The sequence below is a fragment of the Doryrhamphus excisus genome, linkage group LG8, assembly GCF_037039965.1.
Source record: "Doryrhamphus excisus strain RoL-2023G ecotype Guam linkage group LG8, RoL_Dexc_Guam_v1.1, whole genome shotgun sequence".
Classification (NCBI taxonomy): domain Eukaryota; kingdom Metazoa; phylum Chordata; class Actinopteri; order Syngnathiformes; family Syngnathidae; genus Doryrhamphus; species Doryrhamphus excisus.
This window is the reverse complement of record NC_136364.1, coordinates 22689973-22817812: the sequence shown is the minus strand read 5'-3', so window position 1 is coordinate 22817812 and position 127840 is coordinate 22689973. Positions and strand designations below refer to the sequence as shown.

The 127840-nt window shown below is 41.0% G+C and overlaps 9 protein-coding genes and 1 long non-coding RNA gene across 15 annotated transcripts; 5 read left to right on the top strand and 5 right to left on the bottom strand.

Annotated features, from left to right (window-relative positions):
* The first annotated feature begins 5322 nt into the window (after positions 1–5322).
* Positions 5323–18061, top strand: LOC131134677 (period circadian protein homolog 2-like). 3 transcript variants are annotated; one of them, XM_058080188.2, is made up of 22 exons: positions 5323–5492; positions 8168–8727; positions 9354–9446; positions 9966–10120; positions 10285–10406; positions 10689–10890; positions 11440–11491; positions 11776–11918; positions 12095–12173; positions 12274–12380; positions 12685–12838; positions 13204–13309; positions 13383–13653; positions 13760–13910; positions 13991–14127; positions 14268–14471; positions 14712–14957; positions 15047–16101; positions 16246–16477; positions 16573–16795; positions 16878–17028; positions 17447–18061. In XM_058080188.2, the coding sequence occupies exons 2-22, from the start codon at positions 8285–8287 to the stop codon at positions 17600–17602; spliced, it is 4482 nt and encodes a 1493-aa protein (XP_057936171.2). In that variant the 5' UTR covers positions 5323–5492; positions 8168–8284; the 3' UTR covers positions 17603–18061. The 3 variants fall into 3 exon arrangements, with proteins under 3 accessions (XP_057936171.2, XP_078649185.1, XP_078649186.1); XM_078793059.1 differs by lacking the exon at positions 5323–5492 and adding an exon at positions 5857–6055; XM_078793060.1 differs by lacking the exon at positions 5323–5492 and adding an exon at positions 6734–6869.
* A 3848-nt stretch (positions 18062–21909) lies between these two features.
* On the bottom strand, positions 21910–25162 carry her13 (hairy-related 13). Its single transcript, XM_058080276.2, has 4 exons — positions 24939–25162; positions 24792–24878; positions 24629–24710; positions 21910–23573 (listed from the first exon to the last, which is right to left on the bottom strand). Exons 1-4 carry the CDS (start codon positions 24993–24995, stop codon positions 23122–23124), a joined length of 678 nt encoding a protein of 225 aa, XP_057936259.2. The 5' UTR covers positions 24996–25162; the 3' UTR covers positions 21910–23121.
* Positions 25163–28192: 3030 nt separating this feature from the next.
* On the bottom strand, positions 28193–30923 carry her8.2 (hairy-related 8.2). Its single transcript, XM_058080278.2, has 5 exons — positions 30863–30923; positions 30661–30785; positions 30473–30568; positions 30312–30390; positions 28193–28834 (listed from the first exon to the last, which is right to left on the bottom strand). The coding sequence occupies exons 2-5, from the start codon at positions 30718–30720 to the stop codon at positions 28536–28538; spliced, it is 534 nt and encodes a 177-aa protein (XP_057936261.2). The 5' UTR covers positions 30721–30785; positions 30863–30923; the 3' UTR covers positions 28193–28535.
* Positions 30924–34415: 3492 nt separating this feature from the next.
* Positions 34416–44944, top strand: cab39 (calcium binding protein 39). Its single transcript, XM_058080275.2, has 9 exons — positions 34416–34640; positions 39310–39465; positions 39548–39712; positions 40463–40581; positions 40899–41067; positions 41919–41978; positions 42844–42909; positions 42992–43135; positions 43218–44944. Exons 2-9 carry the CDS (start codon positions 39352–39354, stop codon positions 43404–43406), a joined length of 1026 nt encoding a protein of 341 aa, XP_057936258.1. The 5' UTR covers positions 34416–34640; positions 39310–39351; the 3' UTR covers positions 43407–44944.
* Positions 44945–45682: 738 nt separating this feature from the next.
* itm2ca (integral membrane protein 2Ca) lies at positions 45683–51494 on the top strand. The gene is made up of 6 exons (XM_058080783.2): positions 45683–45904; positions 48372–48515; positions 48594–48782; positions 48907–49017; positions 50408–50558; positions 50643–51494. Exons 1-6 carry the CDS (start codon positions 45812–45814, stop codon positions 50732–50734), a joined length of 780 nt encoding a protein of 259 aa, XP_057936766.1. The 5' UTR covers positions 45683–45811; the 3' UTR covers positions 50735–51494.
* A 350-nt stretch (positions 51495–51844) lies between these two features.
* Positions 51845–52257, top strand: LOC144899675 (uncharacterized). Its single transcript, XR_013628017.1, has 3 exons — positions 51845–51867; positions 52001–52036; positions 52158–52257. It is a non-coding gene; the product is annotated as an uncharacterized LOC144899675 (long non-coding RNA).
* Positions 52258–68472: 16215 nt separating this feature from the next.
* Positions 68473–82187, top strand: meis3 (myeloid ecotropic viral integration site 3). 2 transcript variants are annotated; one of them, XM_078793057.1, is made up of 13 exons: positions 68473–69378; positions 69538–69628; positions 74709–74848; positions 75093–75267; positions 75343–75393; positions 75471–75521; positions 76179–76328; positions 76428–76536; positions 76794–76939; positions 78283–78359; positions 79522–79580; positions 79661–79747; positions 81233–82187. In XM_078793057.1, exons 2-13 carry the CDS (start codon positions 69617–69619, stop codon positions 81430–81432), a joined length of 1257 nt encoding a protein of 418 aa, XP_078649183.1. In that variant the 5' UTR covers positions 68473–69378; positions 69538–69616; the 3' UTR covers positions 81433–82187. The 2 variants fall into 2 exon arrangements, with proteins under 2 accessions (XP_078649183.1, XP_057936636.1); XM_058080653.2 differs by having other exon boundaries at positions 68473–69417.
* Positions 82188–88896: 6709 nt separating this feature from the next.
* On the bottom strand, positions 88897–98041 carry rinl (Ras and Rab interactor-like). 2 transcript variants are annotated; one of them, XM_078793056.1, is made up of 12 exons: positions 97819–98041; positions 97571–97660; positions 97278–97443; positions 95399–95510; positions 95069–95141; positions 94856–94944; positions 94407–94489; positions 93963–94194; positions 92491–93147; positions 92075–92392; positions 91885–92016; positions 88897–89734 (listed from the first exon to the last, which is right to left on the bottom strand). In XM_078793056.1, coding segments are annotated over exons 2-12 (2205 nt in total). In that variant the 5' UTR covers positions 97573–97660; positions 97819–98041; the 3' UTR covers positions 88897–89393. The 2 variants fall into 2 exon arrangements, with proteins under 2 accessions (XP_078649182.1, XP_078649181.1); XM_078793055.1 differs by having other exon boundaries at positions 97571–98041.
* A 449-nt stretch (positions 98042–98490) lies between these two features.
* On the bottom strand, positions 98491–104197 carry sirt2 (sirtuin 2 (silent mating type information regulation 2, homolog) 2 (S. cerevisiae)). 2 transcript variants are annotated; one of them, XM_058080252.2, is made up of 16 exons: positions 103958–104197; positions 103771–103817; positions 103627–103675; positions 103298–103408; positions 103178–103219; positions 102979–103085; positions 102842–102898; positions 102670–102738; positions 102460–102589; positions 102320–102379; positions 101224–101279; positions 101070–101146; positions 100906–100957; positions 100736–100803; positions 99711–99777; positions 98491–99303 (listed from the first exon to the last, which is right to left on the bottom strand). In XM_058080252.2, the coding sequence occupies exons 1-16, from the start codon at positions 103971–103973 to the stop codon at positions 99184–99186; spliced, it is 1128 nt and encodes a 375-aa protein (XP_057936235.2). In that variant the 5' UTR covers positions 103974–104197; the 3' UTR covers positions 98491–99183. The 2 variants fall into 2 exon arrangements, with proteins under 2 accessions (XP_057936235.2, XP_057936236.2); XM_058080253.2 differs by having other exon boundaries at positions 103982–104195.
* Positions 104198–104783: 586 nt separating this feature from the next.
* dmac2 (distal membrane arm assembly component 2) lies at positions 104784–106487 on the bottom strand. Its single transcript, XM_058080254.2, has 6 exons — positions 106434–106487; positions 106003–106193; positions 105618–105698; positions 105387–105526; positions 105130–105292; positions 104784–105033 (listed from the first exon to the last, which is right to left on the bottom strand). Exons 1-6 carry the CDS (start codon positions 106449–106451, stop codon positions 104910–104912), a joined length of 717 nt encoding a protein of 238 aa, XP_057936237.2. The 5' UTR covers positions 106452–106487; the 3' UTR covers positions 104784–104909.
* Positions 106488–127840: the final 21353 nt, after the last annotated feature.

Below are 127840 nucleotides of genomic sequence, written 5' to 3'. Positions count from 1 at the left end.
CTTAACACCCAAAAAAGGTGACTCAGAAGTACAAATACAAGTTGAAAATGACCAACTTTTAATGGTTTCCCATAATGTATTACATCATTTGTGCCTGCCGTAATGTCGGCCTCCTCCTGGGCTTCTCTGGTGGCCAGAGTCGGCATTACAGCGCCATCCATCTGTTTTCTATGCCGCTTGTCCTCCAATGAAATACTTTGCTCATACCAAATGCAATATGGGAAAACGTAAAAATAGTTTTTTTTTTCCATATTAAACTTGTATTGGTACTTGCATATTCCCTTGCTAACTTTTGAGTGTTAAGTTACTGTGTGATGAATTTAGTGTTGCATTTACATAGAACTGTTATATTGAGTAATGACCACCTGTGATTCCCAATGGGTTGATAAGCTCCTTGTGAGTTTTTTTGAAGCTTATGATTGCCCCCCCTGTCAAATAAGGAGCTGCCTGGTCCTCGAGGACTTGTGCGTGCCACAATATGCTATTTTAAGACATGTGCACCTTTTATATGTACAAATCTGTTTTTATCTCCAAATTGAATGGGTGCAGCTTAAATATCGGTGCGTCTTATACACTGGAAATTACATTATGAAAGTTATATTTGCCCCGAAGGCAGCTGGGATAGGCTCCTAGTGAGGATAAGCGGCATTGAAAATGGATGGATGGATTATGAAAGTGATCTTTGGTAATGATTATAACTCCATAAATTAGTGTCCCTTCTGTTTGTTGCATTGCTGATTCGACCTCTTAGCCTTTCTTACAGCGTGTTTGTAATTTAGACATTGTTTACTCAATATCACCTAGCAGTGGTCATCATTTATTGACTCGCTAGTATTCCAGGCCGCAGTCTTAGCTCTGTGGGAATTGCCTGCTTGTGTTGTTATGTAATATACAATAACCTGGTAGAAGTGAGTAAACATCAGAAGGAGAAATGTCATGAAGACAAACATTGTTTTTTCTTTAGAGTACAGCGGACAAAATTATTTTTTAACCAAGATATAAAAACTATCATTTTTATTATCTTAGACTCCAGAATAAATATAAATTATGAATTAATTTGTATTTGACTGAATTGACACCCCACAAGGTGAGATCTTGCATGGAGCTCCATCAATCTTCCATTTCCAAATTTCTAAATTTCCTTTGGCCCATTCCGGTCTTGTTCCTGAGCTCTTTGGTCTTGCCCATTGAGGTGGACAGGTTTAAATGGAAGAGCCACATCAATTGACACTAGTACTTACCAAGTCTTAAGCTGCTAGTTCCAGTTTGTTGTCATGTCAACAAAATGAGCAAAATTACAAAAAATGAATCAACTAAATTCAACCATTGATGCAGTCTAAATTTGTTTATAAATGTGTTATTACTGTTTGTCATTATGGAACCATCCACTCCCCAGAATCGTAACACCACTCCTAAGTTCTACGTTGGACTACGTTGGACCCTCCCATTCTGTGTTGATGTTCATGGCGCTGCTGCTCAAGTCAACAAATGTGATTTGGCACAGCGATGCTCATGAATGCACACACGTCACACAACAACAATATCTTTCATAAATAAAACACAATACCTGGAGGATTTCTGGTTAGATAATCTTGGCTGCCTTTTAAAGCTCATAAGCTGCCCACACGGTGACTCACTTGTTCATAGACTTCCACCCACCTGTGGATCGGATGGAGAATTTCCAAGTTTAATGATGCAGTGGATGTTATTAAAAGGGGGCAGAGGCGATGAATGGAGCTTTATAAGACACACGGTACACTAGTACATTCTGGATGCACTGTGTATATATACAGTAAGTATTCACAGCACTGTACTGCATGTCACAGCATTACTCCAAAATGGTCCAAATTGATTCATTAAAATGAGTCAATTAAACAAGTAATAAATCACATAATAAATCTTCTTTGCACCAGCTCCTTTATGTCGAATGTGACTTTTATTTCTAAAGGAGAAAACAACTGCAATCAAGCCTTTGTGATGATATTGCAATGAGTCACTGTGGAGCCATTTTGGCCCCACTCATCTTTGTAGGCTTGTAATCCAGATGCATTGGAAGGTTTTCCAGCATGAAGAGCCTTTTTAAGGTCATGACGCAGCATCTCAATAGGATTCGGGTCAGGACTTTGACTTAGCTGATCCAAAGTCTTCATTTTATTTTTCTTCAGTCATTCAGAGGTTGGATCGTTGTTCTGCTGCAGAACCCAAGTTGGGGTCACCAACAGGTGGCTGGACATTCTCCTTCAGGTTTTTTCTTACAAAGCAGAATCCATGTTTACATTTGTCACAGCAAGTCTTCCAGATCCTAAAGAAACAAAACAGCCCCATACCGTCACACTACCACCACCATATTTTGTGAGGTCAATTTTGTCTTGTCTGACCACAGTATTTTCCAAAAGTCTGGAGATCCAGGTCCTGAAGCAGTGAAACAGACCCATACCATCACACTACCACCACCACCAGCGAAACAGCCCTATACCATCACACTACCACCGTCGTATTTTGTGAGTTTAATTTTGTCTTGCCTGACCACAGTATTTTCCAAAGGTCTGGAGATCCAGGTCTTGAAGCGGCGAAACAGCCCCATACCATCACACTACCACCACCACCAGCGAAACAGCCCCATACCATCACACTACCACCATCGTATTTTGTGAGTTCAATTTTGTCTTGTCTGACCACAGTATTTTCCAAAGGTCTGGAGATCCAGGTCCTGAAGCGGCGAAGCAGCCCCATACCATCACACTACCACCACCATATTTTGTGAGGTCAATTTTGTCTTGTCTGACCAGTGTTTTCCAAAGGTCTGGAGATCCAGGTCCTGAAGCGGCGAAACAGCCCCATACCATCACACTACCACCACCATATTTTGTGAAGTCAATTTTGTCTTGTCTGACCAGTGTTTTCCAAAGGTCTGGAGCTCCAGGTCCTGAAGCAGCGAAACAGCCCCATACCATCACACTACCACCACCATATTTTGTGAAGTCAATTTTGTCTTGTCTGACCAGTGTTTTCCAAAGGTCTGGAGATCCAGGTCCTGAAGCAGCAAAACAGCCCCATACCATCACACTACCACCACCAGCAAAACAGCCCCATACCATCACACTACCACCATCGTATTTTGTGAGTTTAATTTTGTCTTGCCTGACCACAGTATTTTCCAAAGGTCTGGAGATCCAGGTCCTGAAGCGGCGAAACAGCCCCATACCATCACACTACCACCACCACCAGCGAAACAGCCCTATACCATCACACTACCACCACCATATTTTGTGAGGTCAATTTTGTCTTGTCTGACCACAGTGTTTTCCAAAGGTCTGGAGATCCAGGTCCTGAAGCGGCGAAACAGCCCCATACCATCACACTACCACCACCATATTTTGTGAGGTCAATTTTGTCTTGTCTGACCACAGTATTTTCCAAAGGTCTGGAGATCCAGGTCCTGAAGCAGCGAAACAGCTCCATACCATCACACTACCACCACCATATTTTGTGAGGTCAATTTTGTCTTGTCTGACCACAGTATTTTCCAAAGGTCTGGAGATCCAGGTCCTGAAGCAGCGAAACAGCTCCATACCATCACACTACCACCACCAGCGAAACAGCCCCATACCATCACACTACCACCACCATATTTTGTGAGGTCAATTTTGTCTTGTCTGACCAGTGTTTTCCAAAGGTCTGGAGATCCAGGTCCTGAAGCAGCAAAACAGCCCCATACCGTCACACTACCACCACAAGTAAAACAGGCCCATACCATCACACTACCACCACCATATTTTGTGAGGTCAATTTCGTCTTGTCTGACCACAGAATTTTCCAAAAGTCTGGAGATTATCAATATGTTTTTTTGGCAAAATTGAGACCAGCATTATAGTCCCGCATTGGTTTTCACCTTTTGCCATTTTTGCTCAGCGTCTTTCTTCTGGTTACGTCATGAACACGAACCTTAACTGAGGCAAGCGAGGCCTGCAGCTTTCAATGTTTTTGCGGGGTCTCTTGTGACCCCTTGGATGTGTCCTCACTGCACTTTTTGGGTCATTTTGGTTGGCTGGCCAGGCCTGGGAAGGTCCACCTCTGTTCCGTATTTTCACCATACGTGGATAATGGCTCTCACTGTGCTTTTCTGGAGTCCCAAAGCTTGACAAATGGCTTCATGACTGTTTCCAGACTGATAAAGTTCAAGTGATCTCAGTTATGTTTTAACAGTGGGGAGCAATCACTTTTTCCACACAGAACCAAATATTGGGGCTTTTTTTTATCCCTTTAATAATAAAAAGTTGAATCCAAACACTGCATTTTTCCACCCAATGTGATGTCGCATGACGTGAGGACCACATGCGGGCAAACAGAGACTACTCCTGCCGAGTGTGAAAGCAGCAGGGTGGATGGTTGACCGGAGAAGCACCTCAGTCAGCAATGGTGGCTGGCAGTCAGTCCACGCTTACTCACCAAGTCTATTCATGCCATCCGCTGTCTTGGCTTTCCTGAACACGACAAGATGGTGTGGTGGCTACCATGAACGCAACACATGCTCTTTCTGGTCAGAAGCCTCACCATGGACACCGTGTCATCTGTCTCATTCATTACAGCCTGGTAAACACAATATGGACTCTATCGGGATGCATGTTCATACGTATATGAGTACGTTCAATCCAGACTGCACTTCTTTAAGTACACCTGCACAGTGCGGGGCATTGCTTTATTGCATTCCTGCCAAAGCCAAGCATGAATGAAGTGGAAGACTGGGAATTAATGCACACAGAATGTAGTAATAATATCATTAGGTACTATTTTGGTTACTTTGCTAAGCTGGGGTAGGCTCCAGCAACCCAGTGACCCTCGTGAGGAGAAGCGGTAGAAAATGAATGAATGTTAGGAGAGGGCAATATATTAGAAACACCTCACAATATGATGCATTAATACTAATCATCCGCTTGTATTGCCTAAGCATTGTGTTCTTTATCGATGACAATATTGTATTACATTGTGCTCAAAAGGACACTTCCACAAGAGCGCAAAAGTTGCTTTCCTCCAATGACGACACGTAGCTCATACTTTCACTTTTATGTAATTTCCAGTCGCCATACGCTGTTTGGGAGTCACAACTACTACACGCGGCACACGTAACATGGGATTCCACGTGCGGAGGTTGGCTTGTTTATGTAAAGCGACAGACAGCTATCTAAGCCAATGAGATCAGCGTATTGTTATGTCGTCACGTTTTCCATGGAAACCTAATATTTTTAACCAATGGCACAAAGCCATGGGCGGAGTCAATATTGAGGTCGCAGGAAGAGCTCGCTGATTGGCTGGTGGGCCCGAGCCGGGCGCGAGCAGGGGAGGAACCGCCGATTCCTGTGTCAGCCTGTCTGAATGCCGTCTCCCATTGAGGAATACTGAGCTACTGAACTGGATCTTTTTACCTCTTTCGGGCTTTCTTTTTTCCACACGTCTTACACGGCCGAGAAGGTGAATTTATTTCCATCGCACAGGTGGGTTTTTCTTCAATTCATAATTGTAGTTGTAGTAAGAATGGATCGCGAAAAATAAGTTGCATAACGGAACCCCGTGTGCGCATGCGCAGGGATTCCAGTTTGCTCTACTTTTGTACTTTTTTCAGTAAAAATAAGGTTTTAATGTTTTGTTTTGAGCCACATGGGAAGAAAATGCTTGTTTTCGCGACATGGGTCGTTTGTGGTCGTTTGATTGCTGTTAACGCGCTTGTTTTCTAGCTGTATCGTCACTTTTACATAACTGTGTCAGTGTACCGTGCTGTGGATTGCAGGTCAACGTGTGTGTGGATTGTGAATAGCAGGTCACTGTGGTGAAGTGGGGGAAGTGCCATTTTTATCCTTTTCTCATGGATTTAGATGCCGTTTTCTTACCTTTTAGCACTCGATCGGATTCAAGTATGCCGAATAAGCGACGGCTTTATAATCGCGTTTAGTTGTCAAGATTCGGCGGCATCCTTTTTGCGTTAGAAAATGGTCTTATTTTGATATTAAGATCACTTGAGTCAAATGCAGTCGCCATGAATCTGTATCGCTTCAGAATGGCAAGGTTTGTGAATATATGAGCATATTTGACACTCTTTATTTTTAAAGGCCTCAATAGGCTTGGAATGCACATAGAAACATTCACTTTTCCTTCCACAAAATATTGTGACTACTTTTTTATTAAATGGACCAGGAAGACATATTTGTTGTTTTTGACTTGATGCTTTCATGGTGTCGTAGTTGTTTACATCTCTTGAAAATAAACAAACATGTTGCATACTAGTTGATACTAGGAATGAATTACAAGATGATAATACATAGCTATATACTTTATTAATACTGGGAGAGAATTAATTATTAAAGCATTGGACCTGGATGCTGATCAAGCTTGTTGCAATTGCAATGCCACATTCCATGTGTACAGACATATTAAAATATAGTATTTCTCAGTACTGTAAGGTTTTTTAGTATGTTGTTTTTCTTGGTAATGTCCAAACCATGGCACATTCAGTTGTTTTAATGTACTTACTATATTCTAAGTATATATTACTATGATGTAGTGAATATACGGCTACACATATATTATTTGAATCTAAAGGGAATGGCTTTCAGGGCGGTTTTGTGGAATAAGGCTACAGTAGCTTAGAGCTGCACTGGAGCCAAATCCATGTGACTGGAGCAGCAGTTGTATAATGTTGAGATCTGTGCTAGTGTGACCGACTGCTTCAGCCTCAGAAGGAAAGAAACACAGCAGACCAGCAAGCGGTTGACTTCGGTTTCATTGTATCACTCTGGCTCTCTGAAACCTCTATGCTCCTTTTCCTTGGAAAAATGTACTACCGGGGTCAAGATTTGCATAGGAATTAGCGTGTGGTAAGTAGCATCCAAGTAGTATTGATGAGTCTAAAAGTCATACTGTGACGTCTGCTTTATTTTCTCATACCTTTTATTGGTGTTGTTTTGTGTAGGATTGATAAGGATGATATGGCTTCATGAATTGTATTTGTTTTTTGCTGATAAATAATCCAAATAATACTGAATTCTGTCATGGGAGAGACTGTTTATTGTAATCCTTAGTACAAAGGGAAATGCTTGAATTTATTTATGTGATGAAAATGCTCTAGAAGACATGAATGTATCATAATATCACCTTATGTAAGTTCATTTTTGGTGTAAAAGAAAAAGCGATGTGCTTGTTGTCTATCCGCTGATTGGCTAACATGATTCTAACCTGTTGACACACCTCGCTCTGCCTTGACTGGTTATTGGCCGCAGCCAAAAGGAAGACCACCCCCTGAGCCAGCTTGTCTATTGTGTGTCCAGTCTCAGCAGAATACTGTATGTCACTGCTTTGGGTGTCTTGTGTGTTTTTGGAAATAAATGATTTGACTCGTTACCGAAGGACCGAAAAGGTCCGCACACAGCTCTTATGTAAAGCATGAAGAAGAATAGTCAAGTTGCCAAAGTTGCATGGTTACATAAAGGTCTGCACCCTGATATGGCGTTGCTGAGAGCAGTGAGATATTTTGGATTGGGCTACCGTGCTTGGAATGAAACATATACTAGATAGCTCATAAAGAATGAATGGTCTGATATGGAAAATGCAAATCATATCAGTTATCACGTGCCGTATCATTGTCTTGTGGTACCTGCTGCAATCTTTAACATGCTGGCCTGACGTAACTTGGCTGAAAGTTGGTATAAATATGACAGTTTGATACCATTATCCTTGTTAATGGTTGTGTGCTTAATAGCTAATTCTCTCAACGCAGCTCTGTTACATAAGGTGTCGTTTAAGATTTTATAGACAGCAAGCAACACCTCTGTTTGCAATGTGTATCACAAGCGTTATTAAAAATGCTGTTAAGTGTTATGTACCTTGTCTTTATTTCCTGGTTTTTGCAGTTACAGTAATTAGTATACTTAATATTGGAAGGGCAAATGTAGACTGTATGACAACTTCCTGTTTTTGAATTTCTGAATGTATTATATTTTCTTAATCAATTACTGTATGTGGAAATATTAATGAAATCATTTTAAGTTTGCAAATATTATTTAAAATTATTTTTAGTAGCAACAGTAATTTCATCGTTATTATTTGCTGTTTAGGCTCACATTCTGTGTTGAAGTGTACTACAATGTCAAGTACCTGTTTTTTTTTCCTGTCCTAGATCGCATCCCCCATGGTGTGGGATCAGCTATATTTCCACCCTGGTGTCATACAGTTTTGCGCCATTGCCATGAGGAAGATTGGCTAACGTCCCACATCCTGCTCTTTGGCCCATTCCATGTCTGAGAACAGCGACCTTCAGCCTTACCTCTACTCAACCCTGGACAGCCGGGAGCGGTCCCGTGAAAGGGTCGGCCTTCAGGTGGAGGAAGCGGAGATCTCTCCCTGCTCCGCCATCAGCCAACTTCACCGCATGGCCAGCAGTTATAACGAAAGTTGCGGGAGACGGGACGGAGGCGATCTGGAACCGGAGCTTGGTTTAGCCTCGGAAGGGAGCGACAGCAGCCACGAGCACCCCGCCTCACCGAGTTCCCCCCACGATGAGAGAAAGCGGACCTGCTTACACGAAGATGTAGAGATGGCCGGTTCTAGCGGGAGTGGGACAGAATCTCATGGCAACGAATCTCATGGAAATGACTCCCACGGCAACGAATCTGTGGGCAGCTCCAATGGAAATGGGAAGGATTCCGCTCTCATGGAGTCGTCAGGAAGCAACAAGAGGTGAGAGCACTCAAAAGCAGTCGGGCGTGTACAAATATTCTAGCGTTATGTGGAAGCGGACCATCTAGGTCATGGAAGTGTGGATCATTAAATGTAATAGAGTGACCATTTGCTTCTATGTGAGTCACGATGCTAATGCTATTTGCCGTCTTCAGCCACATGACAATAATAGCAAAGTTTCATTGACAAGAGTCGGGTTGTGTTTTTCTCAAAGTAAAAAAGATTTTTAATCGCAATTAATCAGGGAACATCCCTGCCGATTTAAAAAAGAGGTACCTTTTCAAGGGATAGTTTGGATATTTGGACATGAAGTTGTATCACATTTTGTGGTACAAAGGTAGAACTCTTTACAAAGTATGTTATTTTTAGAAGCCAAACTCTTTACTTGAATGGCCCCGGCAACTAAGCAGAGCTATGTTTGTCCTCACGGAAGAACCAAATGCTGAGATCATAAAGTGATGCCTATCTAATCGTTTACTTCCATAGTAAGGGTTCGATTTCTTTGTTGAATGTTTTGAACAAGTCCTTGGCTCACCTAATATGTTTCGTCTAATATTGTTATTTTGGTGCTGTTTTTTTTCATAATGTTCCAAATGGTGTCAATAACATTTTGTGGATATTTACAGCTCCAACTCTCACAGCCCCTCACCGCCAAGCAGCTCCAATGCCTTCAGTCTGGTGAGCTCAGAGCAGGACAACCCTTCCACTAGTGGTTGCAGGTGAGTGACCATCAAGGACTCTGCAGCTCCCACATCACTTCCTACGTTCCTAATCGGGGTTTACATCTTGCTCAAAGTGTGATCATGGCAAAAATTAGGGCTGTTAAGTGATTACAATCAGATTAATCACATTTTACTCATGAAATGATCAGGATTAATCACCATTTGCAACTATATCTGATATATATTCACCGTATTTTCTTAACCGTAAGTCAAGGACACGTGTATCTATTCAACATACTGGGAAAGCGTTGGTCCGAGTACGAACACCAAGACGTCTTTGCGCATCCGACATACATCCAGTATTATTACAGGTGTAACCGAGCATATGGACAGAATTCCATTATTCCAGCCTACATGGAAAATGTGTTGTCAGCCGGAGACGTTACCGTCCTTCAAGTGCGGTTCACATGTGATTCACATTCCTCCGCACGTTTCGTACCTCCGCTCGGGAGTGTGCCAGCGTCGGTGAGACCTTTTCTCTGATGCACGTGTGTTTGTCTCATGTACGCTCTGCAGCAGCGAGCAGTCGGCCAAAGCGAAGACACAGAAGGAGCTCTTCAAGACTCTCAAGGACCTCAAGATGCATTTGCCCTTGGAAAAGAGGAGCAAGGGCAAGTCCACCACCGTCAACACGCTCAAATATGCACTGCGGTGTGTCAAGCAGGTGAAAGGTACGCTTTTTTTCTTTTTTTTTCATCAGTCAGCAACAAACAGCGACATCACTGTTGTGTTTGATAATTGAGAGCATGCTGTCGTAATGCTGGATCGGACATTGTGTGATGCCACCATTATACGGTTACATGATGGATTTGTCGGCTTCCGCTCTCCTTCACAGCCAATGAGGAGTATTATCAAATGCTGATGATTAATGACAGTCAACCACCTGGCTTTGAAGTGTCTTCATACACCATTGAGGAAATCAACAGCATCACTTCTGAATACACCCTCAAAAACACCGTAAGTGCCAAAGGCCCTTCGCCACACAACCCGACACACATCTCTTGATGAATGCATGAATGTTGCCTCTTTTCTTTCTACTGACAGAATATATATTTACATTCACTTTATTTGTTGGTCAGTCATTGCAGTTTTACATCTTGTTGTTTGCAATAGTTTGCAAGAAAGCAACACTAAAACTTAAAGTTAGACCTAGTCCAGAGTCAAATTCCTAATGTTGTAACACGCATGGCAAATAAAGCTGATTCTGATTCTAAACCTGCTGACCGTTGCCTCCTGCAGGATATATTTGCTGTGGCCGTTTCGCTCATCACAGGGAAGATAGTTTACATTTCGGATCAGGCAGCGTCCATCTTAAACTGCAAACGGGAAGTGTTCAACAACGCCAAGTTTGTGGAATTCTTGACGCCGCAGGACGTCAGCGTGTTCTACAGCTTTACCACACCGTACCGCTTGCCCTCATGGAGCATGTGCACCGGAGCAGGTAACGGCCATCTAAACATTAGCATTGATGTTGGGGTCGGACGTTAGACAAACTGTTAACGACCAATGGAATTTAATCAGATGTTTATTCAGATGGCAGTTTCCTACCCGACACGTCAAGCACGTGGTGAACCCACATGCAAGCACATAAACGCATCCATTTCCTTCACATGAGCCACCCACTCACACATGCTTATACACACTTATCACATACGTATGTTATTACCATGTTAATGTGTGATTACACATTAACAAATGCATGCACATTCACAGACACCTGCCACACAATTTGTGTGACATACGTATAATATTTCATATAGCATTTTCATAGTTGTGTATTGTATTTGTTTTGGTCACTGCTATCTAACTAAACGACGTGGTATTTTTTTTTATATTGTTGGCGGCGAGGGTTTAAAAATAAAAAAGCCTTTTAGTTGGATTGTTGTAAGGTCATTTTAATCGCTTCATTGACGACTCAAATTCAACGGATTGGATATGGAAACTCCCTCTGATATATCCTCCACTCTCTTCCTTCATTTATCTTCTTCAGAGTCCTCTCCCACGGAGTGCATGCAGGAGAAATCCTTCTTTTGCCGCATCAGGTGAGTGACAGCAGCTCCTGTGATTCATACATTTCTTGCTCTAACAATTTCCGAGTACCACCGAGCGTGAGGAAAGACAAATCAGTGCTGGAGAGTAGTCGGGAGATTAAGCGCTCCTCGTTTTACGGGGGTTTTATGTGACAATGTTTTGTGGCTATGAACATATAGCCATAAATTATTAATAGTGTACAAAAGGAAAAAGAGAACTACAACTTTGGTGGTAAAAATGTTGTATTAGATATTGTATGATCATCAACTGATTAGAATTGTCATGTGTGTCGTAGCGGTGGAAAGGAGCATGACGGGGATCTGCAGTACTACCCTTTCCGCATGACTCCTTACCTGATGAAAGTCCAAGATGCTGAGTTGTCCGAGGAGCAGTTCTGCTGCCTCCTGCTGGCAGAGAGGGTGCACTCTGGTTATGAAGGTGAGCCCTTTAAACACCAACATGTGGTCTTTGCGGATGAACATGGTTCAGCCGAATAATTCCAAGTCCCTTCATTCAACAACACCATTTCACCATTATTACAAAAATGGGAATATGTATCAATACCGTTTCCACAGAGTTTTAATGTTTTCTTTTCTTCTCTTGTCTGTTCCTAGCACCCAGAATCCCCCCTGACAAGCGCATTTTCACCACCACACACACACCTAACTGTGTTTTCCAGGATGTGGATGAGAGGTACGTGGAGAGCATGCGTTTATAAACTTTATGAAGCTGATTAAGTCTCTTAAAGTTCTGTGAATTCATGGAGTAAAATGTTGCTTTTTTCCTCCGTCAGAGCTGTTCCACTCTTGGGATACCTACCCCAAGACTTGATCGGGACTCCGGTGCTGCTCAATCTGCACCCAAGTGACAGACCCCTCATGCTGGCTGTGCATCGCAAGAGTAAGGATCGGTTTCATTCCCTTGATTGATAGATTTAACTTTTTTATACTTTGTGTCCATCATCAAATATCCATTCACATTTATTCATCACTCCATTCAACCCTTTTTAGACTTGTTGTCTATATGTATCTGACACTGTATGCACTGTATGCATTTATGCATCACTCCATTCAACCCTTTTTAGACTTGTTGTCCATATGTATCTGACACTGTATGCACTGTATGCATTTATGCATCACTTCATTCAACCCCTTTTTAGGCTTGTTGTCCATACGTATCTGACACTGTATCTCCACACCGATAGTTCTTCAGTATGCGGGTCAACCATTTGACCACTCTTCGATTCGCTTCTGTGCGAGGAATGGGGAATACATCACCCTCGACACCAGCTGGTCCAGCTTCGTTAACCCCTGGAGCCGCAAGGTCTCCTTTGTCATTGGCCGACACAAAGTCCGGATGTAAGTATGCATGCATCAGATCAGAACTCGTATAAGAATAAGATGGATGTATTTAATGTACATATAGTACATAGTTATTATTGTAGAATACAGTGTATGTACTGTATGCATGTGTACATTGTGTACACATACATGTACATATGTATTGTATTGTATGAATCTTTTATGGATGTAAATGGACAAACCTGTGGTGGTTGCAGTGATGAAAATCGTTGTGCCTTTTTGGAATACTTTTTCCTCAATTCCACTTCAGCTAAATGCTTTGCTGTCCCGAGTGTAAACAGCAAAATTGAGTAATCAATTAAAACGTTTTTAGTGACGTGTCAGTTGTAATATTTAGGTTGTTGTTGTTGTTGTGGTTGCAGGGGTCCCGTGAACGAAGATGTTTTTGCATCAGCTTTCAATGAAGGGAAAATGATGGACTCGGACATCCAAGAAATTAGTGAACAGATCCACAGGCTACTACTACAAGTATGTATACTTTATTTGAACACACTTTTACGCACGCTTCTGTCAATTTCTTGAACTCCCCTTTTATCCTCAGCCGGTCCACAACATGGGCTCCAGTGGCTATGGCAGCCATGGTAGCAATGGCTCACACGAACAACTGGTGAGCATCAGCTCGTCCAGCGAAAGCAACGGGAACATCATGGCGGGGAACACAGCGGAGGAGACCAGCAAAGCCAAGCCCACCAGGACGTTCCAGGAGATTTGTAAGGGAGTTCACATGCTGAAGAACCAGGACTCCCTGCGCTCGCCTCCACCCTCGCCTGCTCCGTCGCCATCCAAACCAGACCAAAAGAAGACAGCTGATGGTGAGTACGGTTTTGTCACCCCGATCAGAATGCAATTAATTTCAGAAGTTAGTTAGTTTCAGAAGCCAGTTTTCTGACACTTGCTTATGTGTTTCTTGGGGAGCAGCCTCTCAGAAGAGCTCAGTGGCCCGTTTGAAAGACTCAGCGCCCCCTCTGCAGGCCAGAGACAGTAATGCAGCCAGCATGGAAGACTTTACCTGCAAAGACCAGACCGTCTGCTCCTACCAGCAGATCAGCTGCCTTGACAGTGTCATCCGGTAAGTGTGTGTGTTATTATTAAGATTAAGTAAGTAAACAATAACTATGGAATTATTATTATTACTCCTTTGTTTTCCAGTTACCTGGAAAGTTGTAACATCCCCATCACAATAAAGAGGAAATACCAGTTTTCTTCAAATGCCACCTCCACCAACTCAGATGACGACAAGAAATGTACTGAGAACAATGTTCAAGTGCCTGGTGGCTCAAATACAGGTGAGTGCAAACGACACATCACGACACACACATACAGACACGCAAACGCAAATCTATAAGGACACTTGATCAATGTTTTTGGTCTGGTTGCTCTTTCAGTGGATTTAGTTAAAAGGATAACTGTGGCTCTCTTACACTAGATTCTTTAATGCTCCAAGGCCAGCCTGGACTTTCAAATATGAAAGCACCAAAGAAACCTCCGTCGGGGGCAGCTGTGGTGGGTGCCCCCCTGGGACCGCTTCCTTTACCAAGCAAGGCTGAAAGCGTTGTATCGATCACATCACAGTGTAGCTACAGCAGCACAATCGTACACGTAGGAGACAAGAAGCCTCAGCCAGAGTCTGGTAAGGTTCTACATACACTGCATGCATCACGTCATATTGTAGTACTTCTTTACAGCTTGCAACTGAAGTACTACAACAGTAGCGTTATTGCAGTAAGAAGCCTTTTGTTGCACAGTAACATATACGTGGTTGATGCTTGGAAAACTCTGCTTTCACACGAGCCTGATGGCATGCTCTGCATTTTCATCCAAACCTTGGTCACGCGAGATTGAGGTTTATTACTTGTGGTCTTTTTGGCAGAAATAATCGAGGATGTAGCCGAGAGCCCCGCACCACCCGCTCCGCCCATCAGCGTGGTGTCGCCGCTTAGCCAGGAGAAGGAAGCCTATAAGAGACTGGGACTGACCAAGCAGGTGCTGGCAGCCCACACGCAGAAGGAGGAGCAGGCCTTCCTAAACCGCTGCAGAGAGCTCCGTAACGCCAGGACTTTTCAGAAGGACTGTTCCACGCATCTCCATAAGCAGAAGGGTCCAGCCAGTCCTGAAGGTGAGCATTGAGTCCATTGTGAGAAGCATTCTACTTTTATGTGAATCTCAATCTCAGTGCTGAGACGTCTTCTTCATGCGTCACTTTAGAACACGCTGGACTTCGAGGCGCTGCCAAACAGGGCACCACCAGGCCAGAGACTGTTGCCAAGAAGGGAAACCGCAACAGGAAGTCCAAAAAGCCACGCATGAAGCATCCTGATTCCTCAGACAGCGCAGTGTCAAACCGCAAACCCCGCCCGCCTCTCCAGGGCCTCAACCAAACGTCATGGTCCCCATCGGAAGCGTCCCTGTCGGCTTTCAATGTGTCCTACCCCGCCATGGTGTCTCCGTACCAGCTGTACCCCCCAGCACCCGCTGCCGCTCCCGCTCAGGTCTCTCATCCCGACCCCTCCCTTTCCACGGGCTTTGTGGAGGGCCAGAGCGCTCAAGTTCCTCCCGCCGCCGCTCCCTTTCCCTCGCCCATTGTTACGCCCGTGGTGGCTTTGGTGCTGCCGAACTACATCTTCCCTCAAATTGGACAGTTGGGCCAGATGGGGGCCGCTCCCAGACCAGCCTTTTTCCCGGAGCAGGCACAGACGCAACCTCAGTTCAACGCCCAGCAGCCCTTTCAGCCCCCACAGCCAGCATACGCCATGCAAACTCAGCCCCCCTTCACCAGCCAGCAGATTTTCCCCGTGCCGACCGCCTTCCCGTCCCAGCCACCCTTCCAGGCTCGCCCGACCGCCTTCACCCCCCAGCCTTCTTTTTCAGTGCAGACTCCGTTTGTGGCTCAAGCTCCCTACCCCGCTCAGCCCTTCACATACAGCCTAAACACGCAGCCCCCCAAAGCCACGGCGGGAGAACCCCGGGAGGGGGCGGCTTCTCGCTCCTCCACCCCCGCGTCGGGCGCACGGGAGCGCACCACATCGCCAACTCTGTTTGAGTCGCGGTGCAGCTCCCCCCTGCAGCTCAATCTGCTCAGCATGGAGGAGGGCCAGCGCTCCGTGGAACGGCAGGACAGCACAGCGCTCTCTGCCGGGGTCCAGGGCGCCAGCGTGGTGGCCGGTTCTGTTGCTGCAGGAGCTGCAGGAGCTGCAGGAGCTGGAGGAGCTGCAGGAGAGAAGAGCGCCACTGTTTCAGCCAAGGCTGACAATCTTCAACAGGTGAGGGAAATAGTGTACTATGTGAAATGTGTGTACTACTACAACTTATAGTATCACTAATTGGACTGAATCCACAGGAATCCTTCCATACGATCAAGGCTTAGCAGATCAGTGTGTCAACATTTTTGCCATTTTTCCATGCAGGTGGAGTCTCCAGAAGATGGTGCTCACAGTGACGGTCATTCCTCATCCTGTGACCTGCTGGATATCTTGCTCCAAGAGCAGGAGGACTCCCACTCTGGCACGGGCTCTGCAACCTCTGGCTCCATGGGATCAGGCTCTGGCTCCGGCTCCGGGTCCGGCTCCGGCTCTCGCTCTGACTCCGCTTGCAATGGCTGCGGTACCTCGGCTAGCGGAGCCTCGGGCAGCAGAACAGGTTTGTCAAAAAGTGCCAGTCCCAGCTGGAAGAACAATGGATTGAAACTTCTTTTATAACTTAACGTTTTCCCGTTTCTCCGATGCGATAAATAGGGAGCAGCAACACAAGCAAATACTTTGGGAGTGTGGACTCCTTGGAACACGACCCCAAAATCAAGACCAAGACCAAAGTCAAAACGAGAGGTGACGGAGACTCTGACGGAGGCCAATCGCAGGCCAAGATGTCCGCCATCAAATATGTTCTCCAGGAGCCTCTTTGGCTGCTGATGGCCAACGCTGATGACAAGGTCATGATGACCTATCAAATGCCATCCAGGTGAGTCACAGACTAAAAATGTTAGTATTTTTTCTGTGGACATGAAACATGAATATGTGCGTTTTGTTTTGTTGTTCCACAGAGACATTCAGAAGGTTTTACGAGAAGACAAAGAAAGGCTGAGGCAAATGCAGAAGAGTCAACCTCACTTCTCCTCAGACCAGCGGCGAGAGCTGCTGGAGGAACACCCGTGGATGAGAAGAGGAGGTCTACCAGCTGCTATCAATGTAAAGGTCAGAGTCGCACGCTAGTGCCAACACGCATTTTCACTCATTTGTCCGACACTTGTGGGCATGATGATGCCTTTCACGTGGGTGAAGTGTACTTTGTTGGTACAATGGGCCACACCGAAACAACATCAGCAAACTCGCACAGCTGTCCTCATCCTACACATCCTACACACACACAGTGGGACACGTGTCACGTTTAAAGGCACTCAGAAATCACATAACTGCCAGGTCACTGCAGTATCTTTTGAGCATCAAAGGATCTCATCTCCTGTGAAAGTGACAACATTTGTCTGTCTTTCAATTTAGTTTTCATTTGCTTCTTATTTTCCACCACTTTCATTTAGCCAATCACGCGGTTAATTAGTCAAAGTGTGCCAATGAACGAAAACCTCCATGTCAACTTGTTACTTTATGTTTTCAGGAGTGCCTGTACTGCAAAGATGCAGCAGATGCCCCCATCGAAGACACCCTGCCCGACATGGACATGGGCGAGCTGGGGGAGGAGCTGAGCCAAGAGTGCGAGAACGCTCAGAGCCAATCAGAGGAATTGCAAACCAAATTGGATCCCGGCCCCTGAACAGTAGAACAACCAGCAGGGGGACTCGCTGGACCAGCCACGGATCCTTACACACGCGTGTAGATAGTATGTACAAAAGGACCTTGTGCCTGGCCATCCTCGACAGCACTTTTAAACACACGTGAACTGGAGCAGCGATGACGGCGCCGTAATGCGAGGCCTTTGTGGTGTACATGGAACAGCGGACTCACACCAGCAACGTCAAACTCACACAATGTGAAAACAAATCGTAGTCGTTATCTTCTTTCAAATATTGAACCCGTTATCTTTGTTTTTCCATATGTTATCCCTTTTGTTTCCTCATCAGGGTTTTGTTGGCTTGGTGCTGACAAGATGTCGTCAACAGGGACCTATGCTTGTAAAGCCGCTTTTTTTTTTTTTTTGCATAAATGTACTTGTTGGACCACAGCATATTTTATATTCAGGCATAGCACTTGAAGAGTTGAACACGCGTAACTCGTGAACGCATAAGAAAAATGACAAGACACATACAGTTTGACTGTAACTTGCCTCAGCAGCGACAATCTGATACATGAAGACATTCACTTCACAAACTAACCTTATTTATTTTCAGTTCATGTAATATACACAGATGTTTTATTACACCGCAGCCAAATGTGTTTAAAGAATATATATATATGGATATATATTATAACAGTATATATTACATTTGAAGGTCACTTTCGTACGAGAACTTTAAAGTGGAGTATTTAGCCTCCGCATAAAGGTCTTTGCTTACTGCACAGCAGAAGAACTTCTATGAAGAAGCGGGCGACTTTACTGATTGTGGAAATCATTTTCAAAGAATGTTAAGTCCATAGAAATTGCCATATATTGTAATAAATGTGGAGATGTCTTCACACGGTCATGGTCTATCACAAAGACATGAAGAATGGATATATCTGTCCATTCCTGATTACAGAGTAATTAATGTAGCTTATAAGGGGACCACAGGAAAGAAACGCAGACATCTTCATCAATCAAAACCCCGAGTATGAACTTTGGAAAGGTGCAATGAGAGGTGCAATGAGAGACACCCTGCTGGGGCAAGGCTTGAGAATGTATGCCAGACTGGACCAAGGATATCTATCTACTAGCTTTTCCCCTCTGGCTCACTTTCATATTCTTTTTCTCTGTTCTATTTTTTGTGTGTTGTATTTTATTTGATGAAAAGCATTTAAATGTGGCGGACGCCAGAGGGACTATCCCGTGTCATGTTACTGTGAGCAGCAAGTAAACAAGTGTTGGTGTGCCGGTCAACATGTGACGTTTCCATTGAGTGATGGACACGGTTTGGTGACTCCCATCAAATGACTCACCTGAAGCCATCACAGATGCTCTTGCAGGAGGCACCCCGACGCTCATTAGTGTATTACGCATTGAGAATGCAAATTTGACTTATTTATGATCAACAGGAATTAGTGCCGAATGGAAGACGCGGAAGAGTTATACGCCTTAGTGTTTGTCACAACCAAGGAAGTCCATGTTAAATCAATGACCCGCTGCAACTGTAAATGCATACACACCGTACTGGCACATAATATATATGTTCATGTACATTTGTTTCATTGCCGCTCTATGAATCTCATATAATTACAGTGCAGTTATGTGCATTTTTGTAGGTAAAAATGTGTTTGAAACTGTTGTAATAAAATTACACAAACTGTAAACTGTTGAGTTTTATTAACAAGAAATATAGGTATAGGTTGATATCTGAATTAGGGATGCTTGGATAAATCGGCGGCCGATTAGTATCAGCTAATTTTTGTGAAAAACACATAATTTGCATTTGTGCAGCTAATTGTCTTTCAAAACCTCTCTTGCATCTTTATGTACATATAGTACAATATGCAGTACACAGGACAGCAGTACTTAGTGACCTTTATAATTATATTATACTTATTATACTTACATACCTTTATGAATGTTTCCTCAATGCAACCCCGCTCCACACTGTTGATGTTGCTGTCCAGTTGGAAGTCATTGTTCTGCTCAAAGACAGTTGAGGGTGGCTGGGCTCCCCGGGGATCCGTTTCAGCGCCATATGCTGCTTGCCGCCCGTTAATTCTCTCTCAGGCCAACTGTTGCATTCTGTTGAACTTTGACCCACAATTCATACGCCCAGCTGCAGCTGATGCACGGAGGTTGGATCGTTTCTGATGGGTTTAAGTGCTGTGGGATAAAACTGTACTGTATTTTGGAGTGGCCTTTTATTGTGCCGTTTAATCAGCATCTCCGTAAGAGGATGAATTATGAATGCTGACCAAAAGATTTAGACAGATGTATTTACTGGGATTTCCGAGCATACTTAAATGCATCAAAGTGTACTTCTGCGGTGTGAGTTACGTTAGAGATTGTTTCTTTATATTTAGACGCATATTTAAGACATTGATAGGATTTTCACAGTGTCCTTGAACACATCTCTGGGTCATCTCGTGACAATGCGGAAGTGTCTTTCGAAGAGGAGTTTTGTGAGGAAAAGCGGTAGAAAATGAATGAATGAGATACATAATTACACTCTTGTTGATGTGTTCGGGTCACAATACAATTGTAAAAAGTGTTAAGACGGGAATACTACACTATTCTTCCGTCTGCTGCCATAACACAGAGATATAGCTCGACATGACGCTATGCGGTCATAGAGGTGGGTCAACGTATGGACGCCGTGTGGAATTGTGTTCGTTTCTCTCTTTGAAGAACCTGAGCCAGCTTCTATCTTTACTGAGGTCTTTTCAGCTCTGCGGGCTTTGACGCTTCCCTGCTTTGATCACTGTGTCTCCTTTTGCAACTTGTTTCCTGCCACTTTCACACCCATCCACCACCCGGTCCTATCCTAGGAAAGTCTTCATGACACCAGACGGTGTCCCCCCCCCCCAGTCAAATATGTCATGTCACATATGAATAATGTCAAATATGATGCAGAGCAAATGGAATGGAATGAATATAATGTCCTTTTTTTAGTATGAGTTTTGTCCAACAGGAAGGACAACATTCTTCTGGTGGTTCCACACAATCCACACAGGATCTAACAGCAGTTTGTCAAGGAGATCATCCCATCAAAGGTGAGAGCAGGGACGCTTGGAGGTGTTAATGGGAACACACACACACACACTGCTCAGTTTTGAGCACAGAGGTTGAAAAGAAGTTTGTAAAACCAGCTCTAGTATTGGAAGTAACTATTTTTTGCAGTACTGTAACTAATTTTCTAAGGAGAAGAGATAATTGCATAAGTGTGTCTTTTTTACTTTGTACAAATACAATTAAAGAAAAAAACAACAGGTTAGAAGAGCAAAAAGCTGTACTGTCATGAGGAAAGGTTGAAATGAAGATACTGTATAATAACTAAATAGAGCCCCGTAGACATGAAATAACACCCCCACAGTCTCCTTTACAATTGTATTATTCTTTGTTTACATTGCTGTAACCGTAGCATGCTGCTGAGCTACCCAGTTAGCCTACAATTTATTTATTCCAATGTAAGAAAAGATTCCAAAAACATGCATGCTAGGTTAATTGGCCACTCCAAATTGTCCATGATTGTTTGTCTATATGTTGTATATGTGTGTATATATATATATATACCGAGCTGGGATAGGTAACAATACTGATGTACCAAAATCCTACATATGACTTCTTTCAATATTTGTTTTAATTTATTAATTAAAGCCACCACAAGAGGGCGCCATGTTTGAACCGGAAAGTAGCGAGGTATGACTGTATGTTATGCTGTCATGCTTTTACGTCATGTCATATATTTACATATTGTGCTTTCATGTGCTGTTAATTAATATGCATTGCTCTATTTGAAATAATTAAAATCCCGAAAAACAGTGATTCAAATTGTAGCGGAAAACGATCCAAAAACACGCAAACACCATAAAACAAATTCAATATGAGAAAGGCACAGGATCAAAAGCAAATGCAGAAGAAATGCTGCAAATGTCAAACCCACACACAAAGCAGCACAACACATGCATGACATTAAGTCCTGCATGTTGACTGAACAAAACGCAAGGTAGTCAGCCTACCAGGACCACCACACCTGAGTGTTAAACGTCTTTTTTTTGTTCTGTTAATTTGCAGCATTTCTTAGGGGGTTGTGTGTGTGGTTTTGGATCATTTCTGTATTGAAGCGGTAACAGCGTAGATTCAAGATGCAAAAAGTCAATGCAGTCTTTAATATCAGTTCCACATGAATAACTATTCATAATATCTGTACTTTTTTCCATCCCTACAATGTGACTTCTTCACCAATTCAAATGAAGCAGCTATAATAAGCTGCATATTGAGTCATGTTACACTTAAAGTATCTTTACAATCTTTTTATTCAGTCGTCTACACATCATAACAGCACAACAGTCTAAAGGAGGTTACTGGACAAATAAACTACAGTGGAACCTTGGTTAGCATCCGCCTGGGTTAGCGTGATTTCTCCTCTTTATGGTACAATATGGCGAATGGTAAATACACTGCATGAGTCATCCGATGAGCTAGCTAGCTAACAAAATGGCAACCGGAACCAACTGACTCACAAAACCCGTTTTTGTACTTTTACAATTACAGTTTTGTATTCATAGAAATGGCAAAACGGGATAAACGACACAAACATTACTGAATTCAAGAAATAACTCATGGCAAAACAGGAAGGTGGTGCTGTGTGTTGATCTCGCTGCCACACCGTGTCTTTGGGAAGTCACGTCAAGAATCTTGTCTTCAGTGAAGGTAGAAATAACCTTAAATATCAATTTATCCTTTTCATTTATGGTTTATATGCATTTGATTCGAATCTGTGTGGAGTTTGCATGTTCTCCCCGTGGGTGGGTTTTCTCCGGGTACTCCGGTTCCCTCCCACATTCCAAAAACATGCTAGGTTAATTAATTGGCCACTCCAAATTGTCCATAGGTATGAATGTGAGTGTGAATGGTTGTTTGTCTATATGTGCCCTGTGATTGGCTGGCCACCAGTCCAGGGTGTACCCCGCCTCTCGCCCCAAAGTCAGCATTTTTGACTTTCAGGAATGGAGTACCGGTAATTGCGTTTACATTTTTCATATGGGAAAAACTGACATGTTTAGCGTCTGACGGACCTTCTGGAAGACATTCTAACCAAAGTTCCACTAAAATGGTCTTTCCGAAATACGATAACAAAAAATATTTATATTAATCAGAGGCACTGCCAAACATAATTTGCTTCTAAAAGAGCTCTCTTGTACCCATACTGGTCCCGTATACAGTACATCAAACAGGGGTTTCTGCCATCTTGGTCTTTAGTGGTGAAGTTGTGAGCAAGGAATATCCACTCTTGATCAGAAAGTTGTCCTGCACAAAAACCAAAAACGCTTGCTGCAGACTTTTTCTGTGGTTTTCCTGGTCCTGGTATTCCTGGTAATCAATTCAGAGAGTCCAGGTATAATTCCAAGGAAGATATTATTTGCAGTAGTGGGTGTTTATTAAGTGTTCATTTTGGGGTGGGGTCTTTCCTTTCAGTAAGGGTAAGGCCCATCCGCACGCGTGAGCCCCTACCAGGGTCTCCACATAGACCTGGGGCAGGTTATCGTGGGAATGCTCAGAGCTTCCCTGCTCTCCAAAGCTTCCACGGTGCTGTGATTGTGCTCACCATCTGTGTCCTCCAGGTCGGAACACAGGTCTTCGCTGGACGTGCTGGAGGGGGCCGGCGAGAAGGACGAGCCGCTGGACACACTCCTTCCTCCGGGCGAAGCCAGCGCGGAATGCAACATGTCTCCGCCGCCGTGCCACGTGCTCCCGGGGGTGTCTGCGATTAGATCCATCAGCACGTCCCCCAGGTGGTCTTCGTTCAGGGGCATGCACTCCAGGAGGTGGTTGAGCAGCTCGGCGGCCACTGTGGCGTCGATGCCGGGGCAGGTGGACACAAAGGTGTGGACCTCGTGCATGCATTGGATGTAGCCGGCTGCAAACCTCTCGCTCGCGTCGTGGCTCAACGTGTCTGCTTCTGTGGGGGTGACGAGATCCAGGAATTACTACTCGTTTGGAACGCACGGTAAATTCAGTCAATGAATCATAAGATGTCACCTGAGTAGGAGTAGGAAGAAGCAAAGCTTATAAAATCCTACCCCTCCGTCTGGTACTTTTATAATCAGTAACTGTTACATTTGTTCACTTCCTGCTTTCCTAATATAGTTTAAGGTTTTGTTTTTTTTTTTTAAATAATGTACCTCGTACCAAAGTACTGGGTGATATGAGCATCCAATGCCATAATGGGTACCACAGTAAGTGTCAATATAGTGATATATATAGCACATCATGACTGGTTCAAGACTCTTCATCCTTGTATTTAGCAAACATCAACTGCTTGTATTGTTTCTTGAATTATATTCAAGAATTATTATATATTCAAGATATATTTTATATATCTTGAAGTATATTGAGCATGAGTGGGGGGACAAAAAGGTGTACTCAAGGAGAAAATGATGCTCATAACCCTATAATAATACATACAGCATGCTTTGTCAACAATATAATATATTATTATTATTATTATTCATTCATTTTCTACCGCTTTTCCTCACAAGGGTCACGGGGAGTGCTGGAGCCTACCCCAGCTGTCTTGGAGCGAGAGGCCTGGACTGGTGGCCAGCCAATCCCAGGGCACATATAGACAAACAACCATTCACACTCACACCTATGGACAATTTGGAGTGGCTAATTAACCTAGCATGTTTTTGGAATGTGGGAGGAAACCGGAGTACCCGGAGAAAACCCACGCATGCACGGGGAGAACATGCAAACTCCACACAGAGATGGCCGAGGGTGGAATTGAACCCTGGTCTCCTAGCTGTGAGGTCTGTGCGCTAACCACTAGACCACCATGCAGCCCTTTATTATTATTATTATTAAAAACAATATATACTTCTTCACATATGCAGTTTGCATTGGTTTTAGACCTCCAACCTGTGATTTCTCATTTTGGTGGAGAAAGTTTGGAGAGCTTTGAGTTCCAGGAATAATAAATCCATAAATTTCAGCAGTAATTCCCAGCACTCCTACCTTGTGATCTGTTCTTCAGGATGCCCTCCACCTTTTTCACAGTCATCTCCAACACCTCAGCGTTCTCCATCTTGGAGTGCAGCTGTTGAGAGAGAGAGAGAAACATGGAGTCCAAACGTCTGCATCCTCGACAACGAGACGAGGTAAGAAGGTAAGCACTCACGTCGGAATCATCCAGCAGACCCCGCAGCTCCTGCAGGCTCTCGTTCATGCGGGCTCTCCTCTTCTTCTCCACCAGAGGTTTCCTCACCTGCAACGCAACACTCGGTGAGTCCCTTCCTGTGCGCATGTCCGTCAAGTGCACGTTTACCTTTCTGTCCGCTTTCGAGCTCTCCTCCTCCTTGTCGGGCCGAGCGGAAGGAGCCATGTTGCTTTCGGTGTGGGTCCTTCTCCTCTCCTCTCTGCCTGCCGTGTGTTTATTGCGGAACCCGAGTGAGACGTGCAGACTGTTGTTAGTATTTATAGGGCGGCATTTGCATGTGAATGGCGGCCGGGCTGGTCCTGCTGGGGGACGACGGGGCGCACACGGCGGCAGCCAATAGCAAAGCGGCGCTTTGTCTCCGCTCAGCAGCACGAGACCCGGATGGACTTGAATGCGATTTTATTTTCTTGTGTTAAGGCAACGGCCACCTCGTTTTTCCTCCGTGGGAAATACAGTATTAGCCTAAAAGATGGAAGCTCAGCATCCTTCTGAAGTAATAGTATTTTATATTTTATCGTTCAATTCAATTATCATTTCACCTCCTACTTTGGTACGAGGTACATTATTTAAAAAAAAACAAAAAAAACAACCTTAAATTGTATTATTGAAAGCAGGAAGTGAACAAATGTAGCTTGTACTTTTACAATCAGTAAAATGTAATAAGCTTTGCTTCTTCCTACTCCTTTTGGACGTGTGGAACTGTGAAAGTAAAAATAAAAAACTATATAATGAAAGCAGGAAGTGAACAAATGTAACAGTTAGTGATTGTAAAAGTACCAGATGGAGGGGTAGGATTTAATAAGCTTTGCTTCTTCCTACTCCTTTTGGACATGTGGAACTGGGAACTGATTATGGGATGCACTCAATTGGAATCTGATGCATGTTCAAATGAAATAATACCATTACTATTTCATATGCGATTATTACAACAATAATGCAAGGGTGTCCAAAGTGCATTTTGTTGTTGTTGTTGCCCCAGGCAGATATAAAAATATAATTAATTGTAATTAGAAAAAGTGTATATTTTTATTATTTGTGTTCTCCAACATATATTGGACAAGCTATCTAAACCCTATTATCACCTGTAATGCACAGAATTTAAGTATAGTGCAATATTTCAGTATGTGGCCCTATAGCCGGAAAAAGCTCAGTCAGCCCTGACATCATATTTTATGCTAAATACTGTAAATACCTCTCGTTTTATTTGCACACCAACACAAAGTACAAGCATTGTCATCCTACAACTGATGTGTGTCGTCGGAGCATCTTTCCGTTCGCCTCCATGCAGCTTTCCGCCCGACCGTTCTTCCTCGTCGCTGGCTTTTGTTTCCGAGCCTCAGCAGATTGAGGCGCCTGTTGGGCGGATGTAAGGCGATGCCTTCAGTTGGCAGCTGCCGCAGGCCTCTCGACCCAAACACAATCAGCCGGGGGAATTAAGGGCCCTTATCCAAAGAAAGCGACAGGTGTTGGCCTGCGCCTGCTGCATCATGCGTTTCTCTCCCTCTTGTTTGTTGACTCCTAATTTGTGTGCAACAATATTCCTGTGTTATCTGCTGCTGCGACGCAAGTCGACAACAGGCCAGGGGCCAGTTACGGCACATCAATGATTTTTTTGTTGGCATTTGTAACATAAAAATAAAAACATTAAATGAGGCCTCCATTGGACCGTTACCAAGGATGGTCAAAATAAAGCAAACAAATCTAATTAAGCTAACTAAAGAACATAAAACAAACACATAGCAAGTTTCATTGGTGGCTAATAACCCTCATGTCCTTGCTACACTATTATTAAAGTTATGTACAATACATTATTATGCAAATAGGCATCACAATGGATCAATTGTGCATGCTTGATGAAACCGGTGCACAACAAATTGAGTGCTTTTCATGCGCGGCAATGCCACTATTGCACGTCATTCCACAAGAAGCGTCAGTTCTCTACTGCCGCAAACGAAGGAAGCGTCTCAGACCTTTGAAGTGGAATGGTTTTGGCACCTCACCCCCTTCAGATCTCAGCTTCATGTCTTTAATGGTGCAGACTGGGAGCAGCTGTCCCGACCGGCCTTTGTTGGAGGGGCTGGATGAGGGACCGAGCATCCCCCTCTCTGTCTGCTACCACCTGGCTCCATGAAGGGGGCCACTCATAACCACCACAATGGAGGAGAATAGGCCATATGTACATCTTGGGATTTGGAAACACGTTGATAATGGACATCACTGGACAGAATACAGTCATGTTAGTAATGGAGACCGCATATTCACACCAACAAAGTAACAAGTTTGGACAAACATCAGAAATACTGTATATCCCTAAGGAGAAAAGCCAAAGGTGTCACTGGTGGAAAATAATGTTTTTCTTCCATTTATTTCTACAATAACGATTCACACCTTCATACATGCAAAAAAAAAAAAAAAAATTTCTCTGTAGTATTTATTTACAAATATATATTTTATCTGGACATGTACTGTACTGTGTGTACATGTGTGCAAGGTTAAGCGCTTTGTTTACTTGTGAATGGGAGTGTTGTACATTGGTACAAAATATGGTGGGAATGAATGATCAGGTCATTCATTCATTCATTCATTTTGTACTGCTTTTTCCTCACGAGGGTCGCGGGGGCGCTGGAGACTATCCCAGCTGTCTTCGGGCGAGAGGCGGGGTCGCCAGCCAATCCCAGGGCACATATAGACAAACAACCATTCACACTCACATTCATACCTATGGACAATTTGGAGTGGCTAATTAACCTAGCATGTTTTTGGAATGTGGGAGGAAACCGGAGTGGAATTCATTCATTCAATCATAATTTTCTATGCCGGTTATCCTGACTAGGGTCGCACAGGTATGCTGGAGCCTATCCCAGCTGACTTTGAGTGCATAGCACCCTGGACTGGTCACCAGCCAATTGAATTGAATCAAATCAAACGCTTGGGCCGCACGATGGTCGAGTGGTTAGCATGTTGGCCAGGAGATTGGGAAGACCTGGGTTTGATTCTCCGCTTGGGCATTTCCGTATGGAGTTTGCATGTTCTCCACGTTCATGCGTGTGTTTCCTCCCACATTCCAAAAACATGCTAGGTTAATTGGCCACTCCAAATTGTCCATAGGTATGAATGTGAGTGTGAATGGTTGTTTGTCTATATGTGCCCTGTGATTGGCTGGCAACCAGTCCAGGGTGTACCCCACCGTACACCCAAAGACAGCTGGGATAGGCTCCAGCATGCCTGCGACACTAGTGAGAAAAAGCTTGGACTCCCCTGCATTACACCACCAATTCTGTTTGAAAATCATTGCAGAAATTAAATTAAATTAAATGAAAGACTTAAAAACTGGACAAAATGCAAGCAAGCATCCCTCAGTATTAAACAATATCTTTATTACCACAGGTGTTAATGCAAACCTATGCAAAGAAAGTGGTTCAAGAAAAGAAAAGAAAGACAGCAGATACATTATAATAGCAAATAAATATGATGTTAACACAATAAATACATGAAAGATTAGTAAGAGCCTTCTATAATGCAGGCTACGAGAAGTCAACTTCGGAAGGGAAGTACCAAAAAGAGGTCTGTGTAGAATCAGTCGAGCACACCTACAACAATAATGGACTGGAACAAAACCGCCCCACATATTTGTCTCCTGAGCAGCATATCTATAAGATACATAACAGCTGATGGCCTAACAACATGCTGATGGAACCCAGAGCTTCACCAGGGCCTCCACATCTCCAGCATCCCTAAACGGGAGCCGTGCAGCGCCGCTCGCTCTTGACAGGGCTGACTCTGGTCTTTTTTGACGGGCGTGCCGAGGGGTCGGGCGCCCTCAAGTCTGGGCGTGGTCCGGAGAGGGCTTTCCTCAGTTGACTTGGGCAGGGACTTGAGGAGGTGGTTGAGCAGGCGGGAGCCAAGGGTCTTGTCCATCCAGTCGCATGTGAGGAGCATGCTGTGCACCTCATGCATGCACTGGATGTACCCGGTGCTGTACTTCTGCTGGGCCTCCAGGGGGTCTGCAGGGGATAGACGACTTGTTAACATGGGTTATAGTGACCTCTGGTGGTTAGCACAAAAACTGCGCCCAGTTTGAAGAGTGCCCTCAGTCAATGATAGTGGAAAACTACTTGTTATTTTCCTACAAATAGCTTACAAATAACATTTTACAGAAGAATATTGCTGAGTATTAGCATATGAAAATTAGCCTACTTAAATACAGTGGAACCCGTTTTTTTCGACACCCTGGCTGATAGACGTGGATCTAGCATTGTTGCACATTTACCTGTAGCTTTAGCCAAAGACAACCAGGAATAGAATGACAATAGAATCTGCTTAGGTTGACGCCCCTCTGACTGAGTGACCGACGTCAACATAAGTGGTTGTCCATGCAACTGAAACTAGCATAACCACATTTAGCCAGTCAATGCTTACATATTTAACCGAAAATAGGATTACCCGCTTATGTTGACGCCCCTCCGACAGGCTGAATGATGTCCCCATAAACTGTTATTATTATACGTAACTGAAACTAGCCATTGCTTGCACGTTCACTTCTGTTTTCCACCATAGAAAAACAGAAATAGAATTACAAAAGAACCCGCTTATGTTGACGCCCCTCTGACGGGCTAACTGAGATAACCGTAACCGATATAACCGAAACTAGTCTTACATTGCTTGTACATTTACTTGTGACTTTTGCCAGAGACATAAGAGTCATTTTTTAAGCTAATACTGCAATTTGTTGACATGGTTGTCTTCCATTTTTGCATATTTTTATTGTCGATATAACCGAAACTAGTCTTACATTGCTTGTACATTTACTTGTGACTTTTGCCACAAGTAAAGTCATTTTTTAAGCTAATACTGCAATTTGTTGACATGGTTGTCTTCCATTTTTGCATATTTTTATTGTCGGTATAACCGAAACTAGTCTTACTTCGCTTGCACATGTACTTGTGACTTTTGCCGCACATAAGAATGAGTGATTTTTTTAGGCAATTACCGCAGTTTGTGGATATGGTTTTTGTCCATTTTTGCATATTTTTATTCTAATTCTTTTGTTTACATTTGATTTTTAATACTCCCATCCAGCTAGTAATGTCACTGTATGTCTTGACTACAGCGACAATAAAACTTTTTTCCATGCACAAATCTTTTTTCCGGGGGCTAACAATAAATAAATAATACATTTAGTAAGTTGCTGTGGTAGAATCCAGTAATAATACTGTCATAGTCTTATTTTGAAGCTTACTGTAAATGTTACTGCTGTGTCAGTAGACAGTAGCTGTGTCTTTGTCGTGTATTCAAGTGTGTCGTGATAATGATGTCACCATACACGGACGCATGGTTTCTCATAGCAATGACCCCCTTAGGAACTATGCTAGGACGCTTTTCATGTATACCAAGAACACGGCGGACCAGGACTGGATGAGTCGGTGGACTTAAGTGACGACAAACAAGTTTGATGACACAAATCAGGCAAGCGTGTCTTACCATTGACTTGGTTAGTTTGGATGTTTTGGAGATGTTTCACCGTCATCTCCAGGATGTCGGCTTTCTCCAGTTTGGATTGCTGTTGGAAGCGAATGGGGCAATGTTCAAGTTCACGTTCTTCAGCCTGCTGGAGGGACAACTGAGACACCAGGAGTACTCACATCAAGCCTGAAGGCGCGGATGACAGTTTCCTTCAACTGATCCAAACAATTGTTTATCCTCTCTCGTCGTTTCCTCTCAATAAGAGGCTTCCTCAGCTGCTCAGGATGGGGAAAAAACAGAAGATAAAGCTCAGTTAATGAAGTTAGCAGTGAAGCTCAAAGGTCCAGCAGATGAGCGTATCCAATACCTTCCTCTCCTCTTTCGCTCTGTGCTTTTCTACGCCGTGCGCCATAGATGAAGCGGTCATGATGCTGAAGGCCTCCTCTCTGGATCTCAGCGTGTCTCTAGGGCACTCGGCGTGCTGCACGCCTCCTTTTTATACCAACACGATTAGCATGTGAATGCACCGACTCTCCGGCTGTGGGATTTTCCCACACACGGGCTCCTACCAGTCAAGACTGTCAGGTCACTGCTTCCATTCAACGCGCTCACCCGGAGGGCCGGGTCTGAATGGAGTGGGAGGGGCGGGGGGGCACATGCAACAGATGTCAAACCTGAAACCATGTGCTCCCTTGCAGGCCTCCACCCATGAAAAGTGTGGTTTCCTGCTCTTGCAGAGATGAACAAGGGTGTGCAGTTACCGTGGATTCGCCCCGAGGAACGCTGGGTTACGTTACACCTGCAATCCATCCAGGACACAAAGGGTTAACAAATGGCCTGGGAATAAGGAGTATCACAGTCGATTTTGTTCATGAATTTCAGCGGAATACACCGCTTAAATCAGGGCTGTGTACACTTTTTCCACTGACGGCCACACTTGGTATTTTGTATAAGTTATATATATTTCAAGAAATAACTGCAGCTTTATGAGATATGTGAAATAACGTATTATTAGTATGGACCTCAGTCTTTGCTCTTTTCCCCCATTTTTTTTACATTTCCAACTGTTTCAAATTTCTATTTGTAAAGTTTATTCATGAAATATTAAGACTTTGTTCCCAACCTGATTTGCCAAAAATTACAACTTTATTTCCCATTTGTTTGTAACATTCTGACTTTTTTCAAACTCTACACTATTAAAATAGAACACTGTCTTTTTCTCTTAATATTTTGATTTTATGCCTGAATTTTAGTTTTTTTAAATTTCTGCTGTTGTCTTATACAAAATTTTCCAAATAATTTAATTTTCTTTGTGTCAATTCTTACTCCAACTTAAATTTCCCCAATTTTTTTTCTCATAATATTACAACTTTTTAAAAATAAGGCATTTTTTCATTAATATTTCAATATTGTGGTACTAAAAATGTATTTTTCCTCATGATGTTATGTTTTTCTCATAAACCTTTTCTCATTAGATTACAATTTTTTTCATTTAATATTTAGATTTTATTATTGTAAAATATATATTTTTTAATTTTCCTGTTAAATTATACTCTTACAGTGTGCCGCTTGCCCCCCCCCTCCCCAAATGGCCCCCAAGCACACCTGAGCACCCCTAGTTTAAGGTGACTTCCCTGTATGTCGACATCATACTTCCTGTACATATTTAGCATATTTGAAAAGTCAGATGGGCGGCACGGCGGTCTAGTGGTTAGTGCGCAGACCTCACAGCTAGGAGACCAGGGTTCAATTCCACCCTCGGGCATCTCTGTGTGGAGCTTGCATGTTCTCCCCGTTTTCTCCGGGTACTCCGGTTTCCTCCCACATTCCAAAAACATGCTAGGTTAATTAGCCACTCCAAATTGTCCATAGGTATGAATGTGAGTGTGAATGTTTGTCTATATGTGCCCTGTGATTGGCTGGCGATCAGTCCAGGGTCTCCCTGGTCTACCCCGCCTCTCGCCCGAAGACAACTGGGATAGGCTCCAGCACCCCTCGTGAGGTAGAAAATGAATGAAAAAAAAAGTCTGATGAAGATGAAAGGACCTTAGGTCCTCCACTGAAGCTTTGAAGGGAAGTGGAACTTTGTTTCCTGTTGCCCGACCCGTCTTCCTTTCTTTTGATTGATTTTGACATCACCACAAATCTGCTTTTGCACAACATGCATTGACATAAATGGGATGATTTTCCATAGCAATGACCCCTTTGCCAACCATGGTCAACCACCATCTTTGTTTTTTTTTCAAAAAGAACTCACTTAAATGGGTTGTTGACCTAAATGGATTCCACTCTACCCTCAATAATTAGAATCTTGACTCTTATATATTATAATGACACCTATGGATTCAATCTACGAGTTGCACAACACTTACATGTGACTGATGGAAAAATACTGATACATTGTTCTCACTCACACACAGCGTAGCTCTGACTTCCACACCAACTTAACTTTCACTTCTTAGAGGCGTGCGGGCAACCGCCAAACTCATGCTTGACAGGAAGTCAAACCCACACTAAGAAAATGACTTGAAAAAGGGCTAACGGAGGGATTAGAGGAGCGCTTGAGCCGAGCACAAAAGTCCCAACTCATTCAGTCCGGCACTTCAGCCCCGAGCATTTCATTAACGCTGACATGGAAAACAAAGCATGTGAAATTTTCCCTTGTGAGATAATGACAGAATTCCTTAATGAAGTTATTGCTGCAGTCGGTGGCTCCATTCATATGGTGATCACACTCAAATACCTGCAGTGGGACCAGCTGACTTATTGACCACACTGTCTTTTCCAGTCTTCAGCATCTGCTGCTAACCGTTTTAGCGAGCAGATGTCAGCTTGACCAGATGCCCCGCCGTCTTTGGCTCCCTTGACGCGTCAGCCCGTGTTTTGAAGCCACGCGACTGCCAGGCGAACGCTGGGTCGTGGGAACAGGAGTAGAACAATGGCTTGTATTCATCCACGCTTAATCAGCATGAAGAGAGTAATGACCCCCAGAGAGGGTGGACAGTCCTGCCAGAGAGGAGATCTTTCAAGGCGTGCATGCGTGGCTTTTCTCCGGGTACTCCGGTTTCCTCCCACATTCCAAAAACATGCTAGGTTAATTAGCGACTCCAAATTGTCCATAGGTATGAATGTGAGTGTGAATGGTTGTTTGTCTATATGTGCCCTGGGATTGGCTGGCCACCAGTCCAGGGTGGACCCCGCCTCTCGCCTGAAGACAGCTGGGATAGGCTCCAGCATACCCCCGCAACACTAATGAGGATAAGACGTAAAGAAAATGGATGGATGGATATTTAGTACACAGGTGCACATGAGGACTTTATTTGTGGAAAATGACATTTTTTCCTTGGTGTGATTAGATATTTTTAAATATTATCTTTATGACTTTATTTTGCTATTTTTCTACTATATTCTCATAAAATTATAGTTTTTTTCCATTTTTCGCTGTTAATTTAAATTTCAGAAATTATTTTTTCTTGCAAAACTATGACTTTATTTCAAGTCATAGTATATACTTATACCTATGACTATATACTTAGAATATTATCTTTTTCTCAAACTAATTTTCCAAACATGTGTATTCTTTATTTTGTATGCATCTCATAATTTGAGAACTTTTAGAAACATTTTTTTTCTTTAATATTTCCCCCTCACATGACAACTTTATTCTTGGAAATGTATATGACTTTTTTCTTGTACATTATGTTGTGTTTTATTCTCTTTATTTTCCCAATGGTTCAAATTTATTTATAATATGAGTATAATATGACTTTAAAAAAAATTTCCGTCATATCAACACCTTCACCGCCCTCCAGTCACAGCAATGGGCCGGGGGCGCCCTCTAGTGGACATTTGTTTACCGTGCACCAGACGACGTGGGCGATGTTGCAAATTTGGGCATCGATCGATAGCAATCACAGACAAGGGTACTATCAACGATACCGATACTGAAACAAAAACAAATATTGACCCTAAATATTTTAGCTCCTTGCCCTCAAAGCCCTCCTGTGTACGACAACAGAAAAATATCGATCTAGTCATGCCAGTTTCGTTCCGCCGGTATTACCGCCCTTGGTATCGGCACGGTCGATATTCGGATGATCCGCCCAACCTGCCAGACGACCAGAGGGGGCGCTAGTGAGTCGGACCGTGACAGTCGCGGTGCTGCTTTGCTGCTAATGTTGCCAGTCGGGCACACGGAGAGACAGGCGGCTACACAAATATCCACAGTACGAACAACAGGAGTCGACCGAACAGGGAAACAAAGCCGTTTTTGTTCCGAGGAGGGCTCGCGTTGTCTTTTACCGCCGTGACGAATTGGGGCAAACGAGTGAAAACGCCGTTCACGAGGTATTGTGTTGTATTGTATATCTACAATGAGTACACAGTATATGATTGTATCTTGGGAGTATTTTTGGATGACATTGTAGTGTAACGAATACCTCGCCTAACAGCTTTAAGCCTCGCAGGTACTTTTTAAACGTTAACCCCACGCGTGTTTTAGTCCACGTTTAGCATGCTGTTGTTGATGGTGCAAACGCAGCCTTTGCCAGGCCTGGGCATGCTAAGCTAGCTAAGTGTCGCTATTTCAATACGAAACAGGCGCCATAAATGCACATTTTGACACTTTTACGCATGCAATAAGTGAGTAAATAAGCCAACTTAATTTTGGAAGCCGAAGGCCTGTCGAAGCCTGCTAGAAAAAAACCATACAAACAGTATTTGGTAGGCAGTGATTTGAAGCCCGAACAGGCCGCATTAGCTTGCAAATGTGTAGATGTTAGAAATGAACATGTTGTATTTGGCGCACACATGTCAATGCTGGCGCTACAATGAACAAGTATGCATTGTGCCAGCTCGGCGCAAAGTTGGCAGGCTTGACACCACCACAAAGCAGGCATGGTTGGACCCAGATGGGCGGCGCTCGGCGTCATGTTGCCACCCTAATGGCCAGTTAGCTGTTATTTATTGACTTATTAGCGCCGATTAGCTTAACTCATGTTGTCAAAGGGCACATCATCATCACTATAAGAAGGCTGGCTGCTAGATTATACCCCATGTATCACTGCTATATTAAGGATTCATAAATATAATCATCTGTTGTGATTGTAGGCATTAGGTGGAATAATCCCCAACTGTTTCATGACACAATACACTTATAGCCATGTATCTCAAATCATAATCAATCATAATATACATAGTATTGGTCAAAAGTCAATTAATTGCAGAAGTTCTAGCAGTTATTTTTCCGATTGAGATGTACGTATGTGTGTGTTTATAGTAAATGTAAATCTTTTCTTGAGATATTTGTGTAAAATTCTATTCTTTACCTAAGCAAAATAAATCAAAACTTGCATATCTTAGCAGCAGTGGTTTAAAAGAACAATTACTACGCTAAATGCCGTATTTTTCACATTTACAAATTTAAATATGACTGTGTGCGCACGCCAACAGTTTTCACTCGTGATAGGCAAGAGTTTGTAGCTAAACTTTGCCAAATCACTATCATTAGCTTACAGCAAAGTTACTAATAATTGTGTTACATAGGGTGTAATTTACATACTCCAAGAAAGAAGAGGGTGGGATATAATACTTGCAGCACGGTTGAAAGTTAGCGACAGTTTGCAAATTTAATCTACAGACTATATGAGTTTCACTTTTTGATGTGATCTACCAAAATACATTTTCAAAGGTATTGTAATTCATCGATACGTACCTTTTTATGCATGTACTTGTATACATGAAATATGTTTTTATTAAGTTATTTTGTTGAGAAATAGGAGAAACAGCTTTTAGTATGAAGCTGTGCCGTTACTACAACTACATAAAAAAATATTGTGGATCAATACCACTTAGTTCATGATGTAGCTCCTGTCCTACTTCCTGTTGTATTGTATGGGTAGGTGGGCCAATTTGCTGATTGGTAGTTTGCTATGGTTTTTGGGTCTGGATGGTGTAATCTTTCCTGGTTAAAACCCGGAAATCATAAGAGAAGTCGGTTAATTGATGCGATACTGTAGCTTCTCTTTTCTGTTCTATTCTTCTCCTACAAGATGATAATAGCTGTAGTGCCTCACCAGCCAGGACGGAGATGCAAACTCGGTCTGGCTGGCGAGGCTCACTGGGGGGACGGGAGAGTGAGGTGCAAGTGTCAGCCGTCATGGTAATTATTTACGTCACTGATACCGAAGCAGGTCACGAGCAGAAAGGCTGCCTGCCTGCTGCCACGTGTTAACAAGCATTAGCTGTGGGGGAAGACGGATTTGGCCACCTGGCAAACTTCAGGTGTGTCCAGATTATTAACCATTAACATCAAGCAACCTTATGGAAACCAGCGGTTGGCCAGGATAGGCTGGGCTTTTATGGATGATGAATGAGGGGCCGCGTCCTCATGCTGTTGGTGATAAATGACAGAAAGAAAATTGGACATTAAAAAATGTTATGAATTAATCACAGCTGTCAAATTAATTAATCATGATTAATCACACTTTGCAACCGTGTGGGATAAATTACTGAAAGAAAATCGGACATAAATTTTTTTATGAATTAATCACAGCGGTCAAATTAATTAATCATGATTAATCACACCTTGCAACTGTGTGTGATAAATTACAGAAAGAAAATTGTACATAAAAATGTTATGAATTAATCACAGTGGTCAAATTAATTAATCATGATTAATCACACTTTGCAACCGTGTGTGATAAATTACAGAAAGGAAATTGGACATAAAAATGTTATGAATTAATCACAGTGGCCAAATTAATTAATCATGATTAGTCACACTTTGCAACTGTGTGTGATAAATTACAGAAAGAAAATCGGACATAAAAATGTTATGAATTAATCACAGCGATCAAATTAATTAATCATGATTAATCACAGTTTGCAACTGTGTGTGATAAATTACAGAAAGAAAATTGTACATAAAAATGTTATGAATTAATCAGTGGTCAAATTAATTAATCATGATTAATCACACTTTGTAATAAATTACGGAAAGAAAATTGGACATATTTCACACAGTTGCAAAGTGTGATTAATCATGATTAATTAATTTGCCCGCTGTGATTAATTCATAACATTTTTTTAATCATTTGACACCCCTAATACACACACACACACGTGCATGTATGTATAGTGGAACCCATTTAACACAACCCTGTTTATGCCGTCTACCCATCTTAGTCAACCAAGTCATCAAGTCCTGGTTCTCCATGGTCGTCTTATTACTGTTACTATTACTTTGTGCTTATGCTTTTGTCGACATAAAAAGCGAGACCCTAAGGAGTCATACGTTGCAGTATTGTCAACATCATCATTATCGCTTGTGTGTTTTTTGCAACAGCAGATTTATGGTTCCGTTAAAATCAGTAGAAACAATAAAGGGGCAACAGGAAAGGAACCGCCACTTACCTTCAAAGCTTCAGGAAAGGACCAAAGTTTATTTTCGCCAATGTGTGCACAAACGGAGGAAAACTATGTCTACAAACTGCCATAGGTTCAATAATTCCTTCTTATTGTCCATTTTTCCAACGTCGACATGAGTCAGCCAATGTTAGGCAATTGACGGTCACAACCAATTTGAGCTGAGCTTTTTATTGGAACCAAATTGTTTCGCTGAATAACCTTAATGGTACATGTACAGTATCATACATTTTGTCCATCTACGATAAGTATTTGTAATTCCAGTGGTGACCCATGAGCAATGTTCACCTCCAGTGCTGGGAAACAATCTTATTGCATGGTAGTGAATGACTTTATTCTCCCCAAACCGGTTCTTTTTAAATCTACGGTGCATATCAAGGTTGCCATCTCGGTAATAATGACAGTCGTTTTCAGACAAAGGTTATCAGTTCCGAAAACATTTGCCAGTAGTGAGTGCAAAGCGACTGGGTGGGCCAGGGGCCGCTGTAGATAAGACACCTTGTTTTGTAACCAGTTATCCAGCGCCAGTGAAATATGGTTGTCACAGCTGTTGGTTACGTGCGTCTCTGGTCACATGGTACGCTGTCATTTTAGGTTAGCTAAAGGATCTGGAAGGTCAATAACATACAGTATGATACTAGTAATTGAATTGAGTTAGGGGGTGTTTTTTTTTTAAATAAAAAAAGGCAAGTGTCAGAGTAAACATCATGTTATTAATGATTGACTGACATTGACCAGAGGACTGCACAGCTTTATATATGCTCTGGTCAACATAATTACATCCAATACCGCAGCCATGTTGTTCTGATTGACCGCATGGTGGTCAAGTGGTTAGCATCTAGGCCACACAGTCAGGAGATTGGGAAGACCTGGGTTAGATTCTCTGTGTAGAGTCTGCATGTTCTCCTCGTGCGTGTGAGCGTTTTCTCCGGTTTCCTTCCACATTCAAAGACAGCTGGGATAGGCTCCAGCATACCCTCGTGAGGGTAAGTATAGAAGATGGATGGGTTTCAGAAGTTGTTGGCTTTGCAGCTGAAGTGTAGACAATGTAGAATTCCAAATGTGAGGGCGGGTGAGCAAATTGCCAATAGAATTAAATTAAAATTAATTAAATTAATTTTCATCAATGTTCCTCCACAGCTCCCCGTGTCTCCTCTTGATAGCCAGTGCTGATCTGCTGTTTCTATAACAAATATATAATTAGTAAAAATAAATGAGTCATATTCCTTGCAATGCGTACATGTGTACACATGTTCTACAGATGTTTGTTGGTCCATCTCGACCCTGCAGCTCCATGTAATGTTCTTTATCTGCTGTTATCATTTTTGTCAGCCTCGCTACAAACATGCCTGCTGTCATGTTTGTGCGGAATATTTCTAAGAGCTATATCTGCAAAAATCAACCTTTCATTGAATCCTCTAGTCTGTTTTGTAATATTCTGGAACTTGTTCAGACCTGTCGCCATGGGTGGAGTGCTACGTTCATGCCGTCTGAGTAGGACACAGCAGTCACGCGTTGTTTTGTAAAGACTGTTAAAGCAAGCGCCTCCGTTGTTGACGCTTCTGATCCATCTATATATTTTCCAACGCAGGTGGACAGCGCGCTGCCCGAGGTCTCGTGGTAACCCACCGCCATGCCGTTCCCCTTTGGCAAGTCCCACAAGTCGCCCACAGACATTGTCAAGAACCTCAAGGACAGCATGACGGTACTCGAAAAGCATGACATCTCTGATAAAAAGGCTGAGAAGGTAGGGAGAATGGCAGACATTTTTTTTTTCTTATTTTGCCGATGCGGCACCACATATGTATTTTGTACAACTCCCTATTCAGGCCACAGAAGAAGTATCTAAGAGCCTGGTGGCCATGAAGGAAATCCTGTATGGAACTAACGAGAAAGAGCCCCAGACTGAAGCAGTGGCCCAGCTAGCCCAGGAGCTCTACAACAGCGGCTTGCTGAGCACGCTGATCGCCGACTTGCAGCTCATCGACTTTGAGGTAGGACACGATGGAGGAAGACGTCGCAGCAAAGTAGCATGTATGGAAAACGTATGGATTTTTGATTTTAAAAAAATGGAAATTAATAGGAAATGTTGGTAATTGCAACATTTTTGGACTTGCATGGTTTTTGGATGGGTACCTGCCCAATGTTGTTACCAGAATCGCCACTAGATGGCGGAAGATCCCCTTTTTAAAAATCCATTAGTATTTTCAAAGCCAAATAATACTGCAAATGGAAACCAGTATTTTTTTCCTTGTTGAATAAATTGGACACAAAAAGCATGGTTATTCATTTGACCATTTGTTGGTCCTTGATTGTTAATAATTATTAGCGTAGTACAATTTTTCATTGATACAGGCTTTATTTTTTTAAAAAGCTTGTACATTTATTTTGTGTATTGACTCAAGCCATGGCAACGAAGAGCAAGTAAAATGTTGGCACCCTATCTGTGTTGATGGGTAAACAAAGCCAAGTGTCTGTGTCACATGCGCACAAACCGCATGAGCTGCCCACTCCATGACTCATGCATTTCTGTCATTAGTGGCAATGTTGTGATCTGCCACTTCCTTTTTCACCCTCCCACGCTCTTCCTCTTATGGTTGAGAAATGCATATCACACTCAGACATATTGCAGGCTTATTACTTTATTCATTCAATGCATTGTTGCTTCAGGAGTGTTTTACAAAAAAACTTTTTGTCTGCAGTATCACTCATGATATGTATGAACTTGACTTGTGTTACCACAGGGCAAGAAAGACGTAGCTCAGATCTTCAACAACATCCTGAGGCGCCAGATTGGCACCCGGACACCCACGGTGGAGTACCTTTGCACCCAACAGAACATACTCTTCATGTTACTTAAAGGGTAGGAGACCTCCCTATACACACACAGTTATACACAGTTATAGTTAAGGTACTATATAAGGTAAATATGTTAAATGCCCCTCAAAAGGTGGGTGCTGTGATGATAATTATATTTTGCGAGTTACATTATTGTTCATCTTTTTCTGTCATTATTATTCTATAAATGTTTTCAATATTGTTGAAAAGAATAATTTATAGTAATGTAATAATTAGTAATGTGTTTAGATCTGGAGTGTAGTTTGCAACAACATAAGAACATGTACAACCGTGTGTGTTTATCCGAAGGGTTAATCATTTGTCAACCGCTGCTCTGTGCAGGTACGAGTCCCCAGAGATTGCCCTCAACTGTGGGATAATGTTGAGGGAGTGCATCCGACACGAACCTTTGGCCAAAATCACACTGTGGTCCGAGCAGTTTTACGAATTCTTCAGATATGTGGAGATGTCCACGTTTGACATCGCCTCAGACGCATTCGCCACTTTCAAAGTAAGTGGGCTACATGTGGAAAGTTAACTATATCTATCTATATATATGAAAAATGGGAAATAATGTAAATGGAGTCATGAGGGGTGTCACGTATGAGGATATTTCTCGTCCTGTGGGAACAAAGCAGCCAGGAACCTATTAGACTCTGACTATGGCATCGCTAGTGTGAATGATAATACAATAATAATAATATGCAAGTGGCAGTGCGCGAGGCAAGATTGGAACCGCACGCTCTAAGCCTTACAATCCTACTGGAATATGGTGTTCACATGTTAGCATGTCAGCTATCCCAGTGTTAATGTCCAGGCAGAAGCTATAATAATATACACTTGATTAAACCGAAGATCAAAATACAATTTCTGCATAAGACCTCGACATCCAAATTTGTGACAGTAGCATCTTCTACTTTCTGGTACAGCGCCGTAAACATCAAAGGAATTGTAGTTCTTTGAGAGTAAACAAATAATTATTGCAATCCATATTTTAACAACTTGTCTTGTGAGCTGAGTGTATTACAGTAGAGAAGGAATAAAGTGTGCTTCATTTTGATAGCATACTATAGTGCGGCGATTCATTCATAATTATTGTCCATTTAGCCATATTTTGAGAGACCTGATCAAAGAGATGTACCATCTTTGTTACTTTTACTGTTGTTACCGTTACTTGATTACCGATTGGTCAGTTTGTGGAGCATGATTTCCTATGTGAGTATAACTTGAAAGATCAGAGGGCAGCCCACCTCTATGAATACCTTCTCTGATCTTGGATCTATATCTGCAATTATGAACAACACAAAGCTTTGGCTATAAATTTGTATTAAGTTTTTTTTTTAATTTATTTTCTAATTCTAGGACCTCCTCACAAGACACAAGCTACTGAGTGCAGAATTTCTGGAGCAACATTACGAAAGAGTAAGTGAACTACATTGCGTTTCTGGCGGACATGGGTGAACATGATCCACACAGAATGTGGGTCAGAGCTCATTTAGGGAAGAAATGCTGTATATTTCCAATTTAAAGCTCATCATCTGGTTGAAATTATGACCACTGTATTGCAAGGGTCGTTTTTGACCCGGTTATAATAATAATAATAATATGACTATAAAGCAATATTTGGAGCCACAACTGAAATCATAAGTGTACAATTAGCCAACACAATGACAACCAGCTCCTCTTCTCATCATGGAAGCTTCAGGGGATTCTCATTTTGACCGCTTTTCCAGTATAGCAGCAGAAAAACAAGGTCCAGACATGTGAGGGGAATTCACTCATTTGATTGGCTGATTTCACTTTTACAATTTGGATCATGGAAAGAATGGCAATGGAATGGCAGTGAACCAAGATCTGGACCTGTTCTGCTTTTTCATTTCAGTTTATACTAAAGTTCTGTTGCTGAAAACAATCACTTTTTCTACCTTTTCTTGACATTAATATATATGGGTCAAAATTCACCCCAACACCATAGATGTTTCTTTAGTGATTAATTCTAAAATGAGAAAATAAATACAACTAATTGATTTAAGAGATATGTTCTATAGCCCTCAGTAATAGCCAGCTAACAAAAGAACCTTCAATTTATTAATATGATTCTTTTGAGGTTCATTTTACCATTTTTGGAAATTAAAATCGAGGGGTATAGTGACAAAAAAAAGCCTCCATGCCCACACCAAAAGTATTAAAACTCACTGTTGTCATTACATTAAGACATGAAACACCTACTTGGCATGATATGAACTCAACGGCTTCTGTTCTGTGTTGTTCCCTTGTTATATTATAGTTCTTTAGTGAGTATGAGAAGTTGCTCCACTCAGAAAACTACGTGACAAAAAGGCAGTCTCTAAAGGTAAGCACTTACCATCCCATCTTCTGTGAGCCCTCACAAGGACTGCATTGATAAATATCATGTTTTCATTGTGTAACGGCAGCTACTGGGAGAGCTGCTCCTGGACCGGCACAACTTCACCATCATGACGAAATACATCAGCAAGCCAGAAAATCTCAAGCTCATGATGAATTTGCTCCGCGACAAGAGTCGCAACATCCAGTTTGAGGCTTTCCATGTTTTTAAGGTAAAGTATACAGAAGATAAGCGACTTCCACTGTTTTAAGTTGATGCTGGATCAACTTGCTCCATGTCACCAACCGCTTCAGGTGTTTGTGGCCAATCCCAACAAGACGCAACCCATCCTCGACATCCTACTGAAGAACCAGAGCAAGCTCATCGACTTCCTCAGCAAGTTCCAGAACGACAGAACAGAGGACGAACAGTTCAATGACGAAAAGACTTACCTGGTCAAACAGATTCGGGACCTCAAGAGGCCCGCCACCCAGGAGGCTTGAGGAAAGGGGTGGCCGAGCGGGAGGGCGGAGCCAACCATTTCTTGACGGCGTAACGGCGCAACGCCTGCTTAACAAACACATCAGTTGCTGCTGTTCTGAGCAAAGAATTCAGGAAAAAAAAACAAAGGAAAATATTTGGGAAGTTGCCGGAACATCAGCAAACATTTGGTTTGCTTTCTTTTTACTACGTTTGTTCCAAGAGAAAACCAGATGCTGCTGCTTTAATGCACCTTGAAAACCACGTGCGGTCCGATAACGCATTCATCCATCTTTAAGAAGGCAGATTGACAGGAAGTCAACATTTCAGTCCGATAACCACAGGCAACATATAGAAGATGTGATGTGTGATGTGAAATGGTACGAGCCGTGTGCGTTTGATGCCATGTTCAGTGACCAGACTGTGAAATGCAGGTGCATCAATGCCTTCATCCAGTACAGCAGCAGTGAGGTGGCGGTGGGGTTGGGGGGAGGGGTTCTCGGATGCCATGACACAGCACCTTTGACCTGCTGTGCTCTGTTCATGACCCAGCACTGAAGATACACAAGGGAATGAGGGAGGGATGCAACTAAGGAAAGGAAAGGAAAGGCCCAAGTCCTCCCTTTTATTATTTTCATAAGCAGGGAGAACATGTATATATGCCTTTTTTTTTGCTTTGTAGATTTTGTTTAATCTTAACATAGGATACTATTATATGTATTCACTTTAAACATTAAGTTTCTGGTTAATAGTAATGAAATTACTTTCTAAACCCTAAACGATATTGTTTTTACATTTTTATTTGACTGCTGATTTGCTGGGTTTCTTGTACATAACTTAAAGGGGCAGCTCGCAGTTGGCGCGTCTACTAAATAAAATGTACACGTAAAATGAAAGCGGTGGTATCGGAAAGGGACGTCCGCGTGTTTTTGGCTGAATATAACATGAGTTCCGGAGAAAAGCGGGGCTTGCTAGCTTATTAATTAAAAGTTAATTCACTTACAAGTCATCACCTGACAATTGGTTACTTTCCCACACTCCTTAAATTCACATTTGTGGTTTTCCTTTCATTCTCAGCTATTTGTTTTGATGGTAAACTCAGGAGCGGTGTGCCACATTTCATTCTTTTCTTGATGGTGTATAATTTGAGTACTATGAGTGTCGAGAATTGTGACTATAGCGAACTGTTTCATGATGGTTTGTTCTTATGGTACTACACACAAACCTATGATGAGAATTGCGGTGATTTGGCGCTCCACATAACGGGAACTATTCTATTCAAACAGGTAACTATGGAACAGTGCAGCACTGCTCCTCCATGCACATAGAACATGCATGTCCCTACACTGGCTGTGCATGATGCTGTACTCATGATGCTGGGCTGGAATTGTTCATTTAACAACATCCAACTGTCACATTGAACTCTTCCTAGCTTGTATGCAGCTTTTGACACCGGTTCCGGCGTACAAAGTGGGGGTACTTTCAGGAAGTGTCAAAAGGCCTGAGCCCAATGAGTCAAATAAAGGAAAAAAAAGTTTGAAATAAGCGAAGCGGGTCATTTTCTTCTAAACACCCAGTATGTGCCTCAAGGTACACATATGTCTGCAAACATGGAAAAGAGGTATTTAACCCTCCTCAAAATAATTCAATTTATTAATATGATTCTTTTGAGGTTCACACCGCACCAAAAGTATTAAAACCAACATTTTCATGGATGAGGAAGCCTAAGAAGGTAACCAAGACATGAGAAGCTAATTTGATGGTAACTTATTATTTTAGTGTATTTTATAGCATATTTAATACATGGGTCAAGTAACAGCACTGTTGGAAAGAAGCTTCTACTGACTGAACAGCGCCCTCACCAGGCTGCAAGGAGGCAATGCAAGTCAGACTGGGTACATTGTGTATCATCTCTGTATTAATGCTGATAGCCATGTAACAAATATCATACTGGAATTGTTAATCGCCGATTATACAAAGGAGGAAATTATCTGACAAATGTGTATCGGCTGTTCACTATGAGTAGTTAATATGCCAGTTAGACTTCAGACAGCCTGAACTATCCCTTTAACTATCCCTTTAACGTAACATGAAATAACTCTCTCCTTAGTTGGAGAATGACTTGCAAAAATAACTAGATTTTTATCAAAGGTGTCATTTCACGTTACATTTATTTAACAGCGATACAGAGCAACATGGATGAGTTAATACGCACGGCACGTGTCGGGGGAAGACGTCGATCTCATCACGCTCTAGTAAAGATTCTTTGGTATCGACACAGTGGACATCCGTCACGATCCGCCCAGCCGGAGACAACAGAAAGCATACTAGCGGTGAGAGGTGGGCGGCCTGTCTGGTAGGTGAACCTTTTTATTTCCGACACCAATCTTCCACACTTCACACGCAGACACACACGGCTGGTGAAACGATGGTGAAAATCACCTTCCAGCCCGTCGCGGGACACAAAGGAGATAAAGAAAATGACGGCGATAAGACCGAAATCCTCATTCCTCATCCTGTGGTGAGTTAAAGTTCATTTCATTGTGTTGCAATGAGTTACTAATGCCGCTAATGGTGTATTTATCAACGTAGTGTGTTGTATTAATCAACACAATGTAGCAGTGTATTGTGTGTCACTGTGACACCGTATCGGTGTATCGGCTTGACAACAAAAACCATCCGAAGCTGTCATGGCTTCCTCATACAAAGCGCCTCCATTCAGGATGTCGTGGGAAGACACAGACTTTATTGTCCAAAGTGTGGCCCAGGGGCCATTTTGGGCCCCGGCTCTTTTTATTGTCCCTTGGGTATTGTAAAAATTGAATGAATTAATCGTTAATTATGTATATTATTAGATACTACAATAAATTACAATGACAAACGCTACTGCATTGATGTTTTCTTAATAGCTTAGCGTACACCACCAGTTCATTTCAAAGTAAAACGCACCACTTCCTGTTCAACTAACATACATATGGAAGTCTAAGCTTGATAATGACCTTCACAATAAAACATCATGTGCTATTCACGCATATTCTGTCTGATTAAAGCAAACCATCCAATTTGTGAGTGCTAGCTAACCCACATATAAATAACACCATTAGAACAAAATGGCTTCATGTGCTGTAGACATGAAACACTATTTATTGTATTGTGCAGAGATCTGCTTAGTCATCGTTTCCAATGATTTGCTACAAAAATGCGATGGTTGAAGTACAGCAGGGATGGAGGAAATGCAGCAGCTTTTACTGACAAGATGGCAGATTCATTTGCATGCAGCACTTCGACTGCAGAGGTCAGAATCCCTGCTTACTCGGCCTGTATCCTCCACATGATGATGATGATGATGTACTTATGCAGTAGATATCATCATCCCTTACTGTAAAATGTGTGTGAGGTTTGTTTTTCGAGAGAATAGACCAATTTTTGGTATTGTTGTTGTCAGCTAGTAAAAAGTATTCATTTACAGTATCTGGGATGACAAAACACAAAGAGTGTGTGTTCACACATGCTCAGTCGCGTCCCTGTCCTTCTGCACCCCGTGTGTCCAAATGTTCCCATTTTGAGTGTAACACCAATATCAATGCAGGATCCACCCCACATGTTGGCAACTGATGGGAAAACAGTCATGCTGTCACTCATTATGTAGCTTATTAGTTTTTAGGAAATTATTTCCTAAAATAGCAGCCTTAGCGTTAGCCGATACTGCAAATTTTGCAATCCACTTTATTTATATAAGCACATTTTATTTAGTTTTTATTTAGTTCCCAAAGTGCTGCACAGACTATTAAAAAGTAAAAATAAAATACAATAAATAAAGGTACAAATTGAATTTAATCCAAAACTAAAAGATCAAATAAGAAATAAAATAGTACAAAAAATATATAAAAGTCATGATGTGCTATATATATCACTATATTGACACTTACTATGGTACCCATTATGGCATTGGATGCTCATATCACCTCCTACTTCGGTACGAGGTACATTATTAAAAAAAACTGTATTATGGAAAGCAGGAAGTGAACAAATGTATCAGTTAGTGATTGTAAAAGTACCAGATGGAGGGGTAGGATTTAATAAGCTTTGCTTCTTCCTACTCCTTTTGGACGTGTGGAACTGTGAAAGTAAAAATAAAAAACTATATAATGAAAGCAGGAAGTGAACAAATGTAACAGTTAGTGTTTGTAAAAGTACCAGATGGAGGGGTAGGATTTAATAAGCTTTGCTTCTTCCTACTCCTTTTGGACATGTGGAACTGGGAACTGATTATGGGATGCATTCAATTGGAATCTGATGCATGTTCAAATGAAACAAAACCATTACCATTACCATTACCATTACCAAGATATAATAAAAAAATAAATAAAAATAAAGAACTAAAAGACACAAGTCCATACGACTCACTCCAAGTTAAAAGCCAGAGAATAAAAGTGGGTTTTAAGACGAGACTTAAAGTTTTCGATGTTGGGGGCCTTTTTTACTTGGGAGGGGAGAGAGTTCCATAGCTTGGGGCCAACCAAATTTTGGTACATAGTTTTTGGTAAATATTGATTTCACTATTACTGATACCAGCCATGGCATTGATATGATAAATCCAGTACTTGAATGGATCCACCAAGCCCTGCTCTCCTTGATGCAGTACTGAGACATGTCTGCTTGTAGTAGAGGAAGAGCGTACTATGTAGTGTGTGTGTGTGTGTGTGTGTGTGTGTGTGTGGTACCGGCAGATGGGCTGCGAGACTGTAGGCGGCTGTGACAGGTTTTCACTATCTCTGTCACGTTTTTCATAACCAAGTGCTAAGTCATCATTTCCTCTCACTGAAAGCGGTCCTCATTATGGTTGTCATTGGTGGGAACGTCAACTCACAGGCCGCCGTTTCAAGATGGAGACGTGCTTTATGCTAATATCTTAATCATCCTCTGGGAAGGAACATATAGCCAAACTCTGATATTTTAACTTGGAATGCGTGTTGTGTGTTTCCCAGGAGGAAGAGGAGCTGGTCCTACCACTGCGGCCCACTAAGTCACCTCTCAACGGGCTCTGCTGCCTGACCTTTGGCCTGGTTGTCTTCATGGCTGGTCTGGTCCTTGCCTCCATCTATATGTACCGCTACTACTTCATACCTCATGTAAGTCCCATTGCTGCAAAAGTTTGTTTGGAATATTTCTGTTTGAGAACATTCCGACATGAAGTGTGTTGTCTCCAGGCGCCAGAGGAGAACTTGTTCCATTGCAAGGTGGTTTACGAGGACTCGGTGTACGCACCGCTGCGTGGGCGCCAAGAACTGGCAGAGAACGTGGGCATCTACTTGGCAGACAACTATGAAAAGATCAGCGTGCCCGTACCTCACTTTGGAGGCAGCGATCCTGCTGATATCATCCATGATTTCCACAGAGTGAGAAGCAACTTTAGATCTTTACTGACTTGTCAAACTTCACCTTCACGCTGAAGCGGGCGTACTACACTTTATAGATCTTTTTTCTTTATCTTCATCTGCAATAAGCAGCGGTCTTTTGCAGGGGTTGACGGCCTACCATGACATCGCTCTGGACAAATGCTATGTCATTGAACTCAACACCACCATCGTGATGCCGCCACGCAACCTTTGGGAGCTGCTCATTAATGTCAAGGTACCTCGTTGGTTGTACAGACGGTCTGATGGTAATCCCAGAGTATGTATTGTGTGTACTTTAATGGCCGACGATATGGTGGGCGTTTCCACTACATGGTACGGTAGTACTCTCTATGACACATTATGGACAAAATCAGGTACTGTATTAGGTTTTTTTCAATGTAACAGAAGGGTGTCCAAATATTTTCCACTCAGAGTTGCATAAATACAAATATGTAGTATATTACGTATTATTTGTGTGTACTTAATGCTTGCACACCAGAGCAAGTACTGTAATGACGGCAGGCACAATCAACAGAATTTTCTAACTTCATTCTGACCTGAACGCATCAACAGCACACTTCCTTGTTGTCATTTCAAGAACGCGAGTTGCATTCAGGGACACTCTGATCATCACAAAAATGGCTTTAGTAATGTATACCTCGGAACTGTTCATTCGGGTGTACAATTTGTACGATTTAAGTATGATGGAGGCTGCACGGTGGATGAGTGTTTAGCGCGCCGACCTCACAGCTAGGAGACCAGGGTTCAATTCCACCCTCGGAGTTTTGCATGTTCTCCCCGTGCATGCGTGGGTTTTCTCCGGGTACTCCGGTTTCCTACCACATTCCAAAAACATGCTAGGTTAATTAGCCACTCCAAATTGTCCATAGGTATGAATGTGAGTGTGAATGGTTGTTTGTCTATATGTGCCCTGTGATTGGCTGGCCACCAGTCCAGGGTGTACCCCGCCTCTCTCGTCTGAAGACAGCTGGGATAGGCTCCAGCACCCCCGCGACCCTCGTGAGGATAAGCGGTAGAAAATGAATAAGTACGATATAAAATCCACTGAAAACAAGTAAAATCACGCAATGTCATTGAACGCATCCTCTCCTTGTTTGGTATCCTTAATATTGATTGACATTCAATTCATTTGGAGCTGTTAATACATAAACATATAAATCATCCATTAATTAAATGTAGTAAAAATTGGCTTATTTCAGACATAGTTACTAATGGTGATTAATCACGATTAATTAATGAAAAAGTTCAAAAATAACAATTTGACATTTGATACATTTAGTAAAATAAAGACGCTAACAACAAACCAATGTAACGTAGGAGCTAAATGTCATCCTCACGAGGGTGGCGGGGGAGGCTGGAGCCTATCCCAGCTGTCTTGGGGCAAGAGGCGGGATCCACCCACCCTGGACGAGTGGCCAGCCAATCACAGGGCACATATAGACAAAACGGGGAGAACATGCAAACTCCACACAGAGATGGCCGAGGGTGGAATTGAACCCTGGTCTCCTAGCAGTGAGGTCTGCGTGCTAACCACTCGACCACCGTGCCGCCAGTTTTTGTAATATTCCTTCATAATTTCCTTATTGTTTTTTTGTTGCTTGTAGAAAGGAACATACTTGCCTCAGACTTACATCATCCACGAAGAGATGGTCGTTACCGGTAAAGTCCACAACATTCGTCAGCTGGGACCCTTCATCTCCCGCCTTTGCAACGGGAAGGACACGTACCGCCTCAACCGCCGTGTCTCCCACCGACGTAAGTATAATGTTGTGTTTTACGAGCCAGATATTTAGCACGGGACCCCATCCCCCATGCGGCTCACTGCCCCCCCCCCTGCAGGCATCAACAAGCGGGAGTCGAAGGACTGCCATCGCATTCGCCACTTCGAGAACACGTTCGTGGTGGAGACGGTTATCTGCGACGAAGCGTGAGCAGCGCCGGCACCGGTCGGTCACCACGAGGCGCATCCCAGTCACCTCCCCGGGTACTGTAGCCTGCGGATCTGATCATTATCGCACTTTAATCGCTCATGTCACGTCCCGTCTCGCTTTCTTTCACTTCCTGTTTCCACTGGTAAATATTTGTTCCGACATGTGATGCAATACCGAGCTGCTGGAAACATCCCAGGATTTTCTATGTAGCTTAAGGAGCTCTCCCCCCTCGGAGGGATCCATGGCGGTTACTGTTGTTAGGGGAGATGACTGTCTCCATGTGTCGTCAAGGTGACCTTTCTTTCCTACTTGTTTGTGTGCTCTTTAGTAACCGTCGGCTCAACCAAGCATGAAATGATTATTTTTCAAAGCGAACCTCTTGTTGCTTCTTTCGCTCGGTACTGTGAACAACGTAACTGCAGACCATGATTTAGAGGAAGAGGAGGTAGTCATCATCACCGGGGCATTAAACCGCCTCCACTGTTGAAGAAGTCAAGAGCCATAAGACGCTAATGCTCATCACCGATGATTTTGTAATATGGACGTGTCCGTCATTGAATATATTTAGTGTACCCGATTCCCCTTGCATGTCTTTCAGCTATTTGATAAACGTTAAAGCCTTAGTCCGAGATCAGACGCCGGACTAATGTTATTACTGATGCAACAGGCGGGAGAATATTATTTGATGTTAGCTTAACGCTTAATTGTGTGTATTGTCTGCTTATGGAACCTTGTCTGTGAAATAAAGGTTTAAAATGTCTGTTGATGTTATTGATGCATTTACTGAATGTCGGACAAACATGGCCGAATTCCACAAAAGATAAAAGCTGACAATCCTAAATATGCACCATGGGAATACGCGGACCAGTTAAACATTTTCAAGAATTGGCATTTTCGTCGTTTTGTCGTTTGACGCCCCTGCACAACCTGAAGCTCCATTCTTCCACTGAAGGAAAAAGCACCCCAGATCATGATGGCTGCATCTCAGGTGGGTTCTCTTTATGTTGGAAGCCGTCCATCCATCCACTGTAGGATCTCAAGAAGGTTTCGTCATATGACACCCCTGCACAACCTGAAGCTCCATTCTTCCACTGAAGGAAAAAGCACCCCAGATCACAATGGCTGCATCTCAGGTGGGTTCTCTTTATTTTGGAAGCCATCCGTCCATCCACCCACCTATCCATCCATCCATCCATTGTTGGATCTTAAGGAGGTTTTGTCGTTTGACGCCCCTGCACAACCTAAAGCTCCATTCTTCCCTTGAAGGAAAAAGCACCCCAGATCATGATGGCTGCATCTCAGGTGGGTTCTCTTTATGTTGGAAGCCGTCCATCCATCCATCCATCCAGCCACTCTTGGATCTCAAGGAGGTTTCGTCGTTTGACGCCCCTGCACAACCTGAAGCTCCATTCTTCCACTGAAGGAAAAAGCACCCCAGATCATGATGGCTGCATCTCAGGTGGGTTCTCTTTATGTTGGAAGCCGTCCGTCCATCCATCCAGCCGGCCACTGTTGGATCTCAAGGAGGTTTCGTCGTTTGACGCCCCTGCACAACCCGAAGCTCCATTCTTCCACTGAAAGAAAAAGCACCCCAGATGTTGGAAGCCATCCATCATCAAGGTTACATTTTTTAAGACTTGCGATGATATTTATATTTATTTTATTTTAGAGACCATGGAACTGATAGAGCCAATCTTTTCCTTCTCCGACCTTAAAAAGCAACACCTCACCTATGGACGGGACTCTTGGCTTCCACACCAAGTGAACAAATAGTAAATGTACTTTAAACATTCTCATGTCACCTTGATGTATGATTTTGCAACCAAAAAGAAATATGGCCTACCTGAAGAACCTCCCACTTCCTAAAGATGATATTCATCCCTTAACGATGTGGCTGCTGATTGGCTGCTGGTGATGCCAGGCGACGTCCTAACACAAAGTATTTGTCAGGATTGAATGAATCAAAGTTGCTGTCATGGCACCATCACCTCATTATGGGCGTGCATGCGGTGCAATAATAATTGATAAGATATGCCTTTATTCGTCCCTCAGTGGGGAAATTTGTAAATAATAATTATTAAACAGTTAATACTGTAGTTATTAAAAGTTTAAATTTTAATGAAAAGTTAATATGTAGTACCCATCTTGCTCAGCCCTAGCCATCGCATTTTATCCTTTGGAATATTACATTGAAATTTAGCACTTCAGCCATCTATTTGTTAGGAATGGAATATGTTCCACTCTATTTTGGGTAAGTACTGCAGCATATTTAACATACTTGTTCTCAATAGAGCACTAACACATAATTACATGGCCTTTTATTTGGAATAAACACCCTGTTCTATTCATGATCTTGCACACACACAATCATAGTCATCATGTGTCACCATCCTGGTTGAGACACTCTGCCACCGAGCCAAGACCGGTTGAAACCAGATCAGACCAATACACCAACAAACAGGAAGTTTCCTAATCATTGGGACCGGAAATGAATTAACTAAGTTGAAGTTGTTTCAAATACTTGAAAGAGCAATTTGTTGTAGCAATTTGTGTATATTGTTCTATGTGTATATTTGTGTATATTGTTCTATGTGTATATTTGTGTATATTGTTCTATGTGTATATTTGTGTATATTGTTCTATGTGTATATTTGTGTATATTGTTCTATGTGTATATTTGTGTATATTGTTCTATGTGTATATTTTTGAAATGATACCATTGGGCCCTCATAGTGTCTGTCCAGAAAAAAATATTGCCTTTGGACAAATAAAATCAGCTAAAGAGGAAAAAACATGTTCAAACTTTTGCTAAATATTATATTCGCTTTATTTATCTCATAGTGACGTCACACACAGGCCAAGTTTAAAAGAGGGCCAACTCCTGTCTTTAGCCACAAGATGTCACTGTTGAGCTAAATATAAATGAGAGGCACACTAATGGTGTTTAGGAAACCTGCTGACACCTGCAAGTTCAGGCGACAAGCAGCATTTGCTGACTGGAAATGTCACATCCATCCATCCGTCCATCCATCTGTCCATCCGTCCGTCCATCCACCCATCCGTCCATCCATCCACCCATCCATCTGTCCGTCTGTCCCTCCATCCATCCATCCACCCGTCCGTCCATCCATCCATCCACCCACCCACCCATTTGTCCGTCCGTCCATCCATCCATCCACCCATCCATGCATCCGTCCGTCCACCCATCCGTCCATCCATCCATCTGTTTTTACAGCTCTATGAGCGCTGGAGTCTATCCCAGCTTTGCTGAAAAGCAGGGTAGACGTTGGACTGGTCACCAACCAATCACAGGAGCACATTCACATTCACTTCACACTCAAAAAAAAAACAATCAAGAATAATTAACACAATAATGCATTCATAATAATAACAAAATAAAACGACATAAAAATCCCATATTTCATAATGCAGATAGCATTGAGCACTGACAAGGAACATACAAATACACGTAGAGTTCTCGTCAGAAGTTTCCATACATATCATGGCAATGAATTTCATATGAATTTTGGGCCCTTAATGACTTATTTATTAATAATATTTTTTCCGAGGGTAGTGTAATGAGATCACCAACATTTTCAAAGATTTTTGGACAAAACCAGGAATTGTGTGAACATGTTTGGAGTTTGATGTCCGTAGGAACATCTCTTTTTGGAGTTTGGATGTTCACTCTCTGGTGCTATAGGAACATACACGTTGGGCTAACTGGAGACTGTAAATACTCGATGGGTGCTAATGTGAGTGTGGATGCTTGTTGGTCTATATATATACATATATACGTGTATATAAATATATATATACGTACATACGTATACCCTCTGGCTGACTGCTGGCCAGTCCAGGGTACCTAAAGTCCCTTAGGATGGGACGGGGAAAGTAAGATACATATATATACCGATATTACTGGTTTGAATGTCTCCTTGTAAGTTTCTTGACGCAGACATGGCCTGAAAGCCAAGTGTCCAAATGTTCAATAGAATTGAGGTTTGGGACTTTGGGAAGACCAGAAGCAGTTTCGATGCGTGTTTGCGATCATCCTGTTGGGACACACGATTGTGTTCAAGTGTCCACCATCCAGCTGTTGATTTGAGGTGAAGCTGGAGAAGGTGCATGGAAGCGTGATGCTACCGCGATACGACCACCATGCCTTGACTCCTGCAAACAAGATTGTTATCATTGTGGCCAATTAGCTCCACCTCGGTCTTATCTGGCCATAAAACCTTTGACTAGAAGGCATCTGGTTGGTCCATGTGGGCTCGTTTCTTAGACCTGGTCCATGGAATATGAGCTGTCAAACTGGAATATGAGCTGTCAAACTGGAATATGAGCTGTCAAACTGGAATATGAGCTGTCAAACCACTATTTTACACCAAAAGACAAAATATGTGAACTTGGCTTAGTATTTTCTCAAGTAGTTCTGTGCATTCATATTTTATTGGCTCAAAATACTTCCTCTAATAAAATAGAAATGCATGGAAGATATGGATATCAATGAACATTAATAAGAAGTGCCAGGGACTCTAAATTGGTAATGGTAATGGTAATGGTAATGGTAATGGTAATGGTAATGGTAATGGTAATGGTAATGGTAATGGTAATGGTAATGGTTTTATTTCATTTGAACATGCATCAGATTCCAATTGAGTGCATCCCATAATCAGTTCCCAGTTCCACATGTCCAAAAGGAGTAGGAAGAAGCAAAGCTTATTAAATCCTACCCCTCCATCTGGTACTTTTACAATCACTAACTGTTACATTTGTTCACTTCCTGCTTTCCTAATATATATTTTTTTTAATTTTTATACGTTGTAATTTTTTGTCAATCAGTAACTGTTACATTTGTTCACTTCCTGCTTTCCTAATATAGTTTTTTTTATTTTGTAATTTTTTGTCAATCAGTAGCTGTTACATTTGTTCACTTCCTGCTTTCTATAATACAGTTTAAGGTTTTTTGTTTTGTTTTTTTTTAAATAATGTACCAGGCGGCACAGCGAACGAGTGGTTAGCGCACAGACCTCACAGCTAGGAGACCAGGGTCCAATTCCACCCTCGGCCATCTCTGTATGGAGTTTGCATGTTCTCCCCGTGCATGCGTGGGTTTTCTCCGGGTACTCCGGTTTCCTCCCACATTCCAAAAACATGCTAGGTTAATTAGCCACTCCAAATTGTCCATAGGTATGAATGTGAGTGTGAATGGTTGTTTGTCTATATGTGCCCTGGGATTGGCTGGCCACCAGTCCAGGGTGGACCCCGCCTCTTGCCCGAAGACAGCTGGGATAGGCTCCAGCATCCCCGCAACCCTCGTGAGGAAAGCGGTAGAAAATGAATGAATGAATGAATGAATAATGTACCTTGTACCGAAGTAAATTAAAACTAGAAATGAAAATAGCTGACATATTGTCTGCATGCATATTACAGAAAATAAAGGTGCATCATTTTAATGTGAAATATATTGAAGATTGTTTTAGGAATGTGGGAGGAAGCTGGAGTAGCCACGGAAAACTCACTCACGCACACACACATTTGACACACATTTGACATTAAAAACAAACAAAAATAAGCATAAGAGTATAAGTGTATGAGTGAGATTGTTATATTTCTAATTTGGAGGGAAAGCATGAGGGGATGGACGCTTTGTAGGGAAAGGTGACGGACAGCCAGTTGTCCTGAGGCCATCTGTTTTCGTGTGTGTGTGTAAGAGAGAGAGAGAGAGAGAGAAAGAGAGAAAGAGAGAGAGAGAACCTCTCAGTAGGGGGGTCAAAAGTGGGAGGTCGCGACCCCACTGACCCTGTGGGAGTGCAGATCATCAATCAACTGGAGGCTGGCCAGAGCCGCAGGAGGGGCGCATACACACATGAACACACCAACATACAGTAACTCACAAATGCAAAAATACATCATAGGACTTCAACGTAGTATGTATGATTCATGTCTGTGTTTGGACTTTTATGATGTTTCATGTTTCTATTTATAGCGTGGACACCTGACCTGCAATGAACATCCATAAATGAACATACTTATTTTTGCATTACTAAAACATACACCTCACTGTTATGTATAATAATGCTAAAAATGTGCAATACTGGACTTATGGGCAATAAGATTCATTCATCCAAGTGCAATACTACATTTTGTTGTACAGCAGGGGTCTCAAACTCAATTTACTTGGGGGCCACTGGAGCTTGGGTCTGGGTGAAAAAACCCCAAAAAACGCATTTATTAAAAAAAAATTTTTTTTAAACTTCGCTTTAGTTCCAATTTTCTACAAGAAAAGCTCTGACAAAACATTCCACTGTTCCCAAATATCTTACTTTTTATTTTTCTACACAAAATAAGATGAAAAATAAATAAACAAATCAAGAATAAAGAAAATCAATCAATCAGTAATAAATAAATATAATAATAATAATAAAAACTTAAGAAAGCACATATAGTTGGTGGGTAGACAAATGATTTTTTTCAGATGAAAATGAACAAAGCATTATTAGAGCCCTGTAGACATGACAAAACACGACTATAGTCACATTTATACTCTTTTTATTTACAACATATTGCGCAACTGCAGGGTCTTGAGACACATGCTAACTCGCAAACTAGAGAGCTAGCCACCTAAACGGTAGCCTTCGAGTTATTTCCTTTCAACTTAAATAGCCAAAAACTTACCACTTCCACACGGATAGGGAGGATAACTATTAACAGTTATTTAACCTTTAACATGAACATTAATAATTTTTTCTGGGTACATGATACCATACAGCATCCATATCAAACTTGCGCGGGCCGCACTAACATTAAACTTTCATATCAAGGCGGGGGCCTCAAACTAGATTCCAATTGCGTGCATCCCATAATCAGTTCCCAATTCCACGTTCAAAAGGAGTAGGAAGAAGCAAAACTTATTAAATCCTACCCCTCCATTTGGTACTTTTACAATCAGTAACTGTTACATTTGTTCACTTCCTGCTTTCCATAATACAGTTTATTTTTATTATTATTATTTTTTTTTAATAATGTACCTCGTACCGAAGGCCATTCTGATTCTGATTCTGACCACCCAACAGATCCATCTGCAAGATGTTTTCACTGCACTGTTGTATATATAGGTACACACACACACAAACACACACACACACACAAACACACACACACTATCAGTGTTATCAGCCAGTACTTGCAGAGCGACGGGGGCATGCTTTTTCTCTCCCCACCCTCCCCCCCTCCCCCAGCCTGTCCTGTTGATCAATGAGGAAGTTCTTGGGCCTCAACTATTAATCAGAACCTATCGGCTATCTGTCTGCCGAGCCAACCAATCACGGCCCACCGACAGCCGGGCCATGAAAAATGTGCCCCGGCGGACGAGGAGGTTAGAAGTGGGGGAAGCTGGCGGGGTCCTGGATGAGAGGAGGGAGGTGACCCAACACTTTATCTGATCCCAGTCAGGTCACGGCTGCGCGGCTGCGTTTCATCCACTTTACAGTGGATGCTTAACATCGCGATGACCTCTCCGTACGACGCAGACGCACGCCAACAAAGGTACGCACGCCACCGATGCAAGAGTGCACAACTTTCTTGAGAAAATTCAACAAAGACAACAAAACTCCACAGGGAGGAGTCAGTCATTGTTGTCATGGATTCTTCCCAGGAGAAAGGCCAGGTCCCCGGTGAGGACCGCCGTCCAATAATGAGGCCTGTCCTCACGCCTCCGAGCTCCATCAAGGTGCCGCCATCGCTCCTTTACATAATCACGCTCATCCATTCACATCTTATTGCCGTGATTAGATTCCATCTAATGCGATTAGAGCGCTCCCCATCTCCTCTTTGGCTCCCTCTCCCACATCACGGATTTCCAGCAGATCTTATTAGTGTGTGATGCGGGCCAGGTCTCCCACTTTGGATTTATGAACCTTCAGACTTCTCTCCTTTAATCTTTCTGTCCTCCTCTGCTTCCTTCCTCCATCCGTCCATCCATCATTCCCAGGGTTGGCTGGGGGTGGAAGAGTATTAAACCCTCCGTCCCATCTCTCACTACTCTGGACAGATGATGCAGTGCGAGGGAGGAAGATGAGGATGCGGGGGACGGGGGAGGGGGTTGTAGGGGGGGTTAGTTTTCATAATATTTCTGTAGTATTGCAGCAATCGTTTGGATGCAGATTCTCCCCATCGTAGGTCGGCGATGGTGGTGTTCTTTGATGCTATCAGGATGAAATGCTCGGGTGCGAGTGTGTCTACACATGGCTGATGGACCGCTTAGTGCAGTGGTATCCAAAGTGTGGTCTGAGGGCCATTTTTAGGACATGACTTGTTTTTTTTATCGGCACTCTGTCATCAAGTGTCATGAATTCATTATGAATGAAACATAGTTTTGGCATCTATAGCACAGATATGGAAAACATATGGAGCATCTTTAATGTTCAAAATGTATGTGGCCCTCGTATGCTTTAATTTGTCTGTAGGTGGCCATCTTAGGGAAAAAGTTATGCTTCCACTTCCTGCACAACATATAGTGGTACCTCGCAGAGGCGGGAGCTAAACTAAAGATGTGCAGGTTTAAGTCAAAGTCCAAGTCAAGTCAATGCAAGTCAAGTCAAGTCAAGTCATGTCAAGTCAAATCAAGCCAAGTTAAGTCAATGCAAGTCATGTCAAGTCAAGTCAAGTCAAATCAAGTCATGTCATGTCAAGTCATGTCATGTCATGTCATGTCATGTCATGTCATGTCATGTCAAGTCAATTCAAGTCAATTCATGTCAAGTCAATTCATGTCATGTCAAGTCAATTCCAGTCAATTCATGTCAAGTCAATGCAAGTCAAATCAAGCCAAGTTAAGTCAATGCAAGTCATGTCAAGTCATGTCATGTCATGTCATGTCATGTCATGTCAAGTCATGTCAAGTCATGTCAAGTCAAGTCATGTCAAGTCATGTCATGTCATGTCATGTCATGTCATGTCATGTCATGTCATGTCATGTCATGTCATGTCAAGTCAAGTCAGGTCAAGTCAAGTCAAGTCGAGTCGAGTCGAGTCAAATCAATTCAATTCAATTCAATTCAATTCAATTCAATTCATGTCATGTCAAGTCAGTGCAAGTCAATTCAATTCATGTCATGTCAAGTCAAGCCTAGTCAAGTCAATTCAAGTCAAGTCAAATTCAAGCCAACTCAAGTCAACTCAAGTCAACTCAAGTCAGGTCAAGTCAGGTCAAGTCAGGTCAAGTCAGGTCAAGCCAGGTCAAGTCAGATCAAGTCAGGTCAAGTCAACTCGAGTCAAATCCAAGTCAACGCAAGCAAGTTCAAGTCAACTCAAGTCAGGTCAAGTCAACTCAAGTCAGATCAAGTCAACTCAAGTCAAATCCAAGTCAACTCAAGTCAATCCCAAGTCAAAGGCTTGCAATTTTTGAAGTCCTCTCAGGTCATATGCACTGTTGAGCATCTCCAAAATAATTGCCATTATTAACAAATTTAACAGTCTATCCAATTTTATATTGTAATCCACACATTGGTTGTTTGTCCTTAAACAAGTCAAGTCCTTAAACAAGTCCTTAAATAAGTCACCAACATGTGAGAATCTTTGTGCACTTGATTTCAGGGCAAACGGACTATCTTGTGCAACATACTTATATCTCAGTAGTACTGTGTAAACTAAGTATATTGTGATTAAGTATTGGGTGTGTGATACAAGTGAATAAACAAGCTACGCTATCAAAGTACTAAAGGGTAAAATAAAATGGTGTGCCAATATTGTATGATAACCAAGACATTGTATAGTAACCAAGACATTGTATGATAACCAAGACATTGTATGGTAACCAAGACATTGTATGAGAACCGAGGCAAAATATATGTGAAAGTTTTGTTGAAAACAATCAAACAAAAACGGGGGTGGTCCAAAACCAAGGTTTGACTGAAGTTGGATCCAATCCATCATCATACGAGACGTCGTCTTAATACGCTTCCCTCATATTTAGATGGATGTAACCAATATGGGAACCAGCTGTTACACTGTCTCTTATTGGGTTGTGCAGATATACTTAGTGAATTGTCTTGTACGTAAATGTAAATGCACGGTGCAAGTACGGCACCTGGAGGCTTTCCCAATATCAACACGTTTATTACTGTAGTTGCATTTAAAGCAGGGGTCTCAAACTCAATTTACCTGGGGGCCACTGGAGCTAGGGTCTGGGCAAGGCTGGGCCGCATCAGGTTTTCCAAAAAAAACCAGAAAAATATATAAACTTTTTCAGTGCTTTGGATCCGATTTTCTCCAAGAAAAGCTCTGATAAAACATTCCACTGTTCTCAAATATCTTAATTTTTATTTTTCTGCACAAAATAAGATGAAAAATAAATAAACAAATCAAGAATAAAGAAAATCAATCAATCAGTAATAAATAAATATAATAATAATAATAAAAACTTAAGAAAGCACATATAGTTGGTGAGTAGACAAATGATTTTTTTCATATTAAAATGAACAAAGCATTATTAGAGCCCTGTATACATGACAAAACACGACTATAGTCACATTTATACTCTTTTTATTTACAACATATTGCGCAACTGCAGGGTCTTGAGACACATGCTAACTCGCAAACTAGAGAGCTAGCGACCTAAACGGTAGCCTTCAAGTTATTTCCTTTCAACTTAAATAGGCAAAAACTTACCACTTCCACACGGATAGGGAGGATAACTATTAACAGTTATTTAACCTTTAACATGAACATGAATCAAACGTAATAATTTTTTCTGGGTACATGATACCATACAGCATCCATATCAAACTTGCGCGGGCCGCACTAACATTAAACTTTCATATCAAGGCGGGGGCCTCAAACTAGTGTCCTGCGGGCCACATTTGGCCCGCGGGCCGTGTGTTTGAGACCCCAGATTTAAAGTATAATATAATGAGAGAAAAATTCCATTCCATCTATTGCACCAAGCGCTCACAAACAGTTATCAGATGAAGACTTAATAAGTCCACTTCTGTTAAGACGTAAGTCTTTCCAAAATGAGTCGGAACAAAATGGAGAGTAAGGAAATAGAAATAAAGCTCTGTCCAACAGCTGGGGCAAAGCCGACCCCCCTCCATCCATGCCTGTGCACTGACAGGTAGATTAAGGGGCGTGATAGATGCCCCTCTCTCTATCAGCCTCTCTCCATCTCCTTCTCTTCCCTCCGCCCTTTCCCTCCCCTCCATCCATCATGGCGGCCGGTGTAATTGCGGCTGCGTGGGGCTGGCAGAAGGAGCCTCCATCCATCTCCTTAACAACAAACAGTCATGAGGACGAATGGCGCTGCGCTCCCCAGTTAATCTCCATCTATAAGAGGCAGGGCCGGGGAGGGAGATGGAGATGGAGAACATAGCAGAAGGGAGAGAAGTACTTTTGGTTTACTATAAACAAAAAGAGATGGAGAGATGTGAGGTGGAGGTAGAAGCTCTACAGCCAAACAGGTAGAAAGAGCTCCAATGGCTCCAATGGAGGAGAGCAAAGACAACACCGTAGTAGGTTTAAGCCATACTGCAAATATTGTCAATACCGATACAGTAGATGCTCGCGACATACAAATCATGCGTCAAAAATGTATATATCATATGACTCACACACACATTATTTAACAACTCAATACACTCGATATGTGACTTTTACTCATCTGTATACACCAGTCATTATTTGCACTAATATTAATATATATTCTGGTGTCTGCAATACATATCTGGTCCGTGTAATATTATGTGGATATCTTGTATGTATATATATCTTGTATATATATATATCTTTTTTTTACTTTACTTAACTTAACTATTGCACTGAAAGGAGAAGCTCTCCAATCTCGTTGTACATCTTGTATAATAACAATAAAAGCAATAAATTCCATGCATAAAATGTGTCAAATGTATAAGTATTCGCTATTCGCTTTTGGTTTGTTCCTGGTTTATTTGTTGGGTTGAGTTCATCCCTTCCCAGCGTTGGGGACTCGCACCTGCTGCACATCTGTATTCCAACTAGTTCTTCAGCACTGTTGCTGTTTTGATGGCGTAATTGATGGCGTATTGCCTTGCCTACGGAATAACGGATGCTAGCTGGTGAAGCTGTAATAATTGTACTGGACACTGGGATTTTAGCTCGATGGCTAGCGATCTTGACTCTAATTCAGTGGACCTTGGTTTGAGCCCCAGGCGTGAGTGGACCATATGGTTACACGCAACCACTGCCGGACTCGTAAGACCTGTTTGTTCCTCACTACTTGGTATTCCGGTCTTATGTACATTACCTATGTATCTCACAGTTCTTAGATTAGGAGGCGGTTTGGCTTCTTACATGGGTGGCTGTTTTTCCTGGTTGTTTTTACTTGTCCTGTACCTATTGATTGTGTAATAAATTGTCTTTTAGTGTATGTGGACCTTGCCTCTGCAGAAGCTTTGGGATCCAATCACTCACATTGGCCAAAATCCACTTGACTTTGACTTGCCTGTATGTCATCATTGAATCACTCTGCTTTTAATTTGTTAATCATGACTGTAATCAGAATAAAACACACAGCAAACAAACAGTGGCCCAGGTTCCAATGTTGGTTTGGACGTCGCTGTGTGGAGTTTGCATGTTCTCCACGTGTGTGAGTGGATTTTCTCTGTGTATTCCGGTTTCCGCCCACATTCCAAAATTAGTCTAGGTGGAGACTCTTGCCCATAGGTATGAATGTAAGTGGTTGCTTGTCTATATGTGCCCTGTGATTGGCTGCCGATTAGACCCTGCCTCTCGCCCAAAGTCAGCTGGGATGAGCTCCAGCATCATGGAATGCGTGGATGCATGGAAACTTTGTCATACTAGCATCGATCGATGACTGATACTAACCTTGGTATTAATACTATCCATGTTTGGATCGATGCACCCACCGTTTCTCCGCAGAGTTTCCAATCAGGCTGCAGGCGTCGTGGATCAGAGTGGATTTGTTGCTGAGAAAAGTATGGGAAGCTGAACAAAGAAAGAGTCGAAAATATATTTCAATGCCGCCAGATGACCCAGAAACCGGAGAGGTGCAGCCCATAAAAGTCCACTCAGTTCCCCCTCTTAACTTTTAGCCCTCTCTGTTTCTTTCCCTGGTCTTTTCTTTCTCCGTCACTCCACTTCCACTCCGTCATGATGCAGGCGGCGGAGGGTCACACTTCTCTGATGTTTTGGGTGCTTGTGTAAGGTTTTCCAGAGGTCAAGGCGGCCATATTTTCTTAATGGCGGAGTCACTGAAGTCAACAAGGCTGGGTGGCCTTGCAGGCTACCTCTTTTGGAGCTAAACAAACCATATCTGCACTCGTTTTAGCACATTCCTTCTTTGTTGGCAGCATTCTACTTGAAAAGATTTCACGAAATGCAGTCGACCCTCACAACTCATGTGCTTCAAATTTTGTGGTTTCACTCGATCACAGTACTTCAAAATAAAAGCATACTTCATGATCACTTTTTCATAGTTGACTATGGTCTATCATTAGGAGACAATATGCATATTTCATCAATTTTCATGTATTCTTGGCTTAAATTAAGCATTTTCAATCATTCAGGCATTCAGGAGATGCATTGAAACACGTGATATGTAGTATTCTACATTGGTCACTAGGTGTCAGTAATGCTACATTGATGGGAAACACTCCTAATGCTATGTTCCTTATTTATTCCGTTATTATGTCTACTAAAATATATTAGGGAATATGAGTGTAAAGGTGTCATAGGGGTGTTATTTCATGTCAAGAGGGCTCTAATAATGTTGAAACAATTATTTAGGTTTCTACGCTCCAACTGTGGAAAAATCTTTCATTTATAAATGAGAAATACTACTTTGGGGAAATTCCCATATCAAAATATCACAATATCGCAATCAAGTAATTGTGATAAATGAGGGATTCATGTAATCAGAAATATTATCATAACTGGCAGGATAGACATCAACACATAAGTGCAGTCTTACAGTATAAGCATTCATTAAGGTAAGGCTTTCAGCTGTCTTGTGATTGCTCAAAATGTACATACAGTAAATGTGTATGTACTGTATGTACAGTATACTGTATGTGATCAAAATAAGTAATAATCCATTAAAGGTGGTGTCAATTTATATAGTTTTTCTGCATATTTTATATGGCCAGATTTGATTTAGCTTACCCGTACTTATGTATTCATTATGTCAGTTTTACTACTGCACTCATTTTGTTATTATTGTCATTATTGTTATTTTGTTTATTTGGTGTATCCTGAATTATGATGATGATGTGATGAGTGACAATTATTATCTTTATAAAGGCAAAAAAATAAATTCTTGTTCATGGAGGATCTCATAAGTCTGATGTGGTGGATTTTAATATAATGTATTTTGATGGAATCTAAATTTATGGACCTTTTCAGTGTGTCCATAAATCACATGCTTTAGCTTTCAGCACAAACTCAACTGCGCATGTCCTGAATATGTTACGCATTAATATGCATTATTATATGTAGGAATGAGGCGTTGGGACACAAACGATGTGATAAAGGACATTTTCCTTTGGAGTATTTGTAATGTAAATGTGTGTCATCTCCATCAATAGTTTGTTACTTTAGGTGATAGCATGGTTGAAACGCGTGGATAAGCACAAAGCATTCCAGATAGGTAACAAAAAAAAAAAAGCGGTGGAAGTTAATCCTTTTGATTCTTTGTTAACAAGTCAAAACAAGCAACTTTTTTTTCTGTCACGCTTGGTATCACCGGCTCAGTGTCGAAGGGGGTTGAGGACTGTGATCACCCCCTTTAGAAAACCAGCACCCCGCAGAGTTGAAAGTCCCCCCGGGGTCCTGCAGCATGAGCACTATGCGCAGTCTCACCAGCGGCCCCGCGCTCCAACCCCATGCCGCCCACGGAGCCTCCTGCCCGGGCTGCCGTTCCCTGCCAAGCCGGCGGTGATTGAAGTGCAGCTGCCTGTTGGCCATCGCAGCGGGGGCCGGCAAAGAGGCACATTTGGAATAATTATTATGTTACTGAGGTGTCATTTACAACACAAGACTTCTCCACCGCCGTGACATGTTTTTTCTCTCTCTTCGGTGAAAATGAAATATTCTCACCAAAAACGAAGACCAAGTGGTGACATTTGGGCTGCGTCAAAAGGCTGATCGCGCTAGGATAGATGCCACAATAAAACGCTTTAAAAGCTATTATCACGCTATAAATTCCACGTCACCGAGCACACTTTAAGTGTATTTATGACCTCCGCTGTGTGCCAACCTTTATTGCAATTAGCCTCATTAGGTGGCTGATAGGCAAATTTCCCTATCAGATACTAAATACAGAGCCAGCCTGCTGATACTGATACAGATACTTCAGCTATATCGATATCATTGATCATTTGGTGATTTTCACTTTCATTTATCATGATGATTATAATCACAATGAAACATGTTTAAGGAAAACAAAATTTAATGATATACAAATACAAAAATATAAAACAATGCAAAAATATCAAGCAACATATACATCCTTTTATTACATACAATTGTTCATAAAAATAAAGTCAGTAGTGTAAAATAACTAAACAAAAGCAAAAACCACTGAGAATCTGTATGATTATTGCATAATTATTATTTATTGATTATTGCCTTAGGCTGGCCACAGTAAAAGGCCGTTCCAAAATGAATTGATTAAATACCAGATGTTATTATGTGTTTTTATAAACCTCAACGCCCCATCCCAACAACGTATATCAAATATTAAATATATAATATATATATAATATTAAATTTTCTTACACGAGAGGCAAAAAAAGCAACTCCCCACTAAGAGATTTAGCTTCAGAGCAATTTAAAGCCATAAAAATGGCCACTAGGTGGCAGAAGTGCATTTGGTGGACCGGAAGCAACGCACATGACAGAAGGGAGGACGTGGGAGAGCGTGGAGGAGTGCAGCGTACAGAAGGTTAGGCATTGGAGGGAAATTTGAATGCATGCACGCAGGGTTCATTTCCAAATGTCCATCCATCTATTTTCTATATCGCTTATCCTCACTAGGGTCGCGTGGGCATGCTGGAGCCTATCCCAGCTGACTTCGGGCGAGAAGTGTTGGTACACCCTAGACTAGCATTTCACAATGTGAAAATTGGAAATAGCAAATGGTGTTATATTTGTAAATTGTTATCCTTTTTCTAGTCGGGAACCGATATTTTCCTGAAACTTATTTATGTTCTACTAAAGAACAGAAAAAGGTAGAAACAAACTTTTTTTTCTCGATACTAATTATTTTATTATTTTTGTGGGTTCCATGTTTACATATCCATGCAACACAATATTCTGTGTGCTTTGAAAGATCAAACTAAATCGTCTAAAATAGCCGGTACTGAAGGGATTGTCTTTAGAAAAATGGAAAATGGGAAAAACAGCCGGTATCAGCAACATCTCACGTTGTTGAATGTTGGTCCACTCCTCTTCAACAGCTGTGCAAAGTTGCTGGATGTTGGCAGGGACTGGAACGTACGCCGATCCAGAGCATCTCAAACATGCCTAATGGGTGTCATATCTGGTGAGTATACTGGCCATCCAAGTACTGGAGATGTTTTCAGCCTCCAGGATTTGTGTACAGATTCTTGTGACAAGGGGCCGTGCATTATTATACTGCAACATGATGAACGGGATTTTTTATTCTTGTCACTTATACAGAAGTACAAGCGAAATTATGCCAGATGCCATCAAATACGAACATTTGCTCATTCAAGTGACTTACAACAAGAAATTTCAGTCAGGTGGAGAACCCGATGCAGATGAACTTCCCTGAGACGACTTCTGACAGAAATGATTTGGTTCTGCAAACAGGCTGTTGCAGCAGCTGTCCAGGCGGCTGGTCTTGGATAGACAGTACCTTTGGAGGTGAAGATGCTGGATGGTGTCAGGCCGGTTGGATGTACCGCCATATTCTCTGAAACGCCTTTGGAGACTGCTTATGGTGGAGAAATGAACATTCAATTCACGGCTCTGGTGGGCATTTGTGTAGTCAGCATGCCTGTACAGCACGCTCCTTCAACACTTGCCACATCTGTGGCATTGTACTGTGTGATAAACCTGCACATTTTCAAGTAGCCTTTTATTGTGGCCAGTCTGAGGCACGCCTTTGCAAGAATCATGCTGTCTAATCAGCATCTTTATATGCCGTGCCAAAAGAAAAGTGCTCACAAACAAAATGTAGACAGGTTTCTGAATAATTTGGTTTACTTTAATTTATTATAATTTTTTTACAGCGGCTGCCCCTCCTGACGTAACCCTACACATGGAAGAGAAGTGAAAAATCACTCATAAAGCGAGTATCGACTGATACAATCGATATTGCCAGTAACACTTACACCAATACTAATTCTTTCAATTTTTTAAGTTGATGATTTTACCATTAGATCATTGATATATTATTATAATCAAAATAAAACACAGGACAAATATTTTAGGCAGACAGACAATATTTTCATCAACAAACAAATTTGTAAAAAATTTAACAAGACAACAATACACTTGTACTGCTGGAACAAAATGAAGTCGGTCATGCAAGTAAACAACTAAGTAAATAACTAAGTAAACAACTAAGTAAATAAAAGCAAAAAATCATTAACACCCATTTAAAGCCTTCAGCTTTTTGTTTCTAAATCACTCCTGTGTCCAAATACACTTTCTTTTGTTTGTGTTTTGTTGTTGTTGTTTTAATTTGACAACTTCCTGTTCTTTCTTCCCGGTTGTGTTCTGTTTCCTGTTTGGCCCTCCTATAGTATGGTATGGTATGAACAGTGTGAGAAACTCACCTGCTGATTTTTAATCATTGTCATATTTAAGCACCTTTCGCTAGAGTTAGTTAGTTGGTTGGTTCTTATCCTTTGACATTAAGCTAGCGTTTGTGGTTGTTTACTGGTATGTTTTGTCTTATTCTCCGTGCTACAACCTGTGTTAGCTAGTTGTTTTTTTTGTTTTTTGGTATAGCCTAGCATGGCTCTCAGCCTAGCATGGCCAAGTTTCTCCCACCCTTTTCTGGTCTTTTTTCCGTGGGTTTTATTTGGACTTCGACTGTTCCTAATAAAGAGACTCTTTATTTTATCTCTTTAAGAGACTCGGGGTCACTCGGAACCTAAACGTCGCATTTTCACCTTCTAATGGACACCAACTAAAGTTCAACGAAAGAGTTGTCTTCATGACAATGCAGCTGCGGAGACAATTAAATGATGAAAAAAAGAAGACGAGCGTGGGGGTTTGTGTGTGTGTGATGATGATGATGAGGAGGAGGAGTAAACGAGGCAGAGGAAGAGGCGGAGGGATGAAGGAGAGGGGGAGCAAGAGACCCCGTCGCGTTTTGACCCTCGGAAACCTTCCCGCACACCGCCACCATCATCACCCCTCCTCTTCCTCCTCTCTTCTGGAGCCTGAAAACCAGCATCGCTGCTTCCCGGTGACATTTTGCACTTTGCAGCGCGGACGACGAGCCTTCTCGCTGGACCTTCTCCTTCTTCCATCGGCACCGAGCATCCCCGCCTCCCCCGCCGCCTGTGCAGCACAGCCGGACCGAGAGGCGCTGCAGGCGGAAGCGAGGAGCTGCAGGAAGCCGCTGCTTCTCTGGACTTAAAAACACACAACTGGGAGATATTTACGTTTAGGTGCGACATATTGTAGTGTTGTACATATTTAGCACCGCTGTAAGTATCACCAGGATGCTTAAATATTTTATATATTTACATTTTTTTGCATGATATGAAATGCGATTGGCTGCAAGGGAAGCAGCAAGAATGTTGAAAACAACGTTCCATCTCTTCCAGGAGGACCGAGGCTGAGCTTGCTGGACTATAACCGGGCAGAGCATCATCATCTCCGGGGAAGGACCGACTGGCGAGTCGCATGGAGAAGAGGGTAGGTCGATGCTTTGTGTGTTTTTTATTTCATTTAATTTACTCACGTTTAGTGGTTTGCACCAACAATTGACTATTTTAACCGCAGGGCTAATTAGGAAGGTCCACTTTTGCACAAACCTGCAGGCCCAGAGGACCTTAGGGGTGCTGACCTAAGCTCTTTGGGTTTTAGAGCATTGTTCATACATGCTGCAAAAAAACAACTAGAGTTTAGAACTTCTAATAGGTGGACATTAGTGGAATGTGGAAGCTGCAAACTGTGGAGGCAGTTGTGTATTTGTAGTGTTTTTTTGCCCTCTTGAGAGGACATGGCTGTGCCAATCTAAATGCACACAAGGGTTAGATAGTGCGGGTCATTAAGAGGAGGAGAGCAGAGGCGGCTCTTCAACTCAGTAAGTAGGTCAGTTTTTTTGCTACACTGATTCAGAGGCATGGAGCAGGAGAAGTGAGGCTGCAGGCTGAGACCTCACAGTGCAGGGGAGCAATTAGAGATGGACACACACACACACATATATATATATATTTTTACAGGTTTGTGAGTTTTTTTTTTTTACATCTATTTCAAACACCTTTTACTTATTTTTTTGTTGTACTTGAAGTTATCTTTGAAATCCATAGGACTTATAAGAATTTAGTTAACTTCCAACAACTTTTTATTGGTCATTAAAGTGAAGTATTTGAGGAAAAAAACATACCCCAAAAATATTAACAAAAATAAGAAAAATTGTCAATAATGGTCTTGTATCTTAAAACGGTTAATCCGGGGGAATTTTATAAAAATATAACATTTTAATGTGGCTTCTCCTCAGTGGAACTAGTCATTGTGAGTCAAGTGTAATATCTGTAGAAAAAACCCAATCACATAAAATGTGTTCTTGCCTCTGGTAGCCTATTGACCAGCACTGTGACTTAAAAAGGGGGAAAATTTGCGGAATTTGTCATCTCTGGCAATGCGCTTTGATCATCTTGACGCACAGAAACCTGATCCGGGTCCATGCGTAAAGAGAGACGCGCAATCCGATAGTGGTGATTGTGTTAATAGCCGGCCTCCATAAAACTAGAAGGTGTTGCGGACCAGGGCCTCAAAGCAGGTGCTTTCTGTTCCCGGTGGCCAGATGGGACTATGAAACACAACAATTTGGGATAAGCCGTGTAGGACAGTATTGGTTCTCCAAAGTAGGGATATTGGGAGACAGCTCCAGTGGTCCTGCAGATGGACATGGAGGGGGGCAGTGCAGCTAGGTATAAGTTGGGGGTCTTTGGTGTGTATTCATTTACATATGTGTGTTCTACACCCTGCAAACACACAAGCACAATCATAAACATGTTGCATTCCTCTGACAGTATCATTTATGCTGTATTTGTAAACATTCTGTATTGCAGGGATGACCAAAGTGTGGCTTTTTTTGTTTACATTCTAAAAACAAACAAAAAAACAACAGCAGACATTTTAAAAGGCCTCGTTTATTTCTATTTTGGTTTGTACCTGTCAGTGTTCAGCCACTATAAATGCTTTTGGCATATTTTTTTTTACACCGGATGTTCTTCCGGATGCAACCCTGGCCGGGAATTAAACCCGCGCCCTCTGCCATTAAGGTAGAAGCCTGTACCATCACCAGGAATGACCAAAAGTCACAAGAAAAAGTTGGATGCAAGTAACAATTATTTTCTTAGTCAATTAATCTGAAGCCTGTTTCGATTAATCAAGTAATTGGAGCAACATCAACATGACGAAAACACTAAACAAAAATGTCAATCACTGCTAATGAATGTGAATATCTTGTTTTGCCAAAAACACGGCCATCATATGTTGGCTTTCATAAAAAAAATTACATTTGAGAGGCTGAATTCAGAGGGTATTTAGATTTTTGCATTACAAATGATGAATCAAATACCAAAATAGTTGTCAATTAATTGTATAATCGATTAATCATTGATTCACTGATTATTTGTTTCATCTTTAGTTAATACTAATACTAACATAGGCTTTGCCAGCCTATGTTTTATCACATACACATGGGTTGGTTGTGGCTTGTTGAAAACATAAACAAATATCAATATTGGCCCCAATAAAGGTTTAGACACCCCTGCTGTATTGGGTGTTGTGTTGTTGTATAGATATGAGCGAAAATCAATACAAAACTACTCGTTTCATGTGTGACTGGCGATATGTCCCCATGCGAGCTGGGTTAGGGCAGATGTTTATGTCAATATATGTAAAGCAGGAGCATCCAAAATGCAGCCTGCAGCTTTTTTTTTCTTTTTTTTTTTTTTTACTGCCGTGTATGCTCTAAGAATACCATTAAGGATTTTTAAGCCCAAATGAGATCATTACAAAGAGAAGGCACAGAAAAATGCATATGTTGACCTGCTGTGATTAATAAATGTGTTAATCATCAATTGTCACTAAATAGTACAAACATGGCAATGTAATAAATATTCCTTGATGTAAAATTATAGTTATTTACTAAATGAAAATGACAAAGTATTACTAGCTGTTTCTGGTTATGGGTGAAAAAATAGTTTTTTTTGTTTCATTTTGTTATTTTTGTTTTTTCCCCCCCTAATATTTCTGTGTTTGAATTGTCATTGATCCCTTGGGTGTGTGCCCTTAGGGAATGAATGCTCCAATAGCAGCAACACATTGTGTAGTATACAGTACATGAGACAGCAGTAACAATATCAGCATAGTTTGCAGATTAAAACAGGTTTAAATAAAAAGTAAGAATAAAAGCAGCTCTGAAAATACATTTTAAAAAAATATGTGAAGGAAGAGCCAAATGATTGCATGTTGTGTTGTTTTTTATGATGGGTGTGCGACTACTTTGAAGTACTGTTCATTGCATTGGGTTGAGCGGGACTCCCCTGATGTCAGGGAATCACTTCCCCTCTTCAGCTACGCTGCAGAAAGTCACGCACTCCTGTGTTAAATCCTAACCCTTGCGGTTGGCCATGGTGTACAAAAACCACACCAAGCACATCATAACTTTTATGGCGTGTTTAAAATAACACGGTATAGAGAGAATGGGTCCGGGCCAGGCCGCCGTCTGTCAGTGTTGTGATCCCAGTGGCCCTGCGGGACTGCGACACGAGTCCCTTTAATCCAGCAGAAAGAGAAGCAGGAGCAGATCTGCTGACCTGAGAAGCTGCAGTGAGCACAAATCAGCTCGCTAACACGATAGAAGGAGCACGAGGGGCGGGATGGCACATGTTTATTGATGATGCTTTGTGTGCAAGTACTGCTAAGGGGATGCTGGGCTGTGGGCCGACGTGCGTGCGTGTCTGTTTACATTAAGGCAGCAGACCCCGTTTAGGCAGTCCAGTCTGGTCTGGAGTTGTGAGACCTTTGCATGTAGAGTGATTCCACTTTGGATATTGTTGTCCATCCAAAAAGATGGAAGTACCATGCAGCGTGGTTTATGATATTCATAACACAGTCGGTAAGAAGAGCTACTATGTCCATGTGGACTGAATTCATTGGGAAATAAAAAGTTAGTGACTACATAAATCTTTTTTTTTTGTCTGTCAGACAAATAATACAGTGTTGAAAAGTGGAGTTAATCTTTGATAAACTTTACTTGTTTTTTGTGTTTTTAAGCCACCAGGGGGGATTTTCAGTACTAATTCAGATTTATAATTAGCCTAAAATGTCATCTTCATTGTCATTTCATACATGATTTTCTGTACATGGAGTATGGAAATGCCATTAATTGCATTTGAAAAAAAATATTTATGTAATATAAAAAAAACTGTATTATTGTTGATCATTAATATTTCCCTCCTCCATGGAGAACTAGTGAAATCTTTTTTTTTTGGACGTCATTTTTTGATAAATATGACCCAAGTCAAAAGCTGGCAGTGCAGATACTTTTCACACGCCTGAGTTTGTGAATAAGATTCATGCATTATTCAGTGAGAAATGTGATATTTGTCTCATACATGGTGTACTAGGATTACTGTATGGATGTGCCAAGGAGGCCTAAATACACGGCCAAAATGGCCAATACCAATACTTTTTACTTCAACTTTTTTCAAAATCTCTGAATAAATATGTGATTATTTTTTTCATATAATTTGTTGTGCATGATTATTATCAGAATGAAACAAGGACAAAGATTTTAGGCAAAAAAAGGCCTAAAAAAGAGGTAATATAGCAATTTCAATACAATAACAATCTTACAATATTTTATTTTATTAAACAATTGTTTGAGGAAAAAACAGTCCAAGATAAACAACAAAAACTACTATTGGCTCACATTCAAATCTGACCTGAGTTTTTAACAATATAACTACATACTGTAAATATTTCCAGTATATGTATTTGCCAAGCAACACACAAACAAGCAAAAAAGACACAGACACTTGGGGAAAAAACGAATATCGATGCCAGCATGCTAGTACCGATCAGATACAGGTACTTCTTTTGGTTAGAATTGGGTATTGTGTACATATTATCCATTATTGGTACCAAATTTGGAAACTGTCAGTGTTTAAACAGCACTCGAATTGGTACTTAAAAAATGGAAAACCATACAGTTAAACAGAATAGTAATTGGAGTACTTCAGCAATATAAATACAATATGAAAATTTTCATTATAGACTGCTTGTCTTGTAATGTTGATGTTCAGAATTCCGCTGTCCATGAATGCACCTCGCTCCCTGTGAGTGCGACTGGCGGTGGAAGTGCTGTTGCGTTTGTGTGATGGTGAAACGTGTGCACGGTGTTGTCGTGTTAAGGTTGGCAATAAAGTTTCAAAAGAGTGTCAGACTATTTGTGTGACTGTCAGGAATGCAGTATTACTACAAGATGTTGCTTGCTAGCACTTGTTGCAGGTGTCTGAAAGGAGACACCGATAGCTACTTGGTATTTTGGTCTGGTTCCTACCATTTACGACTGCACTGGTGGGTGCCGTTATATGAGTTTGCTGGTCTTTGGTATCAATATGATCAATAATTGGACCTCATACAAATTGAAGGAATACTCTCCATGTTATTGTACTTAGTGTTTTTCCAAGAGTACTCTAATTGTGGCCTTTCTGTATATGTACAAATGTAAATTTGACTCCAACTGTGTTTTCAGTATGAAGAGCTGGTGCAGTACTCAGGGTCGGAGGGCATGTCGCTGGGGGTCTACGGGGACGATGTCAGACCACTTCTACCCGCTCAGTATGGAGCCGCCATCCCCGACTCCCTGAAACATCACAAGGACCAGATCTATGGGTGCGTCCTGTGCTGGAATCCTGATATCGATGTGTTGCGGGGGGGCTGTGACTTATTTCAAACACTCGAAGCACATTAACGTTCACTTTCCAGCTGTCACTTTCATAAATACTGTGCTATAGAATAACTCACACCTCCTGCGAATGTATGGTGTGGGCACTGTGTGTCAACTGTTACCGCGTTTATGTCAAATATGTTAACTGTTTCTGTGTGTGTGTGTGTGTGTGTGTGTCCACGTCCACAGTCACCCACTGTTCCCACTGTTGGCCTTAGTTTTTGAAAAGTGTGAGCTCGCCACCTGCTCCCCGCGTGACACCTCCTCCCTGTCAGCCGCCTCCCACCTCCCCGGCATGACCAACCACAGCGACGTGTGCTCCTCCGAGTCCTTCAACGATGACATTGCTGCATTTGCTAAACAGGTGAGTGACAGCCCAGAGAGCCAATGGCGGAGCAGAGTTCAAACCCTAAAAATCATTCTGTTGCTTGTGTTGTAGATTCGTTCAGAGAAACCCATATTTTCCTCCAATCCTGAACTGGACAACTTGGTAGGATGCACTCGGACATAAAATACATGAAATGCAAGAACATCATTCCCATGCTTTCTTCTTCTTCTTCTTTGTAGATGATCCAGGCTATTCAAGTTCTTCGCTTTCATTTGCTGGAGTTAGAAAAGGTTGGTTGGTGCCCCGTTTATTTTAAATAGGTTTATAATACAAATAATCATCTTTATTATTAATCTATGTTCATGGCTCTAGATTAGGTGTGTCCAAAATGAACCCTGGGGGTCATTAGTGGTCACAGTAGGCACATTTTAATAAAACAAATAAATGAAAGAAAAAGAAAAGAGCAGTAATTTTACAATAATGGTTGAAATATTATGAACATTTGGTTATAATATTCAGAAAAAAGTATTCATCTTTCAAGAAAAGTATTAATTTTACACCACTTAAGTTGTAAAATAATGTAAAAAATATATTAGAAGCATAAAGTTGAAATGGTAAAGAAAATATGTTTTTTGAAGTGGTAATATATCTCCCAACATAAATAATAACGATGCACCTTTTGGAAAATTAGGTAGGTAAAAAGTAAAATTATGAAAACAAAGCAAAGATAAAAGGATGAGGAAAAATCTAGTTGAAATATTATTTAAAAAAACAGTTTGCAAAATGATGCAAAAAGTATATTGTTGGGTGAAAGTTGATATTAATAATACTAATGTGTCCCCTACAACACAAAGCCTCAAATGTATTTTTTTTCTTGAAATACTTCTTCTATAAAACATGGGTTGGTGTACAAAATGTAAACAATCTTGTTGTTTTCTTTCTCTCAGGTGCACGACCTTTGTGATAACTTCTGCCACCGTTACATCACCTGTCTGAAGGGCAAAATGCCCACAGACCTGGTCCTGGATGATCGGGAGGGGGGCTCCAAGTCTGACATGGAGGACTTTAATGGATCCTGCACCAGTTTGTCCGAACAGGTGAGACCACGTTGAAAGCATTTCTCTCCACATCATAACTGAATGTTTAAATAATAATATCATTTGGATATTATCTCTCTCCCTCTCTCGGTGATGAAGAATGCGTCATGGTTACGTGAGCCTGATGAATGTGCCACCACTCCTTTGGGAACACCAGGAACCTGTGGGCTGCCTTCACACAACACAGCAGACAACTGTAGTGATACAGGTACCTACATACATACATATGTACACACATACAGCAGACAACTGTAGTACTAAATACAGGTACCTACATACATGCAGAACACATACATTTTGTGTTCAAAATAAATCAAACCATCACCATTATTACAAAAAAAATTCCAAAAGCGTGTTCCATCTCCTAGAAATATGTAACTTTTTGCAAATGCCGGAAGCTCAAATGTGTGCATCGTACACACACACACACTTCCAGTCTGACAATCACGTTTCCGGTCCCTGCAGGTGACGGTCTGGATGCTGGAGTGGCCTCCCCAAGCACAGGAGATGACGACGAGTCTGACAGGGAGAGGAGGAACAACAAGAAGAGAGGCATCTTCCCCAAAGTGGCCACCAACATCATGCGAGCTTGGCTCTTCCAGCATTTGTCGGTGAGGCATTGAACACACCTTTTCCATTCTGGTACCTTATCATCCGGGACTGAACTCGGCCGATACGGCATACATACGTTAAGTTTACATTTTTTACTTTTTTTTTATAAAGAGGGGGGGGTGTATAAGAGGGAAACGTTAAAGCAATCCCATGGTACTCCAAGTTATTTGGGGTTATTTGCTTTACACTTCTGATTGTCATGCACAAATGGGCGAGTGTTGTTCCTCTGGAGCTGAGCTCATGAGCGCCCTCTAGTGGACACAGGCGCCTGACTGAATGAACGGCCAATGAACTGCTTTGCTGGGAAAAACGCATAGTGGGATAAAGTTGAAATAGTTTTTTATTTTATGTTATTTTATTTTAAACTGGTATTGGTACATGTCTTGTATATTTCTTAGCTCCCTTTGAGTGTTAAGTTGCTGCGTGATGATTTAAGATGACGCGGTGAGTCGGACTGAGTAATGATCTCCTGCAATTAGCAATGTGTTGACAAGATTGTTGTGAGTTCCCTTATAGCTTGTGATTGGCTCCTGCCAAAGGAAGAACTATCGTTTCGGAATTAATGGATTAAAATGCTGAGCGCTTGTTGCTTCCGGGGCAAGGGCGAGTGTGTCGGTGGTACCTCCTGTTGGGATTTTGGAGTCTGGACTCCTGGCTGGAGCTTGGGTCGTGTCAAAATAGATGGCTGTTGGTCACACTCTGGGCATTGATGCAACTATATATTTTTTTTGCAAAGATTCTCGTTATCGATAAGCCCAAAGATTGACTGGTTTATGATGATAGAAAAATAAAACATGTGTTTAAGCAATCTGCAAATATGCTGAATCAGCACCAAGCAAGGATCCACTGCGGTGTCCACAGAGCTTCAACAATTGAGCGAATGATTGTCAAAAGTGACCGTTGGATGTGAGACAGGATGGACATATTAGCGAGTGTATGGTGGAGGTCAATTAAATTACATGAAGACACGGGGATGAAGTGATTTTATGAATATGCTTGCCACTGAATAATTGTGGAAATTAAATAAATGGAGTGAGTAATTGTCAGTGAGATTGTTATATTGGTAATTAGCGACTAAATGAGCCAGATGAAATGTCACTTCCCTCCAATTGCTCCACCGTGCTCCGACACACACACACACACATGAAGTTCAAAATGGGAGCACAGATGTGAATTGTGATGCCAGGTCGTTGGTATTCACCGTGATATTTTCCCGTACTGGACTTTGCTGGATTTGAACTAAAACCTCAAGTGACCCACAAATACGACTGAAATGGAGTCCCATAAAAAAAGAAAGGTGTTTCTTCTTCTTTAACGGTTTCTTTGTGTGTCCCCCCCGCAGCATCCGTACCCCTCGGAGGAGCAGAAGAAGCAGCTGTCGCAGGACACGGGTTTGACCATCTTACAGGTCAACAACTGGTCAGTGTCCCGCCAATCAATACGCTCATTTGAGCTCTGTGCGCTTTATCAATAATCACTTGGCCTTGGTTAAATATATCAAGTGTCATTTGTCAAGCGGAGCGTGCCGCATCGATACCATCAACTGGCGAGCCGGTGCGGCGCTCCTCTAGCTTTTTTTACAGCTTAGCCGAGGGGATTTTGTTGGATATAAATGTGAATTAAATAAAAGGCAGCACTTTTATGGGACAATAATGAATTCTACAAAAAATAAAGCAGCTTCACAAAGGAGAAGGAAAGTCCCAGCAGGCATCTTTTTACAGGAGCGAAGGGGCAGTAAAACTTATGGGCTTCAAGTTCATAAACCCAACAGCAAATCAATAACCTATAATCAAAATTTCATAGGACACTCATTGAAGTACTTGGCAATTTAAAAATATTAACCCTAGAAGATACTACTACATGTTTATTTCATGAAATGTAATGAATGCACAAAAAGCAAAACGCAACACTTTGCAGCAGGGGTGTGCAAAGTGTGGGGGGGGGGGGGTCCATTTCCTGGCCTGTGACTTGTTCATTACTGGCCCACGAGATGCTATAAAACTCAAACTACACACTAAATAAAACTAACATATAGCAAAAAGACACAATGTAAGGACAAAAACTGACCTGTTGACATTAATAATTAATAACAGGAAGCTTTGGCTGTGAATACATGCTAATAGATTTTATTATTATATTGTTATTACTAAATAAAACTAAAATAAAGCAAAAAGACACAATGTAAGGACAAAAACTGACCTGTTGACATTAATAATTAATAACAGGAAGCGTTGGCTGTGAATACATGCTAATAGAGGTTATTAGCCTTTTTGTAAAATGAAAAACAAACATATAATACCCAAGTCATCCAGTTGAATTCGTCCGGACCGCATGGCTAACACCAGGCTGTGTAATCAGGATCACATGTTTAAACATGGACCACGAACACGCACAGCAATCCCATCAATGCAGATCAATCAATTATTCCAAGGGTGATCAATATGAGCTCCTTCCTAACGTTGATTTACTCCCCCCCCTGAAAGGGTTAAGTGCTTGTAAAAGAGAAAAGGTTAACAGTCTGTGGGTCGGCCTTTCCTTCATTAACTGACCTCCTCCATTTCCTCGCTCACGCTTGCTTCAGGTTCATCAATGCAAGGAGGAGGATTGTTCAGCCCATGATCGACCAGTCAAATCGCTCAGGTTAGTGATTGACATTCAGCCCGCCTTGGTGGTCGACTAAAGGTCTTCACTGACGTTTCCTTTATACGCCATGGTGGCAGGTCAGGGTGGTCCCTACAGCCCAGAGGGAGCAGCGCTTGGCGGTTACGGGCTTGACGGACAAGCCCACCTCGGGCTCCGAGCGGCAGGTATTCACAGCACACGCTTTTTAAGATGATGATGATGATGATGATGATGTCAGCATACAGGAAAATGGAAGGAATCTCCATGGAAGATTGGTGTAGATAAATTCCCCACATGAGATTTCATCATTTAAATTTGAAAATTTTGTGCAGTAAAGATCATAAAAGCAACCCAATGTACATCAATATATGCTAATATGCTATCTGAACAAAACATCCACACCCTTGCCTTGTATTATACAGTACGTGATGAAAGGAAATGACTCTAATCCCTCGTTTATCACTGGTAATTGGTTCCACACCCGTAATAATGGAATTATAAATAAGCATTCCTGATTTATAAATGGAATATTTTTGTGGTTATAGCAGTTTATGACCTGCGAAATACAGTTTTAACATTATTAGAGCTCTCCAGACAAATACTAACACCCCTATAGTCACCTTTACACCTGTATTATTCAATATAATATACATAATAAGAGTAAATATGCCATTTAAGACAAGACTTGTGTTTCACTGTGGCGTGGACAGGATGTGGGGTTTGAATTTGATTTTAATCTTGGGGTGGGTTCCAGCCACAACAGTAGCTGAGGTTTTTATTCAGGTAATTCAAAGTGAAGAGAAGTGTTTTCATCTTAGATTAGAACATTGCCAAAGTTGAGGATTATGGCACATCTTCTGGAAGACTGTACCAGATTATGGCCAAATGTGGCCCGCGGGACACTAGTTTGAGGCCCCCGCCTTGATATGAAAGTTTAATGTTAGTGCGGCCCGCGCAAGTTTGGATGCTGTATGGTATCATGTACCCAGAAAAAATTACTACGTTTGATTCATGTTCATGTTAAAGGTTAAATAACTGTTAATAGTTATCCTCCCTATCCGTGTGGAAGTGGTAAGTTTTTGGCTATTTAAGTTGAAAGGAAATAACTTGAAGGCTACCGTTTAGGTCGCTAGCTCTCTAGTTTGCGAGTTAGCATGTGTCTCAAGACCCTGCAGTTGCGCAATATGTTGTAAATAAAAAGAGTATAAATGTGACTATAGTCGTGTTTTGTCATGTCTACAGGGCTCTAATAATGCTTTGTTCATTTTAATCTGAAAAAAATCATTTGTCTACCCACCAACTATATGTGCTTTCTTATGTTTTTATTATTATTATTATATTTATTTATTACTGATTGATTGATTTTTTTTATTCTTGATCTTATTTTGCGCAGAAAAATAAAAATTAAGATACTTGAGAACAGTGGAATGTTTTATCAGCGCTTTTATTGTAGAAAATCGGAACCAAAGCACTGAAAAAGTTTGTATATTTTTCTGTTTTTAATATTTTTAATATATATTTATTTATTTTTTTGAAAACCTGATGTGGCCCAGTCTCACCCAGACCCTAGCTCCGGTGGCCCCCAAGTAAATTGAGTTTGAGACCCCTGCTCTAGATGATGTAGAATTGAATAGTAAATAACGCCTCCGTGTCTCTCCGTGCCCCCCCAGGTCTCCAGGGGATGCCATCCCTGCAGGGAGACTACCCTGGTGCTCTGCTGTCCCAAGCAGCCTACCCTCCCCACCCGGGACCTTCCCTCCACCCCTACCCGGGCCCGCACCCGCACGCCGCCATGCTACTCCACCCGCCGCCACATGCACACCCGGCAGAGCCCCTCCTCGCACAAGGACTGGACATCCATGCACACTAGCCGGGACGGACGGGAGTCGGTGTGACTGTGGTGCATGACTTGGAGATAATATTTAAAGAAAAACAGGACAAATTGCTCCAAAGTTTACATTCCCTACCCTGAAGACAACAACCTCAATGTAGCACACACACACACACACACACACACATGGACACACACTCTGACGTAAGCCATACCTCTCTCAGAGTAGAAGTGCTTCCTCCACTCCACTGTGTCCCACGGATAAGACCAACGCTTTAAACGTCATTGTTGGAGACCAACTAAAGGGGACTCGAACCTGTGACCGTATGCCTTCTTCCATCTCCGTCTTCCTGCACACGTGACTGTCGGACACCCCCCACTCTCCTCACACGTTTTATTTAAGACCCATTTGAGTTTCTACTTATTCTATTTTTCTATTTATGTGTGCTAATCTTGGCGGATGCAGCTCAGATGTTCAAATGTTAGCGCTCTTCCTCGGCATGAAGCTAAAACGCAAGGAATGACTTCCGGTCTGCCTCGCTGTCGTACCGATGACCTCCTTAACATGCCAACAGGTGTGCGTCACACACACACACACACACACACACATAGAAGGACACACACTGACGAGACAGGCTCTTTAAGCATTTGATGACATTTAGTGTTTGGGGGGGGGGGCTGCAACCAAAGGACTTAAACATTCTGCTCCCGCTCGACTTCGCTCGGACTGCTGAAACATTATTTCTGAATGATGTGCTCATTGAATTAAAATGTTTTTTTTACCGAGTGTTGATTGGTCGTCTTTCAGAGTGTTGGCCGTGCTTTCATTTATAGCCGATGTTGAACTGTCTAATCTGTGGGGGGGGGGGAAACCCAAAGTAGACACTAGAGTTGGGCGATTTTGGTATTGATACCAAGTTTCAGTGTTGCAAAAATAATATTAAAATACCTCAATTAAATAAAAATTTATTAAAATTTTTTATATATTTAAAAAAAATTATATATTTATATATTTTTAAAAAATTGTATCCTTTGTATGTAAAATAATAGCACTTTTTGTGTCTTACTGTACAAATAACAACAAATAATCCAGCCCTAACATAAAACAAAAACATCAATTTTCTTTGTTGAAGTTGTCTGCATCTTTTTTAGTGCCCTCATTAGGGTCATTCATGGGAGGAATGTAAGAGCCTATCCCAGCTGACCGTTAGCTGACCGTTAGGTGGGGTACACCCTGGACTGGTCGCCGTTCAATCCCAGAGCACCAATGAAAAAAATGGTGTGAAAATAAAACAGAATATTTGATCACCCTAACCTTTTCATTCTGACTGTCAAAGTCGGCTGGGGTAGGCTCCAGCTTACCCGTGAGTGACCCAAATGAGGACGTTGTGTAGAAAATGAATGGGACTCCAGAATAATGCATGATTTCTTCAGCAAAAAGTTTGTGAGATTAATAAACAATAATGCTAATTTAAGATAGTGGTGTCAAGAGATTAATTCATTAATTTGGAATTAATCTAATTAATCTCTTTTTTTCACCAATTAATTTCACCTAAAAGTTGAGAAAAGCCCTCACCTGATACACGGGATAGTTTCTATCATGCCTCTGGACCTGGACCATGCAAAGTGGTTTAGAAAATAGTGGAATACTTGGGGTCTTGGGTCTTTCCCACCAAAGCTCAGGTGGTGGGACTTTTTTAGGAGGAGGATCGTTTTCAAGTCACAATCCCTCCCAGGGTTCATCCTCACTCTCAACATTCAGCAACGCATTCAAACCTGAATACCCCCCCTTAGACCTCACCCTCCCCCGCCCCAGTGGGGCCCGGGGCAGCAATGGGGGGGTCAGGGGCCACAGTTCAAACTGAGGTCAACAGGAAATGGCTGTTCTCTCTGGTACCGAGGTCCTGACCTCAGCACCCCTCCACTTTTCATTTCTCCTTGCCCGTCCTCGCCCTCCATCCCCACTCGTCCTTTCACCTCCACTGTGGCGCCCGTTCACTCGCCCCCCCCGCCCAAACCCCCCCGCGTTGTCCAGCTAATGTTTGACAAAACAGTCAACAAAAATGAGGGCTTCCTAGCTAGCTATTCCTCTCGCCTTCTTTGCTTCTTTTCCTAGCCGCTGTACACGGTGTAGGAGTACACACCCGTGTGTACTCACGTGACCACACCCCTCTACATCAGTACAGACTAAATACTACCTCCATATTGGCTTTCTTACCTATTTATCAATCGATACTAATATTGACAGCAGCTCTCAATCTAATTTCAGGTCACATCTTGTTTATTATTATTATGCTCGTATTATTCGTTTTACTTGATGCCATTGGATGCTTTTCATAAATAAACACTGTTTGTGAAAAATTAGACAAAAGACACTGGTAAATAATATATAATAATAATAATAATAATCAACTAAAATAACATGTTCTTCTATGATTAACAGCTAAATTCACAAATAATGCACATTTGTATGCGGCACAAACATCCGTGTAAGAACAAAGTCAAGTGCAAAGTATGAAAGATGGAATTAATGCAGTCAATGACTGAGCTCATTTCAGACAACGGACATCCCGAGCTATCAACCAATATCTCATGTTTTATGCCAATAATATTAGTCAGCCGATTATTATCTGACATACCAAGTCCGATCTGTCGAAGCTTTGAAGGATCCTTACCAATTTTACTGCCCACTTTTATTGATTTTGATGGAACCATACATCTATTTTTTTATCTATAAGCATGCTGCTTAGCAGTCATGATGAACTTAACAATATTACAATATTACATAAATATATATATTATATTATATAAATAATTATTAAATATTATATAAAATATTATATAAATTAAAACCATAAAAAATAAAAAAAATCTCCCTTTGTTGACAAAGGACACGGCCTTAAAAAGCATTTTTAGTAAAAAGAAGATAATTAATTAATAATGATGCATCAACAGGGTTGACTAGAAAAACACTGAATATCTAGAAATATTCTTAAAAAAGAAGATAATTCTCATGTACCAGTATGCATGTAATATGCACTACATTTGTTTATACCTCGGTTTTAGGTCAGACTAAAACCAAAAACTGAGGTAATCTTTCCCACAGGAAATAATGTACATCCAGGCAGCCAAAAATATGATCATATAAAGTATGACTGTCCTTTTTGTCCTTTTACTGGAAAAAACAATGCAAAAACAATCATAAATGACGTACACATTGAACATAATATCAATATGGACTTGCCGTACATCTGCAAATTCACCTTTTTTATGAAATTGCTGCCACTTGCAACATCCCTTGGCCCCATGGTGGGTTATTTAGCAGATGCATTCAATGAGAAAAATATAAGCAGTGAGCCACCGATGCTTAGGATGCTTTGTTTGATCACCAGTCAAATTGGCTAAAGATACAACACAAACGGACTAGTTTGTCACGTGTAAAACCAAGGCAACATTTTGGTGATATGTAATTTTTTGGGATGTAAAATATTCCATTCCCACCAGCTATCAGCTAGAAACTAGTGAAACAGTCTGATTGACACAACAGGCTGCATTAGGCCGAAGGACACACTTTATTGATAAATGGAGCAGGGAATTGAGGTAATGTACACTATTAATGCTTGTGTGTGTGTGTGTGTGTGTGTGTGTGTGTGTGTGTGTGTAGAATGTACAGTGTGGTTGTGTGCTGTGCAAAAAGGTGAAATATTTTTAAGCCAAATGCTGTAATAACTCCATTAAAAATATCAACATCCTATTTGATATTTAGCTGAGTGTGCACAAACAGTCTTTATCGTGTGTCCATTACTTGCTGCACAGGCCATGTAGTGTGTGTGGGGGGGGGGGTACAAATACAAGTGTGTGTGTGTGTGTGTGTGTGTGTGTGTAAGGAGGGGCTACTCTGCCGGTCATTAATCATTCAATTACACACCTGTCAGAGTTCAGTGTGAGAGAGGGGTGAGGGAGGAGGGTGTAAATAAGTGAGTGGGAGGCGGAGGGAGAGACAAAAGGAAGAGAGGAATGCAGCTGGGAAAAGAGGAAGAGGGCAGAAAAAGACTGGAAAAGGGAGAGCACTTTGTGTGTGTGTGTGTGACGGAGGCAAGCTGTTGGATGGTGACGACAGCTGAAAGGTCCCAGTAGAAATGGACTCTTAGGTCAGACGGTTATAAGTACATCATTTCACAGAAATTCATATATTTATTTGGCAGTTGTCATCCACTACGCCGCTTATCATCACTGGGGTCACGGAGTGGCCAATTAAGCTAGCATGTTTTTGGAATGCGTTAGTGTTCTTACAAAGAACACTAAACTCATCACACACCAACTTAACACTCAAAAGGTGTAATTATGAAACCAGCTCAACCAAATCATTCATTTATTCATTCATTTTCTACTGCTTATCCTCACGAGGGTCGCAGGGGGTGCTGGAGCCTATCCCAGCTGTTTTGGGGCGAGAAGCGGGGTACACCCCGGACTGGTGGCCAACCAATCACAGGGCACATATAGACAAACAACCATTCACACTCACATTCATACCTATGGACAATTTGGAGTTAGCCACTTAACCTAGCATGTTTTTGGAATGTGTTAGTGTTCTTACAAAGAACACTAAACTCATCACACACCAACTTAACACTCAAAAGGTGTAATTATGAAACCAGCTAAACCGAATCATTCATTCATTTTCTACCACTTATCCTCACGAGGGTCGCGGGGGTGCTGGAGCCTATCCCAGCTGACTTCAGGCGAGAGGCGGGGTACACCCTGGACTGGTGGCCAGCCAATCCCAGGGCACATATAGACAAACAACCATTCACACTCACATTCATACCTATGGACAATTTGGAGTTAGCCAATTAACCTAGCATGTTTTTGGAATGTGTTAGTGTTCTTACAAAGAACACTAAACTCATCACACACCAACTTAACACTCAAAAGGTATAATTATGAAACCAGCTCAACCGAATCATTCATTTATTAATTCATTTTCTACCGCTTATCATGACGAGGAGTGGCTAATTAACCTAGCATGTTTTTGGAATGTGGGAGGAGAAAAGCCACGCATGCACGGAAGATGGCCGAGAGAGGAATTGAACTCGGGTCTCCTTGCTGTGAGGCCTGCGCACTAACCACTCGACCACCATGCAGCTGTATTTTTTGTTATTATTATTATTACTATATACATTATTAATTGCAAAAATACTACCATGTATTATGATTGTTATTTTGTGCTGCTTAGCTAATTAGCTAAATTATATCTGAAACGATGAGAGTGAGGATGGAGTAATTACGTTCTTCCTCCATCCTTTTTTCACGGCTTTTTAACAACAAGTTTGTATTAATTTGCTCAATGTTATGTTCTATTAATGTGTTTAATGTGTTTGCCTGACATTGCCCTCTATACTGTAAAATCACATGTACATGTGTGTGTGTGTGTGTGTGTGTGTGTGTGTGTGTTTTGCAGTCTTCATGATCTTGCAGCAGTACCTCAGATGCCTCAGGGCACAACCATCTGTGGTAACCCCCCCCACACTTTACATACACACACACACACACACACACACACACACACGCTGCCTCCACCACAGTCATATATCTAATTTATGAATGTGGTGAGTATTTTATACACATACTCGCGTATGCATAATATATTGCATATGAAATATATGGTAGAGTGACACAGTGTATGAGTATATTTTAAGCCATAATTCTCTTCCAAACCCATTCTAAAGTTTTTGTGTGTGTGTGTGTGTGTGTGTGTGTGTGTGTTGGCCAGCTGTTTCTGTGCTTGACATCAACATGCAGGCAGAAAGCCAGATGTCTCATTAAGCAAATTTGATTGGCTGGGTCATTAAGAATGCAGCGATAAGACGCTTCCATATGTGTGTACATAGAGCCTGTTTGTGTGTTTCATTTCCATAAGAGGCCCCGCGTATAACTATTGACATGTGTGCCGACATAATTTATGTGCATCCATTAAATATAACGGCAACACTTTTCGGACGCGGACACGTTATTGATGAGATAACTCGACGGATCAGAAGACGAGAAGGACTCATTTGTTGGATTCTGTGTACTAATACGTGAAATACTTTGAACATAAAGGTCACAGGAAGCTGCAGTTTTTGTAATGACCAGCAGGGGTAAGTCAACTTGAGCAATATTTTAGTCAGCTTCCTCCTTGATATATAATATATACACAAATCAAATAGCTCATTTTGTTATCTTAAGTTGAGCAATATTAATATTTAATTGTGTGCATATTCATCCTTATTTCCTTAATGAAGCGTCACTAATACACTTTAGACATGTAATGAGTATTAATATCCAGTCATTTTCTTTGTTTGATTGAAATAAGAGTACATGGCCCACTTTTAATGACCTGAGTACAATTTGAGAAACCCTGCTATAGTTCACTCAGGGCCTATTACTGCCCTCTAGTGGTGTAGAAACATCATTGCAACGGCATAATGTGTTTTACCATTTATTATTCTTTGCTTATTTACTGTCAAATTGCTACAAATTCATCCTTATTTCCTTAATGAAGCGCCACTAATGCACTTTAAACATGTAATGGGTATTAATAGTGAGTAATTTTCTTTGTTTGATTGAAATAAGAGTACATGGCCCACTTTTAATGACCTGAGTACAATTTGAGAAACCCTGCTATAGTTCACTCAGGGCCTATTACTGCCCTCTAGTGGTAGAGAAACATCATTGCAACGGCATAATGTGTTTTACCATTTATTATTCTTTGCTTATTTACTGTCAAATTGCTACAAATTCATCCTCATTTCCTTAATGAAGCGTCACTAACACACTTTAGACATGTAATGAGTATTAATATTGAGTAATTTTCTTTGTTTGATTGAAATAAGAGTACATGGCCCACTTTTAATGACCTGAGTACAATTTGAGAAACCCTGCTATAGTTCACTCAGGGCCTATTACTGCCCTCTAGTGGTGTAGAAACATCATTGCAACGGCATAATGTGTTTTACCATTTATTATTCTTTGCTTATTTACTGTCAAATTGCTACAAATTCATCCTTATTTCCTTAATGAAGCGCCACTAATGCACTTTAAACATGTAATGGGTATTAATAGTGAGTAATTTTCTTTGTTTGATTGAAATAAGAGTACATGGCCCACTTTTAATGACCTGAGTACAATTTGAGAAACCCTGCTATAGTTCACTCAGGGCCTATTACTGCCCTCTAGTGGTAGAGAAACATCATTGCAACGGCATAATGTGTTTTACCATTTATTATTCTTTGCTTATTTACTGTCAAATTGCTACAAATTCATCCTCATTTCCTTAATGAAGCGTCACTAACACACTTTAGACATGTAATGAGTATTAATATTGAGTAATTTTCTTTGTTTGATTGAAATAAGAGTACATGGCCCACTTTTAATGACCTGAGTACAATTTGAGAAACCCTGCTATAGTTCACTCAGGGCCTATTACTGCCCTCTTGTGGTGTAGAAACATCATTGCAACGGCACATTATGTTTCACCATTTATTCTTTTTTGGTTATTTACTGTCAAATTGCTACAAATTCAACATGGTTATGATTCAGGTATGAAAATACTAGTATGGATATATGCACCCTTAATATAAAATCTGGCGTATATCATCATTTTGTACATTTTAAAGAATATAATGTAGAAATATGTATTTTCATGTTAATACAAGAATACAAGGGTTATTCATGTGCATGGTGTGTATTATAACTTTATAATAAGCTGCAATGTGTATGACAATTTGTAGTAAGTGTATATATCATGACTGTTATTGCATCACATTGTTATATTGGTTATTGTTGGCAAAGATACTCAAAATAATGGCAGCCAAATTGCTTCCTGTACTCCTTTTTGGACATGCGGAGACTGTGAAGTGTACTGCGTAATGTACTCTACTCACGTGTAACTCATGTTAAAAATGAATGAAAGCATTATCATTTACAAGCATATAATGCGTACATATTTAATCCGATGCTCATGTGGTGTCCTTTTCACCTTCCCGGCCATCCTGCTGTTCAGAGTCCACCATCTCATCCGCGTCCATTTCTGTCTGCGTCTGTGGATCCTCCATCATGCTTCCTCCTACTTCCCCAGCGTCTCCCTCCCCTACCTGCACGGGCTTCTCAGGACACGCGTGTCTGCGAGTGGTCCATCTGCGCTGACTGTGACGGGATTGGTTGCTGTGCAGGGTGCGCCTGCGGTGCCATTGGCTGAGAGAGTGTTGGGCTTCGACGCTAAGTTGACGGGCGGCCAAGCGAGGCTGGAAGCTGCTGATGTAGTAGAGAGCGGCGTACAAGGTTGTGAGGTAGTAGCCAGCTGTTGATGAAAACAATGCAAAGAAAGAAAGTCACTAAGGATCAGTAACTTAAACTATATTAGGAAAGCAGGAAGTGAACAAATGTAACAGTTACTGATTGACAAAAAAAATACAAAATTAAAAACAAAACACAAAAAACCTTAAACTATATTAGGAAAGCAGGAAGTGAACAAATGTAACAGTTACTGATTGACAAAAAAATTACAAAATTTTGAAATAAAAAACAAAAAACCTTAAACTATATTAGGAAAGCAGGAAGTGAACAAATGTAACAGTTACTGATTGACAAAAAAATTACAAAATTTTGAAATAAAAAAACAAAAAACCTTAAACTATATTAGGAAAGCAGGAAGTGAACAAATGTAACAGTTACTGATTGACAAAAAAAAATAAAAATAAAAAAACCCAAAAACTTAAACTATATTAGGAAAGCAGGAAGTGAACAAATGTAACAGTTACTGATTGACAAAAAAATTACAAAATTTTGAAATAAAAAAAACAAAAACTTAAACTATATTAGGAAAGCAGGAAGTGAACAAATGTAACAGTTACTGATTGACAAAAAAATACAAAATTAAAAACAAAACACAAAAAACCTTAAACTATATTAGGAAAGCAGGAAGTGAACAAATGTAACAGTTACTGATTGACAAAAAAAAATAAAAATAAAAAAAACCCAAAAACTTAAACTATATTAGGAAAGCAGGAAGTGAACAAATGTAACAGTTACTGATTGACAAAAAAATTACAAAATTTTGAAATAAAAAACAAAAAACTTAAACTATATTAGGAAAGCAGGAAGTGAACAAATGTAACAGTTACTGATTGACAAAAAAAATACAAAATTAAAAACAAAACACAAAAAACCTTAAACTATATTAGGAAAGCAGGAAGTGAACAAATGTAACAGTTACTGATTGACAAAAAAATTACAAAATTTTGAAATAAAAAAACAAAAAACCTTAAACTATATTAGGAAAGCAGGAAGTGAACAAATGTAACAGTTACTGATTGACAAAAAAAAATAAAAATAAAAAAAACCCAAAAACTTAAACTATATTAGGAAAGCAGGAAGTGAACAAATGTAACAGTTACTGATTGACAAAAAAATTACAAAATTTTGAAATAAAAAAAACAAAAACTTAAACTATATTAGGAAAGCAGGAAGTGAACAAATGTAACAGTTACTGATTGACAAAAAAATACGAAATTAAAAACAAAACACAAAAAACCTTAAACTATATTAGGAAAGCAGGAAGTGAACAAATGTAACAGTTACTGATTGACAAAAAAAAATAAAAAAAAAAAAACCCAAAAACTTAAACTATATTAGGAAAGCAGGAAGTGAACAAATGTAACAGTTACTGATTGACAAAAAAATTACAAAATTTTGAAATAAAAAAACAAAAAACCTTAAACTATATTAGGAAAGCAGGAAGTGAACAAATGTAACAGTTACTGATTGACAAAAAAATTAAAAATAAAAAAAACCCAAAAACTTAAACTATATTAGGAAAGCAGGAAGTGAACAAATGTAACAGTTACTGATTGACAAAAAAATTACAAAATTTTGAAATAAAAAAAACAAAAAACTTAAACTATATTAGGAAAGCAGGAAGTGAACAAATGTAACAGTTACTGATTGACAAAAAAATACAAAATTAAAAACAAAACACAAAAAAACCTTAAACTATATTAGGAAAGCAGGAAGTGAACAAATGAGTTACTGATTGTAAAAGTACCAGATGGAGGGGTAGGATTTAATAAGCTTTGCTTCTTCCTACTCCTTTTGGACATGTGGAACTGGGAACTGATTATGGGATGCACTCAATTGGAATCTGATGCATGTTCAAATGAAATAAAACCATTACCATTACCATTACCATTACCATTACCATTACCATTACCATTACCATTACCATTACCAAAAGTCCACAAAGACATGCTTGCGTGAATTTGGTAAGGAAAAAAAGTGAGAACCCTGACCTCAAGCCCATGAAAAAAGCAACCATAAGCAAGGAAGGCCCTTTCATATAAAACCAGTGACACCTGAGCTCATAAACCGTATATTGTTCTGGATGAAAATGGGAATACTGGGATAAATGGGAATAATTGTGATACTGAGACTGGGTGAGACTATCTTCCATACCTTCTCCCTGAAGCTGTGTGGGGTCCAGCAGCTCCATCATGTAGTCCGTGTCAATCTGCAAGTTGAGCAGTTCACTCCGCAACAGCACCCAGGTCAGGCACGGCAGGAAATCATCCGCTCCTAAGACCACATCTGCAAGTACATCCGTAAATGTACGCCATGTTTTGCGTAACGCTTCGAGAAGTACTACCTGAACTGGCGTTGGCACTCATGCTGTGGTAGATCGTCTTGCAGACTTTCAGCAAGATATGGACCTTCTTGTTGGGGGAGTAGGCCTCGTGCATGCTCGTCCACCTTTGCTGGATCCGCTCAAGGGTGACAGAATCTGGAACGCCAACGCCTGCCGCCCCTCCAAGCGCCTCCACGCCGTTGTCTTCCAGAACACGCCGATTGTGCTCCAGACGCTGCAAACTTCCGTCATTTGTACGCCAGATGTGAATGCAGGAGTAAAGGTGAGCAGAAACGGGCTTTAAGGCCACCTTGTGCACCGAGATCTCAAGCAGGGGATCTATAGAAGATACGTATGAAATATTTAGAGTATAGAAAGAAGTATTGCATTTCTGTGTATGAATTTGAAGTTAAAAAAAGAGTCATTACATCACTTACCGATCTCCGAGTCACTCAGGTCTGTCATGCTGTCCAACAGGGTCTGGATGTCAGGGTAATCCAGAAGAGTCTCCCTCAGTGATGTCAGCAATGACCTGACTTCCTGTAAGAACTCTGACCCCGTGAAGCCACCGCCATCCGTTCCTCGCTGCAGCGTCACCTCCACAAATTCCTTGACGGCTGTTGCAAACGGTCCACGTTTCCTGTCGCTCAGCTCCACAACGCGATTGGTCAGCCTCCTCTTCTGACACACCAGACTGCCGAGAGCCTGGCCGACCGCTGAGAGCCGATTCATGACTTTGTCCGCCAGCCGGTGGGCTGACGGGTGGTGGGACGTGGGACTCGGCGGCCGATGTTCCTGCTCTTCTTCTATGCTGCTCACAGACAGCGAGTCCAGCTCAGGGGATGGTGGATGAAGTAAAGACGAAGGCCTGCTGGCTGACGGCAGCCAGAATCCGTCCTCGATCCACGAGACCCTGTGAGGGGACTGAGGTCCAGGGCTTCCGCGGTTGGAAGACGGAGGCAAGCTCCCTGTGCTGCCTCTGTTAGAAAGACTGGAGTTGGAACTTTGGCTGGATCTCCTCAGGATTACACCTCCTTGGATGGCTGACATCGATGAGGATGGTGGCGTTTCTTCGGATTTGGCTCTGACCATGCCTGGATATGAAACACAAATATCAACATTTAGTCAAATATCATACATAATAACTTCAGGATAATAATTTCAGGAATTAGTTCAGCATCTACTAACAAGTAGAAAACACCAAAACCTGATTCATTCATTCATTTTCTACTGCTTATCCTCATGTTTGAGGGCCAGGAAAACATATATATATTGATATAGATATATAGATATGTATATATATCATAAATAATGTGTAGTTTGCTAAATGCTGTACTCTTGAAAAGCGCAGGACTAGGATTTAAGTCCACTTCCAAAAAGCTTTTTTCTACCGCTTATCCTCATGAGGGTCACGGGGTGCTGGAGCCTATCCCAGCTGTCTTTGGGCGAGAGGCGGGGTCCACCCAGCCAATCCCAGGGCACATATAGACAAACAACCATTCACACTCACATTCATACCTATGGACAATTTGGAGTGGCTAATTAACCTAGCATGTTTTTGGAATGTGGGAGGAAACCGGAGTACCCGGAGAAAACCCACACATGCACGGGGAGAACATGCAAACTCCGAGGGTGGAATCGAACTCGGGTCTCCTAGCTGTGTGGCCTGTGTCAGTCGGTACAGTACAGATAAATAAATAGCCAGTGGGAGTACAATCTAGTTATTTTAAGATAGTAATAAGCTGTCCCGTATGTATTCTTTTACCATGCTAAGCAGATCATGCATAAGCATCATCCATAATGTACATCTATAAAAATACATTCATATTTTCCAACACACAAGCAGTACATTAAGATGAATATGCCGTCTAGAGAAGAACAAATATGACAATTAGGAACAAAAATCAACCTGAACATTCAGTGCTACCAAAGACAGCTTCGTGGTCCACGGAGATTGCTCTTTTGCTCCTCAGACCCGCCCCGGCCCATATTCGCGTGGAACTGAGGCGCCTCTCTCGCCTGTAGTGCGACGGCTGTGTGGCGCACTGCACACTGGTTGCCTGATGTGTAAGCCAATCATCTCCATGCTCGAGAAGGTAGAGCGGGTTGATGACACACAAAGCACCGTTGGTGGAGGTTAACTACACAAACACACATGGAGAGGTGAGACATGTCAATGAGACATCCATCCATCCAGGACTTATAATCAATCCATCCATCCATCCGTATGATGTAATGCATTCATACACAAATGCAACACTTATATTAGCAAAACAGTATAAATCACATTATTATTTTAGTGCAGGTGTTCATACGTAGTTCTTACTTTCATTTTAGGGAGTATGCATAGTACCTGTATGGAGCACATTATGGTGTTTGGCTCCAACTGGTTCCCATCATCAGACATCTGGTCAGGCGGTGTGCTGAGCCAGGTTTCTACATTACATAAGTGACATGATACGTTCATCAAATATGATGTTGGTCCATGACAGGAAGTCACTGATGGAACACTTTTGCAGTCAGGTATACTTTACATAGTTTTAGTATAGTTTACATACTTCACATACAAGAGTAAAACCTTTACAATTTCCTGGATTTTAGCACTCACAAGAAAAATAAAAAGTTACGTGTGCTCCCATTTAACCTAATCATTATTATTATAATTTTTTGTTGAGCTTTTAGCTCGATGGCTAGCGCTATTTACTCTCATTCTGCAGACCCTTGGAACAGAACACAACACAACACAACACTGGGCTGGCTGGACCAGGCCGGGTTACATTAAGACCCGCATAGGAGACTCACTGGGTTGAAGCTGGGAAAGACCACCCTTGGTGGTCCCAGTTACATTGTAGATCCAACGAGGTATCTTTAGACAGAGGGCCAACACGTCCCTACCACAGAAGATAAACATTGTAGTCACTTGATGACCTTAATTCTTCCCAATGTGGTGCAGTGCAAGTCTATGTGACTGAAAATGCCCGCAACGATAAAACAACCAAGACGGGAAGACCTCACCTGCTCAAAGAGTAGAAGAACACCAGTTGAGCCAAGTCCGAGAAAGAAAGAAAAGACCCAGAGAGGTGGAATACTGATGAAGAAACAGAGAAATTATTCATCATTGTACTTTGCCACCTATACAAACCTATACAACCTATACAAATCGATATAATATATAATAATATATTCATGCAAAGAACGTGCAAACTCCACACAGAGATGTCCGAGGGTGGAATTGAACTCGGGTCTCCTAGCTGCGAGGCCTGTGCTCTAACCACTCATCCGCCGTGCAACCACGGTCAAATATATTCCTAATAATTTGAGTTAGGTGTCATCGTCAGCCCATACCTGCGCCTGTCCATGTGATATCATAATCAAGTACCGCTTCATCGTCTCCTTCTGCAGACACACACAGCAAACTGGGCAGAGATGTCAAACCATCCCGCACAACCACAAAACTCTACAGGAGACACAGAATGACTCATTTCAGTATTTCGTGCGGCGGAAAAAGGTGACATCACGATGCTGAGAAACACTCGATAAAGCAATGAGAAAACATAGAAGAAATGTGGAGAATGAAGACTCAGCAGAATGAATTTCATGTTGAAAGAAGACTGTTACAAGAATTAGTGTCAGTTCACCAAGAGAGGCATCGTGCATTATACATGGACGTACCATGTTCACTAGGGAGGCTTTTTAATATGAAATGGGCTGGACTATATCTGCATATGGCTTCTGAAAAAGTAGGGAACATCATGATGGAATGACTAGTATTAATCCATCCAGTCCCAGGTAGAGTGAAACCTTGGTTAGTGTACACCCCAGTGCTCATATTTTCATTTTTCACAAAATATTTGCCTCGGTTTGCGGACATTGTCTCGGTTGCTGTACAATATAGTATGTGCGATATTCCAAAAACATGCTAGGTTAATTAGCCACTCCAAATTGTCCATAGGTATGAATGTGAGTGTGAATGGTTGTTTGTCTATATGTGCCCTGTGATTGGCTGGCCACCAGTCTTCTCACTCAAAGGCAGCTGGGATAGGCTCCAGCACCCCGCGACCTTCATGAGGATAAGCGGTAGAAAATGAATGAATTAATAAAAGTATTTTGTGTCAACGTTTTTAAATGTCCCAAATGATTTCATTAGATTTTCATTATTTTTCATGGGAAAAACTGATTTAGTTAGTTTTTTAATTTCGGGTTTCGCCTGACCTACTGGAATTTAAAAACTCTAACCAAGATTTCACTGTATAATAACAAAATTAAGATATGCCTTTATTCGTCCCTCAGTGGGGAAATTTGTATATATAATAACCTATATAGTGCTTTTTTTTAGCTAAACGGCCCCTTGTCAGTTTGGTCATAATAGAGTATTATTGTTTGTCATATTACTCAGGCATCCATACAATTCTAAATGTCTGAAATTATAAACGGGAATTACATAAGAGAATGAAATCCGATGCCATTCCTGCGTTTTTTGATACAGCATGTCTCATTTTTGCCTTGCGTGGTTGCAACTTTGAATGTAGACTTGCACAGGAAGTGGCTTGTGCTTACTTGAGCGAACCCGATTGTTCTCCGCATGTGAGAATGAAGTGCGTGAAAGCAAGAGAATAGCAAACAAGTAACTTACAACAATGCATATTGGAAGAAAAAAAAAAAGCTTCAATAGAATCTCAGCCAGCCACTTTCTCCTTTCTGCCTTCCATACTACTAAGCCGTGTTTATCAGCATGGAAACACTTTCATTTAGGTTAGCCATATGCGCTTAGTTAGATGCCTTTTTCATTAAAAAAAAGTAGATAAATGCAGAGTCTACCTTGTTAGTCTAGTCCTCTCTCAGCTCGATATGTCAATACATGGACGTGGACCCACTTATATTGAAGAAGTTCTACCAAGTCAAGTACTTGTGCAATCCACCCCACAAGTAGAATAAAGCATGTTCTGTTATTGGATGCCCAAACAGAAAAAGGGAACTACTGCAGTTGTTTGTGAAAGAGCGACATGTCCTTTTATAGGAAGGGACTAGCGAGGGCAGAACAATCGATTAGAGCACATTTTTAGGAATAACAATAGCTAACCTAATTGGAACAGAAGCAGCGAGTTGTTATGATGGACATCTACTACTCTCAATTGCAAACTGTCAAATAGAAAATAATTGCTATGAATTTTTCCCGAGGTGGAATCCCATTGAAATATGTGATGTGAACACAGTGGCGGCTCACCCCAGCAGATGTTCCACAGAGGGCAGAATGGGCCTGCTCTCTATCCCAGGGCGCCATGGGGCACCAGGCATTCTGACAGCTTCGAAGGTGGTCGAGGAGGAACGTTTTCCTCTTTCTGCTCCTCCATGGATCAGCAGTTGTCCCGTTGACTGGAGTGTGATCCGCCCTGGACACATGCATGGAGGACTGATGAACAACAAGTGGTCCTCACAATGCAGTATGTGCACACACGGCGAAACAACAGACAGTTTAACAAAATAGATTAAAATTGTGTATTCCTTAGTGGTACTTACATGCTTGGAGCTGCTTCACTTCATGTGGGCTCTCTGGCTCTTCAGGACTGTTTGCAAACGTCTCCACCTGTTGCAAGCCTCTCTTCCTTTCTGCATGGCACAACTCGTTTCAGCAGAGACTAAAATAGGAAGCTAACTTTGTTGTCAAAAACCTTCCAAGAAACATGCAAAAAATGTAAATATAAAGTGTTGCCTTCACTTGCAGCTTGTCCTTTAATATGCTTGCAGGCTGATGTGAAACTCTTCACCTGTGGTCTGGGTCCGTGTGGTTAGCCCTGCACAAGAGAACAAGATGACTGCAACCTGAAATACAGAAATGGATGACATTTATATGACTCAGATTGTCTTTCGAGTGAAGCCATTTTACATCAGCAACAAGTTTGTCTGTGCAGGGAAGCTCAGAGGTGACTGATGTGGGATCAGGGCTCTGTGCAGCCTAGTCAAATTCTTCCAGGCCAAACTTATTCAACCAAGAAAAAATAATAGGAGTGTAAAGGTGCTTATTGGGGTGTTTTTTCATGCCCCAAAAATATTTTGAATGTCCTAAACAGGTTTTCTTTATTTATTATATTACCAAATATTCCATTTATTAATATTGAATTTGTGGAAATTCACGGGTTTACAAGCAATTAACCGCAATAAAACCACTTTTTGTTTTAGAACCCCATCACAATGTGACCTTCCTTTGTCCCACGTCATCACTCTGCAATGTGGGTGTAGTTCCTTATATTTACAGTTTTACTTTTACATTTTGCTGTGAGAAATTTCATTGATGCAACATTTGTGGCGATATAACAATCACAGATTGCAAATTTTACCCTGCATGTTTTATTAGTTTAAACATTTTTAGCAGTAATGTTTATAATTTAGTCCTCGTTTTAAACAATAAAGTGCGTATTCAATGAGACAATAACCATGAATGAGTTTTACAAAGGTAAAATTTATTGCATTAGTTTCCATTATTTTTGTGCATATGTTCATATTGAATTTGCCCACATAAGAGATGTTGCACACAGTTTACAGTGAGCCTGTTAATGGATGTCACGCCATTATTTTTCTCAACACACACACACACACGGTGTGTTGCTCAATATTAGAAGCAAAACTTCATCTCATCAATGCCTAGCTGTCGAAGCAAAGGAAAAAAATGAGGCATTTCAAAACTGCCACATCACTCACTCCTTACTGATGGCCCACTAACACCCCACATCCCCCACTTTACTGACAAAGACATCCATTGTTATTAAGACTAACAAGAGAAATAATATTAGATACAAGAGAACAGCATGATTAGCCAGTATGTTGAGGCATCAGTGAATCTGCCCCCAATTTGTTTAGTAAACCGACTCTCCACACACTAAAATCCATTGCAGTAAAAACCTTCTATGTAGACCACAGAGGAACACATACAAGGTACCAAACAATGAAAATCAGACATAAGTTTTGTTATTGAAGTGCTAAAAGAAAAAAAATCAATGGCATGCCAGAGGAATTCTGTGAGTGTGTTTTAGTTGTTATACATGCAGTCTGAACGCAAAGCTTCATTTGTAAACAATAAATATAGATATAATTATCTCCTTCAACCTCCACCAACTTCCAAATGATCACACTTCTTATGTGGACCCTGGTGCCCCTGAAGAGGAACTTGCTCCTTGGCTCTCACTCGACTTTGCTTCCTTGTCCTGCTTTTCGATTCTGGCATGCTCACGTTTCACTAATTCTTCCAGCTCAGCCTGGTGACACAAGAGACTTTTTGTGACTCAAACTGACATGAATGACACGAGAAGCAACACAAGAAAAGCAACACAATGCTTTGCATAAAGTGAGAAGAGCCTCTACAGTGGTGAAAAGCGACCACAGAGCACAGGAACACATTTTTGGCTTACATTGTTGCTGTGCATTGAGAATATGAATAGAGAAGCCGTATTTAAAATGTATATTGAAAGTAAAAAACAAATCTAAATCAAAACAAACAAAAGAGTGTGGTACTCTTCTGCCTAACTGAAGCAAAACACTGACACCTATCAGTAAATATGTTGAAGTACACAAGCGTCAGAAAAAAAAAGGGATTTGAGATTGTATGTACAGTACATCCAAAGCTATATGGGAATGAAATGAAAAGTGCGACAATTGGTATTACCTTCCATCCCAGCAGCTCAGCTAGTGCCATACAGCCGTCATCACATGTGCTGATATGAGCAACATCTCTGGTGGGGGGTGGGGGACACAGTGTATTATCTGGATCATCAATATTCTACCAGCTACTACTGATACTAATTCTCATAGATACAAATACTCACATCTTACGTCCTCTTTTATGTCAATTCAAACTAGTTACTCTTTTCTCTCATTTTTTTTGTTTTCTCTATTTTTTATATTTATATTTTCTATATTTATTTATATTTACTGCTGCTTTTGTTTTCCAAATGATGCCAATAAAAAGTATTTTTGCACTTTTGTCACACTGTGGATATATTCCTATACAATGCTGCAAATAATCCCTTATTATTCCTAAACAAGTGATACCACATAATGTGTTGTCATTTAAATAATTCTTAGTTTCTATATTCCCAAATTGGTGTTACGTCCCTAACACCAAATTAAAACATGATCTTCCGGTAGAGAGAATGAGACATGATATTTTTGTCATTGGCGTCCTCTGGTGGTGTATACCAAAAGGTGCATGTCATACTACTGTTTACTCGTCATGTATCCATCATGAATAGTAAATGATCTTTCACTTTCCACCTCCAAGGTGTACACCTCAGAGTGCTTTGACACTGTTAGCACATTAACCTAGCGAGGATGCAGCATCAGGAGCAACTGGGGGTTCAGCATCTTGACCGAGGATATTTGACATGATCACAGGAGGACGGAAGATTGAACCTGCAACCATGAGGATGGGATATCGCCACTCTACTACCTGAGCCATGCAGCCTCCATCATAAAATAAGACTACTACAAAGTGTCCCACTTTACTTCATACTTCCATGTTCCAAGTAATGTAATTAGCTGTAACTTTATACAGTTCCTTAGTTCCTTGTATTAAGTCTTGTAACGTGATGTTTTTTTATTATTTCTATTTTGTTTGTAGTCAAGTTTTATCATTTTTAAATATCGGCTTTTTCATGCACCGATATCGATATTGGTCCAAAAAATTGGTACCTGTAAGCCTTGTCTGAGTCAAAGTCCATTCCTCCTCCAAAACCCAGCAGACCTAACATAGGGTCAGACTGCACATACAACAATACTGTTTAGAGCACACTCCACATACAATTAGCACGATACAAACATCAATTGAAGATAAGTTATCAGATGCATGGCAGGGACCTCACCCGGCCTGTCTTTTCCATGTTGATGAGCAGCCTGGGGCAGCTTTTGGAAACCCTGAGGAGAGCAAACAACACAGGAAGGGAGAATTACAATACACCAAAACTACGCTGGATAACGTTGTGCCGTAAATGTGTGTGCTTCATTCATCTGAAACGATTTGCAGTACCTGCTGACCAGACTTGCAAAAGGCTGGACCTGCAGAGACGTGCCCATGATGATGAGAAGATCACAACGGGGGAAGTCCTGGATGTGCAAAAAGGACATGAATGCAGATACTTTGCAACGTATTCTTTCCAAATGCAGCCTCCACATCAGCTCACCATCTTCATCGAGGTGAAGAACCGTACAGGTAGGCTCTCTCCAAAGAAGACAATATCTTGGAAAAGGGGACATGGAGGATTATGATTGAAGTATGCTGGATTTTTGAGGGTGGAGCAAATTAATACTTAAAATAAAATACAGGTGGGACTCGGTTTACGGCACACTCCCATAAATTAATGAAAAACATCATTAAAAGCATCTACAAAGCATCCAGAGAAACCCAAATCCCATTCAAGGATTTTATTTGCTGATTTTTATTCAGCTTTGAACAAGACACAGCCTCACCTTTTAATTAAACACCTTTCATCTTATTTTAATCTTCCAGATTTCCAGTTTTTAGACTTTCTTACAAATCGAATAGAGCAGGTTTTGGTGAACGGACACATGCCTGATCGCAGACTTTCAAATACAGGCTGGTGAGCTACAAATGAATTGCCCCTTTGGGGATAAATAACGTTTTCTGAATCTGAATTACGTCCTTAAACACAACACTTGCTCGAGAACCAGTGACAGCACCCGCAAGTGGAAGAATACTATGTGAGGTGTGCGGCTCAGACACATCGAGGAAGAATAACATCGCTTATTAGTTAACATTTTACACTCCATTATGAAGTGTGCCAAAGAAAAGGAAAGTGACAATTGTCCTAAAAAGCTTGGAGGAGACATACCCACCAATATTGGCCACAATATTGGTGCCAACTGTCATAAGAATCATTAAGGATAAAGATTATTGCGTGCTAATGAATGCTAGAGAGGGGTCATGGATTCCATGTGCTGTTACAAAGAGATCTGGGAGGGGGCTGTGTCTCCGCACTAACTGAAGATAATCATTTAAGGAGATATAAAAGCCTGCAAGACAACCACAAGGACAAAAGTAGGAGTTGTTCTCTTTTTATTACTTTTCCATTGAGTTATTGTATTTAAAGTTTTTTTTAATTGCTTTTCATGTATTGTTTGTGTGTTCTGTGTACAGTGTGAGTGACTTAAGAGCTAATTTAGGTATAATTGACTTACACGAAAAGACAACTTGCATCACAATCTTGGAACGGAAGTCGTTCATAACCATAAGAGCTCCTCTAAAGGGAAAAAACTGACCTGGTTTGACCAGACTGCTGCATTTCTCACATTTGGGAATGTCATCGGAAAAGATTTTTTCTGCAAAGACAAGGACATTTTGGTCCCAAACACTGAAAGTCTAACTAACATTATGTGTGAAACAAAAGAAAAATAAACACCTTTCATCCAGTCCAGGTTGTACTCTTTGCGGCAAGTGAACTTGACGCAGTGGGATGTGTAAAAGGTTCCATGAGCTTCAATTAGATCACCGCTCTCAAGCCCGGCCACACGCTCCAGGGTGTCAATATTCTAAACAATCACGATCACATTAATGTTATAAAGCAACAGGAAGACTTTGTGGGAAATGAAATTGTGTTTTTTTTTTTTGCCTGTGTGTAGCAGCGTTTCAGGAGACCCTTGTCTTTCAGCAGCTTCATGAAGTAGTGACAGACGGTCGGCTGCCACAGAAATCATCAACAAAAGAAGAAACAACTGAAGCAATTCCATTTCCGAGGTGATGATTAAAAAGCATTTATGATGTGATGGCTGACTTGGTTGTACCTTAAACTGTCCTGGATAAAGCTCCCTGGCCAAGGCAAAGAAGGGCTCTGGATGTTTCTAGGATAGATCAGGTTGACATTTGCTTTTCATGAAAAAAATACATTGAACGCAATTCATCTATCAAACATTGAACCTACCTTGAAATAATCAATCTGGAAGATGGCCTCTGGATAGGGAAGGTTATATTTCTGCAGGTTTGCATACAGGCCAGTACCAGGTGAGCGAAAATCAGGAATCCCAGCCGCTGTGGACGTTCAGTTACAGAAGTAAAACTACAATCAGCACTACTCCGAAATGTATGTATCTGTAAATGCTTTCTTTCCTTATAATACTCACATGTAGATATGCCTGCTCCAGCCATGCAGATGATATTTTTACCTGTAAGAAACACATCCTAGTAAACCTCCACACATAGTTGATGCAAGAGTTGATGAAAGAGCGCAGACGGAAACTCACATTTGCCACTTAGAATGTATTGTGCCACTCCCTCCAAGGTCAAATCATCCAAAACCTTTTCAGTTGAGCCGAGGCCCAGGGTGCGAGAAAACAGGGTCCGCAGGAAGTCCACTGGCAGGATGACAGGAGCAAGTAAAATAGATATAAATGTAATGAAACTTAACTCCGGATGTAATGGTGGCTTGTATTTGCTGCACAGTATTGTAAACATAAGTAATACATAGTAATAAATAATAGGAATTGCCTTACTATTTCATATGAAACAACATAATTATAGCGCTATAAAGATAACTGAAAGATAACTAATAAATAAAGAGGTTATGACAAACTCTCTGAGTTTCCAGCTGCTTCCTCCTCACTACTATCGTCGGATTGCTCCTAGCAGAAAAACAACAAAGTACGTCATTGTACTAGAAGGAATCATGTCAACTCATGACAATGACATCTTGTTGGATAGAAACATTTTTTAATACCTCTGGTTCAGATGTAGTTTCCTCCTCTTCCTTTGTAGTAGGCAGTTCTAAAAACGTAAAACATCAGTTCACATGAAATGCCTTGGGAATCCATTAGTGGTTTTAGGCTAGCTACCAGCTACTAGCTAAACCACTACGAAGAACGTCATCTGAATTAGCACACATTAAAGATATATTATTGTCCTACCTGAAGATTCAGACATTTATTCACCTTTGGACTCTTTCTTGTCAAAGTGGCCCGAACGACAACCTGCTTAAACCCACCCTTTTTAAACAATTATGACAGCTATCTATGTATAATAGTCTCGAGACAGTTGGCCTATGTTGTTGTCCGCCCAAAAATACAATCCGGGTGTCTCGTAGCGCCAAGACGTTATTGGTTCCTACCCATGAAATGTTTTGACCCCAACGGGGATGTTTTTTTTATTTATAAAAACATCCACTTAGTTGTAGAAAGGGGTTAGTTTGTGGGCAGACATTTGAATGCGGAAGGGGCAGAATTATATCCACTAGTCACCAAAGGGGAGGAACACATGTTCTGTAGTGAAAGTACTACTACACAAAAGGTAATCATAATGCTGGCAAAACATTCTCTCAACTCACCCTTTTCTTCTCTCAGCCCCACTCATCTTCAACTGCCCTGTGCATGATCAATCTCTAAATGGATTATGAGATTTACATTTCACTCATAAGCCTGCATGCTGCAGGAAATACTGTACATCGCCCATATTAGGTAAAACAGGTACAATTTAAGATGTATTACAAGACAAAAAAAGAGTCTGCCCAGTATACATTATTTGGATTCACTGGCATTACAATAAATAATGTACTGTATATTTTAAAATAATTTAAATGACTTAAAGATTTATATATTAGGATGTACTGTATGCTGATTCAATATTATATCAACCGTTATTTAATCCATAATATGCAAAGGCAAATATGATTCTGAGGCTGTACAGACACATCAAAATAGTACAATATATCTTGAATGACAAATAATCATCATCACTGTTTGATTATCAAAATGTATTTATTACCATTACATTACATATATACCATGTGCAATACAGTATAATGTTTTGTCCTTGTGTGAACTCTTTTTCAAGCTTTTCTTGCACTTCTCAGTGACTCCCTGACTAGCTGAAGTTATAGCCGTTAGCGACGACCTCACACTGTGGTAGCATTTCTTCAAGCAGGATGACCACCAAACCAGGAGATGAAATCTGTGGGAGGGATGACACGTCCAAACGGCGCAGGCCCCTGCAAAATACGGGTTCAATGAAAAATAAGTATTTAACATAATAGAAGTGATCAGTCACACTACTTATGATCATCTATGATGCGAGTATGAATTACTTGAGGTTCCTCAAGGCAGCCAGCCCACCGATGGTGATGCGCGGGCAATGAGAGATGTCCAGCTGCTTTAGAGAGTTTTGGAATACATGGAGCCTGGCCAAGAACCAGTCATCCACTTCAGGACATCCTCTTAAGGTCAGAGTCTGCAGAGATCGCTGCCCCTCTTTGACAGAACATACAAAACACAAATCAAAATGAACAGCCTTGTGATAACACACATTATCAATATATTAAAGAAGAAATAAAGTACTATTTACCCAAATTGGACAGTCCAGTGTAGTTAATAATTGTATAACTCATGTCCACTTCCTCAAGAGGTGTGTCTTTATAGTTCAAGAAGTCCCAATTGAACTTGCCCTTGCGGTCTGCACGGAACCATTCCAATTGTCCAACAAAACTGACGATGCAGAAGAGACGTGGAGAACAGATTTTTTGCTACAAATTCATACTTTTGTACCAAAATACCAACAATCTCAGACGACACCTACCGAAATCCTCCCTTTAAATTCAAGACATAGTATGCCGCTGCAATGTCAGCCCCATAACGGCTCTCGGTGTAGCTGTAGTAACTGAAAGGCAAGGAGACAGTTGGGTCAGGAAATTATAGACATCTCATATCATGCGTGTTGCATAAAAGGATAAATGACAATCAGAAATAAATAGTAGATTTGCCTGGGTTTTGTATTCTCAAGGCGTAACTACAGGCTTAATACAAATACATCAACATTCTAATAGAAGAAACTGAATATTTGTGATGGATCGTTACCGTTGGACCTGATGTAGTGTATACCTAATGATATGACCAACTGTGGTATTTCCTGCTTACACATTGTCCAGTAATAATGGCATAAATGGTGCAAGAAATGTTCTCACGCGTTTTTCTTCAATAGTCCTCTCCTCTTTAGCCGAGCCTTCCAGCTGAGGAACATCTCGACGTCATAGAAACGCTGGGTGAGGAAGAGGAGCATCCTTATGTGCAGAGGAGGCGAACTCACAGAGCTGGAGCTCCATGGTCGCTTAGCAACAATGAGCCGAGATGACCGCTGACAGCACCTAAGTAGAGACTGAGCAGATACATCGAACATATATAAGTATTACATTCACCATTGGTGTGCAAAAGAAATGAATAACACGAAATGTAGCAAACACGTCTGCGCATGCCCTAAGAGAACATTTACACCAGATATCTAACACAACAATATGATCTATAAACGTTGAAATACTGTCGCTCTACTTTTATGTCGATCTCCGTAAAGTAGTTGTAGATTATTCTACTAATATTTCCAAAGTGAAGGGTAACTTACCACCACCGGGGCCGACATGTTTTTCTACAGGAAGCCACGAGTGTCAAATGTGTCTTCCGCATTATGAGGCAGGGTGTTATTCTTTTTTTGACCACACGAGGTCGCTATAGACACGTACCTTACCTATTACAGCTAGCATGGAATGCGTCACGAACACAATTTATTTATTACATTAAACAAGCTCTACAGTAAAAAGAATCGGTGTTAAGCATCGTAGTTCTTCAAATACAAATGTAAAAATACAAAAATAAATCGAAAATTATAATTGTAATTATATCATTCAATATAATATAACCATCAGAAATAGATGTGATGCTGCAAGATGGCAGGGTGATTGTCCTCCACCTCCAAACATCAACTAGAACATTTCTGCATTACCTTGGGAGAGCGGCCGCAGAAGCAGGTGAAACGCTCAGCTGGAAGATGTGACCCCAGTATGACTCCATTGCATGCACTCACACACTGTTAAAACACACACTGTTAATACACACACACACACACGCACACACCAATATCACATTCATGTGAAAGATGTCTGGCACTTGCTGGTATCACCGATTAGCTAACAACACATGATGCAAAGAGGTGCCATGTGTGTGCAGAGGCAACCTGAATGATCACATGGACCGCTGAACTTATAAATAGTGCTGAAAGGATACATAGATTCTTTAAAATGTGTACTGGTGTGTACTCCGTGCATGTACTGACTCTTAAACATACCAGCTGCTCATCATTCTGGTCTGTGATGTGAATATTTAAATATTCCGTTTGCTGCATTGGGATTTCTTTGACCCAAACGCTGATCAATCGGTGTACGATTAGAATCCCACTTCATCAAAGTCTCTTCTTTTGAAAGAGATCGAGCACTATTATCGATTGCGTCTTTTTTCGTATCTCCGTATGGATTGTTATGCAGTCACCGCATTTGTTGTGCTCATCAATCTTTTATCAAATCTTAATGGACTTAAAAAGGGAACCATAAAGTAGCATGACGTTTAAGGGCCAAGAAAGCATATATAGAGTCATAAAGAATGTATAGTTCCCGAAACGCAGTACTCTTGAAAAGCGCAGGACTAGGACTTGGGTCCACTTCAAAAAAAGCTTTATTTTTCCACACAGAAAAAACAATTTTCACACTGACAAATTAATTACTATGAAAATACTCAGGTATCATTTGTTGTGTTTATTATTCTCCATTTGGTCCACCACATTATTTCATGCAAATTGATGCATCCATAAAAATGTCAATTTTTAACAAACCGCTCCAAACACTCCCTATACGTATGTTGGCGTTCTCTTCCGACTTTGGATCAACATTTACAACAAGTGATTGTTGGAATTATGAGATCATAATCAGCTTTTTTCAGTAGGCAATGTTAACTAGCGATGGAAGCCAACAAGCTCAATGCTAAATGTACGCTGTAAAAAATCAGGTTTAAGCCCTAAATATGTTTTTAAATGATGGAATGTTTAGGGGTTTGGCACGAATCAATGATTACGAGAAATCGGAGTCACGGACTGAGTTTTACTGAGTTATTAAAAGTAGATTATAGAATGTGTGTTTGATTAATTTCTTAGCTGAATATTCATTCATTTTCTACTGCTTATCCTCACAAGGGTCGCGGGGGTGCTGGAGCCTATCCCAGCTGTCTTGGGGCGAGAGGCGGGGTCCACCCTGGACTGGTGGCCAGCCAATCACAGGGCACATATAGACAAACAACCATTCACACTCACATTCATACCTATGGACAATTTGGAGTGGCTAATTAACCTAGCATGTTTTTGGAATGTGGGAGGAAACCGGAGTACCCGGAAAAAATGTGCGGGGAGAACATGCAAACGGCACACAGAGATGGCCGAGGGTGGAATTGAACCCTGGTCTCCTAGCTGTGAGATCTGTGCGCTAACCACTCAACCGCCGTGCAGTCCAACATCGTAATATGTAAAAAGGAAATATCTCTAATATCTTCTATCAAGGATGGAGACTAATAATAATAATAATGAATATGATGTTTCAACCTCAGGAATGCTGGATTTGCTTATACAGTACTTTACGAACATGATGATTAGAATATAACATTTAAAATCCAACGTGTGTTGCCTAAAACAGTAAAAATGACTAATGCGTTATTATTATTATTTATAGCTCATGCCCAAAAAAGCCTGGTCAGAAACCCATCACACCTTCCTTATATTTCTCTGAAGCAGAACCAACAGAAATGCTTTCCAAGTCTGAGGTTTAAGAGCAGCTGCTCCCCACTTTTTTTCTGCACTTGGCGTGAGTGATGGCCCCGTGGAGAAGCCATTAGCCCCGGGTTGTCTCTCTCTCTCTCTCCTCCTTTTACTGTGAAACAAACACATAGACGCGTACACGACGTAGCACACATCTCTTATCTTCACCGTTCTCAGGACCGTTAGTGTCTGTCAGCGGTTGTTTGGTTTTATCCCACAAGGCCACTGGAGTCTGAAGCTCTGTAGGGCAGTAAAGCCATTAGTGGACGATGGCTTCATGCTCTCGCTGACCAAGGCAACCACGAGGACGGGGGGCCCAAACTCCATTTTTGTGTTCTTAAAAAGAACACTAAACTCATCACACACCAACTTAACACTCAAAAGGTATAATTATGAAACCAGCTCAACCGAATCATTCATTTATTCATTCATTTTCTACCGCTTATCCTCATGAGGGTCGCGGGGGTGCTGGAGCCTATCCCAGCCAATCCCAGGACACATATAGACAAACAACCATTCACACTCACATTCATACCTATGGACAATTTGGAGTGGCCAATTAACCTAGCATGTTTTTGGAATGTGTTTTGTGTTCTTAAAAAGAACACTAAACTCATCACACACCAACTTAACAGTCAAAAGGTATGAATATGAAACCAGCTCAACTGAATCATTTATTTATTCATTCATTTTCTACCACTTATACTCACAAGGGTTTGCGGGGGTGCTGGAGCCTATCCCAGCCAATCCCAGGGCACATATAGACAAACAACCATTCACACTCACATTCATACCTATGGACAATTTGGAGTGGCCAGTTAACCTAGCATGTTTTTGGAATGTGTTTGTGTTTTTAAAAAGAACACTAAACTCATCACACACCAACTTAACACTCAAAAGGTATAATTATGAAACCAGCTCAACCGAATCATTCATTTATTCATTCATTTTCTACCGCTTATCCTCATGAGGGTCGCGGGGGTGCTGGAGCCTATCCCAGCCAATCCCAGGACACATATAGACAAACAACCATTCACACTCACATTCATACCTATGGACAATTTGGAGTGGCCAATTAACCTAGCATGTTTTTGGAATGTGTTTTGTGTTCTTAAAAAGAACACTAAACTCATCACACACCGACTTAACAGTCAAAAGGTATAAATATGAAACCAGCTCAACTGAATCATTTATTTATTCATTCATTTTCTACCACTTATACTCACAAGGGTTTGCGGGGGTGCTGGAGCCTATCCCAGCCAATCCCAGGGCACATATAGACAAACAACCATTCACACTCACATTCATACCTATGGACAATTTGGAGTGGCCAGTTAACCTAGCATGTTTTTGGAATGTGTTTGTGTTCTTAAAAAGAACACTAAACTCATCACACACCAACTTAACACTCAAAAGGTATAATTGGGACTAAGACACTAAAGAACATCACACATTCAACACATCTTCAGTAATTATGCACGCATTCCAACGCTGGGGTGTTGGTGCATCCTTTTATCTAATGTCTGAAAACCTGCACAAAAAGTGCATCTCCTTCATCTTGTTATCTCCCTTTTTCACACATCTGTACTCATTTCCATGGGCAGAAATCATCACCATGGAGACAAACACCACGTTGGCCCAACCCCTCCTCCTTTGGCAAGCTGCAACATTATAAGGAAGCGGCTCAGAATAGCACACTGGCCATAAATAGCTTAAGATATCAGAGCATTGGAAATATTCTGACACATCAGAAAGGACCTTTCGTCTTAGAATGTCAAGTGGACTGAAGTGCAGACGCTGTGATATAGCATAAAAGAGAAGATAAACACATATCCACTGCTTGACCCCGTGAAGAAAGCTCCACAGTGGCTGTGTGGAGTTGAAAAGTTGAGGTTATGCTTTTCCTCAGAGACTTCATTTCAGAAAACTCTGTGCTAGCGGAATCAAACCCTTTGAACGTGCGCTTGCAGACACACAGCCGCGTCTTAAAGGCACCACGGACATTTCAGCCTGTTCTAAATTAACTGAATGAATGAATTAGTGAATTTCTAAAGAGTTCTATAACTCTCTCGTCCCTTCTTGTTTCCCCGTTAGAGCGATATCATTATAGGCTATCACATGGTTTGTCCGCGTGCCAGTATCAGCTGATACTGACACAGGGGGCATGATACCTGGCCTGATACCAGACAAACCATGTGATGATCTTATTATCACTATTTAATCATGAGCTTATTATCACGTACTATTTAATCAATTTTGTAATCATTTTGTTTCCAGAAAATTTTCAGTTTATTACATGTATTATATCTAAACAGTGTAAACATAAATTGTAAAAATAATTGCAAAAATATTTCAACAATAATAATCAACAGTCTTATCTTATCAATGTCTGACAATTAAAGTTCCATTAATCAAGTTTGGGTTTTTTGGTGACTGGAGGAGCACTAGGCACTAAGCACTCGTGCGCTGTTCTCTGATTGGTTGTTTCTCGGGCACGATACCAGAGCAGCGTGCTCTGAGTGGACAGCTACGGGGGCTGATACTGGACATGGTTAAACTCTATATTTTATCAGTATCACTTCCCTGGGCTTTGACACAGTATCACTTCGGCCTTTTCCCGTATCATTCATGGGCGCTTTCTAGGGTACAGGGCCAATTAATACTGTAGTATGTGATAATAAACCGTATGAGGATTCCTGTTAGGCTGTCAGCAACATAGCAGCAGTTGAATAATTGAACAGCAATAAAGCGCCTTTTCCTACATAACAACTTACACCAGCTATGATACGTCATATGTAAGGTGTAAGCCGATGTAAACCTCAAATCTTCTCCTCGCCTTGAGCTGTCATACGACCCTGGCACACTTTGATCCGACACGTTTGAAGCAATATTAACCCACATACGGGAAGAGCATGCTAACTCCGCACAGAGATGCAAGATTTGAACCCAGATCTTATAGATATCGAGACTGTGTGGCCAACATGCCAACCACTAATCCACTATAATGACACTTGTAAAAAAACTTAAATACAGAAATACAGAAGAGACAGACAACAATATTCAAAGTTACTCGCAGCGAGGAGAGTGAAACAACATACCCAGTGACATGCCGCTCCACTCTGAATATGCAGTTCACACTTCTTTCTTTTTATTCTCTTTTGGGGGTCCCTACTATATGATAATAGATAAGAACGATAAGAAAGATAAGTACTCCTAAAACATTAAAAGTAATTACTCTCACATATACACACACACATATACAAACAAATAATGCTCATGCAACTGCCCCCCCCTTAGAGTTGCACGAGCTGTATTTGTTTGTCTATGTGTGTGTGTATATGTGAGAGTAATTACTTTTATTGTTTTATGAGTTCTTGTCTTGACACATTCTTGCAGGATTAACATGAACATCTGCAGGGTTGCTGTTGGCGCATCCAGGCACCTCCAGGACCTGGGGGTCGCTGGGGGTCTCTGATTAGGGTCACGGGAACATTTCTTCTTCAGCACATTCAAACACTTTCTATTGTCTAAGCAAATAGATATAAGGGTGATAACTAACATTATATTACTTCTATCTACATTTTATTCTAACAATTTGACAATAGGGTTAGGGTTAAGGTTAGGGTTAGGTTTGGGGTTGGGGTTGGGATTGGGGTTGGGGTTGGGGTTTAGGGTTAGGGGTTAGGGTTTGGGTTCGGGTTCGGGTTATTTTACCTATTGCGATGTCGCAGCGTGCACAATACATGAGTGACTCACATCGGGCTTCTTAAAAAATAACACAACTAAGAAAACAGACAAGTTAAAAAACATCTCCTATTATAATATTTGATCTTAATTCATAAAATGGATGTATGAGAAACCTACTTAAGGGGAGGCTGCAGGAGCTGTTACATAATCTACCAAACTGTTCCGTCTCTTCCTGTAAAATCCAACCTCCACCTCCTAAGTCGGGGCCGTTTGCTCTTTCACGTGATAAGCTGATTACTGCCTTGGCATCCTCCTGTCGCAGACACACAACTGGAGGTCTGATGGAGCTGAGCCAAGTACTCAGTACTGGAGTACTGGTGCAGGTTCTGTGGGATTTGTTTGGAAAATTAACTGTTATTCCTGTTTTTTTTCTGTTCACTCAGTACAAATGTTGTCTTTAGTTTTGCTGAAAATGTGCAAAAAAAATTTTTTTAATAAAGCACCTGAAGCACTAATTCTGGCTGTTGTCATGAAGTTACAATAAACGTTCATTGGCCACGCAATGTAGCTTCAAGCTGCTAACCTCCTTTCCACTGCAGCGCTGCAAAAATTTACATTTTACTGCTCTTAAATTAGACGCCTTGTTGGGCTAGAAAATGAATGTGCATATTTCAAAACACAGCTCTCCAGCACACACAAAATACATCGTTGTGTTTTTCATTCAGGCCGCAGTCTTGAGTGAAGACTTGATTTGACAAACGATCCCGTAATGTGATATGAGCTCATCAGCTATTAAGCAGAGGTGGAAAGTTTAAGTGGCTATATTAAAGATGATGTCCATAAGCTCTAGAGAGACAAAACTGAGCAGGGATTGATTGATTTATACTAATAACCGGGCAGTAATACTCATTTGGTATCATAGTGTACTTAAAGGGGTTATGCTTTTCCTCGTTTCTGATTTGTTCATGTTGTTACAATGTTGTATTCTCGTGTCAGACAATAGATAACGAGGTTTGATCTTTGGAAGTGATCCCTGAAAGCAGCATGCGCTGCACTCTGTGACATCACAAAGGGGTGTTTTTACCACGCCTTTTGAAACCGAGCATTTTCATCCATCCCAAACTTGTTTCTGATATCACTTCCAAATACGCAAACCTCATTAACTGAAACTTTGGCATGGTTTAACACGAGAATACAACATTCTAACTACATTTAAAGGTCAGAAAAGTCAATAAACACTAAGTTCTACTGACGTCACTCCAATCCGGAATCAGTAAATGCGGACCCACGTTTCCAGAAGTCCTTGGGAGTGCTTAGGAAGGGAGTGACCAATCATAGTGGAGTGGGCTTGGCATGAGGAGGCCAGACTATGAGAAAACACAAAGACGAGTCACAGACTCTGGAAGATCTAGAAAGCTATCTGTGCTATGTATCGTGTAAAGCTGCCCTACAAAGTCTTCAAAATAAAATGAATAAAATAAGGTCCCTTTTAAGGCGGCACGGCGGTCGGGTGGTTAGCGCGCAGAAGACCTCACAGCTAGAAGACCAGGGTTCAATTCCACCCTCGGGCATCTCTGTGTGGAGTTTGCATGTTCTCCCCATGCATGCATGGTTTTTCTCCGGGTACTCCGGTTTCCTCCCACATTCCAAAAACATGCTAGGTTAATTGTGATCAGCATATCAATTGAATGTGAGTGTGAATGGTTGTTTGTCTATATGTGTCCTGTGATTGGCTGGCCACCAGTCCAGGGTGTACCCCGCCTATCGCCCGAAGACAGCTGGGATAGGCTCCAGCACCCCTGTGACCCCCTTTTAAAACCAGAAAAAGCCAGATTGTTGTTGGTGTTAGATAAGGACATCTTATTTTAACCACACAATGAAATGTACGTCACATAGTTGACATATACATTTATACAAATACGTCACATAGTTGAATGAAGAATGGTATATTTCAATCACAAACACCAACACTCACAAATACATTGAGCGGGTCATGACAAAGCACACTGACAGTAAAATCAAATTCGAAAGAGTCAGCTGGTGCAACAAAGCGTGTTCATAGTAGCAGTTCAGTTCAGTCGCAGTCAAAACGTTGACGGACTCTACCCTGATGTTTATTTGGGAGGATGGCTGCAGTGTTCCACATCAGTGTGCTTAAAATACTTTGTCTATTTTGATGCAACGCTTTGAAGCCAGATAAAGACGCAGCCTCCTGATGTCTTTTTTACTGAATGTTGATCTTACAGTAAGGAAGCAAAGGCGTGCATTTATGGACAATTTGACGAGTACTTTGCTTCTGCTATTAAGGCTTTTTAAGGCTTTTTACATTTTTTTTTCAATTGGTTTGGCTCATCAATTTCTCATTCATTTAATTGCAGATGTCTCAGGGTACTGGTACCAGTCCAGGGTGCACCCCGCCTCTCGCCCGAAGACAGCTGGGATAGGCTCCAGCATACCCACAACCCTAGTGAGTATAAGCGGCGTAGAAAAGGGATGCATCTTGTTCATCTAAACCAGGGGCCTCAAACATGCGGCCCGCGGGCCACATTTGCTATATGCTATCTAGATGCTATATGGATGCTATATGGTATCATGTACCCAGAAAAAATTATTACATTTGATTAATGTTCATGTTAAAGGTTAAATAACTGTTAATAGTTATCCTCCCTATCTGTGTGGAAGTGGTAAGTTTTTGGCTATTTAAGTTGAAAGGAAATAACTTGAAGGCTACCGTTTAGGTCGCTAGCTCTCTAGTTTGCGAGTTAGCATGTGTCTCAAGACCCTGCAGTTGCGCAATATGTTGTAAATAAAAAGAGTATAAATGTGACTATAGTCGTGTTTTGTCATGTCTACAGGGCTCTAATAATGCTTTGTTCATTTTAATCTGAAAAAAATCATTTGTCTACCCACCAACTATATGTGCTTTCTTAAGTTTTTATTATTTGCTGTTTTATTATTATTATTAAAGAGAGCGGACATGGGAAGCGTCGTCGCTGTACTTATGCCGCCGTTGCTGACGGAAGTAGCGTTAGCTAAATGCGCGATGTGAGAGCAAAGACAATAATGTCATAAATAATAATAAAATAATGAAAATATGCATAAAAAAATAATAAAATAAAATAAAAATGACAAAAAATAAAATAAAAATTACAAAAATAAAATAAAAATTACAAAAAATTAAATACAAATTACAAAAAATAAAATAAAAATAAAAAAAAAAAAAAACAAAAAAAAACTGATCGTCAATTCTCAGGTCTAGTGATTGTTCTCTACAAAACATGTCAGCATCATTGCGTTGTATAAGTCATCATATGCACAATAGTCTGCTCAGTTGTCAAAATTTGTCAAATTGTAGTACCATGGATACCGTATATGAATATCACGGAACATTGGATAAATTCATGATTTGGCAGTCAAGTGAAACTAAAACTTGTGGATGAGTGGCATCCTCACAGCAGTGTGACAACGCCCAGGAAGGCGAGGACGATCGCCAGGGAGACGGAGGGTGAGGACAGCCACCAGTTGTTAAACTCCAGCTTTATATACAACACTTTGGGCGACATATCATTTTTTGGTTTGTTTTTATGTGTTAATATTACAGTATGGTATGCTAAAAAATAGTAAAATTTCCTTGGCAGTGGGAGTGCAATGTGTTTTTGTTGGGTGCTATTGTGTTATTTTTTTCTATTTTCATACCAATTATATTCTGCCAGAGATAATTGCTATGTGCTGTAAATGGTGATGCGCTATTTCCTGTTTTATTAGGCTCGTTTCAAAGCATTGTTATCCTTCAAGCCGCCATACTCCTCCACCTCGGCTCATCCATTCCTCCTGAATTACCCATAACGTCGGAATAATTTCCTCTTTCACCCTTCACCCATCCGTGCACCCACCCATCCATCCATGCGGCTCAGCCGTTTTCATTTACTTCACCCTTCACTTCTTCGCTGTGCCTGCCTGCTTCCTGCATCTCACTATATTTTATATTTGGATAACAGTATCCAATAAGTCTGATGATTAATTAAATACCCGTTCATGGATTTGCAAGTTCTATCGAAAAAGATTCCATCCGAGCATCATGTCTGTTTGTGCCCCCCCCCTTTTGGTCCACCCATGCATGCCATCAGCGAGGTAACTTCATCATGCTGAAGCACGGAGGTTGAAAGTTAATTAACGAGGGTCATCGTTAATAAGTCCTCTGTGATGTTTTCATGTCAGCAGCGAGATGGAGCGCATACTTCCGTCAGCAGCCTTTCTACTCAGCCTACGTATACTCATCCTTGGCCTCGCTATTATCTCTCACCTTCCGATGTCCTTCTGGCGATCGAGTCTGGCTTCAATCTTCTTGCAGCTATAGCGTTTAGCAGAAAGAGAATAACATGATTTATTATTCTATTATAGATTTGCTGTTTCAAGTCCTCCACTTCATCGGTTTTTTTCTTGTGGAGGAAAGTAGTTCCAGTTAGTTGATGTGATCTCTGAAGTTAAGCATGTTGCTTCTCAAAACAATATGAGCTCAAAAGTAACACATTTGGGTCAAAAAACTGTTGCCCACTAAAAGATTTGACTTTTTTTCTGTTTTGAATATCCATCCATCTATTTTCTATGCCGCTTATCCTCACAAGGGGGGTATGCTGGAGCCTATCCCAGGCGACTGAGAGGTGGGATACATTCTGGACTAATCCCCAGCCAATCACAGGGCACATATAGACAAACAACCATTCACACTCACATTCATACCTGTGGACAATTTGGAGTCGCTAAATAACCTAGCATGTTTTTGGAATGTGGGAGGAAACTGGAGTACCTGGAGAAAACTCATGCCCAAGCCCAGGTCTTCCTGATCTCCTGACTGTGTGGCCAACATGCTAACCACTCGACCACTGTGCGTCCCTCTTTTGTGAACATGCCAAGTGTAAAGAAAAATAAACAACTATGGAATGAAAATGTCCCCACTATGGATGCCTCCTCTGGGAGGACTTTCTATAATATGTTGGAGTATGTTTTTGCATGTTTTGGAGGTAAAACCATCAGTCTGTTCTAAAGCCAACACATCTGATGTAAAGGTGCCTGATGGGGTTCAGGTCAGGGCTCTCATGTGCTTCCACTCCCAACTTTGGTACAGTCCTAGAGAGTGGATGTTTGTTTTTTTTAACAAGTGAATATAGTCAAAAAAGGTATCTGTCAATACCTCCATCAGATGATTATATAGGAGGTTTGAAACCACCACATTTACACCAACGTGGAGCACAACATTTGAGTCCTACATCCAATAGTTGTTGAGTTGGTTCCCGTCAAAAGTCATCCAAAATGAAATAGTCAGTATTCAGCTCTCAACCATGTGCTCCAATTCAAGCGGGAAACAATTCTGTCAGGAATCTGTCCCAGTTTTCTGTCAGCCAACAAACAAACACGGCGAGCAATTCATGTCGGACCGCTCAGTAGCTGTAGGAGATGTGCAAAGACACCCCCCCCCCCACCCAAACCCCCCTACCCAAACCCCCCTACCGACTCTCATGCAGCCCAAACATTATTTGGCGTCCATCTATCAGCCAATGTGTGCACATGCATCAGTAAACAAACGGCAAATTGATACGCACAGGAAGCTTTAAAACCAACAGTTGAGGCGAATATGAAATGTATGCGTGTGTAAAATGCTTTGCTCATGGGGGGATTAGAACACGCATGGAATTAGAAACCTCCGTTTTTCATACCAGCTGACACAAGCTTTTACTAAGGTGTCAGTTTAATCATTTCTCCCTGTTGAATTTCAATGTCATGTGTTTGTTAATATTGAATACATGCATATACGCGCTTACTCTCACACAACGCATAAGGAATGGCGTCATTTATTCAATACCGAGGGAGATATCTTTAGGTTGTGGAAGCATTTTGTGGATAAATATTCTAAAATGTGTGTAGCTTGCATGATAACCCTCACAGATGTCATTTTTACCCCCCATCTTCCTCCTTTTAATCTCTGAAGAGGCAACTGCCTCATCTGTCCATATTCATGCCTTTTCAGTCCATCACCCCAACGGCAACAAATTATTGATGGAGGTGTGGCTTATAGCAATATTCTATATACTGGATGTATGACTGCTAACACACTTAGGATGAACTTGTTTTTTTTTTACCTTAATGCATAAAATAGTAATGACTTTTTCCATATTTTGTCATACAGGAGCAAAGTAATGTAGTAAATAGTAGCACAGTTGCAGTAACAGAGTCGCAAAAAAATGCAAAACTTGACTTTTACAGAGGAGCGAACCATCATATTTCATTTCCACTTTTCCAAAATCAATTTCAAGGGAGGATCCTTTCAATTCTGTTGACTATCAATTAGGAAGTTATGATGTCTGTTATCCTCCATGAACCAGGAAGCAGCGCTTTTAGTAAGGACTTTTCCAGGAGGAACCAACTGCAGAAAAAATACACGTTTGCAGAGAACATGTAACTCCGTCCCAATCTCCAAACTGTGTGTCTGACTACTCGGCCATCAAGCAGACACATTTTTGACATAATAGTCATAATACAGTTATTATAATTTTTCTATTGCTTTTTTTGTACCACAAAGTGGCATATATCGGAGGTGTTTAAACTTTTTTCCAGGGAAGGCCATTTTGAGAAAAATCTGTTCTAAAAAGTTTCCTGCAAACCAAAATGGAGCAAATTTTTCCCATAGGAAATTATTTACATTCAATTAATTTGTTCTGGACAAACAAAAATATTAACCAAAAATAATTTTCACATAGAATAATTATGCATCCATTTTCTATACCGCTTATCCTCACAAGGGTCGTTGGCATGCTGGAGCCTATCACAGCTGTCTTCGGGCCTGATCGCCGACCAATCACAGGGCACATATAGACAAACAACCATTCACACTCATATTCAATTACAGTTTTACATGCAGAAATAATGCAAAAATAATGAATGAATGATTTGAGGATGGACTTGTTTCTACATCCTGTTAACATTAAATCACAAAGTATTTCTCGCCTTTTTAATCAATGGCACTCACAACTTTATTTGGCCCCATGACTGGGTATTTTGCAGTAGTGTTCAATAAAAAAATCTACGGACAGTGAGTCAGCAAGGCTTTGTTTGGGCACAGGACTCAGTCCAGGGCAAACGGACTGGTTTAGACAAACCGAGAAAGTGTACGAAAACATTTTGGCAAATATTTTCGATTAACTGTAAATGCTGTAAACCAGGGGCCCGCAGGACACTAGTTTGAGGCCCCCGCCTTGATATGAACTTTAATGTTAGTGCGGCCCGAGCAAGTTTGATATGGATGCTGTATGGTATCATGTACCCAGAAAAAATTATTACGTTTGATTCATGTTCATGTTAAAGGTTAAATAACTGTTCATAGTTATCCTCCCTATCCGTGTGGAAGTGGTAAGTTTTTGGCTATTTAAGTTGAAAGGAAATAACTTGGAGGCTACCGTTTAGGTCGCTAGCTCTCTAGTTTGCGAGTTAGCATGTGTCTCAAGACCCTGCAGTTGCGCAATATGTTGTAAATAAAAAGAGTATAAATGTGACTATAGTCGTGTTTTGTCATGTCTACAGGGCTCTAATAATGCTTTGTTCATTTTAATCTGAAAAAAATCATTTGTCTACCCACCAACTATATGTGCTTTCTTAAGTTTTTATTATTATTATTATATTTATTTATTACTGATTGATTGATTTTCTTTATTCTTGATTTGTTTATTTATTTTTCATCTTATTTTGTGTAGAAAAATAAAAATGAAGATATTTGAGAACAGTGGAATGTTTTATCAGAGCTTTTATTGTAGAAAATTGGAACCAAAGCACTGAAAAAGTTTGTATATTTTTCTGTTTTTTTTTGTGCAAAACCTGATGCGGCCCAGGCTCGCCCAGACCCTAGCTCCAGTGGCCCTCGGGTAAATTGAGTTTGAGACCCCTGCTGTAAACTGTAAACTATGTGAAGAAAACATCAACATATTAGCAGATGACAAAGTAAATGTGTGTCAAATCTAATATTTGTTTTCCTGTTTTCTCTGTGTGCGACTGGCCAATCATAGATTGTGAAGAGTGAATACATAATGAGTGTTTTCTTTGACATGAATACAAATACTGACGAAATGTACTCGTTTCATACTCGTCCGGCAAAAATGCCTTATACTCATAACGAGTATCCGGCTCATCCCTAGTAGTTCTACTTTTCCACTCTTATTGAGTATGTACATTAAGAGAAGCTATTTTTATCCATATTTTAACAGAAAATGTAAAACTATCAGTGACGGTTGTATAACTGCAAAGTCAGAGGGATTCCTCGCCGGGGGGGACACATTTAAAGTCGCGGCGTGACACTGTGCCAAAGAGACAATGCCAACTTATATTCTCATGCTGCTTTCAAAGATGTTGGAATGAGGAAGCGAGAGCAACTTTTCCTGGCATGGTGCGTTCGTCTGCATCCCGTCTTTCCACGTACCCCAAACAAAGTGGCAAGGGTTGGAGTTCAAGTGACAGATTGGAGCTTTGAAGCGTCCGTAAGGATCTCCAGTGGGGGTGCTTACGTAAGGAGAGGGTTCTAGATTTGTATGGTTTTCTTTGTGAAGGGGTGGAGATGATGGGTTTGGATACATGGTGTATTCCCATGTGTACAGATACAGTATATACTGTGTGTACCTCTGTGGAGTCTTGTATATGCGAGCTTGTCAGCGTTTGCTTTGCCTCCAAGAGCACCCGGACACAGTCCAGCAGCAGTAAGCAAACGTCCTGTCTAACGTCCACTGTCGCTTTATTCCTCTGTATTATATAAGGCATCACAGGGCCCCAGTGTATTGGAGTACATTTTTACAACGGTCATGTGATAGTTTGCCTTCCAAATTGTCCTCCAATAGCAGAGTACTGAACAATATGGACCTTCCTCATGGACGCAGAACAACATACAGGAAGCATGTTGGTTTCTTATCACTGGTCCATTTGTCTTTATACCTTGATGATGGTTGCTGTGTTTGAGTGGCACGGACCAAACATGCAGCCGGGGTTGTTTCAGGAATAACAATAATGGTTTCATTTTATTAGAACATGCATCAGGGTACAATGTAATACATCACTTAAACAAGGGGTCTCAAACTCACGGCCCCGCTGGCCACGCTAGTTTGAGGCCCCCGCCTTGATATGAAAGTTTAATTAAATATGAAAAGAAAGTTGATATGAAAGTTTTGTTAATTTGTTTCATTAGTTTTTTGATTTGCTTATTTATTTTTCCATCTTATTTTTGTGTTGAAAAATTAAAATTAACACTAAACATTTATTTAATAATTTTATAAAAATAAAAATTTATTTGTTAATTTGTTTTATTTGTTTTTTGATTTGCTTATTTACTTTTCCATCTTATTTTGTGTTGAAAAATAAAAATTAACATTAAACATTTATTTAATAATTTAATAATAAATAAAAAATAATTTATCATAATTTATAATAACTTATAATAATTTAATGTTTTATCAGAGCTTTTCCAAAGAACCAAAGCACTGAAAAAGTGGAGGGTATAACAGAAGCATTGAAGACTATAATATTATATATATTTATTAATATTTAATATAATTAATATTTATTAATATTATTTATTGTATTTTTGCATGTTCGATTCCACCCTCTGTCATCTCTGTGTGGAGTTTGCATGTTCTCCCCGTGCATGCGTGGGTTTTGTGGCTGTCAGTATAAAAAAAAACTCCGGGGTATAAGTCACAGGACCAGCCAAACCATGAAAAAAGTGCTTTATAGTTCAGGAAAATACAACATATTAACTTATTGTTATCGTGTAACTTCACGATAGAAAAATATTATCTCATTGAATCTGTCAAGGCTGCATGGCGGTTGAATGGTTAGCACACAGGCCATACAGTTAGAAGACCCGAGTTCGATTCCACCCTCTGTATGGAGTCTGCATGTTCTCCCCATGCATGTGTGGGTTTTCTCCGGGTACTCCGGTTTCCTCCCACATTCCAAAAACATGCTAGGTTAATTAGCCACTCCAAATTGTCCATAGGTATGAATGTGAGTGTGAATGGTTGTTTGTCTAGTATATGTGCCCTGGGATTGATTGGCTGGCCAATCAGACAACCAGACAGCTGGGATAGGCTCCAGCACCTCCACGACCCTCGTGAGGATAAGCGGGGTAAGAGGATGAAACTGTCAAAATGAAAAATAACAAAATAAAAATATTACTCTGAAATTCATTAAAACGTTGTAAACTAAAATATAATGACGGATTAAATGCCTGATAGAGTATCATTTTTCCCCACTTCCGTCATGCTTGTTTCCACTGCCCACCGGGAAGAAGATGTTCAATGGAATCGAGGTGACTTTCCAGCCAAAACAAAGAAGAGCCTCTGACAGACGTGCTCAATAATTCACGGAGCCACTTTTTAAAAATGAGGTTTGAGGACAGAGATGGAAGTGCAAAGGATCCTCTTCTCCTTCCATCACAATAATAGCTAATATCAATAGTTTAAAAGCTTGCTTGTGTCATTAAATTGGAGCAGAAAGAAGCTCCGGCATGGCCTCTTCCCTTTGTGAGTTCATGTTCATGACTTCACCGTTATGTGCTTTACTAGTCCGGTGGAGACATTTACAATGAGGGGGCTTTAAAGGGCATGTCAGGATGAATATGCCATATTTATGCAACGCATCACAACCTGCTATATGAAGCCACATGAAGGTCATACTGGTGGATTAAATAAGATAAGCGGGAGGAATTCCTTCATTCATATGCAATGTAAGCACACATGAGTTGTAAATCTATGTATAGAGCATAAAGAATGAATAAAAATATCATGATTGCAATCACATAGCTTTAAGTTATTTTATTTAATATGACGGGACTTCTCTTTATGTTTGGGTTCCTTGAACCTGATGATGATTATTTCTTCTCCTTATTGATTCTACGGGATGTTTTGTTTTATGCAAACGTTCGCCACTGCTTCTCCAGTTTCATGCTGACACAGATTAAGCATTGTTTTTTTAACCAATCACAGTTGTGAACACAACACACACACACACACACACACACATCATTAGCAGTTCTCCATGGAATTATTTTTCTTTGCTTAAAGGCAAGCTTGAATTGGTAATTGAAAATGTACACAACAAGACCTTGAAATTGAAATAAACACTGAAATAAACATGCTATGTAATTCATCACGGTGGTCGAGTGGTTTGCGTGCATGCCACACAGCTCGGAGATCAGGGTTCGATTCCCCATTCGGGCATCTCTGTATGGAGTTTGCATGTTCTTCCTGTTTCCTCCCACATTCTAAAAACATGCTAGGTTAATTAGCGATTACAAATTATCCATAGGTATGAATGTGAGTGTGAATGGTTGTTTGTCTATATGTGCCCTGTGATTGGCTGACCACCAGTCCAGGGAAGTGGAAGTGGAAGTGAACTCGGGTCTCCTTGTTGTGAGGCCTGCGTGCTAACCACTCGGACGCCGACGATGACTTTTACATGTTGACACTTGATTTTTTGATTACATTTTGTCATTTGTGTGAAAACAATTAATAATAAAATTAAAATTAAAATTAAAATTAAAATTAAAATTAAAATTAAAATTAAAATTAAAATTAAAATTAAAATTAAAATTAAAATTAAAATTAAAATAAATAATAAATAAAATATAATAAATAAAATAATAAAAAATATATAATGAATAATATAAAAATATAACAAAATAAAAATCTAAAATTGATGATAAAATTTAACTTAAATAGCCAAAAACTTACCACTTCCACACGGATAGGGAGGATAACTATTAACAGTCATTTAACCTTTAACATGAACATGAATCAAACGTAATAATTTTTTCTGGGTACATGATACCATACAGCATCCATATCAAACTTGTGCAGGCCGCACTAACATTAAACTTTCATAGCAAGGCAGGGGCCTCAAACTAGTGTCCTGCGGGCCACATTTGGCCCGCGGGCCGCGTGTTTGAGACCCCTGCGATAGAGTGAGTACACTGTACTGTATGTATAGTGTCGGTATTGAATTACTGTCCAGGGCTTGGGTGCGTGATGTAACGTTCACGTCAAACTCCTAACTCAGTGATGAGCGTCGCACTTCACGGTTGTATGTTATGTGGCGTCGTGCGTGCAGGGCTCCAGTGACAGCGGCTGTGTTTCACTAGCACTCCCAGACCAGACAAGACACGGAGTCCGTGTCATGCCCCTGAGAGCCTGCCAAGTGACCTGTGTGTGTGCTGGAGGTTCCCCTCCACCGCTTCGTAACGCGCATGCTGGTAAGGCCAGCGTGTTTGTGCTGGCGGTCAACGAGAGGAAGGCTGGTGTTTGATTGGCGCGTGCCGCCGAGATCTGCTCCTTCCTCTCAGCGTACGCATCACTTCCTCTCACCCCGCCCTGAGCTACTGCCTCGCCATCTCACAATCACTCTCACACCATCCCCTTCTTTTCCTCTTTTCTCGCTCTTTCGTCCTCTCTGTCGTACATTGCCTCTTATCTCCTTGCCTTTGAAATATCCTTCGCTTCCTTATTTCTCTGTCTTTCCCTTTTAGTTCCACTTTGGTGATGTTTCCCCACAGCCTGCGTCCATTTGTCTCTCTTCGCTTTGCCTCGCAAATCTCAGCAGGAGCTGGGAAGCCGCTTCGTCATTCTCAACGAACGACCTTGTCATCATTGGCTACTTATTTCACTCCCCTTTTACCTCCCGAATTCCCTTTACTGCATCTCCGTTTACATTCGCACCCTCCTTCTCGTCTTTTCCTCCTCTCCTCCTTCTCAGCTGTTCTCCCCGAAGACAGTGAAGATGCAGCCAAGCAGAACGGCCAGCATGTTTCTCCTTGTTCTTGTGTTCTGTTAGTACAGTAGCGGGCCTGTCACGATAACAAGTCATAAATTATTGCCAATAAATGACGTTATTGTCAAAGTGAGGCCATTTTTTCATGAATGTATGGCATGATAATGTGAGTACATTTATTTATTTATTTATTGCAGAGCAATAAACTGGAGAGGATGGTTGTGTTTTAAGTGTGAATGGTAATGGTAATGGTAATGGTAATGGTAATGGTAATGGTAATGGTAATGGTAATGGTAATGGTAACATACTAAAAACATTTTCTATTCAATGTTGTTCTACAGTTCCACTAGAACAGGGGTCTCAACACGGGACACTAGTTTGAGGCCCCCGCCTTGATATGAAAGTTTAATGTTATGTTGATATGGATGCTGTATGGTATCATGTACCCAGAAAAAATTATTACGTTTGATTCATGTTCATGTTAAAGGTTAAATAACTGTTAATAGTTATCCTCCCTATCCGTGTGGAAGTGGTAAGTTTTTGGCTATTTAAGGAAATAACTTGAAGGCTACCGTTTAGGTCGCTAGCTCTCTAGTTTGCGAGTTAGCATGTGTCTCAAGACCCTGCAGTTGCGCAATATGTTGTAAATAAAAAGAGTATAAATGTGACTATAGTCGTGTTTTGTCATGTCTACAGGGCTCTAATAATGCTTTGTTCATTTTAATCTGAAAAAAATCATTTGTCTACCCACCAACTATATGTGCTTTCTTAAGTTTTTATTATTATTATTATTATTATATTTATTTATTACTGATTGATTTTCTTTATTCTTGATTTGTTTATTTATTTTTCTTCTTATTTTGTGCAGAAAAATAAAAATTAAGATATTTGAGATTAAGATTGCTTTAACGTTAATGACTGAGAACTGCTAGTTTGTAGTCTTGATTAGTTAGCAATAGCATTATTAGCGTATTCCGAGTACTGGCCTATTTAGATAGGGTTTATAAAGTACCTTGAATTGAAGACCTTTATTCTAAATTATTCTTATTGTAAATTTCCCCACTGAGGGACGAATAAAGTCATATCTTATCTTAAAGCAGCAGAACAAACATCTCTGCTTGTTAGGTTTCCTTACTGTGGTCCTAGTGCCACACTCCTCCTCCTCCTCCTTCTTTGCATTTTCTTGCCAATGGGCTTCATCCTTAATTTTTGCATCTCTGTTCCAGCTTCCCCCACCCTGCTTAAACATCGCCCGAGGCCATCTTTGTCTCCTCTACAGTCCTTCCTATCTCCTCTCATCGTCCCTAGTCACGGCTTCTCAACTCCTTTGTGGTCCCGCGCCGTGCGGAACCAAGACTACCATGCACTCGTCCTCTTGTTTTTACTTAGTCCTCCATTCTTCTTTTGCGCTCACGTGCAGTGTCACATATTAGCTCATGTATATGGTAATGACTTCCTTGCATCCTTGTTTGGCCCACGGCCCTGTCACATCATGTTCACTAGCATTTTGAGGGCCAGTGGATCAGTTGAGACACAGAAAAACATGCAAAGCTAACTAAACATGCACTATTTGACTCCAAGTGTCAAGCTATTAGTGCGCTATTTATTTCCCCTTTTTACCTCAGGTCATTGCTGTTAAACTCACCATCGTTCGTTCATTTTATAACGCTTATCCTCACGAGGGTCGCGGGGGTGCTGGAGCCTATCCCAGCTGTCTGGGTACTGTATTTGTCTATATCAGGGGTCTCAAACTCAATTTACCTGGGGGCCACTGGAGCTAGGTTCTGGGTGAAGCCGGGCCGCATCAGGTTTTCCAAAAAAAACAAAATGCATTTATTAAAAACTGGAAAAAAAAATCAATAAAAAAAACAATCTTCAATGCTTTTTCAGCACTTTGGTTCCGGTTTTCCACACCAAAATATCTGATAAAACATTCCACTGTTCTCAAATATCTTATTTTGTGTCAAAAAATAAAAATTAACATTAAACATTTATTTAATAATAAATAAAAATTAATTTGTTAATTTGTTTCACTTGTTTTATTTGTTTTTTGATTTGCATGTTTATTTTTCCATCTTATTTTGTGTCAAAAAATAAAAATTAACATTAAACATGTATTTAATAATTAAATAATAAAAATTAATTTATAATAATTTATAATAATTTATAATAATTTATAATTATTTCATGTTTTATCAGAGGTTTTGCAAAGAACCAAAGCACTGAAAGTGGAAGGTATAGCAGAAGGATTGAAGACTATTATATTATATATATTTATTAATATTTAATATAATTAATATTTATATTATATTTTTCTTTTTCTTTTATATATATATATATATATATATATAAAATCATGTTAATTGTGTCCGGTGTGCACACGGCTTTAAGCTGTCATTTCAACATTGAACTTTGGTATCAAGGTGGGGGTCCCAAACTAGCGTCTCGCGGGTCACATTTGGCCCGCGGGCCACATTTGGCCACGAGTTTGAGACCCCTGGTCTATATGTTCGCTGCTAGGGTGTACCCGGCCTCTCGCCCAAACTCAGCTAGCTGGGATGGATGGAAAATGGATGGATGGTATTTTTTCCTATCAAGCATACGTGGTAAACCTTGTGGCTACTCTTGGTAGGACTCCTACCTGCCATGGCTTGGTGAGCTCCAAGGCAGTTTTGGGTGATGACCCCGGT

Coding starts and splice junctions, on each gene's coding strand:
- LOC131134677 (XM_058080188.2), top strand. CDS start 8,285: ATGTCTGAGAACAGCGACCTTCAGCCTTACCTCTACTCAACCCTGGAC. Junction 8,728..9,353: donor TCGTCAGGAAGCAACAAGAG/GTGAGAGCACTC, acceptor GGATATTTACAG/CTCCAACTCTCACAGCCCCT. Junction 13,654..13,759: donor CCAAAAGAAGACAGCTGATG/GTGAGTACGGTT, acceptor CTTGGGGAGCAG/CCTCTCAGAAGAGCTCAGTG.
- her13 (XM_058080276.2), bottom strand. CDS start 24,995: ATGGCTCCTTCCGCTCGGCCCGACAAGGAGGAGGAGAGCTCGAAAGCG. Junction 24,711..24,791: donor GTCTGCTGGATGATTCCGAC/GTGAGTGCTTAC, acceptor CTCTCTCAACAG/CTGCACTCCAAGATGGAGAA. Junction 23,574..24,628: donor CCTGAAGAACAGATCACAAG/GTAGGAGTGCTG, acceptor TCACCCCCACAG/AAGCAGACACGTTGAGCCAC.
- her8.2 (XM_058080278.2), bottom strand. CDS start 30,720: ATGACCGCTTCATCTATGGCGCACGGCGTAGAAAAGCACAGAGCGAAA. Junction 30,569..30,660: donor GAGCGAAAGAGGAGAGGAAG/GTATTGGATACG, acceptor CATCCTGAGCAG/CTGAGGAAGCCTCTTATTGA. Junction 28,835..30,311: donor CCAAACTAACCAAGTCAATG/GTAAGACACGCT, acceptor TATCCCCTGCAG/ACCCCCTGGAGGCCCAGCAG.
- cab39 (XM_058080275.2), top strand. CDS start 39,352: ATGCCGTTCCCCTTTGGCAAGTCCCACAAGTCGCCCACAGACATTGTC. Junction 39,466..39,547: donor CTGATAAAAAGGCTGAGAAG/GTAGGGAGAATG, acceptor CTCCCTATTCAG/GCCACAGAAGAAGTATCTAA. Junction 40,582..40,898: donor CTCTTCATGTTACTTAAAGG/GTAGGAGACCTC, acceptor TGCTCTGTGCAG/GTACGAGTCCCCAGAGATTG.
- itm2ca (XM_058080783.2), top strand. CDS start 45,812: ATGGTGAAAATCACCTTCCAGCCCGTCGCGGGACACAAAGGAGATAAA. Junction 49,018..50,407: donor AGCTGCTCATTAATGTCAAG/GTACCTCGTTGG, acceptor TGTTGCTTGTAG/AAAGGAACATACTTGCCTCA. Junction 50,559..50,642: donor CCGCCGTGTCTCCCACCGAC/GTAAGTATAATG, acceptor CCCCCCCTGCAG/GCATCAACAAGCGGGAGTCG.
- meis3 (XM_078793057.1), top strand. Junction 75,394..75,470: donor ATCCTGAACTGGACAACTTG/GTAGGATGCACT, acceptor TCTTCTTTGTAG/ATGATCCAGGCTATTCAAGT. Junction 79,581..79,660: donor CGACCAGTCAAATCGCTCAG/GTTAGTGATTGA, acceptor CCATGGTGGCAG/GTCAGGGTGGTCCCTACAGC.
- rinl (XM_078793055.1), bottom strand. Junction 92,393..92,490: donor CCTGAGTGACTCGGAGATCG/GTAAGTGATGTA, acceptor TATCTTCTATAG/ATCCCCTGCTTGAGATCTCG. Junction 92,017..92,074: donor GAGTGCCAACGCCAGTTCAG/GTAGTACTTCTC, acceptor ATGTACTTGCAG/ATGTGGTCTTAGGAGCGGAT.
- sirt2 (XM_058080252.2), bottom strand. Junction 102,590..102,669: donor TGAAACGCTGCTACACACAG/GCAAAAAAAAAA, acceptor GTGATTGTTTAG/AATATTGACACCCTGGAGCG. Junction 100,804..100,905: donor ACATGGAAAAGACAGGCCGG/GTGAGGTCCCTG, acceptor TTGTATGTGCAG/TCTGACCCTATGTTAGGTCT.
- dmac2 (XM_058080254.2), bottom strand. Junction 105,699..106,002: donor GGACTATTGAAGAAAAACGC/GTGAGAACATTT, acceptor CTTGCCTTTCAG/TTACTACAGCTACACCGAGA. Junction 105,527..105,617: donor AATTTAAAGGGAGGATTTCG/GTAGGTGTCGTC, acceptor CTGCATCGTCAG/TTTTGTTGGACAATTGGAAT.